The sequence below is a fragment of the Meriones unguiculatus genome, chromosome 10, assembly GCF_030254825.1.
Source record: "Meriones unguiculatus strain TT.TT164.6M chromosome 10, Bangor_MerUng_6.1, whole genome shotgun sequence".
Classification (NCBI taxonomy): Eukaryota; Metazoa; Chordata; class Mammalia; order Rodentia; family Muridae; genus Meriones; species Meriones unguiculatus.
Window position 1 is genome coordinate 109468404 of NC_083358.1, and position 119115 is coordinate 109587518.

General features: G+C 45.9%; 5 protein-coding genes across 5 annotated transcripts in view; 1 reads left to right on the forward strand and 4 right to left on the reverse strand.

The window, feature by feature from the left end:
- Positions 1–5025, forward strand: part of Adamtsl4 (ADAMTS like 4) — an 11603-nt gene extending 6578 nt beyond the window's left edge. Inside the window, exons 9-18 of the mRNA XM_021650521.2 lie at positions 1–50; positions 173–284; positions 394–576; positions 747–876; positions 1132–1336; positions 1490–1666; positions 3255–3452; positions 3552–3731; positions 3995–4139; positions 4278–5025. The exon at positions 1–50 is cut by the window's left edge and continues 123 nt beyond it. Coding sequence (XP_021506196.1) covers positions 1–50; positions 173–284; positions 394–576; positions 747–876; positions 1132–1336; positions 1490–1666; positions 3255–3452; positions 3552–3731; positions 3995–4139; positions 4278–4414 — 1517 coding nt within the window. The 3' untranslated portion in view covers positions 4415–5025. The remainder of the gene's footprint in view (positions 51–172; positions 285–393; positions 577–746; positions 877–1131; positions 1337–1489; positions 1667–3254; positions 3453–3551; positions 3732–3994; positions 4140–4277) is intronic.
- An 11556-nt stretch (positions 5026–16581) lies between these two features.
- On the reverse strand, positions 16582–20993 carry Mcl1 (MCL1 apoptosis regulator, BCL2 family member). Its single transcript, XM_021650517.2, has 3 exons — positions 20288–20993; positions 19820–20067; positions 16582–19084 (listed from the first exon to the last, which is right to left on the reverse strand). Exons 1-3 carry the CDS (start codon positions 20871–20873, stop codon positions 18968–18970), a joined length of 951 nt encoding a protein of 316 aa, XP_021506192.1. The 5' UTR covers positions 20874–20993; the 3' UTR covers positions 16582–18967.
- A 26628-nt stretch (positions 20994–47621) lies between these two features.
- Positions 47622–54685, reverse strand: Ensa (endosulfine alpha). Its single transcript, XM_021650535.2, has 4 exons — positions 54488–54685; positions 52755–52880; positions 51055–51221; positions 47622–48361 (listed from the first exon to the last, which is right to left on the reverse strand). The coding sequence occupies exons 1-4, from the start codon at positions 54542–54544 to the stop codon at positions 48346–48348; spliced, it is 366 nt and encodes a 121-aa protein (XP_021506210.1). The 5' UTR covers positions 54545–54685; the 3' UTR covers positions 47622–48345.
- A 2733-nt stretch (positions 54686–57418) lies between these two features.
- Positions 57419–83422, reverse strand: Golph3l (golgi phosphoprotein 3 like). The gene is made up of 5 exons (XM_060393095.1): positions 83223–83422; positions 79861–80053; positions 67791–67922; positions 66058–66172; positions 57419–59642 (listed from the first exon to the last, which is right to left on the reverse strand). Exons 2-5 carry the CDS (start codon positions 80041–80043, stop codon positions 59215–59217), a joined length of 858 nt encoding a protein of 285 aa, XP_060249078.1. The 5' UTR covers positions 80044–80053; positions 83223–83422; the 3' UTR covers positions 57419–59214.
- A 1483-nt stretch (positions 83423–84905) lies between these two features.
- On the reverse strand, positions 84906–114238 carry Hormad1 (HORMA domain containing 1). The gene is made up of 14 exons (XM_060393296.1): positions 114203–114238; positions 111851–111995; positions 108236–108299; positions 107388–107424; positions 104360–104380; positions 104098–104124; positions 100954–101021; positions 100173–100324; positions 96988–97235; positions 95067–95133; positions 94910–94986; positions 92500–92583; positions 88061–88132; positions 84906–84986 (listed from the first exon to the last, which is right to left on the reverse strand). The coding sequence occupies exons 1-14, from the start codon at positions 114236–114238 to the stop codon at positions 84906–84908; spliced, it is 1179 nt and encodes a 392-aa protein (XP_060249279.1).
- Positions 114239–119115: the final 4877 nt, after the last annotated feature.

Genomic DNA, 119115 nt, shown 5'->3' on the forward strand with positions numbered 1-119115 from the left:
GCGAGAGTCTGTCCGCCGAAGGCCCTACCACCCAGCCCGTGGATGTCTATGTGAGCCTGAAGCGGGAGGTGGGGCAGGCAGTTGGAGAGGGAGGCCCCGAGGGCGAGGCAGTGGGGATCAAAGATGGCAGAACCTCGTGTACGCCCCAAACATTTGTTATCTTCTCTCTCAGATGATCTTCCAGGAGGACAACCCCGGGGTTTTTTATCAGTATGTCATCTCTTCCCCACCTGCGGTCCTAGAGAGTCCGTCCACCCAGCGTCCGGCCCTTCAGCCTCAGCCTGGTAAAACCAGGATCCCCAGACCCAGAAGCGGAGGACGGGAGGGCGAGGCTGCCATGGGGCTCCCGGGTTGCAGGGAGCCATCTGATCTGGCCCTGGGACTTCCCGACAGAGATGCTGCGGGGGGAGCCCCTGCTCGCTTCAGCCCCCCGCCCAGTTCGGGCACCAAGCACGCTCCAGCGTCAGGCGCGGATTCCCCAAGTGCCTGCTCCGACTGTCGTCAGGACGGCGGGGTCTCCGGTGGGATTCTGGAAGCAGGCAGGGCACTCCGCGTGCTCAGCGTCCTGTGGGAAAGGTGACTTCACGCCTGTCCTGCGGGCACCTCATCCCCAAGCCCCGTTCTGGATGGATCTGCCTAGGTTCTATATCCTGGACCGTGGGTCTGTCCTGGACCCCGTGTCTGGAACCTCGCTGGAGCTGGGCCCTGAGCCCTGCCTCCCCCTACTGCCTTCCTTTTCCCTTCAGGTGTCTGGCGCCCCCTTTTCCTCTGCATTTCCCGTGAGTCGGGAGAGGAGTTGGAGGACCAGAGCTGTGCCACGGGTGCCAAACCCCCGGCCTCCCCTGAACCCTGCCATGGGCCCCCGTGCCCCCCATAGTGAGTATGGCCCACAGGGAGGGTCGGGATACTTAACCCGGATATGGTCCCGGGCTTGTTCCCTGCCCTCAGGTTCTTACCTGGACTGTGTAGCAGTTTCACAGCTCCTGGCGCAGGGAGACATTAGAAGAAAACCCTTTCAACCTCCTTCCCGGCTAGAAATGCACTGTGAACTCTGCCTCCTCTCCCCTGAGGGTCCAGGTCCCCACAGGTCTCTGCTCGCCCCCAACCCCCTTCCCGCTGCCCCGCCCACAGCTGGGAGGCTGGTGAGTGGACTTCCTGTAGCCGATCCTGTGGCCCTGGCACCCAGCACCGCCAGCTGCTCTGCAGACAGGAGTTCGGAGACGGTGGCTCCTCGGTACCTCCAGAGCGTTGTGCCCATCTGCCCCGGCCCAACATCACCCAGCCTTGTCAGCTGCACCTCTGTGGCCACTGGGAGATTAGCTCCCCCTGGAGCCAGGTGAGAAAGCAGCTTTACAGACAGTATCGGTCAGATGGACGCCGCTGGCAGCCTGCCGCCCTGTGCTCGGCTCCCTCGGTCTGTAGAGCCCTGGTTCCGTCGAAGCGGGGCTGGAGGATGGCTGACGCTCGGCCTGGGTCTCTCCTCCTTCAGTGCTCTGTGCGCTGTGGTCGCGGTCAAAGGAGCCGGCAGGTTCGGTGCGTTGGAAACAACGGTGATGAAGTGAGCAGGCAGGAGTGTGCTTCCGGGCCACCCCCACCTCCCAGCAGAGAGGCCTGTGACATGGGTCCCTGTACCACAGCCTGGTTCTACAGTGACTGGAGTTCCAAGGTGGGTCCCACACGTCTTTGGGCAAGTCCAGCTTCCCTGCCCACTGCACCCCGGGCCACCTGTCACAGCCTGTGCGACACAGACTTTCACTGTTAGAACTTTTTGTTCTTGACCTAGGGACTCGGAGTTGAGTGGGCAATACTGACCTTCCCACCCGTCAGGTCGGTATTTGGGAGGCTGATTTGAGAGGGCCAGGCCAGGCTGGACTCCACAGGGTTTCTTTGCGTAGCCTTGGCTGTCCTAGAACTAGTTCTGAAGAGCAGGCTGGCCTCAAACTCACAGAGACATGCCTGCCTCTGCCTCCTGAGTGCTGGGACTAAAGGTGTGGGCCACGATCACCTAGCCAACCCAGGCATGGTGGTGCACACCTGTAAGCTCAGCACTCTGAGAGGCAGAGGCAGGTGAACTGCTGTTGAGTTTGAGGCCAGCCTAGTCTACAGAGAATACAGGACAGCCAAGGCTACACAGAGAAACCCTGTCTCAAAAACAAAAACAACGGCTCTTCCAGAGGTCCAGAGTTCAATTCCCAGCAACCACATGGTGGCTCACAATCACCTGTAATGAGATCTGGCGCCCTCTTCTGGCGTGTAGGTGCACATGCAGATAGAGCACTTACCTACATAAAATAAATTACATCTTTAAAGAAATGAAAACAAAACCGGGTTGACCGTGGATGGCAGCACACACCTTTAATCCCAGCTGAGGCAGGGGGATCTCTGTGAGTTTGAGGCCAGCCTGGTCTACATACTGAGTTCTAGACTAGCCAGGGCTACAAAACGAGACCCTGTCTGAAAAAATATTACCAACCAACCAACAAAAAATGGGCGGGAGAGATGGCTCAGTAGGTAAGGGCGGGCACACCCTGCTAGTCCCGAGGACCTGGGTTCAGTTCTCAGCACTTACATCAAGCAAGCGGCTTACAACCACTGGCAACTCCAGTTCCTCGAGCTCTGTGCACCCTCTCCTGGCCTCTGTGGCACACGCAGCCACACACACATAGAACAACAACATCAGACCGAGCAGGTGGCTCCGCAGGTGAAAAGCACTTGCAGGGAAGGCCTGATGACCTGCGCGAGGAGCTCACAGTGGGGGGAGGGGACCAATCGTGTGCACCCGCGCCCACACAGCACACACTTGGGCTGGACGAGGCGGTGACCAACACTTTAATCCTACCCGAGTTTGAGGCTAGTGTGCTTGACACGGTGAGCTCCAAGGAGGCCAGCGCTACCTAAGGAGACCCTGCCTTAAAAAAAAAATCACATACGTGCAATTTTATAAAAAAAACCAACAAGGTGGGGTGTAGCTGGGTGGGTAGTGTGCCTGTCTAGCATGTATGATGTCCTACTTATGACCCCCACTACCACATGAACCAGATGTGGTGGCACACGCCTGTAATCCCAGCACACAGAGAGGCCAGCGGATCAGACATTTAAGGTCATCTCAGCCGTACAGCGAGTTCGAGGCCAGCAGCTGTGTCTCTCCCAGGCTGGCACCCCAGGGGCATTCCTGAGCTCCCAGGATGGGGGTCTCCCCGCCTCGGTCCTGGCCGCCGGCAGCCTCCCTTCACACAGGCCCTCTCCCTCCACAGTGCTCCGCGGAGTGCGGGACAGGAATCCAGAGGCGCTCTGTGGTCTGCCTGAGGAGCGGGGAGAGCCTGCAGGGAGACCGGGAAGCAGGGAGCACGGAGCAGGGCTGCCCCCTCAGGAGCCGCCCTCCGGACATGCGAGCCTGCAGCCTGGGGCCCTGTGAGAGGACGTGGCGCTGGTACACAGGGCCCTGGAGTGAGGTCAGCTGAGGGCCCGGAGACCGTCAGGGGGGAGTGAGGCCAGTCCTGTGAGTTCCACGCTGGTGGCGGAAGGGTGATCCCGCTCCCCCTGCCTTACAGTGCTCCTCAGAGTGCGGGTCCGGCACACAGCACAGAGACGTTATTTGTGTGTCCAAACTGGGGGCTGAGTTCAACGTGACTTCTCCCAGCAACTGTTCCCACCTGCCCAGGCCCCCTGCCCTGCAGCCCTGCCAGGGCCAGGCCTGTGAGGACCGATGGTTTTCTACGCTCTGGAGCCCGGTGAGTGCCTGGCTCCCGCGCCCTGCTCCACCTGGGCCTCCGGCAAAGCTGTGCACGCAGCCAGGTCCCTGCCAGCCCAGGACAACCCAGTTGAGTTTTGCCCCCACGTCACGTAGACTCGGAAGACACGGATCCCCTCCATCTGGGATGTCATCGTGTCCCCGGATAATGTTCTGCCATTATCCTGCGGAGAGGAAGGGGGTGGCCGGGGCAGCGGCCCTGGGAACCTGAGAGATCTCATCTGATGGCTATGGTCTCCCCAGTGTTCTCGCTCCTGCCAGGGAGGCACGCAGACGAGGGAGGTCCAGTGCCTGAGCGCCAACCACACTCTGGGCGCCCGATGTCCCCCTCACCTGCGACCCTCCAGGAAGCAGCCCTGTAACGGCCAACCATGCAACCAACGCCCGGGTAAAGAGCTTCCCCGCCCACCCCGAACAGAGGGGGTTTAGCTGGGACAGCGGCAGATGTGAGAAGGGCTGGTGGGCGTGGAGAGCGCGCTTCCGGGGGGATGACGCCTGTCTTGTGCCCTTTGACCTCTGTCCTCAGATGACCGATGCAAGGACAGCTCTCCACACTGCCCCCTGGTGGTGCAGGCCCGGCTCTGCGTCTACCCCTACTACACAGCTACCTGCTGCCGCTCTTGCGCGCACATCCTGGAGCGGTCCCAGCTGGAGCCTGCTTGAACCGGGCCCAGGGGACCCCGTCTTCGTGGTTTTCTCACGCCGCCACCGGTCACCCGCCGACTAGCCACTCTGTGTCCTCTGGCTCTCCACCCGGCCTCAGTCTCACCGGGGTGTCCTCCAGGGTGAGGGAGACCACCGACGTGTTGGGTCTGTACCCCGGGGTGATGCCCCTGGCCTCCCTGGGCGGCTGCCCCCTCCACATGTATATGGCTTCCTCAAAAGCAGGCTGAGAGAGCATGGGCCGCGGACCGGGCTGGGGAGGAAGGTTACATTTCCGCACGAACCTGAGCTACTCCGAGTGTGCTCCCTGAAGGTCCAGTTTTGCGGCCCAGTCATTTCCGTGTCAGGCCCCTCACGCCCCTCCAGCGACCTTGCTGATCCTGCCTTAGCTAGTCTCCGCATCCCTACCTCCCTGATCAGCTGGAGGTGCCGCTGCTACCCTGCCCTACCCAGGGAGGAGCACCTCTCCAGAGCAGGGACCAGTTTTGTAGAGGGTGAGGTAGACAAATGTCAGCATAAAACGCCCTGGCCCCAGCCCCCCGCTTCACGCCGAAAACGATGCCCACCCCAGAACTAATTTATTTTTTATTAAAGTTGATTGTGACAAGAAACATGCTTTCCGTCACCCTCGTGGGGACCCCGCCATTCGAGCAGTGTGAAGCCGGAATATGGTGTGTGAGGGGGACCAGCACGTTGGGATCGGAGGGCAGGGTGGTCTTTCTTCAAGGGCTGTGGAGGAAAGCCTCAGAGCTGGGCGGCCTGGCTCCGAGACCCTGTCCTGCCCAGAACTGCAGGTGGCTCATGGCCACTAGAGGTCACTACTCCCGGATTGGGAGCCCGGTGGGTGCAAGGACCCCGGCACAGAGCCTGCGGTGGGCTCCTCCTGGGTAGGAAGCCAGCAGGACTTTTCGATCCGGGGCCAAGCTGGCTTGGGGGGAGGAGGGGGGGTGCCACTTTTCAGGCCCTCTTGCTCTAGCCCTGTCATGTCTTTTACCCACTTCCCTGTTGAAAGCTTGGCTTACGGCTTCCCACCGGGGCACGTGGTGGTGACTTTGCTCCCTCGCCTGACTCTCTGGGACTGAGGGAGGAGGGGCCAAGGGCAGTACCCGATGTCCTGCCAGAGACACATTCCTCAGAGATGTCTCACCCGGCCTCCTCCCCTTCTCTCTTGCCTGTGTTTCTTTCAAAGTAAATAACTTGCTAAAGGTAAAGGGTTCAGCTTTTTCCCTAGTGCAAACCCTTCCTTCCCTTGCCCTACAGTTCTGAGGCCCGAGTTTCGGAGGCCAGGAGCCCCCCTGCCCTTTGCGGGCAGCCCATCCCATCCCTGCTTCTCCACACGAGCTGAGTTCGGCCATTAGCAAAAGCCTGCAGACAGTTTTTCTTAGCGACTCTGTTTTCTGACCATATTTAGACTCTGCGGATACCACAGTGCCCTAGAAATGGGGTTTCTCTACTGTAGCAAATCCTTTAGCTTGGTACACTGGGACTCCTCGGGCTGGATGTGGCTGCGCAGACAGACAGACAGCACAGTGGGAGGAGAGTGGAGAGTGGGTGAGGAAGGAGGGGTTGGAAAATTGTTATTTTTCAAACGTGGACAAACGGCCTGAGGCACCTACTTATCATATCAAAGAGGACCTGGCTGCCAGGATCTCCCAGCATCCCTCAGTTCCTACCTGTTACAGGGTTTGGCTGGCATACTCCACCCCCTGCCCTGGCTCTCCCAGCTCCAGGGGCTGGGCTGCTCTTTCCTATATAATTAACCAGGCTGGACACCCGCCCCTTTTGTACCTTTGGCCTTGTGGCTGCTGCACCTGGCTCCTCTCTCCCCTCCCCCATCTCCTTATGGTCCTGACCACTCTGGATTTTCCCAGCTGTGGCTGCCTCTGGCTAGGCTCTCCCTTTTATCGTAAGTTTTCTTCATCATACCTAGGAGCAGTCATGTCCTTTCCTTTTTCTTTTTTTCATTAAAAAAAAAAAAAAAAATGAAGCCATGGGGTGATCCCAGCTGAGGCAGAGGAATCACAAGGCCAAGACCCTGACTCAAGAAACACCAAGGGGGGGGGGGGGAAGAACTGACTTCACCCAGGACAGGGCTTAAGCAAGGAGGCTACAAGAATGCTCTGCCTCTGAAGAGGTGTCAAGATGTATTTCTTTCTCTGGAGAGCCTGGAAGGGAAGTCAAAGATGTGGGGACCAGAGACGCGGGGCATAGGAACTAGTTTCTAGACATGGGCAGGGAAGGCAGAGTCCCAGAGCAAAGGAGGGTGGCTGCGCCGACTCCCATCAGTTCCTGGAAGCAGGGCTAGGGTGGAGGCCACGGCTCAACTTCCCCTCCCTTCTCAGGCCTTTTAGGGCTGTTGCTGGGCAGGGTTAGAGTTTGGTCTGGGCTTGAGAGCCAATCACAGGTGGAGAACAAGCCCTGGCCCTCTGGAGTTCCCCCGAACCTCAAGAACACTTCCCTTCTTTTTCTGATAGCCCCTGAGTGTACAGTCCCACTCTGGGGGGTGGGAGGAATCCTGCCCTCCTCTTCCTCCTCGCAGTCCCTAAGGACAGTCCCTAGGCCACCGCGAGCAGTACGGGGTCAGAGCAGACCTTTTTGGGAAGGAGACCTGACTTAAGGCAGCCTTCCCCCTGTCCCCGAGGAGGGGGGATGTGGCCAGACACTGCGTTGCTGACCTCTGAAACTCTGTAGGGTCTGAGCAGGGGCGGGTTGATGTGGTGAAGCCCTGGTTTGGATGCGCTGGGGGGAATTTAGGCAAGGGCTTAGAGGAACTGGACCTTTGAGATTCTGAGATGGGGTGGCAGAGACAGGAGCAAAGGACATGCACAGAGCCCAAGCGCGTGCAGAGGCCAGCACATGACCAGCACAGTCCTCCAGTCTGCTGCCAGGAGGAGGTGGTTCGGGGATACTGATGGACTGACTGCGTGGTCTCAGGTTCAGCTGTGCTGGGCGGAGCTGGGTGAGAGTCCTCTTTGCATGCAGGAAGCTCTGGGGCATGCATTATTTTTAAAAAGCTCCAGTGGGCAGGGATTCCCCTCCCGCTTACTTCAGCTTCCTGGGGTAAATACCTGCTCAATTACGCTTCAGCCTCTGCTAAATTTAGTGACTGGCCTTCCTCACCCCTCTCGGCCACGCAGTAAGCAGGTGCACACAGCCGCAAAGGTGGGCCTGCCAGGGTTTCAACACTCCCTGCCCCGTCCACTTTCTGGTCGCAACCAGTGAAGTGGAGCACAGAATACCAGGCTGCCGCCCAGTGCTTGAGTGTCTCCGCACAAGCTACCTGTGCCAAGGCTGTAGGGGAGGGTCAAGGGGACACTGAGGATCAAGGATGTGGGATGGAGAGAAGGCAGGAGCCCCCGCCTTCCAGCTCTCTGCGGCTGCCCGCTTTCTTTTCCTGCCTGTTCCTCCGCAACTCTGGCTTGCCTGGAGCTTGCGATGATGCTCCAGAGCACGGGGTGGAGCCCCCCTACCCCCCCCCCCCCGCACAAAACCCTGCTGTTGTATTCCGGGGTTACCATTTGCTATTGTTACATCTTTACATCCTTTGCTTTCTCTTACTAGCAGACTGAACCGGGGGCCCTTAAGGAGCACCTTGCTTGAGTGGCCTGTGGAGGTCTCCCTTTCCACCCCAGCAACCCTCAGGCCCACGGTCCCTGGGCTGAGTGGGGGTGTCTTAGGAGAGAGGTTCACTTGTCGCAGGCAGGTGAAGAGGTGAAAAAGGCCTCTTCTTTGTACAGGAAGTGGGAAGTGTCAGGAAAGTACCTAGGTCTGACGAGGAGAGAGACAGTGTGAGTTAACCTCAACGTAACTAGCACCAGTCACGGATCTGAGGTTGGGCTCCTCTGCCTGAGAGATGGAGGAAACTTCAAAGATGGGTGTTTCGGGGCTGAGGCTGGATGGTGGGAAGGACTGGAGACCAGCGGTTAGCCGGTGGGAGCAGCAGCTGTGTCTGCTCAGAGCCGGAGCGCCGGCGTGCTGCATGCCTCTGCCCCAACACCTGAAGCCGAGGAAACGATCCGGAGGTCCAGGCCAACCTGGACCACAGAATGAACCCTCCACTTCGCTCTGCTCCCACCCCCACAAAAGTAAACAGACCAGTGCATTCACTTCCTGCGTGAGAACCAAAACCTGTTGGTTCAGGTGTGAAGGAGCCACCCAAGCCTCCCCCCACCCGTTTATTTTGTGCATGGAGGGCATGCAAGTGCTGAGGTCAGGGGTCAACTCTCATCACGTGGGTCCTGGGAACAGCACTGGGTCATCCAGCGAGTGCCTTTACCTGCCGAGCTGAGCTTTCTTGCTGCTTCCACACTGGATTCTTCCAGGCTTTGCCATAGGACAGCCGCACTCTAAATGCCTAGACCCCAATGCAAGGGAAGGCTGCGGCACGGGCTCCCTAACATGGGAGGTGCCGAGCCCCCGGCCCTGGACCAGCTAACGCTTTCTCATGCCAAAGACCTCAGCTTCCCTGTCCCCCCAGGACGGATACCGGGTTGTTGCCCTGGGTTTTGTTGTTTTGAAGTGCACTGGCATTTTGCCTGCATGTATGTCGGTGTGGGGGTATTGTAGCCCCTGGACTGGGAGTTACAAACAGTTGTGAGCTGCCTCACTGATGCTGGGACTTGAACTCTGGAGGGGCAGCCAGCACTCTCGGGCCTGGGGCGTTTCCTCAGCCCCTGTTGTTTTGAGTCTCCTGCAGCCGAGGCAGCACTTCGCTCCAGGTCCCCCGGGTCTCCTGCCTCCACCGCCAAGTGCTGGGCTCACAGAAGTGTGCCACCACACCGAGTCTCCTCACAGAATGAGACTCGCTTCAGTGCAGTCTAGGGCGAGCAAACTTTTCTCTCCCCAACTGCATGTCCTGCATGTCGATGCTTAGGGTTCACAGGCTGCACTGTCTGCTGCAACCATGTTAAATGAGCAAAGCTGTGCTCCCACCAGCGTAGGACACTTAATTTCATAATATTTCCACATCACAAAATACTCTGCAGGCTTTTTAATGTTATTTGTGTGTTTATTATGTAGACAGTGTCCTGTCTGCATGTACACCTGCCCACCAACAGGCGGCATCAGATGTCATTATAGATGGTTCTGAGCCACCGTGGGGTTGCTGGAACTCAGGACACTTGGCAGAGCAGCCAGTGCTCTTAACCTGAGTCACCTCTCCAGCCTCAGACTTTTACTAACTATTTTAAAACACAAGCCAGGCTCTGGAGCTGGCTGTGTAGGTCAAGGCCTTTGCCAACCAAGACTGATGCCCCAGGACGGATCCCTGAGACCGATGCCTACAAGCTATCTTCTGCCGTCCGTACCAGCATCTCCCTAACCCTGTGTCTCCAGCCAGGTGGTCCAGGGACGGAAGGTGCTGTTGCCAGGCAGGACTTCTGGGGCTGGATTCCTCACAGGGAACGAGAGAACAGCCTCCTCAAGGTTGACCCCTGACCTCCACCTGTGCGCTGTGGCACAAAGGTGTTCCCAATGGCACACAGAGCCAGGTGCGGTGGCACCTGCCTTTAATCTCAGCAGGCAGAGCTCTGGGTGTTCGAGGCCACCCTGGTCTACAGAGCAAGTTCCAGGACAGCAAAAGCTACACAGAGAAGCCCTGTCTCGAAATACTAAAAAAATAAAAAAGAAAGAAAACAAAACAAAACAAAATTATAATTAGTCAATAATGCAAGTCAGGTGTTGGTGGTACATGCCTGCAGTCCTAGGGCTTTCGAGGTAGGGACACACTAATTATCTGAATTCACAGTTATTACTGTAAGCAGTAAGAATTTTTCCTGTGACAAGCTTGATGCTGTGAGTTATTTCAGTAAGCTATTTTAAAAGCAACAGAATGCCTTTCGTTGTTTTGTTTTTTTCCAGTTTCTCTGCGTAGCCTCAAACTGGCCTCAAACTCGGAGATGCACCTCCCTCTGCCTCCAGAGAGCTGGGGTCACAGGTGTGTGCCAACACACTGGTCGTTTCGCCATATCCGTATGCCACGTGTTTTTCTTTCCCTCAGCATTGATACATTCTTCTTTCTTAAAGTTTCTTTAAAATTTATTGTCTTTTTTAAAAAAGATTTATTTATTTATACAATATTCTGCCTGAACCTGTGCCTGCATGCCAGAAGAGGGCACCAGATCTCATTATAGATGGTTGTGAGCCACCATGTGGTTGCTGGGAATTGAACTCAGGACCTTTGAAAGAACAGCCAGTGCTCTTAACCTCTGAGCCATCTCTGCAGCCCTGAAATTTATTTTTGCCTATGTGTGCATACACGCGTGTATACAGGTGCCCCCAATCGCCAGGAAGGAGCATTGCATCACCTGAAGCCAGAGCGACAGGCACCTGTGAGCCACCTGTGACGGTGGGGACTGAACTGCCGTCCTCCGCTGATGAACCATCTCTCCAGTCCCCAAGCCCCGATTCCCATCTCCTCTAAGACAGGGCGTCACTCGTGCACGAGGCTGGCCACCAAGCCAGAGCTCCTTTTGCTTTATACCGACACACCTGGCTTCACTGCTGTGTTCTGCAGAGATACAACAAGAGACAGCCATCCTACTTCAGAGCAGACTTCAACCACCCAAGTGTGTGTGTGTGAGTGTGCACGTGTGCAGGATGTGGCCAGGCAACAAGGGCTCCCTGAACCCAGTATTACCAAGGTGCTTAGCAGAGTGGCTGTTCCTAAAGCCGATGTTGGATCAGGGTTGGGGTCCTCCTCAGTGGGAGAGTTTATGCTTAGCATGCCTAAGGGCCCCAGACAGATCCCCAGGACCAAAACAATTCAAAACAAGCCACAGTATCTATACACACACACACACACCCTCATTTCAACACAGTTGTTTCCCTGTTTCTGTTTCACTGCCTCATGAGGGATTTCTGAGAAATGAGGTAACGTCACTTCCCACAGCCTCTGTCTGCAGTTTTTTGTTGTTTTTTTTTTTAACGTTAGTTTTATCTCATTTTATTTGGAATAGTCTTTTTATAGCCCAAGCTGCCCTTGAACTGGAGGCGATCCTTTTGTGTCTGCCTCTCACGTGCTGGAATTGTTGGCATAATTTAAGGACTTCTTTGTTTAATGAAGAGATGGCAGAGGGGAGGTGGGAGTACATATCTCAGGCTGATACAAATCCAGAACACTCCCCACCCCCTAGCAGAAACAGCCCTCCTTGCAGCCCTCACCCAGGCCTGCGCTCTTCTCAGACCTAAGGAAATAAAGGAGACTGTCATCCTCAGGAAACTGGAACAAAGCGGACAGCTGCCATCCCTGTGGCCGCCCAGCTGTCTCCCCATGCCCACTTCCCAGGCAGAGACTGCTCCAGGCACACTGGGGAGCGGAGGTGTGAGCTGAGCGAGAACGCCCGCCAGGCAGACCTAGGTGGAGGGACTCGGGAAGAGCAGGCCCGGCGCTGTGCTCGGAGTTTTAACATGCAGCGGTGGCTGAGACAGGAGACTGCTGCAGTGCGAGTACACACCACAGATCATGTCCTGAAGAAAAGCTGCAAGCTTCTTAAACCCAGGATATTACCTAACAGTTAAGCTGTTTCTTGACTATTTTCTTGGACTCTTTCCCAGCACACCTTGTCCCAGGCTAACTTGAATAAACACACACGTGACCACAGCGAGTGGGGGTGGTGAGATTCTGAATGGAATGCAGGCCCGGCCAGTTAGGGGAGCAGGAGCTGAGACCTCCCCAGCGGGCTGGGTGGCTGGGTGGACTTATACGGCCAAGAAGCCAAAACAATGAGCTCATGGGCAAGAAAAATGCAGTCTGGGGAAGTCTGGCAGCCAGAGCAAACTGGTTTCTGAATCAGAACGGGAAGAGGGCCTGAGTCTCCCACGGGAACAAGGGTAGAAGCCAGCATGCATTTAGTAACTTACAGGGGTTCCTGATAAATTTTGCTGTGTAGAGTGTAGCTTTCAGTCCTAAGCTCAAAAACATGCTCGCTTTCCGACTCTCGGGAGTCAGGAAGGTGAAGGGCTGGGCAGCTGTGAGCTTTGAGCTCTAGTACCATAGGTTATCCATTCAGAAATTTAGTGAAGGACAGGGCAGTAATCCCAGCATGAGGAAGACAGCCCATGGAACAAGACTGTCTTGAGTAAGACCAGGCCCTTAATATAGCTAGTCAGTACCCAAAACTCCCAGTACATTGTAGGAGACTGTGGGGGTCACGTCAGTTGTTCCCCGAGAGCTAGGCAGAAATGTGCCCAATACCCAGAACTACAGCACTATCTATCACTACCCCGGGAGGAAGAGGAAAACTCCAATCTAGACTCCTTTGTGTGTGTGGGGGGGGGGGGCAGCTGGTGGGAACTCAGCCATTAGGAGCATGCGGTGCTCTTGCAGAAACCAGGTAGCCTGAAAATGTCTAACTCCAGCTCCAAAGGGTCCAACCCGCTCACAGGCACAGAACTCTCTCCCACATTCAGGTAACTAAAACTAAATAAAGCCAGGCTGGCTGGGCCATGAACCTTTAGTCCCAGCACTTGGGAGGCAGATCTCTGGGAGTTCAAGGCTCTCATGATCCACTATACAGCTAGTTCCACACCGGCTAAAGCTACACAGTGAGACCCTGGATCAAAAATAAACCCAGCAGGATGTGGTGACACACGCCACACATCCTAGCGCCTGGGAGGAGGGGCAGGCGGAGCTGAGTTTGAGGTCAACCTGGTTTATGAATTTGCCTGGCCGGCAAATTCCAGGATAGCCAGAGCTACATGGTGAAGCCTTGTCTCAAAAACTAAAATAAATGAATATAGAATCTTAAAAAAAACAACAGCAAAAACCCCACTCCCAAACAAATGAACAAAAGCACAGTTCACAGAATTTGTTTGAGACGGGGTTCTCTGTGTAATCTTGCCTGTTCTGGACTCATCTGTAGACCAGGCTGGTCTAGAACTCTGCGAGCTGCCTGCCCCTGCCTCCTACAGTGCTGGGATTACAGGCCTGTTCAACCACACCCAGCAGTCTGCAGTGGCTTTCCAACCACTGCAAAGTTGGTCTTGGTAATTTAAAGATCAATGGTACTTCGTTCTTGGAAGGGGCCCTAAGACATCTCCCAGCCATCGGGAACTATTATTTTGTAGAATCACAAACCTACCAAAACCCGAGAGGCGGAGGTAGGAAAGGAACAACTATCAGTGGACAGCCTGGTGCAGTAGTAAAGGCCTATAATTTCAGCACCTGAGAGGAGAAGGCAGGAAGATCAGTAGTTCAAGGGCAACCTCTACCAAGTAGGGAGTTCAAGGCTAGCCTAGGGTACATGAGATCCTGTCTCAAATTATTAGTAAGGAATTACTGACCCAAAGCAAGTCCCTTCTCCCTTGTCTCGGGTAGGAGAGTCACTAAGTCCAGGTTTTCCCTGGGCAACAGAGTGACCACTTGGTCTCCAAAGACAAAATAGTCAATTCTCAAGTTGTTTGAGTCCCAGGCCTCCCAGGCGGATGCCCCTCCCCCCTTCCGGATGCTTCACATAACTGAGATAAGCTAAGCTAACACTGTAACTACTGTTGACTAAGACAGAAGCTTTCAAATCTGCAGAGAAGCCTTTGAAGAGGGGTGGAGGAGGTTCCTGAAGGCAGAATTTTGAAATCACTGAACAAGCCCAGAAGCACTAAAACATACTCTGTATGTAGCCTGTAGCCACGCTGTGCACTAATGGTACTTTCCTCACTCTCATTTTTGTAAAATCCTCTAGTTTACCAAAATCTGTTTTCGGAGAAAAGGTCACCTCATGTCAGGGCTTCAGAGGCAAGGCTATCACGCCAAATTTGACCTCAGCCTGGGCTAGAATGTCACCTCACCTCAAGAAAAGGCGGGGAGCAAGGTGGCACTGCAGGAGACTGTAAACATGCACCCTAAACATACAGCCAACAAATGAGTGACACCCTGCCTTGGAAAGGGCTCCAGCAACACCATGACCTGGCTGACTCGCTGGACAGGACTAGCAGGTGCTCAGCACATCTTGTGTGCACAGCAGCCCCTCACCAACACAACTCCGATGTCAACACCAGAAAAGGAAAGGGCTAGATGCTGTCTGATGGCTCATCTGGCGTTCAAAAGGCTCTGGGTTCCTACCCTAGCACAAGTATGCCAAACCTTAGTTGTATCAAACGCAGGGGTGGGAGTGCGTGTTTGTGTCATTCCTCCAGTGATTCTGAGTAACAGTCCTAGTTGGCTTTAAACTCCTCCCAAGTGGTGGTGAAATTAGGATGTGTGCCACCACAGCCACTTTTAACCATTTCCCCAAACAACTTTCCAGGCAGCCTGAACTGGCTTCAAGCCTCCCAAGCGGCAAAGGCTGCCCTCAACGGCAGGGCCTCCATCTCCAGCCACCAAGCTTCCCAGGAGTGCACCATTTCTCTCCTGGCCTCACATCTTGTTTGAGACAGGATTTCTCTGTGTAGCCCTGCATCCTGGCCTCACGAGATCTGCCTGCCTCTGCCTCCTGGAGTGGCTTGCACCACTGCCCCGGGCTTGATTCAAGTTCTTAAGGTAAGGGCCAGTCATGAAACATCAGTGGGGCCCACGGTGGTGCCATGTAAGGCCAAGGCAGAAGTATCCAAAGTTCAAGGCAAGCCCAGGCCCTGTGTCAAGAACTGAAAATTATCTCAACAGGAACCATACTGAGAACTTAATCCAGGTCAACATTTGGGGGCCTGTCTTTGAGACAGGGTCTTGTTATATAGCACAGGCTTGCTTTGGGCCTGAGGCAATCCTTCTGCTGGGATCACAGGTGTGCGCCAAGCAAGATTTAGCATGTTAAGTGTCACTGTCCCAACATGCCTCTGCTAAGGGAACACTTCTCCACAGATCTGCTTTTTCAGTCCTAGGAGCCAGACTTGGGACCTCGTGAGTTCACATAGCCACTGAACCACATTCCCAACAAATGGCCTGCTTTCCTTTTCCTCTGTGCCTGAGAATGTGAACAGGGCTCCAGATAGGAAAGCATCAGTTCCTCAGGTGATGAGCTGCCTTCCATGGATGCTGGGAACACAGAGCTCCTAAATGGCAGGGTCATCTCTCCAGCTCTTGCCTCCCCCCACACACTTTTATAACATTTCACTATGCAGGCCATGGCAACCTTGAGGTACTGCTGGGCAGCTTTACAGTAAAAAGTCATCTGGTAATGAAACCCACGTGAAGAGGGAACAGATGTTTTAAACCATCAAAATCGAGAAGGCGCAGGATCCTGTTTGCATGATTAGCGTTTGGTGTTTGTGGCTGAAAACCACTTATGCAAAACTCAAATTTGCACATTTCCATGGTGATTCAGCTTCCTTTCAAGGTATTTGACAATAAAGGTAGGACAGTTCTTCAAACTGGCTTCTTCTCGACTTGTTCTTGGAAGAAGGGACACTGATGGATAGCAAGCCCTACTAAAAACCTCAAGTGATGGATCTTGTTCATCTCAAAAGGACTCTAAGGCGGAGACGTTGCTTGTGTAACCCTCTGACATTAAACATACCCAGCCTTTGGGCTGGTGAGGTGGCCAGCAAGCCTGAGTTTGATTTCCATGCCCCACAGTGGGACAGCCTTGACTTCCAAGTTGAACTTAGTTCCTCCCATGTCATGAAATCATTTTCCTGTACACTGACACTTGGTATCTCACAAGCTGAAAGCTTGCAGTTGACTGGTGGGTTTGGGAGGTTGGGGGGGTTCTTTTGTCCAAGCACATGCCCTACAAGGGGTAGGTTGATCACACCCAAAATCCTGCAAGAGCATTAGAAGTTCAAGGTCTATCTTGGCTAGTGAACATACAAGAAACTTGGCTTTCTGCTAAGAGATCAGCTAAGACTGTCTCCTCAAAGGGAACGAAAAGCATTCTCCCTCACCCAAATAGCACAGTAGTTTAAAACAGTGTTCCATTAAAAACAAGACTTTCAATTTAAACTACAGGCACCACATTCCTTTGTTACAAGGGAAGTCAACTTTGTGACATTTGCTTTTAACTCACTTAACATGTATTCACTCTACTGACTTCTCTAAAAAGACTTGTGTAACAGAAACGCAACAGGCCAGGAGCAGGATCTAGAGGCCAGCCTGGTCTACAACACAAATCCAGGATAGCCAAGGCTACAGAGAAACCCTGAACCCAACCCCTACCCCACCCCGCTCTACCCCCCCCCCAAAAAAAAGAGGAAGGCGATTAAAAAAAAAAAAAGACCCATACCACACCTTACTTAGGAGAAAAAAAAAAAAAGGTTTATTTATTTTTCCTCAGGGATAAGAAACAGAAGTTAGGGAAACATTTTTTTTACAAGCCACTTGGTCCTAACCCTTTCGGTAACAGCTGTTAAAAATGCCGGCTGCTCTACCAAAATGAAGGTGTCCACCCTGGGTAGCATGTACATGCTGATGCTTGAGCAATGTTTTCCCTGAGAAGTAAAAGACAGATTTACTGAGAGCCATCTTTCCAAGCAGCCCCTCCCTCTTCACTTTGGAGGCGGTGCCCCAACTACCCAGCTAGTCAGCACTCAAGACCACATGCCTCTTCTCCATCTAAATCAATCTCTCTTCCCAAGCACTTGGCCTCTCCAAGTCTTCACAGCCCCACACCTAAGATACCTACTAAGATCCTGTCTGTACTTCAGCTCTCACACCTGGTGAGCTGGGAAGTCAGGCCCCTAGTAAACAAAACTCACAAGACTGGGTACGGGAGGCTAACCTTCAGTCACTTGAACTTACAGGGCTAATCAAACTACATAAAGTGCTTTTAACCCTAAAGAGACAAACATAAATTAGCAATTTATGGATCAAAGAGGATAAATAAATACAGGGGTACAACAGCTCCAGCAAGATGACCTTATGGGCAGGCAGGGCACTTCTTCCCCATTACATTCTTAGTCATTTGATTCATGCTCTATTTTTATCTTTAGTCCTGACTAAAGGTCAGGACTTGAGAGGCCAGCTTTCAGACGACCCTAGCTCAAACACTTCGGTTTACCAGTGGCTTCATACATCCAGAGTTTTCCAAACTCACCTTTCTCTAAATTTAAGTGAGCTTATTCGAGCAGACTATAGATAAAACTATGCAGCTCACGCCAACTTTTGAAATTCCCAAGGAGACTGTTGGTTTTCTTGCCAAAATTCGACAAAGTAACAACGGGAAATATGCCAATCCAAAAATGCCCATTGCTGTTACTGTTGTCAGGGGCTCAAAGAGGAAGTATTACTACCCTCTTACAAGAAAGTTCTGCCAATCCTGATAGGAAAGGAGGGAGGTTACTCATGTTCCCAGTTTTGGGGGTGAGGATGGGGATTCTACTGCAGAGAACCAAGATGGCCAGTCAAGATTCCAGGGAGGAAATGTAGACTTCAATTCTATCTGTGGGGGAACAGAGAGAGCACAGCAAACAAGCCGGTGTGTAAAGGGAGAGGAAGGAAAGGTTAATTCAATACAACAGGCGGGACATCTAGAGACAAGACAGAAATTCAAAACAAAGGCTGGCGATAATTAGTAGAAAAGAAATACGTATTCGTTTTATTGACACCACCAGGCTTCACCTTGCATTGAACAAGTAAGCCCCGTAAATAGCACCATTGTTAAGACTCTAGAGCGCTCCCAAACTTCACAACTTCACTGTCAACAGGGTTGGATCAAATGCCTTACATCTACCTGTGATCCTTAAATACAAAATCAGATTGGAAAATTAAGCCTGCATAGTTATGATTTATTCTACAACCAGTCCACACATACAGCTGGTTCTGTATATACTCTAGAACTGATCATGACAAAGTCTTTAAAAAGCTGTAAGAAATAGATTTCTAACTAGAGAAGTTGCAATTTTCAAAAGGGCATGAAAAAAACTAGTCCCAAGAGTTCCCTCTTTTTATGTTCAAAGAAATAGATTTTCTGTAAAAATATATACAATTTTTACAGACAAATATTTTATAAGCGGCTTTTTTTAAAAATTGAGGCTATTCCGTTTGGTAACTAATTAGTGAACCTTAAGTCAAGTACGTTTGGCCATTACGAGGCTAATAAACTTAAGAATCATCCAGACCAAGCCAGTGTGGACTGGTCTAAAGTCCCACTTGGGCGCTGTCAGGAAGTCCACCTGGCAAGAGCGCGCCTCCTTTCCAATTCTCGGACAGCACTGCAGCGTCTAGTCATAGTTCGGTCACTTGTAGCTTAAAAATCCATTTCCTACAGGTCACCACCATTGTTACCGCTCCTCTTCAACACTACAGCAGAGCCATGGATTCTGCGAGTTTACTGAACTCTATGACTAGCCTGGTGACTGGCCCCTCTTCTAGTTTTGAACAAGGAAATCGAATTTTCTATCCACCCACTCTCATTCAATCTACAAGTCCTCCTCCACGGCCTCCCAAAGTTGCTGAGAGTGAACTTTGCTTCTTTCAGACATTAATCTTCCAGAGGGAGCACTTTTCCCATGTATTTATTCTTGTTAGCCACAATCCTGTTGCCACTTGCTTTCTCTCTGGCTATGTTGCTAGAGAAGAATTCATGGATTGTTAAAGGCGGGCAGCTTCAAGTCCAACTTGATAAATACACTTGTGTCCACAGAAGCATGTAGTTTGGTGGCTGGAGTCACCCACCGCACTCAAGGCTATCTGATTAGGTAAGCCAGACCAGCCCCTACTCCAGCAACACCTGCAAAAGCCAGCAGCACATTTCTGATGCCGCCTTCTAGGTCCTGTACGTGGAAGAACTCCACAAACCCATCCTAGAAAACAAAAAGAAAAGCACATTTTTCAAGTATGGGTTTCTGCCATCGTAACCCTAAATACAGAAGGGGGGAATTAAAACATCTCCCACAACAATGGTGAATCCATTATCCACTCCTAGGATGGAAAAAGAGGTGTTTGTAGAGTTCTTTTCAGTGAATTCGGTTACACTCAACTTACAGCAGCCGTATTGCACCTCAATTATTTTGGCATATTCTGAACAAAAGAATTGTGAGGCTCCCGTTTTCAGACAAGACAAAAATTCTAACCACTCTCCAGAGACCCCTCTAGCATTTCCTATATGGGTCAGTGCGTCCTGACAGGGCTGTGTGCACCTTACACCAGAGCTCTTTGGGTATTAACTTCTAAAATGCAGGCTCTACCCCGTAGGAGCCACCTGATTAAAATGAGGGGCCCAATGGAAACGTAATTTAGTCACCACAGGTGGCTCTTACTTCTGCACGGTTTGAATCCACTGCTCTGAAGATTATCCAACTGAATTAGAAGAACAACCTACAGAATACAAGGCCTTATGGTACAATTCAAAACGAGTCATAACCGCTTTCTCTCTGGACCTACCACTTACAACGACCGACATCAAGCAACCAGAGATACAGAACTTCGATCTGAAACCGGGGAGGAGCTCCGTAAAAACCATTCCGTGCTCCCACCTACACAAAACCCTGCACCCCATTTCCACTCCACCGCCCCTTTAAACGACGAGGCAAACTTACCCAGCCTCTTTGTTTGACAAGCCAGTCCCGTTTCGTCCTTACAAGAACATCTGTTATACTTTCTGCTAATGGTTCGATGCAGCTTTCCTGGTTTATGCTCTTCAAGTGTTTGGCCACAAAGGCACCAAAAGAAATAAGAGTCACAATCCTGCCCCAGTTTGTTACGCCATCTTTGAAAACATGGACCATCACTCGAGAAAAAGATTTCACATCGTCATCGTTCTTGATGTCCAGTTTCCGAAGCATGCCTGGGGGGGGGAGGGAGGAGAAAAGGCCGCAACCTCAGAGCCTCCTTTGTGCGCCGCGGGGCGCGACCCCTGCCCACCCGCGGCGAGGGGGGACTCCGGCGGACCCCACGCCGCCGCCGACCTCCCACCCTTTCCGGCCACGGAGAGGCTGAGGGCCAGCGGGGCGGAAACAATGCCTCCCGGCCGGAACGTTCGGGCCGCGCCGCCCCGGCGCCCTTACCCTGGAAGGCCGTCTCGTGGTTGCGCTGCACGCCGTCGCCCACGCGCCGCAGGGTCTCGAGCGCCCGCCGGCCCGGCGCGCCCAGCGGCTTGGCGTCCTTGCGGCCGCCCGCCTGCTCCCGCAGGTAGCGCGAGATGATCTCCAGCGACTGGCGGTACAGCTCGTCCTCGTCGTCGTCGTCGGCCGGCGGCGGCGTGGAGGGCAGCGAGCCGGCGGCGGCGCCCTCGCTCCCGCGCTCCAGCAGCGGCAGCGCGGCCGGGCGCTTGGCGAGCGCCTCCGGCTCGCAGCCGTCCAGCTCGTCCTCGGCGGCCGCCGGCGCGGCCACCCCCTCGGGCGCCGCGGCCACGAGGCCCGGCGGCCGCCGCCGCAGCCGCTCGGAGGCCGCCGCCGCCGCCGCGCCGCCGTCGGGGTCCTCGGCGCCCACGGGCGGCGGCCGCGCGGCCGCCTCCCCTCCCCCCTCGCGCCGAGCCTTGGCCTCGTCGGCCGCCAGGCGCGCCCCGGCCGGGGAGCCGCCGCCCGCGCCGAGGCTGGCGCCGCCGCAGTACAGGTTCAGGCCGATCACCGCGTTCCTCCGCAGGCCAAACATGGTCGGGCGCCGCCGGCTGAGGGGACGAGAGCTCGGGAGGACTGCGACGCCGGGCTCGAGGCGGCCGAGAGTCCGGAGCGGGCTGGGCCGTCCCCCTGAGCCGCCGCCTCGCCGCTCTGACGCAGCCGAGCGCTTCCCGTAAGGGGCCGGGGGCGGAGTTTCCGGAGGGCTGGGCGGGGCGGCGCCGAGGCTCTTCCGGCCTTCGCTTGCGCGGCCTTCCTAACGACTGGGGCGGGCGGCGCGCGGGAGCCTGCGCTTGGCCCGCGGGTCCTGCGTCCGGCGCGACTGCGGGCGCCGCTGGCCTAGCGCTCGGCTTCCATGGAAGCAGGGCCTGCCGCTTTGTGCCGAGTTTTGAGTTCCAGGCTGTCCTGGAACTCCCTGCGTAGCCCAGGCTGGCCCTAACGTTAGGCAGTACTGACACGACGGGTTTGTCCTACCCGCCGCGTTTATGTTTGGATTGTTCGAGACAGGGTTTCTCTGTGTAACCCTGGCTGTCCTGGAACTTATTTTGTAGACCAGGCTGGCCCTGAACGCAAAGATCCTTCTGCCTCTGTTTTCAAGACAGGGTTTCCCCAGGTAACAGCCTTGGCTGTCTCCTGGAACTCACAGAGAGCCTCCTGCCTTTGCCTCCCTAGTACTCCGATCGGTACTAGGCGTGTGTCAGCGCTCCTGGCTCTGTGTGGTTTTTCCGCTATGATCCCCAGTGTCCCAAAATGAGGACGCTTCGTGGGCGTGAGTTATTATGTTTAGCTGTGAAAAGTTTCAGCCGATGAAAGACTCCTGCCGCAGAATCCCAAGCCTGAGAACCTGAATTCCATACCAGGTACCCAACCAAAGGTGGAAGGAGCAAGCTGATGTCACAGAGCTGTCCTCTGGTTTCCGCAAGAGTCTAGCCCCTCGCCCACACACACACTAATAACGTCTAGAAATGAATCTTGTGCGGTGGCCTGTACTCAGTTGGTGGAGTGCCTGCCAGGCCTGGGGAGGCAGAGGCAGGAGACTCAGGTGTTAATGATCATCCTGGCTACACAGTGAGCCTTCAGTCTAAAATAATAAGGTTAAGGGTGTCACTCGGTTGGTAGAGAGCTTGCCCACCCCCTGTGGGAGGCCGGGGCTGATTCCCGGCGCCCCATAAAACGGTGGACATCTCTGAGGCTAGCCTGGTGTGCTGGCTAGACTTACGTCAACTTGACACGAGAAAATGCCTTCAGTGAGGTCCGACCGTAAGGCATTTTCTTCCTCAGTGGTTGATGAGGGAGGTCTCAGCCCATTGTGGGTGGTGCCATCCCTAGGCTGGTGGTCTACAAGGAGGCTGAGTCCCTAAACAGCGCCTGCCTCTAGGTTCCTGCCCTGCAGAGTTCCTGTCCTGATGACCTTCAGTGATAAACAGTTACTTGAAAGCAGCCAAAAGCCAAATAAACCTTTTCCTCCCCAAGTTGCTTTTGGTCATGGTGTTTCCATAGCAACAGAGATCCTCACTCTGACACCTGGTCTACATAGGAAGCTCCAAGACAGCCAGAGTTACGTGAGACTGTCTCAAACAAACAAACAAAAAATGATCAGATAAAGGTCCCAGGCTGGGACGGTGGCTTAGCTGGTAGAGTGCTTGCCTAGCATAAAACCTGTAAAGTGGCTGTAACACCTGTAATTCAACAACTTGGGAGGCCCAAAAACCAAACAAGGAGTGGGAAGAGGACTGGCCAGTGAGAACAGCTGCTGTCAGACCCGAGGGTCCCTGCAGCCTCCGTGGTGGAAGGAGAGAAGCAATCCCTGAAAGCTGTCTCTGACCGCTGCACACAAGGTTAAATCCATATTCTCTTCCTCCCCCCAGTTTTTAGAGGCAAGGTGTCTCTGTGTAGTCTTGGCTGTCCCGGAACTCCCTCTGTAGGGCAGATCTGCCGACCTCTGCCTCCCAAGTGCTAGGTTTAAAGGCCTTCACCACCACTGCCTGGCTTAAATACATAAATACTGAATCTCAGGTAAACAAGGAGCCAGAACCATAAGACTGCAGAGGCAGGATCCAGACTCCCAGTGTTACAGGATGGGGCAGGGGGGGATGCAGAGAAGCACTTTGTGGCTGCAGTGACTGAGAAATGCTTCTGTAAGGAACTTTTCATTGCGAACGATCAACCGCAATATGGGACGGAATACACAGGAGGCTTCAACAACTTAAATGTTGGAACTGAGAGAAATTCTTGTGGCCTAGGTGACTTGAAGGAAAGCTTTATGGAAGAGAGAGTTTTACCCAGATTGGCCTCCAATTGGAGGCCACCTTCCTGCCGCAGCCTGCTGAATTTTGGAAGTATGGCCTGAACTTTTAAAGAAATATATTTAATTATGGATGGGTACAGGTGCATTCAGAAGCTAGAGGTTTGTGAGCCACCTAACTTAAGTGCTGGGAACTGAACTTGGGTCCTCTGGAAAAGCAGTGTGCTAGCCTAACCACTGAGCCATCTTGCCAGCCCCCTCTTAAAAGTTTTTTGAGACAATGTGACTTACAGCCTAGGCTGGACTTGAACATGCCGTGCAGCTGAGGATAGCCTTGAGCTAATGAATTCTCCTGCTCTGTCTCCAAGGCCTCCTATTGATTTGGACTCTCATAAGCAGTTGGGAAACAAGACACTAAACACCATGATGTGTGCTCTAATTCAGTTTCGTTACTCTAAGTGTGGGGTTGGGATGAACCCACAGAAGGTGGTTCATCCCACCTGGAGGCTGGAGGCGAAGGAGCAAAGGAGGAGTCTGCTGCAATACAGTAGCCAAGTAAGAATGTTCCGGATGGCTGCGGCGGTGCACACCTGAAAGGCCATCATTCTGAAGATGGGAGGCTAAGCCCAAAGCCAGCCTAAGCTACACAGAGTCCGTCTCTCAGAAACAAAACAAAACAAAACAAATGCTGGAGCTGGGAGTGGTTCCCTAGGCCTGCACTCCCAGCCCGTGATTGACAGAGGCTCAGGAGTCCAAGGTCACCCTCTGTTACTGTTACATAATGAATGACTCTCAGGCCAGCTGGGCCACACGAGGTCCTGTCTCAAACACCAAAATCACCAAACAAGTTAAAAACAAAATCAAAAAGAGAGAGAAATGACAGGAAGCTCTAATGAATGAGCGGTGGAAGGGGAAAAACTGGAAGATGGCTCAGGGCTTGCCAGCCAACAGGCTGGATGATCTGAGTTTGATCCAGGGGCCCAAGGGGGAAGGACAGAACCAAGTCCCTCAGGGTGTTCTCCGACCCTCACAGGGTGCCAGGACACACAGCTCCCAGCCTGGTCTACAGAGTGAGTTCCAGGATAGCCAGAGCCACACAGGGAAAAGCTATCTCAGGGGAGGAGGCCGGGAGACAGGACCAACAACAAACAAATGAAAAGGCCACTTTGTGGCTGTTTTGTGTTTCCCATTGGAATTCATATCTGTATGTCTAGGTGCCTGTCATGGCTGGGACATCTAGTTTAATTTAAAAAGCTTGTTACACGTATGTATGTATGTATGTGTGTATGTATGTTGTATGGGGGCGGTACACAGAAAACAACTTATGGGTGTTGATCCTCCATTTCTACTGTGGGTCCTCAGGCTCAAACTCAGGGTGTCGCGTTTGGCAGCAAAGCTTGTACCTGCCGAGCCATCCTGCTGGCTCGAGGTGAACAACAGCCCTCCCAACCCCCAGTCAAGCCTACTCCTGCCCTTCGCTGTTCCTTCCTCTGGTGTCCACATGCTTTCAGTCACGATTCACAGGCCAAGCCGCAGACTAGTCATCAGACTGAAGAAGACAGACTCTTGCCTCCTTTTGGGGTGGGATTATGAGTCCTCTGAGATTGTGAAATACAAGGGTTGGGCTGGGGGGCGGGGGTGCTGCTCATGTGGTAGAGTGCTCACCCAGCATCCAGGAAGCCGGGGTTTGCCCGGATGTGGAGAATGAGTGAAATCCCAGGACCGGCAAGATGGAGACACTAAGCTCAGAGCCCAAGCTCATCCAATTTGTGGCCAGCTTGGCTGATATAAGACCCTGTTAAACAACTGCAAACATCGCCACCACCCCGCCAAAGAAAGGAAATATAAAAAAATGTATTTATTTTCCAAAAACTTGCATAGGCGGCACACAAACCCCGCAGTAACAGCAGCATGGGGTGCTGCACGCACAGCCTCAGGAACGGGGTGTGCATAGTGCGAAAGCCCAAACCTGAACGAACGTGGCTCCCTTCATCCTCCTCCACAGACAGGCAGGCACAATTTTTACGACTTCTTTTTTCCAGACAGGATATGATGTAGCCAGGCTAGTCTCATCCACTCTGTAAGGAAGGGTGCCATCTTCATTTGTGTGTGCAGCGAGTGACCACTGGGTGTGTGTGCTCAGAGGGCCCTTCTGGGAGCCAGTTCTCCGTCCACCATGTGCTGAGAGATCTTGCTGCCTGAGCCTTAAATTTATGATCCTCTTGCCTCTACCTCTGAGGACTGGGATTGTAGGGATAAGCCACTATGTCCAGTTAATTAATGTTTGGTGTTTTTTTGTTTGTTTAAGCTTGTTTTTTAGGGGGGTTTTCAAGACAGGGTTTCTCTGTGTAGCCTTGGCTGTCCTGGAGCTCCCTCTGTAGAACAGGCTGGCTTTGAACTCACAGAGATTTGATTGCCTCTGCCTCCTGAGGGCTGGGATTAAAGGCGTGTGCCACCACCCCCAGCTTCCACATGTTCTTTTTAATAGTAGATAAAGTAATGGATTTCATTATTTCCATACATTTATGTCACTATACCCTGCTGTTACTCATCTCCCTCTCCCAAACCCTCAGAAATTGAGTTTAAACTGAGACCTCCCAAGGGAAAAGAGGTAGTTCAGAGTAGTCCCAGTGAGCTAGGAGCCAGCCTGAGGAAGTAGGAGTGCAAATATAAAAGATATGACAAGAGAAGATACAGAAAGACAGCAAATCAGGATGGGGCAGGGGAGTAAAGCCAAGCAAAAAGCAAAACTGCCAGTCAGCCTGGTCCGTGTTCCAGTGTGTATTTAGACACATCTCTATAGCAACCATCTGCTTCTTGTCTTTCTGTGACTGCACATCCTGAATTGCTTAAGTGTGGCCAAGGACGCCAGTAAGTGTAGGCTAGGGAAGTAAGTGCCCCCGAGTCAGGGGACCCATGCAGAAAACACAGTTGTTTGCTCCCGTGCGCCTCACCTTCTTCTGGCAGCGCTCGTCCTCTCTTAACCTCAGGCCTAGACCTTTATTAACAGGCCTTGCAGGAGCCCAGCTCACACCTTTAATCCCAGCACGGGGGAAGCGGGGGCAGGCAGATTTCCAGTCCAGCTGTGGTCTACAGAGTGAGTTCCAGGACAGCCAGGGCTACACAGAGACACCCAGTCTGGAAAAACAAAACCCAAAAAACAAAACAAAACCCAAAAGAACTGTACCTTGCAGGAGCCCCGCATGGCAGTACACACCTTCAAAGCTAGAACAGGGGCAGGTGCATCTTTGTGAGTGCCAGGCTAGACGCTAGCCAGGGCTACGCAGTTAGACCCTACCTCATCCTATCTCAACGACAAAAACCTTGCTGGGCATAGTCCCATCATCTTAAAGAGAAAAAATTTATATCTCCGCATCAATCTCCCAATCAAAGGCAGTACCCTGGTCTAGCCTTGCTCCCCCTCATGATAAGAAAAGGGTTTTTGTTTGTTTTGTTGAGACAGGTTTGTCTGTGTATACTTGGCTGTCCTAAAACTTGCTCTGTAGACCAGGCTGGCTGGAGCTCCCAGAGATCCGCCTAACCTCTGCTCCCCGAATTCTGGGACTAAAGGTGTGTGCAACCACCTCCTGGCAAGAAAGGGTTTTTTTGTTTGGTTTTTGTTTTTTTGTTTGTTTGTTTGTTTGTTTTGAGACAGGGTTTCTTTGTGTAGCCTTGGCTGTCCTGGACTCACTTTGTAGACCAGGTTGGCCTCAAACTCACAAAGATCTGCTTGCCTCTGCCTCCCAGAGTGCACCAACAGGCCTGGCTAAGGCTTTGTTTTTATTTTATTTTTTTTTCCAGAGCTGAGGACCGAACCAGGGCCCTTGTGCTTGCTACACAAGCGCTCTACCACTGAGCTAAATCCCCAGCCCCAAGGCTTTGTTTTTAATTTGCTGGTTCTAAGGATCAAACCCAGGGCCTCACGAGGCTACTCCTTCATTCTTTGTCTTTTTTTTTTTTTTGGGGGGGGTGAAAGAGAGGAGATGTCATCTCAAATAGTCCAATCTAGCCTTGAACTCTTGACCCCCTTCCTCAGTGTCCTCAATGCTGGGATCACAGGCTGGCTCCAGACTTAGGGAATCACTGTTTGCTGACCTATGACCTCTGTACCGCAGCCCAGAAATGGCTCAAGGTCCCAAACTTGAGTTATAGCACTCATAGGTAAAGTAAGTTTTGCAAATATTTTGTGTTATTTTTACCAGTTATGTAAACTTTTATCCAGTTGGGGGATCCCCTTCAAGAGCAAGAGGAAGGGCAGAGGCTGTGGCTTCCCATTTTCACCCCAGGTGCCACTTTCGAGGCCACCCACTAAGGGGAGAAAAAGGGGAGACTCCCATTGTGTGTGTGTGTGTGTGTGTGTGTGTAAGGGTGTTTTGTCTAGATGTATATCTGGAAGCCTGTGGTTCAGCAGCCAGAAAAGGGCACCAGGTCCCCTGGGACCACTGGAGTCACAGACATGAGGTGCTGTGTGTGCTGCTCTAGCGGAACAGTCAGTGATCTTAACCAGGAAGCCATCCCTGCAGCCCAGGGAGGTCCCGCCTCTTGCATGGTAGCCCCTGAGGGTGGGAAGGGCTAAGGCCAGGCTCTCTGTGTACAGTCACTTTCCACCAGGAAACCAGGGGGCATTTGGCCATGTTTTAGCGATTTCCTCCTTTCCTTGAGACAGGTTCTTCTCCTGTCCTAGCTTCTACTGTGTAGACCAGGTTGACCTCAAATTGGGGTTGGGTTACAGGTGTGAGCCCTTGTTAAGTTGCTCAGAAAACCCAAAACCAACCCCAGCTGAGCTAATAAAGGTGCTGGTGTGTGGGGTTTCTTAGAGAGAGAGAGAGAGAGAGAGAGAGAGAGAGACAGACAGACAGACAGACAGAGCACACCTCACATTGCTGCATTGGCGTTTTGCCTGCATGTACGACTGTGGATGTCAGATCTTGAAGTTATAGATGGTTGTGAGCTGCCATGTGGGTGCTGGGAATTGAACCCAGACCTGGAGGAACAGTCAGTGCTTTTAACCACTGAGCCTTCTCCTCTAGTCCCCTGTAGTTTGCTTCTAATAAAAAGAGTCTTCCATGGAGCCTTGGGTGAGCTCGTGGTCAAGTGAGGAATCTCTGGAGTCAGTTCCCACCACGAAAAAAATTTATTCGGGGTCAACCTTTGCCTTGAATCAACTCATTCAGAGTTGGAGTACAGAGGCGGAAGCTCTGATTTTAGCACCCAGAGGCTGAGGCTAGGGAGCCTGCTGCAAAGCCAGGACTGGATACCAAGACCTTGTCAAAAATCAGCCAGTCCAGGGACGGCAGGAACTCAGCGGTTAAGAGTGTTTCCTGCTCTTTCCACAACGCTTGAGTGTGGTTCCCAGTCTGCTTCTCCCAACCACTGGCGACTCAAGCTCATGGGATCCAATGTCCTCTCCTGGCCACCAAGGGCACCTGCACTCACATGCGAATACCTCAACACTGACACACATAAATATACAAGATGAAAAGAATAAAAATCAGCCCACCTGCAATCCTAGCACTCAGAGAGGCAGAGGCAGGTGCATCACTGTGAGTTCAAGGCTAGCCTCATCTACAAAGTGAGTCCAGGGCAGCCAAGGCTACACAGAGAGCCCCTATCTCAGAAAAAAAAAAAATCAGATCTGGGCATGATGGCACACACTTTTGATCCCAGCACTTGGGAGGCAGAGTCAGGTGGATCTCTGTGAGTTTGAGGCCAGCCTGGTCTACAGAGTGGTTATCCAGGACAGCCAGGGCTACACAGAGAAATGCTATCTCAGAAAACCAAAATAAACAAACAAATAATAAAAATCTTCAAAACTCAGCTGTCCTAGCGGAGAGGATCTGGGTTTAGAAGCTACGTGACAGGCTGTGTGTTTCTCAACCTTGTTTACATCACTTGTAAATGACTACGCAGAACTCAGTGCACGCTGATGCCCCACTAGTTCCTAAGTTCTCAAAACCTGTACTTTTGGATATTCCTTTTCTCTCTCTCTATTTTATCCGAGGCAGCGTCTCGATAGTTCAGGCTGGCTTAGAATCACTGTGTAGCTAAACTTCTGAGTTCAGCTGGCCCACCTGAGTGCAGAGACTATAACCATGTACCAACACCTCCTGAGGGCTTGGCTGGTGCAGGAGGCTGGTTCTAGGGCTTTCTGTGTGCTAGGAAAGCCCTCCACCAACCAACTGAGGCACACCCAGCACTCCCCAGCTGGGGCTTGGGGAATTAAGCCGTAGTCCAGGTGAGCACCGGGCTGGGGCCAGCAGTAGCTGCACATCTGCCTTCTCCTCTCCTCTCCTCTCCTCTTCTCCCCTTCCTTTCCCGGTCCCTTCCCTGCTCTCACTGTGCCGTCCAAGCAGACCTCAACCTCCTGGGTTCAAGTCCTTCCCCCACCTCCAGCTCTAGCTGGGCCTGCAGGCTGTTCTGCCACACCCATCATGGGCATTTCTGTTCTTTTGGGTCAATAGAAGAGGAAGTGATGCAGAAATCCAATAGAGGAAGCTGGAGAGTTACTCAGGCTTTCCTAATCATAAAAAGCATTTTTGAAATGACCCTTAATGTCAAGGCTCAGGACAATTGAATGATGACGCCAGGACTTTCCTTTGTGCAGCGAGTTAGGATTCATGTGGGGCAGCTTCAGTCACAGTATGTGTCTGTGCCAAAAACACAAAACAAAGCAAAACAAAACCCCTCCCTCATAGGTCTGTTGATGTTTGAATTTCTCTTTCCCTTAGGTTTCATGTAGCCCCAGCTGGCTTCAGGCTCCCTGTCGCCAAGGACGGCCTGGAAGTCTGGAGCTTCCTGCTTACGCCTCCCTTGTGCTGGGATTACAGGCATGCAGCGCCTCAGCCTGTTTGAGTTTGAAATCCTGTTACCTGAGGTCACCCCCACGCCCAAGCTCCAAGACCGGAGTTCAGTCTCTGGGTCCACCTGGTAGAGGGAGAGAACCCACTCCCCAAAACTGCCCTCTGCCCTTCACATTCACAAAACCGTGCTACACACACGCACACACACTCGAGGCCCTCCCCTCCCACAGACAAATACACAAAGGCGAAGAATAATTTTTCAAAGTAAGTGTAATTTGGAAAAGGATAATGATGTTGTCTAGAGATGTACAGCATTCAGGAGGCCGAGGTGGGGGACAGTTAAGTTCCGGGCCAGCCTGAGCTAATACTGAGTCTGTGTTTCAAACACACAAAAGGAGGCTGAGTGTGATCCAAGGAGGGAATCTAGGAATGACTTGAGGAACTCGACGGATTATGTAAATTCCCTCTATCCCAGCTGTTCCTCTCTGAGTCTTCTGATAGGTGTAATAAGCGCGCACCCACAGGGGCCGTGGAAGCGGCTCAGGTGGCGGAGGGCTGCCTGACACGCACCGACCTGTGTTTGCACCCAAGTACCATGTACACTAGGTATGCCGGTACACCCTGCGAACCTAGCCTGTGCGACGTAGAGACAGGTGGGTCAGGACTTTACAGTCATCCTTGGCTACAAAGTGAGTCTAGGCTAGACTAGGTACAGGAGACCCTGCCTCAAAAAAAAAAAAAAAAAAAGTTTCTCTGTGTAGCCCTGGCTACCCTAGAACTCGCGTTGTAGACCAGGCTGGCCTCAAACTCAGAGCTCCGCCTGCCTCTGCCTCCCGAGCGCTGGGATTGAGTGTATGCACTCCACCACTGCCTGGCAATATTTGTCTTTCTTGACATGACATCTTTCATTCTTGTTATGGCTGCATCAGCTCCTCCTCTTTAGACAGCTATGGGCTGTCTGCCCTGGCTGCTGCGACTAGCTCAGCAGTGCAGGCTGAGGACGCTGGCTCCGGACCGTGCACCTGGGCCACACAGACACTCCTCCTCCCCCTCCACGCTCCCAGGAGAAACCCAGGCATCTTGGTCTTGCTTGGAAGGGGAGCACAGCAGCAGCATGTCTGGCAGCCAGCATCCTTCTCAGAGAGCTCACACTTGTGCCTGGGGTTTTTCAAAGCAGTATGTGGCATTGCCTGGGGTTTTTCAAAGCAGTATGTGGCATTTCCACAACCATTAGCACTTACTTAGACTGTGGGGTCTTGTGGAAGGCCACTGCTTGTAGGATAAGAGACAGTTCTTTATGGGCCTTCAGGTCTTTTTACAAGAACATTTTTTGTTATGTTATTTGTTGGTTTTGTTTTGCTTTTCTTTTTTTTTTTTTTTCGGGACGGGACAGGGTTTCTCTGTGTAGCTCTGGCTGTCCTAGATTCCTTTTGTAGACCAGGCTGGCTTTAAACTCACAAAGATCTGTCCTAGAACTAGCTCTGTAGACCAGGCTGGCCTCAAACTCAGAGATCCACCTGCCTCTGCCTTCCGAGAAAAGATTTTTTATTTTTTATTTTATTTTTATTACTTGAATTACATGTATGTGTGTTGGGGGCTGGGTATATGCACATGAGTGCAAGTGCCCACATTGGTCAGAGGTGTCTGATCCCCCTGGAGCTGGAAGCTGCCTGATGCATGGGGCTGGGAATTGAACTCAAGTCCTCAGGAAGAGCAGTGTGTACTCTTAACCACTGAACCATCTCTCCAGCCCCTGTGAACTGGAATAATGACCAGTGTGGCAAGACCGGCATAATAGTGGCTTTCTGATGGGCTTTAAAAAAAAAAAAATCAGGGTTTCTCTGTATAACCCTGGCTGTTCTGGAACTCAGAGATCCCCCTGCTTCCACCTCCCAAGTGCTGGGATTAAAGGATTATGCTTAGGCGCTGACTAAGGCTTCCTTCACAGAAGGAAACTCATGCCTGGTACTGTAAACCTGGCCAAGAACCCGTGGCCTGGGGGCTGAGGCCCCAGGGGTGAACATACAACTATTCACGGCTGAGTGGACATAGTCTCAAACCGCCCGCCGTGTGGATTCGTGTCTCTGTACCCGGAGATCGTGCAGCTCTCTCTCAGCTTTCGGCAGAGACCTTTATGCAAGAAACTCCCAAGTGGTCAGAGAGCAGAGAATAAGTGACTGCAGTCACCAGCCACAGATGGGACTTTTAGACCACAGCCTTCCCCCGAGATTGTGTGAGCCACAGCTCAGGCAGGACCAGAACAAAATGACGTCTTGTGGCCGTGACGAGACCAGTGCACTCGTGGATGCAGCATGTGGTTGCCTGCAGAAGTTCAAGCTGGGAAGTCAGGAGTGGTGGCGCACCCTTTCCTTCCAGGGCTCAGAGACAAGGTAGTCTATCTCTGCGAGTTCCAGGCTAGCCTGGTCTACATAGCGAATTCAAGGATAGCCAAGGCTACACAAAAACCAGTCACACCAGTTAATATCCTAGAAAGGAGTGAAAAGGGGTTTATAAGCCCAACCCCTAAATGAAGAGCGACATGGACAGCTGATGGCTTCTGGGGGAGGAAGAGCCAGGTTTCTTTAAGGTTCAGTTCCTGGTAGGCTGACCATGCCTCTGTGGGTGGCCCCGTGCCCAGGCATAACTGGACAACACGAAGTAGGGGTCAGGTCATTCCAAGGTAAAGACGGGGGCTAGAGAGACGGCTCAGTGGTCAGGGGCCCTTGCTGCTCTTCCAGAAGACCTGGGTTTGATTCCCAACACCACACACAACTCCCGTTCTGGGGGATCAGGATCCTCTTCTGGACTCTGTGGGCACCAGGCACGCAAACGGTGCACAGACACACATGCAAGCAAAACACCCAAACACAAAAATAGAATAAAGACACAAAGAAAGGAGGCTTAGGGAGATGGATTTAGGAGGGGTCAGGAAGGAGTTAGAGTGAATATGACTGAAATATATGAAATTCCCAAGTGGTTTTCAAAGTCAGGATGAAGACTTGGCATGGTCAGACATGATTTAATCCAGGCACAGGGGAGGCAGAGGCTGGCGGATCTACAGTGGACAGCCTCTCTTCATAGCAAGTTCCAGGCCAGCCAGGGCTACATAGGGGGATTCTGTCTCAAAAACAAAGAGTGAGAATGAGAAGGGGGGCAGACACCCCCCTGAGGAGGTGGCCTGGGGATGCCAGGAGGGCAGGGAACTTTTCAGAGGGCTTCTAGAGTTCCTCTCCAAGCAAAAGTCCCTGAAGAGGCTCCATACCAAAATTCCCAGAACAAAGGGAAGACCTGAGTTTTTTTTTAAGTCTTTTAGGAGTGGGTTCTACTTCGTATGAGTTAGCTCAGCATAGCAAATATGACAAAGGGCATGGAGGAGCCCTGGCTCATAAGTCAAGAGCTGGCTAACCACAAAACTGCTTCACAACTCCCTGCCCCGGAGAAAGCTGCGGGGAAGTGTGGCCTTGATTCAGGATGTGGGGTTGGCTAAAGCAGCAGGCTCTAAGTTCTTCGTTCTAACTTCAGAAGTTCAAGGTCATTGTTAGTTACTTAGGGAATTGGGGCTAGCCTGAGCTACATGAGAACCTGTCTCAAAAACCAAAAGCACCTAGAATACAAAACAGCAGTCATTTGAGACACAGAATTGAATGTTGGTTGTTGGGATTCAGACTCAGGACAAGCGGCTGAGGTGCCCATTTAGCCAAATCGGACCTGGCCTCCAGGTTCCCTAGCATCCCTCAGTCCCTACCCGTTACAGGGCACGGCTGACATACCCAGCCCCAACCCCAGCATTTCTTCTCTTTGCTTCCCCACCTTTTCTGTTTTCCCCTTCATGGCAACTTCACTGACCCCCACGCCTGTGAGGTAGGTGACTCTGCTAAGTGGTGCCCCCAATAAACCTGCCTTTTTTGTTCCTTCCAGAAACCTGCATTTATATACTCCAGTTTGGCTGGAATTGGCTCATTTTGTCCATGGAGATAACCTTTCATTAGTATTCAGACAGACACTAAAACTTAAGGAAAGAAGAACTTATAAGGATTTACAAAGCCACCCAATTCGTGATGATGGGAATTAAGAATTTCCAGAAAGATAGGCATGGCAGTGCACACCTGTAATTCCAGCGTTTGGGGAGGTGGAGGCGGAGGCAGGCAGATCTCTGAGTTCGACGCCAGCCTGGTCTACAGCGTGAGTTCAGGACAGCCAGGGCTACACAGAGAAACCCTGTCTTTAAAACACGCACACACGCGAATGCACAGAAAATAAAAAATAAATTATTGAAACAAAAAAGGATTTAATGTTTGGGGCTGGAGAGGTGGCTCAGCTGTTAAGAGCATGCCTTGCTCTTGGAGAGAGGACCCGGGTTTGGTTCTCAGCACCAACATGGCGGGGCACACCGCTGACCTTCTGACCTCCAGGCACCGGGCATACATGTGGTCCACACACACACCTGCAGGGAGAGGCTCATCCACATAAAACAAGTGAATCAAAAAATTAAATAAAAAAATAATTCAGTGTTTGCTGGGGGTGGTGGCACATGCCAACCCCGGCACTCGGGAGGCAGAGGCAGGCAGATCTCTGTGAGTTTGAGGCCAGCCTGGTCTACAAAGAGAGTCCAAGACAGCCAGGGCTACACAGAGAAACCCTGTCTCAAAAAAAAAAAAAAAAAATCAGTGTTTGTTAAGTAAGTGATTTCTTTTGGGCTGACTAACATGTTCTTTGTACTTTTTTATTCAAACTTCTAGTCTGTTTTCTTTTTCTCCAGCGCCTTCTCTGCGGTGGGACTTAACAGCACTGAAAGGCAAACACCAAGGGGCTCCTTGGGCTAGTACTAAAAGGTCTTTTATGAGGCAGATGTCCGGAGACCGGACCCCTCCCAATCCTCCTGCCTCAACCGACATAGTTGCTGGATTAGTCGCACGCCCCCCCCCACCTGCACCCAACTGAGAAGTTATTACATGGGCAATTGGCTCCAAGCCAACGCTTTGTGTAGCTAAGGGTGGCTGCTGGTGAGGTCTAGAGATTTCCATGTGGGCGGGGCCGGGGGGAGGAGGAAGTGGCCCCTTCACCCCCTCAGGTTTCTCAGTTCCTCCCTGGGCGAGGCCTTTGCTCCGCCCTTTGTTTCTCCCCAGTCTTTCAATTTGTGGGGAAATTTCCGCTAATGTACTGATCAGTTTGTTCCCATCCTGTAAGGAAGGCAAATACAGAGTTTCCTAGTCAGTTGGGTTTCCATCCTTTTAATTTTTTTCTTTTTTTTTTTTTTAAGAAGGTTCTCTTAGCTCAGGCTGACTCCAACCTGCCAGGAAGCTAAAGATGACCTTGAACTTCTGGCCCTTCCACCTCATGGAACCTTGTGCTGGGATTACAGTGCCCCACACTGTCTCTCCCAATATACTTTTATTTATTGAAGCCCTAGAGCTTGAACCCAGGGCCTTCCGAGGCAGCTCTTGGCACTTGGCCATTTATACATGTCCTGCTTCAGAGTCAGCTAAGCGCCTCTTCATGCTCTTTCCTCCTGTCCTGCACTAAGACTGACCCAGAGCTTCATCCTTTCCTCCCCAGGCTTTAGGAATTCTGGATTCATTTGAATATTTCACCCACTCAATTCTTCAAGTTCCTTAAATTTTTTCTAAATTAGATACTTTAATCTTCCTTTTGCAAAAAGTACATTTGGGTTGAGGGGTAGACCCAGGTTCAATCCCTAGCATCACAATAAAATCCAAAAAAACAAAAACCCATGAGTCGCCTTACATATAAACTCCAAGTGCTTGGGAGGCAGAAACCATCCTCGGCTACACAGTGAGTTCAAGACCAGCCTGTCTCAACAACAAAATAAAAAGGCTTTTTACAAAAAAAAGCATTTCTTTGTTTATTTTTTCAAGACAAGGTTTCTCTGTGCAGCTCTGGCTGTCCTGGACTCACTTGGTAGACCAGGCTGGCCTCGAACTCACAGAGACCTGCCTGTCTCTGCCTCCCGAGTGCTGGGATTACAGGCGTGAGCCACTGAGCCCTGCTCACAAAGTGTTTCTAATTAAATTCACTGACATCAGTGGGCAAGGATATGATAACCAAATATATTTTATATATTTTATAAACATATAAAATATAACCATTCTGTATTATTAATAAACGCTAATAAAAATGTCATGAGGCTAAGAGCCAATGACCCAGATGACCCACCATCGGTCAGTGATTGCCAGGCAGATGTTCTTTTTCCTCCTTTGAAAATATCATACCTATGGATATTTAAGTTTTTAAGAAAATAGTTTTTCGTTTTATGTAGGAGTGTTTGCATGTCTGTCTGTGTATGGGTGTGTGGCTGGTGCCTGCGGAGACGCAGGGATGAGCCTGGATCCCTGGAGCTGCAGTTACAGATGCGGTAAGATGCCATGTGGGTGCTGGGACCTGAACCAGGGTTCTCTGCAGAGCCATCTCTCCAGCCCATTAACTCTTCTTTCTAAAGGTATTTGTATATAGATGAAGCTTGGGGAATTAGCACCAACAGTGGCTTGGCAGTGGATGGGAGGCGGGAGTTCAAGGTCAAATAACTATTTACAGAGGCCCAGGCCAGCCTGGGCTTCAAGACAGCCTTTGTCAAAACAAACAGAACCCTGTCTTCCAAAATCAACGGAACAAACATCAGCTATACGAGTCTCAGCTTCACAGTCTCACGTGACAATCCCCCAGGAACTGAACCATCCCAACATTAACCTCTCTCACACCCAGCAACCAGCACCTTGCAACTCCCGAGTCTTACAACATTCCAGCACCATCCTGGTGACACTGTCTGGAGCTGCCCCTTTACTCACTTCCGGCATGTCTGAATCATCTATCTCTTCCTTAGGCCTGTAAAGAATTCTGGGGCTGTTCAGCATAACTAGGCTTACTTATCTAACTAGAACAGGTGGAGTCTTCAGACTATCTGTCACGAAGACCTTTGCTCTCCTGCCAATCCACTTGACATTTTTACAAGTCATGATCCAGGACTACACAGCTATGTCTTCTTCACGTCTACACCCAGGCAGCTGAGCAAGGCTGGAGAGAGCCGCTGTTGGCTGGTGCTCATGCATCCCTGGTTTCCAGTTTGTTCCTTAACCCTTGCTTCATTTGAGACGCTCTCCATATGTGGCTCAGCTACTAGAGCTCTGAGCCCATGCTTAAACATCCCTTCTCTTTCATCTCTCTCTCTCTCCCCTCCCCTCCCCCTCTCCTATCCTCTCCCCTCTTCTCCCCTCCCCTTCGTTACCTCCTCCTCTCCAGCTCTATCTTTTATCTGAGGCAGGGTTTCTCTGTGTAGCCCTGGCTGTCCTGGAACTCACCCTGTAGACCAGGCTGGCCTCGAACTGGCCTCCTGAGTGCTGGGGTTAAAGGCGCCTGCCACCACTGCTCATCTTTCTTGCATCCCTTTCTAGCTGCTCCTTTTACTCTCCCCACTCAACTTTCAGTCCAGTTAACTAGTGACTTTGACAGTTGAGTCCACAGCTGGGGGGCCGAGTCAGCTGGGAGGTTAGGCTCAGTGACCTACCCCGACCGTAAACTGAGAATGTCCAGACAGGATACAGGCCACACCCTCTCCTTAGAAAGAAGCTCTTACCCAGCTGGCTTCCCACCAGACTAAACTGAGCATCCAGGAGGGCCTGGCACACAGGGGCAGCTCAATAAATGTCTGCTGTGGGAGACGGTTCTGTAAGTGAACCACGCGCACCCAGGCTCCCCCACCCATGCTCGCCTTTCCGTTTAGAGGCCGGGCGGGCCGAGCACCACGTCTAGGGATCCTTTCCACCCAATCCTTCAAAAGTGTCTACACCCCTCCCCCTCTCGTATACACACTAGGCAGGTGCTCAGCGAGCCTTTCAGCTCGCGATGCCCCTGCTTCAGCCTCCTGGGATTCGGAGCATGTTCCACCCACCACGTCCAGCTGCCTAAACCATTCTGTCCTCACCTTCCTGTCCTCCACTTCAACAAGCAGGATGTCACCTCTACCACTACAGAGAAACTGGTCTCAGGAAGGCCAAATCAAGCAGATACTCAGATATAAATTAAGTAGATATTCAGTCCTCCTTCCTTTTTTAAAAAACGCCTTATGGTTTTGTTTTCAGAATTAACGTCATTGTTAAATCAATACACGTCCACTGTGAAAATCTTGAAAATTACACAAAGGTGGCACATCCCGGGTTGTAACCCTAACAGCAGCTGTCCACTTGTGGGTACGTTTCTGTTCCCTGTAGTTTTTGTTTGTCTGGTTTTGTTTTTCAAGACAGGGTTTCTCTGTGTAGCCCTAGCTGTCCTGGGCTCACTTTGTAGAACAGGCTGACCTCAAATTCATTGAGATCTGCCTGCCTCTGCCTCCCCAATGCTGGGATCAAAGGGGTGCGCCACTACTCCTGGCTTTGTTCCCCGTAGTTTTAAATTAAAAACCAAAACAAAAAACCAAAACAACAACAAAACCAAACCAACACAAACTAGGGCTTGGAGAGACGGCTCGGTGGTTGAGAGCAGCGGCTCCTTCCAGAGAATCCAGGGTTGGTCCCTAGCCCCACCTGCTTGCTCACAGTCCTCTGTAGCCTCACACGGTAAGAAAGCAGAGGACAGCTTGTGCGGCTCTCAGCACTGTCCCTCCCTGTCTTCTGCCATGCCGGTTGTGCGGTTCAAACTAAGGCCCTCAGGCGTGGCAGCAAAGCTGCTTTACACACTGAAGTACCTTGGGGGCTTTCCTGCACACTCCCCTCACTTGTTTTCCTTCGGGCTGTGAGCCCAGCCATTAAGGACGGAGCCATCTCTCCAACCCTCTTTGTTTGGTTTCGAGGCAGGCCTTTGCTGGCCTGGAACTCACTTACTGTGTGTTAACACACTGGCTCCTCTACATTTTAAAATGTGATGTTGAAAATGAACCTAGAGCCTGGTGCCTGCAAAGCGTGCCCTCTGCCACCGAGAGCAACCTCCAGCCTCTACACTTTCTGCTGTGTGAGAGAAGCAGGTTCGTTTCCTGCTCCCTACCCTAGACAGCATTTCTCTGTGTAGCCTTGGGTGTCCTGGATTAGATTAGTAGACCAGGCTGGTCTCGAACTCACAAAGATCCACCTGCCTCTGCCTCCCTGAGTGCTGGGATTACAGGGGTGTGCCACCATGCCAGCTCTTAACAGGTTCTTTTTTTTTTTTTTTTACCTCATCAGTATTTTATACCTACAGTATTTTATGCTGAAGTACTGAGGAGCTACTGCTGTTGCTCCCATGGCCTCTCCTCCTCCTTACCCCCACCCTTCCTAAATCCCCTTCTCCTCCTCTTCCTAGTCCCCCCTTCTCCTTGCCCCTTCCCTCTCTTCACAGAATCTTCTGGGCCTCAGACTGGCCTCAGCTGGACTGTGCAGCAGCAGGTGCTCTTGTGAGCCTGGTTCTCCCTGCCTCCACCTTCCAGTGCTGGGATTACAGGCACACACTTCCCCCACAGCCAGCGTTAGTCAGTGCTAGAGACTGAACGCAGGGCTTCAAGCATGGTAGGCAAACAGTCTCCCCACTGAGCTAAATCCCCTCCAAGCCTAGCTCAGACCCATATATATATATATGTCTATATGGCCCATATATATACATACATATATATGTCTCTATGTTTGTGCGTGAGGGCAAGCATGCCTTGGTGTGTCTAAGTTCACTCCACAATAATAATAAACAAAATTAATTAAAATACACAAAAAAGCATTTTAGGAACTTGAGCCCGGTATGAAAGTATTTAATGACCTAAATTTCTCTTAACGGGCGACAGCTGCACATTTACCAGGTTTTTGGTGCAGGCTGAAAGCCTCGGAAGGCGGACGTGGGCCATCACTGCCATTCAGAGCCAGCTTGGGATACAGAAGGTGCAGTCCCCCAGCCAGCCAGCCCAGGAGCTGGGCACATGCTCAGTGCTGAAGGACACAGACCTTTTAGAAGACTTGAGTTCCTTCCCAGGGCCCGGATCAGAAGGCTCACCGCCTGACTCCAGCCCCGAGGGCCTCTGACTCTCCTCCACTCCTCCCCTGGCACATTCATTCACCTGTTTACACTTACCCCCATGATTACCACAGTGTATGGGGAACTCAAAACTGATATTGTATGCATGTGTAAATGTGTGTTCATATGTGCAGAAAAGTCTTCTGTACCCCAGGCTGGCCTAGCATTCACTGTAGAGATCAGAGTGGCCACAAACTAGCAACAGTGCTCCAGCCTCAGGCTCCTGAGTGCTGGGATGACAGGGTTATGTCGCCACACTGGCCTGTATGTTTACCTTAAAGAAACCACCACTATTTTTTGCATATGCTAGAGTTTTGATGAGGATCATATAAAAACAGGAATCTGCATATGCGTGTGCCCTCGAATGCCCAAGCACTTGTGTGTATGCCTACACACGAGGGATCAAACCCAGGGCTGGTGTGTATTAGCCACGTGCTCACTACTTAGCCACACCCGACCCCCTTGCTGTGCTGCCTGGGTTAACCTTTCTATCATTCTATCTCACCTTTGAAAGTGCCTGGATTCCACACGCGGCCCACCATGCGTAGGTGCTCAAAAAATACACATTTTTTTGAGACCAGGTCTTATGTGTCCCGGGCTTGCCTTGAATTTGCTATGTAGCCTTGAACTTCTAATCCTGACTCCACCTCCCAAGTGCTCAGGGTACAGGGTTTTAGATGGTCCTAGAGACTGAATCTAAGGCTTTGTGCATGCTAGACCTGCCCTCTACCCCAAGTAAGCTATATCTTCAACAGTTTCACTATGTACCCGGGCTGGCCTTTCCTTTTGGTTTTTTGAGATAGGGTTTCTCTGTGTAGCCCTGGCTGTCCTGGAACTCACTCTGTAGACCAGGCTGGCCTGGAACTCAGAGATCTGCCTGCCTCTGCCTCTGGAGTGCTGGGATTAAGGGAATGCACCACAATGCCCGGTGGGGTGGGGCTGGCCACTTGACAACAACTTTTAAGTTTTATTTAAAATATTTATATTGTATGTAGGTGTGTGTCTGCACGTGGGTATGTTCACAAGTTTAGGTGCCCTGGGAAGGCCAGAAAAGTCACACCCCTGGCACTAGACTTACAAGCACCTGTGAGCCCACTACCTGACATGGGTGCCGGGAAGCAAACTCAGGTCCTTTGCAGTGGCAGCCACGGCCTCACACTGAGCATCTCTCCAACCCCAGCAGCTGTGAGCCTATTGCTTCACCCTCCATGCCCTTTGTTTGGTTGGCTGGCTGGTTTTTTGTTTGTTTTTTGAGAGGTCTCTGTGTTGCAGGCTGGCCCGGAACTCACCGCATCTAGTGAAGGCGGGCCTTGCATTTGTAGCACTCCCCCAAGGTGCTGGGGTCACGGGTGTGTGCCACCTGTGGTTCGAATTCTCTAGACTGGCTCTCGGTCCTTCCCAAAGAAAGGTCAAAGGGCCACTTATGATCTGTCTCTTGCTTCCCCCTTCCTATTTCTGGCCCCACCCCTTGCATGGATTGTTTTCATGGTTTCCAGAAGGTAGTGTGTCTGAGTCATTTTACACACGTCCTTTCTCCCGGTGACACTTCCCCAGCCTCACATCTGAACACGCACCACTCCCACTCACCGCCACAGCTCATCCTAGAAAAATGTTTTCAACAGTCAGCTCTAAGCGGCCTAAGCCTGCCTTCAGCTTGTACCTGCTGCGTAGCCATGGGTGCAGCTTCTGAGGTCAGGCTCAGGGCCCATGCTAAGCGAGCACTTTACACAGAGTGGCGTCCCCAGACTTTATGCGAAAGTATTTTCCTGAGCCGGAAGGGCTACTGAACACCTGTAACCTCAGGAAGCAGAGGCAGGAGGGTTAGGAGCTCAGGGCCAGCCTGGGGCACACAGTGAGGCCTTAGCACACACCACAAAAGGAGACTGTCACACTTTCATGTGCCCCTCTGTCCTATGGTCCTACCTGACTAGTCTTCCCTAATACGTGCTGATACTTAACAGAGACAGATGCTCCAAGTGTGACACTACTCTCAATCTCCATGAACTACCTTGTCCTCCCCTCGTCCGTCCCTTCTTTAGGTGGCTCAGTGTCACGTCTCCCCTCAGTCAGCTCGCCTAGTCTGCTTGGCTTGTCACCGTCAGTAGGCCTCACTGCCTCAGCTTTTAATCACCGGATTTTAAGTTCCTAGCCTGGATGTGAGTCATGCCTGAAAGCTCAGCACTTGGGAGGCTGTGGCCAGCCCAAAGTGCTTAAAGGCCCGTCTTCCCAGCACCTTCTCCTGAGGGATGCCTGCTCTGCTGCACGAGCTCAGAGGGAGCCGTTGCTCGCTCCAGGTTTAGCAGGGCAGCTCTGTGCTCTTTCGCCTGTTCCTGTGCACGCGGTGCGTGCGCACATGTAGAGGCCAGACGCGCACACTGGGCGCCTTCCTCTACTGTTCTCTGCTTTCCTGGGCTGACATGGGGTCTCTCACTGAAACAGTGGACTGAATTTCTGCTTAGCTGGCTGGCCAGTGAGCTCTCAGGGACCACAAATTTCAGTCCTCCAATACTGAAGCACAACTGTGGTTGCTGGGAATTGAACCCGAGTCCTTTGGAAGAGCAGACAGTGCTCTTAACCACTGAGCCATCTCTCCAGCCCCAATCTAGATTGTTTTTAAATGAATAAAAAAAAAAAAAAAAAAAAAAGTCCAGCTACGCACATGTGCACAGAGTGCTTGCACGAGGACAGGAGGACAGGAGGACAGCTCAGATCCCCAGTGCCCACGTGAATGCTGGGTGTGATGAGTGACAGAGGACGGTACCTGTGGCTGACCTCTGGTCCTCGAATGCACATTCGAGCCTGCACATGCCTGCACACGCGTGCGCGTCACCACCCCTCAAATCAAAACACCAGCACTGGGATTTGAAACTAAGCAGCCGCCCTGCCATTAGGTCCATTCCTCAGCCAGGCATGGTAGGGCTGTTCATTCCAGCACTTGACAGGCAGAGGACCTAGCAAGTTCAAGACCAACCTGTTCTACATAGCAAATCCCAGGCCAGCTAGGCAGAAAGGGAACCAACTCCCACTCTCTGACCTCTGTGCGCTGTGGCACTGCTCCTTCCACCCCACTAAATAAATAAAATGTAGTAAAACCCTAGCTGGCTGACATGACTGACACTGACCTGTGCCCTCCCCATGCACCAACAGGCGGGTGCACCCGGCCACACACGTGAGCACCTCCCAACCAACCAAAGGAAAAATTCCTGCTCCATGTGGCTTGGCACCGAGCCCTCTAAAACCGGGACAGATCCGTCTGCAATCCCCTCGGTGGCTCCTACACCTGCCGCACACAGCACATCCCCTGGGGGGGGACTCCTCCTTTTACCACCCTGCTCTGGCCTCCAGACGGTGCTCAGTCACTCGACTGTGTCCATGCTGTTGCATCCTCTTCCAAAACGTCCTCCTCCTCTCCTGGAGCTGCTGCCTCTCCTTCAGGACTTCCTCCCTCGGCTGCTCTCAGATCACACACCTGGGGCTCGGGGACACCCCCTCTCACAGAGCAGGCCCCCTTCCCCTCTGAGGCATGTGTAGACCAGGCTAACCACAAACGTGGGCTCCTCCTACCTATGAGGTGCAGGCATTCGCCACGTGTGCGGTTTGTTTCCTGAGACAGTCTTGCTCCCCAGAACTTTCTCTTTTTTTTCTTTTATTATTAATTTTTTGAGACAGGTTTCTCTGTGTAGCCTTGGCTGTCCTGGACTCTCTTTGTGTCTACAAAGCGAGTCTGGCCTGGAACTCACAGAGATCTGCCTGCCTCTGCCTCCGAGTGCTGGGATCCCAGGTGTGCTCACTGTGCCCGGTCCTTCCCTGGAACTTTCGATCCTCTCGCCTCAGCCGCCCAAGTGCTAGGATTATAAGCGTGTACACTGCCAGGTGTTGATGTCACACGCTTTAACCCCAGCACCCTCTGCGCAGAGGCAGATGGAGCTCTGAGTCCGAGACCAGCCTGGTCTATATATTGAGTTCCAGGATAGCCAGAGCTAAAACAGAAAACCTGTCTTGAAAAACCAAAACCAAAACCAAGCCCCACCATGCCTGTCTCCCTCATTCCTTTTAATTTTTTGTGTATAAGTGTTTTGCCTGTACTTACATATGTGCCTGATCCCTACAGTATAGGGTCCCTGGAATTGCAGTTACAGACTAGGACACCAAGCAAAACCACCAAGGATTAAAGATGAGTCTATGCACTTAGCATGGTCCTTGACCACACTGCTCAGACCACGTGGGGGTGATGGCTATCCTTGTAGATGGCCGGCAGCTACTAGAATGGAACACTCCCAAGTCATTTAGTCCCCTGCGGCTTCCCCACCAGCGTCCTTCCACTGAGAGCAAGGCATGCCCATGCTCGGCGCCTGGCATGTTCTGAGCTGGCCTGCCTTGCTTTCAAGGCTCAGGCTCATATGCCAGCCTACGCACTCAGTCCTTCTTGAGACTGCACTGTCTAGTCCTCCTGCCTGGCCTTACATGTAGGGCTCCAGTGAAACTTACGTTCTCTGCCCACATTTTATTTCCCATTGTTAGAAGTGGGAAAGAAAACTTAGGGAAAAATAAAAGCACGGCAGGTCCCAATCTATGTCCACAGCATCGACTGTAGAGACCTTCCCTTTACGTTCTGGTTTCCTCCAGGGCACAGAGCTGCTTGAGCCGGTGCAGGGTAGAGCCGGCTACCCTGGAACTACCTGCATAGACCACACTCTTACCTTGCCTTTGAGAACCGGGGTTTCTGGCATTTCTGGGGTTTCTTGAACAGCTGGTTTTCTGTATCTACATTCTCCGTGTCACTACTGCACGCCTGTAATCCCAGCATTTGGGGAGGCAGAGGCAGTTCAAGGCCAGCCTGCTCTACAGAGGGAGTCCAGCCATCCAAGGCTACACTGAGAAACCCTGTCTCAAAATTTTTTAAAAAAAGTCTCACTATGTAGCCCAGGCTAGCCTTGAATTCACAACAATCCTCTGGCTTCAGTCTCTTTAGTGTCTTGACTGTCTTTTCTATGTGTAGGCCACACTAGTCAAAACTGGTGGACAGGTGACTTGATTCCAGGGACCCAGTCCATAGAAGCTCAGCAGACAGGCTCACCAGTCGCAGCCGACTGTTAGAGCAGCTGGGAACTCTTCAAACCAATTGAGATAAAGAGCCTAGTGTAGCTGTGGCGGCACTTCTATCCGGAACGCAGGGGGGGGGGCGCAGGTTACACAAGAATGTACTAGAAAAAAACCCAAGCAAGTGTGTTCTCTCAGAAGGGCAGCAGGGGACACCGGAAATGGGCGCTTCTCTACCAGAAGGTCTGAGCGCTGTCGGTTTCCCGGTGGAATAGGAAGGAGAGGGGTCATAGGCTCTCCTGTCCAGCGGGGAGTTCGGGAAAAGATCCTCTAGCTGGGCCGGTGGCAGGGGGGAGCTCGGGGCTCTGCCAGAGTTGGCTGCTTCGGGACCAGGTCGGCACTGCCTGTCGAGAAGCAGCCAGCAAGCTCGTTGGAGCGGTTTTGTAGCGACTGCCTGGTGGGGAGCCCTCTCCCCAGTGCTACAGCTCAGAATAAACAGCCGCAGACATCCTTCGGTGAAGCAGATGGTGCTCACCATTTTATTTCCTGTGAAACAGGGTCTTACAAACCTTGGGCAGCAGGAAGGGGCTTTGAGGATGACTGTGTCTCCCTGGCTGGACCTCAGAGGCTGGGAATGCTCTATACTGAAGGGGAAAGATAACAGGTGACAAGCTCATGTGACCAACTCTGGAGCCACCTGAGGGTTGTCACGTGCTCCTGAGTTAGGCATAGAAACGGGGAGAGAGCTTTACCCCACACCTTCTGTTCTCAGGATGAAATTTTACAGGAAAACTTGAGATTCCCAGGGTTTGACCACGCTCCGTTTTGCTAGTCCCATGCCAATTCCCCTAGGGGTATGGTCCAGGAGCTCCGCAGGAAAGGTTGGTTACTGACTATGTTTATCTTGGTTGCTTGGGTCTTCCAATGTTTCAAGTTAAATTATTTGTGACAGAGCCTCACGCTGTAGCCCTGGTTGTTCTGCAACTATGTGAAGCAGGTTGACCTTGAGGCCAGAGATGTACCTGCCTCGGCCTTCCAGTTCTAGGCCCTTGTTTATTTATAGATAAGGTCTCACTATGTAGCCCTTGGCTGGTCTGCCTCCAACTCAGCCTCTGCCTTCCAAGTGCTGAGATTAAAGGCGTGTGCCACCATGCCACATTCTACCCCTATGTAATTTTATTACATGTGTGTGCCTGCCCCCCTCAGGGGTCAGCTCGGCACTTCCACCGTTATATGGGTTCTGGGGTTGACAAGGTTCTCAGGCCTGGGCAGCAAGCGCATTGCCTGCTGAGCCATTTCCCCAGCCCCCGACACTATGTAGCTACGCAAAAAAAACAAAACAAGCAAATAAACAAACAAAGCAACACAACAAAGAAACAGCAAGGATTTTTAAGGTTTCAGCTTCAGACTAAGGTACCGGGACTTCAGAGGAGAATCCCAGGGTTGTTTCTGAAAGCGCTCCCTCAGCCTTCGGTTTCCCATACTCCAACTTCCCCACATATGGAAGCGAAGCTCTGACACTGCGGCCCACTCCCAGCACCTGCCTTTGGAGGACATGCACCCACGTGTTTGGAAAAGGCCTAGGCCTGCGAGGTCTCAGGACTCCATGTAGTAACACCACGGGAACACATGGCCTTGATCTTTCCTGTCAAAGTGCTCAACTTTTTCTCATTTTTCTCTTTCAGCTACACAGGAAAAAAAAATTTTAGGGTGTTTGTGTTGTTGGGTGTACATGTCACCCTGCACACGACAGTGCCCTCTACTGGGTACTGAGAGTAAGTTCTCTCTCACTGCTGTGGGTTCCAGGTATCACCCCCCGACTCCGTTCTTGTTTTGTTTAAAAGGCAAGGGCCCTTAAGCAATCATTTTTTGTTTGTTTGGCTTTATTTTCAGAGTCCTACTACATTGGAACAGGCTGGCCTTGCATCTACTTCTGGAGTCCTGAGTTCTATGTTTATGCAGCAGGTGATGACCTTGCTTCCACCTCCCAGGGGCTGGGATTCTAGGCATGAGCCTAGGTCAGCACACTTTTTAATGCTCTCTTATCCCTGTTGAGCAGGGCAAACTTTTGGGATGTATCACACTCCTTTGGCTAAATGAGGAGAGAATGGCAGAAACATCTCAAGCATTTACCGACTCACCTGGAAAGATTCTGACTAAGAAAACAATGTCATGGATACTGAGAGCAACCCCCAATTCCCAGACCCAGAGCACTGGTGATTTAGGTCAGCTCTGGCTCCTGCACTTCCCTTTACATGGCTTTCAGTGGCAGGATTTCAGGAAGGCAGGTGGGGTCTCATGTGGGGGTCACGCTGCTTGCTGCTGGCCAGGAACAGAGAGGCCGGCTTCTTTTGCTCATTGAACTCCCACTTCTCCCACAGACACATGGAACTTAGGGATAGAAACTGAAGGGGAAATGGAAGAAAGAGGCCCTGCTTTTTGCTGAGCCTGGACTAAATTTTGGAGCATCAGTACAGCATTTAATCAAGTCCCCTGGAGCTCTCATTTTATAAGAATGATCTTCTACATTAGCTACAAAGGGCAGAGGCTAAGTGATCTATGTGCCTGCATTCCTGCCCTCTCTCCCAATGCCATGAGCCAGGTCAAAGACCCATGTTCCTTACAAACCAGGCCCAGACCAACTTTCCCCTCAATCACATCTTCAGTATTTTCTTCACCCTCCCAAACCCGAATAAAACACACCAACTGCTTCAGAGCATTTCTGGTTTTGGTTTTTTTCCATGGGTATTTTTTGTTGTTGTTGTTGTTTTATTTCAAATACTGAAAAATTTCCCCAGGGCTCTGTGGGGCGCCCCACTCATTGCCCTTCTCCCCGTAGCAACCTGTTTCAAGGACAGCACTTTTTTTTTTTTTAAAGGAACAATTCACACTGAACCCTCCACTCTCTCTGCAGAACCAGGAAGACCACAACTGCTGTAATGAGCAAAATTCCTTTTCTGACACCAGGTCACTGGCCACATTCATATAATGCATCTCTCTTTGGAGCTGAACGAAGCTCTTATCATCAGTCTACTGACAATCCCTTCACTTTAAAACCACCCCATATCAGCCCTGTGGCTAAGGAGAATGACAGGAAGTCTTTTTAACAATTACAATCCCTAGCTCACTTTCCCCACATCTTCGCTCCATCCTCTCAACCCCACCCTTGGGATTTCAATGAGTTTTCTCCCAACAGTTATTTGAAATAAAAAAATTAAAAAAAAAAAAAAAGGCAAAACAACAACAACAACAAGTTCAAGGTCTTGGTGCTCAACCCCAGGGGCTCTGTGTGCTGGGACGCCCACCAGTGGGAAGGGATCTCTGCCTCTCTAGCCTGCACCAGGCCACCTCCTGACCCCTGGCTGCAAAAGCAGGGAGGGGCAGGAGCCAGCACAGGACCCAAGTGGGCAGCGTCTCACGATCTGGTGGAGCCCCAGGCAGCATCATTCAACTTGGCCACTGTGGATGAACACAAAAAGAAACAAAAAAACAAACAAACAAACAAACAAACAAAAACACTGTCAAGTAAAAGGGGAAAACCTCTTGAATTCCATCCCAGTCTTGACCCCATGGTTTCTCTAAATATTTCATTAGGCTACCTGACATATGCCCGAATATTAATTATAAGGAAGTTGAAAAAAAGAAAAAACTTTCAGTCTTTCCTTATTCACAAACAGGATGTTTTCTGCCTTTTTGATGCCCTCATGGAAAACAGAAGAACAGTTCTTGAGAGACCAAGGAACTGGAGGTCTCCGAGTTGAGGTGGCAAGATGCCTGTCTCAGCAGCCGTGCAGGGCGAGGCCACAGGCAGCATGGACAGGGAAAGCACACCAGTAGGGTGGTGACCAGCTGAGGCCAGGGTCAGACCACAGTTGTTTGGAGGGATTACATTAATCAACTGCATTTGGATTCTGAAATGACTCTTCCTTGCTAAGAAATAAGCCTTGAGAAGTGCAGATTTTTCCTTAGCATCAAAGAGCGAGACTAACAGCTTGATTTTGATTTCCTTTCCCCTTCCCCATCCCTGTTCCAAATGCACGCTCATGTATACATTTTTGGAGGTTGAAACTAGGGTCTCCTGCACATGAGGAAACCATTCTAAATGTGAACTATATTCCTTAACACGCTCTTTGCTTTTTATTTTGAGACAGGGTCTCACTAAACTCCCAAGCCCAGGCTAGCCTCCAAGTAGCAAATCATCCTGCCTCAGCTTTCTGAAAGCTGGGATTACAAGCCAGCTTGATTTCCATATTTCTCCTATTCCTTCCTAAAAACCAGACTCACTGTGAACATCAGCCTTGAAGACACAAAACTGACCAATAGAGAAGGCAGCTCAGACAGGAGAGAAAAAGGTACAGAATTTGAGAAGATCGGAGATGAAGAAAACGTACAAAATTATATATATATTTATATATATAATAACATGACATATCTATGTACAACATGGCTGGGACACTGAGGAAACTATACAATGATGTTCAGCATTGTCCCCTTCCCACATGGACTTTGATTAAGGATGACAGCATGAGAAAATGGAGCAAAAACACAAAAATTATATACAATTACAAATGAGAGTCAAGGAGTTTGGGGGCCAGGGAGACCAGGGACCCTGCCTCTCTCCGCTCCTTCCTCACCAGCCTATTCCTACTCAATCTCAACGACGGCCAGAGACCTGAGCAGCCCGTCAGGACAGGAGCATATTCACAGGCCTTTCCCTGACATACACATCAACAAATGGCAGACATGCTAAGGGCACTCTGGGTTCTGTAAGGGCAGAGAGCCTGCAGTATCTTGCTCTTTTGAACAGCTCTCACTCTGGCACTCTCTGCCATTGACAAGCAGGTGGCATTCAGGAAGATCCAGGCCAAACTAGTGATGACACAGCAAGACAGGCTGCTGTCTCCCTTCCTACACCCTCTTTCCAGCCTCCACCAGTGACTCATCTGCTAAGGACCAGCTGCTCCAGCTGGCAGTAGCAGTAAGCTCTGGGGACTAGCTCCCTTCATCCCCTCTCTTCCTCCATGCCTAAAGTACACCCAGCATCTGATTACATCTGAAGCATGAATGCCACATCAGTGAGCCTGTTTCCTCAGGCCCATCCAATCCGCTGCCTGAGCAGGTTTGTAGCAGCTAGGGTCAGTTGTAGACCCAGGAAAGTGGGCAGGGTCAAGACACTTTCAGGGCCAGCCTTTTCAATTTTGCTTTCTCTCTTTCCCTCCCAAAAGGCTGTGACACTTGTGAGATTCTGTTGTCTGGAGTTACGGCCCTTACATCTCAAACTCTCTCTCTTCCCATGTAGCACCCCCCCTGGCTTTACAGAGCTGAGGCTCAGTCACAGGCCTGCCTCAAGTTTGGTTCCACAATGAGCAGCAGTTGTGGCAGGTGTAGGATTTTAGAGTCAGAATTAGCTTATGTGTTTCCTTCTGTTTACAGATAAGGAACAGAAGCCAGAGGCTACGTGGCCTGGCAGAGCTCACACATCAGCACTTCTGAGCGTGACAACTAAAGCACAGGTATTTCAACTCCTAAACACTTTCCACTATCCCATAATACTTTCAAAAGCAACATGCTGGGAGAGAAAAGATACGATAGAGTTTTTTTGTAACGTTTGTCAAACTTCACATTCCTGGAGAAGCAGGGCAACTGCTGAAGGGACACAGCAAGGTTAGGTGGGCACTGTTGTCTTAGGCAAGCAAAGCCCCGCTCCTTTCCAAAGGTTCCCCAAACACCCACGATGGGAACACAGAGCACAGAGGCCTAAGGGACAACACACTTAGAAGCACAGAGAACATGTCCTTCACTCTACCTTCCCCAATTGTCACTTCAGCCTTGGGACACTGAGCCTGCACACTGCTGGGAGACTCAGCCTGTCCAAGGTCTTTCCTCCACCTTCCACATCTCACCACAGTAAAAGCTGGAGTGCTATGCACTCCTAGGCTTTCCTACTTTTGGGTCTCTACTGGGCTACAGTGAGGGTTACAAGTGTCAATTTACCCAAAGAAATGAACTCAGAGCCCCTCTTCAACCTAAGCCCCCAGCAGGATGTCCTCCCTGGCCGGCAAGCTGAGCCCGGACTAGGTGCCTGTTCCCTGCCTACAATATATAAAAGTCCAGTGGGTGAGGAAGGGGAGGAGGAGAGGGGCCCAGGTTACCCCGCAAGCTTGCTGGTGACGAGTGAGGACTTTCTCTGGGGCAGGTCCTGTGGAGTGGGGATGTGGTCACCGGTCACCAGGTTCTTGTCTGGTCCTGCACTCGGCAGCTGCTTGTTCTTCATCTTGGCTTTGGCCATGTTGTAGTCTCCTGAGTCAAAGTACTTTTGCTAGGAGACAGGAGGGAGGTGCAGATGAGTGTGCAACTCTGGTGTTCTTCAAAAGCAGAGACTCCTGTCTACCGTCAGCATAAGCTCTCAGTGTTTCCCATGCACACAGCCAGCCCGTATCACTCACTTGCACTTAGACCTTCTGGCATGATCTGCCTATGTCAGAGCATCAGCAGTTTCCTATCAGAAACATGGACCTTTGCAGTTTAACAGACAGTTGTGTCCCTGAACCTGGCTGACAACCCTTGAACCTTTTGTATTTTACTCAGTAAAGGAAGGATCAATTAGAATCACTTACTTCATTCATAACAGCTTAATGAGAACCTTACCAGATGGCAAAGCAATACCTTGGTGCTGGGGAAACAAATGAACAAGATTCAAAGAAGGGTCAATCTGGGGCAACCAGAGACCAACCTGAAACCAACTCTCTCAGAGTTAGAGATTATTCTTGCAGACCAGGAGTAGGAATCGGGCTTGTTCATGAGGCAGTGTGCTTTCCAGACTCCCACCACTCCCACACGTTCCATGGGGAGACAGTCTGCCTACGCCTGGCTCGCCTCAGGCGAGAGAAGCTGCACAGCAGCCCCACACCGTCATCTGTGACTAAGACTGAACACATGGGATTCTCTACAAGCGCCTACATCCCTCTCCATCCCATCCTCACCCTCCAGCCAAGCCTTATTATAATCTGCTGTCAGCTCATGGTGGGAAGAGATCTGACCAAGAGGGAGAAGGTTGGGAAGGCAGACCTCCATTGTTGAGGAAGGTCGTTCTGGTTTGTTTTTGACTTTTGTGGTCTTATAGGTTGAACCCACGCTGGACAAGTGCCTTCCCATGGGGCTATATCCCCTATCAGGAAAAAGAATGGTCTGTGCCTCTGTCCGTGAGTGTCCATGTGTATGTGTTTGGGTCTTACTGTAAAGTCTTAGCTGGCCTGGAACTCACTACAAAGACCAGGCTGGCCTCATCTCACAGAGATCTACCTGCTTCTAACTCTGCAGTGTGTTAGAAGGCATGTACTTTTTATTTTTCAGGATTTTTAAGCAAAAATTTATGTATTTTTCCTGGAGCTGAGGTCACAGCTGCCTGACCTGGGTGCTAGGAACCAAACTCTGGCTTTCTGGAAGAGCAGCAGCTCACTCTCTTAACTGCTGATCCATCTCTCTAGCCCTCTTTTTCTGTGTTCCTCCACTCCTTTTTTCTTGGTAAAGGCAGGATCTTATTTTAGCTTAGGCTGTCCTAAAACTTACTTTTAAGAAGTACATGGCCCTTAGCCCCACTAAGCAAATGCACGGGCACAAGCTTCCTCCAGCCCCAATCTACCACCTACTGCAAATACCCAATAGTAAGCCTTCAATTCCTATAGCCAGAAGGGAAGTGGTATCATTGCAGGGATTCACAATAATCTGTTTGCCTGTTTTCAAGTTTCCAGTTTATCTCTACGACTGCCCAATAACCAAACCTACAGAAAAACATGCAGCAGAACCTTTACGGACTTCATCTGAGGTGGCAGAGTAAAAGGGCATCCCATACCCCTTTCTGGAGTCTCTTCATGAGGAAGTCGGAGCCTCCAGGCTTTTGTCCTAGGCTTGGATATTTGGCCTTTAGCTTCGCCTCCTCAGCTCTCTCGGGAAGAATACCTTCTTTCTCCTGTGTGTCCTGATGAAAACAAGGCAACTGAAATTAAGGACTGAAAAACAATGACTTCTACTATCTGATAACCTTTATATTAACCAACTTTTTCCTGGAGATCTACCTGCCTGTAAACATGCCATCTCCACTCTGCTCTTTTTAGAGAGAGAGAGTGTGTATTTTAAAAAATTTATTCATTTCATGTGCTGTTTTCTGCATGCATGTATGTATGTGTACCACATGGATGCCTGGTGCCTTCAGGTTCAGAAGAGGTTATCAGATCTCCGAGAGCTGGAGTTATAGATGGTTGTGAGACACCATGTGGGTGCTGGGAACCAAACCCAGCTTCTCCGCCAGAGCAACAAGTGCTCTTACTCACTGAGCTGTCTTTCTAGACCTTTGTTCAAATCCCCAAGGCTCACAATAACTGTACCAAGCAAAGAAAAACAAAGTAGTTTCCACTATACCCAAGGAACCAGCCCAGTGATCTTTGAGTACTAGGTTAAAGGCAGTCTCTAAACATGATACTTGAATCAAGAGCAAGCCATAGCTCACTCAGCACTGAAAGCAGGAGAGACATAAAAGGAACTGGCCAGAGCTTTTAGCAACAGCAGGTAAGTGGCAGAGTTCCTGGCTGTCCTCTGGTCAAGGGAGCCGAGTCTTCGGAGCGCACACTAAGAAGCCACCTGTTCTCATTGTGGAGGATGCTAGACATGGGCCTATTCCGAAGAGACCCACCTGAGTAATATGGTTCTGTGAACGTAGGCAGGCGAGGGGTAAGCAAAGATTAACACGACACTAGTTTTTGTTGTTGTTTTGCCTTTTAGAGACTGAGTTTCTTTGTGTAGACCAGGCTGGCCTCTATCTAACTTAGGAGATGCACCTGCCTCTACCTCCACATGCTGGGATTAAAGCCGTGCGCCACCACTGCCCGGCTGCTGGGTTTTTCTCTTGACAACATGAACTGTATTTAATGAGTCCTTGAGTTCATTGTTGAGGAACTCCAATTCGGAGCCCAGGAAGGGGTTTAGTCGGCCTTGGTATTTTCATCATGCGATAGTGGGTGGACGAGAGCCCACTGCGGAGGAATTCGCGGGGATCTGCAAGTCACTGACGGCGAACAATTCATCCCTATCAAAATAGGTCTGAGGAAGTTGCCACCTGAACCCAGCCCTGGCAATCATTACTCTTCTCCCCTCCCCCAGCGCGGGTTCGCTTTAAACGTCTTCACCTTGACCCGTATCTTTGTGCGGATGAAAGACGAGCTCCGGGCTGGCGGCCGGGCCACGGACTTCTCCCCATCACACAGCCCACTGACATCTCAGGACCACCAGCCAACCCCCCCCCCCCTCATTCGCCTCATCCTTCCAAACACCCGCCCACGCCAGGCCTCGGCCAATTACAGGACAGCTGCTGCGGGCGGGCTGGAGGCGCGCCGGCCAATGAGAAGGCGGATGGCGCAGAGTGACAGCCGGCCTGGCTAATGGAAACCGCGGCACCGAGCCGCGCCGAGACGCCGCCGGTGCGACGGCAGCAGTGGCTAACCCCCGCGGAGCCCGAGGCAGGGGCGGCCAATCAGGGCTGGCGGGGGCGGGCCTCGCCCGCGCACCGGCCCCCGGCCCCCTTCCTCTCACCTGCTTCTCCTCGCCCGTCTCCTCCGCGGGGTTCTCTTCTTCTTGTTTCTGGGACATGGCAGGATCGGGACTGTGCAGGGCAGGGCCCGGGAAGTCGGCCGGAAGAGGGAAGGGGGAGGGGAAGCCGGGACAACCTGAGCGGCTGCTTCGGCTCCTGTCACTATGGTTGCTCAGCCAAAATGGCGGCCGGAGCCCGTGACGTTGAGACCACCCCCTCCTGTGGGAGCCAATGGGAGTGGGCTCGCTGGGGCAATGACGTAACGACACACCAATAAGCGCTGACTGGAGGTGTGTGCCGGGCAGAGGCGACAGGCAAGCTGGAACGCCAACCGGGAGAGCGAGCGAGCCCGCAGAGCCAATCAGGAGCCTTCGGGGACCTGGAGGGCCGGGCAGCTCCGGTGTTTTCGCTCCTTCGCGGGCCCGAAGCTTCGTTGAGGTCTTAGCCAGGTTCTGGGCGGACTGCGGGTCGGTTATCCCCTGGCGGTAAGGAGCCAGCTTTGAGCGGCGTCAGAAGCTACCGACAGCCGGAAACGACAACTGGAGGACAGGCTGGTTTTCAGCAGTTTCCCTTGGACGAGGCTGGGTCTTCCTGGATGGTTTTCGTTCTGCACTGTAGTCCTTAGGAGTCTTTCGGTGGAGACGAATGTCTTGAAATTAGGAGTGCAGTTCTAGGTACTTGGTAAAAACTCAGCACATGTATTTCGTACGTTAGTGTAAACAGAGTCAGTTCAACAATAGTTCTCAACAGTTGTGGTGGTTCCTGCACAAAGGACGCTGAAGCGGGAGGATCTCTTGAGTTTGAGGTCAATCTAGGCTACGCAGTGTGACCCTGTCTCAAAAACCAAAAGCAACCCAAGAAATAGTTCTTGACCGTCTGTTAAGTAGACAGCATTGTAGGAATACGCTCCTAAGGGAGCCTCTGCCCTTCAAAGCTGTTTTAATTCTCAGATGAGCTTTATTTAAGGGTGTTAGTCAAAAAGTATTACGTATTTACATTTTGAATAATTGGTCCAATAGCTGAACATTAGACCACACCTGTCATTCTTGCACTTGAGAGGCATAGGCAGGAAGATCAGGATTTCAAGGCTGTCTTGGACTACGTGGTGAGTTCAAAGCTAGACCCTGTCACAAAACAGAATCCCACACAAAGGAGTAGTACCTACAAGTACTGCCCTGACAGTAATAGCTCACTGCTCTCTGCGGTGAGCTAGAGAAAGACCAACGAAGTGAAGCACTGCCAACCCGACTTTTTCTGACGCTGGGTCTCACTGTGTAGCCCTGGCTGGCCTGTGACTATGTAGACAGGCTGGCTTTGAACCCCTGGAGAGCAACCTACCTCTGCTTCCCGAGTGCTGGGATGAAAGGCCTGCCACACGAATTCTTGTGACAGACAGGCTTGGGCACTGCCTTTTCGGAAGGGACACTCTGAGAAACACTGGAACACACGATTCTTACCATGCAAAGCAATTTCTGGTAAGCACAGATATAAAAATGTTTACAACACTCTGTAGGAATCTTTTTAAGACCCCCACACAGTGCAGGCTCAAAAAAAAAAAAAAAAAAAAAAAAAGTGATCCTGACAAAGGTCATTTAGAAGTACCTTGATCCTGCAGGACAAAGCAGTGAAATGTTGGCTTTCTTGGGCTAGTGAGAAGCAGAACCGACCTTCAAGAAGGTTAATTGGGTGGTGATGACTATACAAATGTTCAGAAAGTTACATAGAAAGGCACATGAAGTTGGCAGTCCAGCCCAAGTCTGCTGCACACATTGGGTAAGAGATAATTAGCATTAAGCTGGAGATTTACTAGCTAAGAGCAAAACAGAGCTTATATATAGCTTAGTGTGGTGGACCACTTGCCTAGCATGCATAAAGCCCTGAGTTCAATCTCCAGGACCTGGGGCCGGGGGGAAGGGGGTGGGGACGGAAGAGAAATTAAGAAAGACAAGAAAATACAAACTAAACCTACTTAACAGGATGCGAGAAGCTGGACCTGGTGGGGTAGGCCTGTGATGTCGGCAACTCAGGAGGTGGAAACCGCTAGAGAGACAAGGCCAGCTGGGAGACTTAGAGCCTGTCTGTAAAAAGATTTAAAAAAGAAAATGGTAACAAGGGGGAGGGAGGCCCAGAAGCATCTCAGCAGTTGCGTGTACTGGCTGCTTCTGCAGAGGACACAGGTCTGGTTCTCAGTGCCCACAAGACTCACAGCCGTCCAGAACTTGGGAATTTGAAGCCGTCTTCTGGCTTCCACTGGCATTACATGCATATGATACACATTAGACAAAACAGCTATACACACAAAATGGAATCTTTTAAAAAAGGTTAAAATAATAACTGGGTCTGGGATTCCATGGCTCTGTGTGTCTGTATGATTTATTAGATTAGCAGTGAATTGAATGCAAGGGATAAGAAAGCTATGTTCCTCCAACTGAGTATCTGTAGAGGCAGTAAGTTAAAAACAAGGACTAAGGGACCAGAGAGATGGCTCAGCAGGTAAAGATACTTGGTGCCAAACCTGATGGTCAGAGTTCAGTCTCTCTCTGGGACTCAAGAGATATTAGGAGAGAATTAATTCCCACGTGTGTCACTTTACATGGCAAAAGACGTTTCTTCCTGTTCCTTGTGCTGCAGAGATTCTGAGGGAGGGAAGAATAATAAGCCAATCATAAGCAGAGTTAAATGTTTGTGAGCTAATGATAGCATTCGCTATCAAGGACATTATTAGGTTTGTCTCTTAGATAAACTCAAGTGTCATTTGCAAGGTATTCACAGCAGTCACTCTCATTCCCAATAGTAGTATCATATTACCCGGAACTTACTTTGACTGAGATGGAGACCTTACTAGGATGCTAGCTGGAGCCCACATCAGCACTGCTGTGCCCTGTCAATATATATCACAATCAATAAAGTTATAAACCATGAACAGACACAGGTACAATTACTGATCTTTATTATACAGAAATGTAAAGGCGGTATACACTAAATGAGTGTTTGGCAGTGAATGTTAACACAGATTTGAAGTGAAGACATCCTCATTTTATGGACATATAAAAATAAACACTGAGAGTTTCAAGAAAGAACTCAACTTGTACCCCCCAATCAAGCTGAAGCTTTCCACAGGAAAAGCTGGTTTCAATTCATGCTGAATTGTTCCAATGGGAAGTAAGCTACACCACTAGATAACACACGGGCTGGCTTTTGCACTTCTGGAGAGCCAGACTAAGGCTCTAGCCTAGCGTCTCAAATTATATCTATGTCTCTAATCACCTATGAGACACATGAAATGAAAACAGTAACAACAAGCCGGAGAAGTTTCATGGACCTAGGTAGGTTAAGAGGTATTTACCTCTGATCCTGATCCAGAGGGTTTGGTCTAAGTCACCTGTATTGGATGTGTGTAACAGGCTGACTGAAATCAGCACAACCCTGTGCTGGTCTCACAGCCCCTGAACCCTGGCTTTGTATCAGCTGCCCTTGACACTCAACTGCCCCTCTAAAGAGGACCTCTTCTAACAAAGCCTCCCTTCTCCCTCACTGCTGAAGCAAAAACATTTTAAGGGGTTTGGCCAGAATGATGGCTGTGTTGAAAGAAGACAATTTGAAGGTAATCTGGAGATAACCTATAGACAGAATTACTACCAAAGCCCTTAAATATAGGGAGAAATTATCAATTTATGTCGGAAATAAAAACAGGGACTGTGAAGAGACAGAGTCTGGCTACATTGTCTGGACTCAATGCTGTATTTGGGATTTGAAAGTTACAATTCCCTTAATTTAAGCAGAGTTAAATTGGGAATTTTAAGAGATATTTTAAAGTAGCCTGGAGCAAACAGGATCGTCACATGCTAAAAGATGAAAAGCCTTTAAATTTGAGAGATGGGTCTCATATAGCCACAGCTAGCCCGAACTCACTAGTCTAGCTGAACTTGACCGTCTATTTAGATGCTTCTGCTGCTGCCTTCCAAGTGCTAAGATGACAGGCGTGTGTCCCCACGCCTGGCTTCAAAGACGCAGTCTCCTGCTGCCTCCCTTCCCCACAGGCTCTACTGCTGGCTGAATGAAGGAGGTAACTGAGGCACACTGCTTTTCAATTCAGACTCTTCATGAATGTGGAAGCAGGATGGTGCTAAGAGGAGCGTGGAATATATTCACTGCTTTTAAAACTAAGAGATCCGGGTCATCAGGCATGGAGTGTTTTCATTAAAGGTGAGAAAATCACATGTGGGAGGTACAATCTCAGGAACCATTTGCTTCAAAACTTAGTCTTGTTTCCACCATCCCTCATTCAAAGAGACAGTGATGTCAGTAATTGTCACTGTTTAGGTGAGTTGGAGAGCTAAAGGCTGAAAAAAAAAACATGAATATGAGAGAAAAATTAAACAGTTTGCTCTTCATCTCCTTCATATTTTGTTGCTGAAAAACTCTAATCCTCATATAGAAACTCCTGTTTATCCAAAAGCACACTGGTTAAAACTAGACCCCAGAAATGGAAGATGTTTATTGGATGTGTGAGTTCTCCTTTCATGCGGACAGAGAGTGGAAGTGAGGAGAAGCAGTCTGCTTAGAATGGTCATAGCCCATGGAGAGACTCTGAGGCTGTCCTCCCCAGATCATGAGTTCTGATTCAGAAACAGGGAGAAATGATGACAAAATTTCATCACACAAAACTCGGTGATGGGGTCTCTGACAGTGGCCAGTGGCAGGGAGAGGAGAAACCCGCCCGCTGGCCTTAGGATTTGTTGAAGGCTGCCAGCACAGCCCAGATCATCTCTGTGGCATTGTGCTTTGTCCCCTCCACTTCAGGGTCCAGTTCTACCAGGTCCTTGGTTCGATTCATGGCCACATCATACTTGTCATCTGTCAGACAGGAGAAGACATTCTCCAGCACGTCAGAAGAGTGGGCCAGCACCAGCAGCGCCAGCGTCCGCCTGTCCATGCGCTGGGGGTCATTGACCCACCGTTCCAGAACACTGTCTTGAAGCTTTTTCACTAGTCGCTGTTTCTCTGTCGTATTGGTCACCGGATGTGTGGTCATGTCGAACAGCAGGAAATTCTGCTTCTCTGTGGTTAGAATACCCTTTTCTACCAGGTTCTTGGCAATTCGCTCTCGCACATTTCTCAGCTGGTACTGTAATTTGAAGGGGTTCCATGTCTCACCTGTGGAAAACAGAGAGCAGGAAGGCAAAATGAAAAGAGCCAGTTTGTTATCTGAGCCTTTTAAAATTAATTATTTATTTAGTTTTTTTTTTCTTCAAGACAGGGTTTCTCTTTGTAGCTGTCCTGAACTCGCTTTGTAGACTAGGCTGGCCTCAAACTCACAGCAATCTGCCTGCTTCTGCCTCCCTGAGTGCTGGGATTACAGGCATGCACCACTGCACCTGGCTCCTTGTTTAAAATTTTAAAAGCACAATCCCCATCCTTGGAGGAACAATGTTAACTCATTCTTTAATCCATTCTCTTGCTTTATGTGTTGATTTTGACTCCAATTATATATAAGTGTGTGTGTGTGTATATATATATATATATATCTATATATATATCTTTATTGGTGGTTTGGCTGCATGTATGTCTGTGTGAGGGTATCGGACAGTTACAGTCAGCTGTGAGCTGCCATATGGGTGCTGGGATTTGAGCTTGGGTCCTTTGGAAGAACAGTCAGTATTCTCAACCACTGAGCCATCTCTCCAGCCCGGACTCCAACTATATTTTACATTAAATGACCCTCAAAATTGTCATCACACATACACGAGCATATACACATACTCACACATGCAGACACATATACATGCACACACAAAACCACATATGACAAAACCACACACACATGCACACGTCTACATCCTTGTACGCACACACCCACTCATATCGTCATGGGTGTCCACCATGCTAGTGCTCATGGAGTACATGTTTTACACTGATTTATTATTTAGTGTATAAGGAAGCATGTGTGGCAGCGTACATGAGTGTCAGTCAGAACTGGTTCTCTCCTTCCACCTTGTAGGTTCTAGGGATCAAACTTGGGTTGGGTAGCTTGGCAGCAAGCACCTTTAACTTGCAAAAACCATGCTGACAGCTTTCTGGATCTTTTATTTCTATCCTTTAAATTATTTTTCTTGTTGTTTTTAGTTACGTATGTACATAGGTGTATATAACTAAAGAGGCCAGAAGAATGTGTTGAATATCCTGGAGCTGGAGGTACAGGCTGTTTGAGCCACCTGAGAGTGCTGGGAACTGAACTCAGGTCCTCTGCAAGAGCAGGAAGCACTCTTAACCATTGAGTCATCTCTCTGGCCCCTCATTTTAGTTCATATATGAATTCTCTGTGTTGTTGTTAGTCATTCTTGGATTTGTGTGTGTGTGAACACGTATGTCAGAGAGCAGCCTCAGGGTCATCCAGCCCTACCCTATCCCATTTTTCTCAGAGAGGATATCTCACCTACCTGGAGCTTGCCCAGTAGGCTGGGCTGGTTGGTCAGTAAGCTAGGCTTCTCACTGGGACTATAAATGCAGACTACCTTGTAAAAGTCATTTTTATTCCCATTTCAGTTGTCTCTGAGGCCTACTGCCTCCTTCTGCTAACCTAGGCCTAGTCCTAGAAGCTTCTAGCCTCTGTAAAATCTAGCCTAGGACTAGAATGTTTTCAGCTTCTGAACACTGAAAACTTACTATTCTTAAATAAGTTCACCCTTTCTTGTTCTTTCTGAGCTCAAAGCTGGCGGGTTCAATTCAGCTGTTCTGACTCAAACTCCTCTCCCAGCTGACTTACTCAATCTGGCTTCTCTCTCGGCCTCTGAATTGCTCTGCTTGGCTTCAAATTAACTCCAGCAGCCTGCTCTAATCTCCTGGCTCCTCCTTGTTCTCTGGCTCATTCAGTCTTCACCTGAGTTCTCTTTCTGCAGCCTCTCTCTCTATTACTGTCCCAGCTCGGCTGCCTGGTTCTGTGAAAACAATGGATACTTCTGAGTTGACTGTTATGTTCTGCCTAGTCAGGATGGCCATTAAGCTGACAAATACCACCCAAAGATAAGCTTCCGACTACAGACTGCTTAGCACATTCAAGTTGCTGAGTTCACATGACACTAACATGAATATTTTACATAACTTTGAACTCAAAAATACGTAATCCGAAGACTGCCAAATACAACAGAGCTGGACATTGTGGAAAGCTTAGAAATTGCTTAAAATTTTTATAATAACTTTACTGTATCTGTCCTTTTGATTTAGACAAAAAAGGGGATATAGAAATAATACAGGAACAATAGAAAAAGAGGGTAGATTATTGAATCTACTCCTATAGATCTCTGTATACTAATACAAAATTAAGGTTGTAGTTTGGTTACAGCACACTATAGACCAACTCTTCTTAAGGTATTGTTCCTATGTAATTCTTAAATATGCAGTATCTAGTCCTTTTGAAAACTACTATCTCAAACTGTAAAGAAATGCAAACTAATAGTCAATCAAACTTGTGGTTTTGTTAGGGATCAGCTTAATCACAGGTGTTTTCTAAGTTAATCAGTCAGTACATAGCTAGAAACAAGCAACTCAGATATACTAGAGATAGTCTTCAGAAACCTTAGAGATCTACATAATTTGGGAATTAAAGATGTTTTATTAATTTGAGAAAATTTTGACAATGAGGCAAGTCAGCTCCTGGCAGCATCCCCTTCTGACTTCAAAGATGATAATGAACATCAAAAAATTCTCCTTTTGGAGATGGCTTCATATGTGGCAAGCTAGCCACAGGGCAAGAAAATGCTCTTGTTTCTCTACATCAGGCAGAATACTGGACAAACTGGATGCTTGAAAGTCAACTGCAGAGCTTTGCAAGGACAAGGCAGGCAAGTCCTTCATAATACCTGCTTCCCAAAAACGTCTGTCAGATATTCTGAGCCAGAAGGCTGAAGATGATGCTCCAATGTTATAGAGAAATCTTGGGTGACTGTGCAGGAAGCCAGCAGTCTCATTTCTATAGTTTTGGAAGTTGCTAGCACTGCACTTCCTGTTTATTCAGATATTTATCCTTCTCACGTCTCTGATGGGGTTGAAGATTAAATAGTGATAATCTTTTGTTTTTTAAACCAGCTCTTGTTTTTTGTTTTTGTTTTAGATTTATTTATTACTTATACAACATTCTGCCTGCATGTGTGCTTGCACACCAGAAGAAGGCACCAGATCTCACTATAGATGGTTATGAGCCACCATGTGGTTGCTGGGAATTGAACTCAGGACCGTTGGTAGAACTCTTAACCAGTGCTCTTAACCTCTGAGCCATCTCTCCAGCCCTGAAATAGTTATACTCTTACAATTAAGATTAAGTTGTTGAGGATTTAAGATGATGTTTTAGGGGGGCTGGAAAGATGGCTCAGAGGTTAAGAGAACTGGATGCTCTTCCAGAAGTCCTAAGTTCAATTCCCAGCAACCACATGGTGGCTTATCACCATCTATAGTGAGATCTGGTGCTCTCTTCTGGCATCCTGGTGTACATTCAGACAAAACATTGTATACACAGTAAATAAAATCTTTTTAAGAAAAGATGTTTTAGGTCTAAAAAAAAATGGTTTTTGATAGGTAATACAAGTTTTGATACAAAGTGATTTAGGTACAGAACTTTGGACTCAACAAGAATACTTTCTTCAAGGTTGCTAATTACATATGGACATATGAATGCATTTTTTACCTGATAGTATATAGTTTATTGATGTTAAAGAAAAAAGTCTTTTATTTAGACAAAAAGGGGGAAATGTTGCAGGATATTTGATTCTATAGTAAGCCCCAAAATTATGAATTGTAGAACATTGTTTCTTTGGTGTGATTGAGCCCTATCACACACCTCTAATCCAAGAGCTTTCTGTTCATTGTAAACAGGTGGTTATGGTGTGGTTCAGCCATCCCTAGCACACACCTTTATTTCAAGAGCTCTCTGTACACAGGATTTAATAAAGTTAACCCTAGGTCAAGAGTCAGAGCAAGAAACCAGCTGACAGTAATTGAAGAGTGCGAGGGACTTTGAGTTGAGGAGTTTTTAAGACAGTGTGTAAAAGTAGAAGGGGCTTTAGCTTTCTGGCTTTTGGGGCTTTGAGCTAGCAAGCCTTTGGCCTTAGGCTTTTTGGCCTTTTCCTCCTGGGCTGTTAGCTGAGCTAGTGAGCCTTCTGGGCTCTTTCCTCTGGGACACTGGCTGAATAGGAAGGTCAGCTGGGTGCTTTCTCTGCCTCTGAGCTAGCAGGTTTTCACCCCGGCATCTGGCTCCTGAGTCTTTATTGGTAAAACAGAATGGTTGGGATTTTCATTCTTTTATATGTGACCTAGATTATCCATTCATCCATTGTTGGCAGTGGGTTTGATGCTAATTACTGGCCCTGTGTGTGAACCTGCTTAGTCATTATACCTGATTGGCTAATTAAACAGCCTATACCGGGGCAGGGCAGAATGGGGCAGGCCTGGCTACGGTTCCTGGGCTTTGGAGAGTCCCACAAGGAATCACAGGAGAGAGGCAGACGGGAAGAGAGGAATGAGGAGGATGCCAGGATGGGTTAGCCTGGAGAAAACACCATGAGGGCTAAGAATAAATAATATACAGCCCAATACCATTCTAGTACCCACTACCGCAGCCCACCCTTATTTGTTTGGTCGCCCCTTCCTTGTACTGACTGGTGGGAGCCTACCCGGGATTGGTGGGCCGACAACACTGAGCCCCAGCTCAAGCTGCTCCATTCCAGCTTCTTTGAAGAGTAAGATTTTTTTTTAAAGTTTATTTATTATGTATACAGTGATGTATACAGTGACCAGAAGAGATCAGCAGATCACAGTACAGATGGTTGTGAGCCACCGAGTGGTTCCTAGGAATTGAACTCAGGGCCTTTGGAAGGGCAGCCAGTGCTTTAAACCTCTGAGCCATCTCTCCAGCCCCGAAGTGCAAGGTTCTAAACTAAAAAAGGAAAGCCAAGGGAACAAGAGGGTACCTGCCATCCCACTACCCACTGGGCAAGCGGCTATCACACCAGGGGGCGAAGAGCCTGAAAGAAGGCTTTCATAGCTGTAGGAAAGAAGTCCGTTTCTTTTAGTGTAGAGAATCTCTGCTGTCGTTGTTTCAAGACAGGTTTCTCTCTGTATCCCTAGCTGTCCTGGAATTCACTTTGTAAACAGGCTGGCCTCCACCTGCCTCTGCCTCCCGAGTGCTGGGATTAACGGCGTATGCCACCCCTGCCCAGCTGAGTGTAGAAAATCTTAAGTCTATGGATATCTTGATACAGAACAATTGCCAGGATGCTGAAAGCGAACATCAACTGACAAAGCCAGGAAAATCCTGCTGGGGTCACAGTCAACTCTGTGGGTTCCAGGCTGTGTGCTTGTTCTAGAATTAATACTGGGATACCACTTAAAGGTGGAAGGAGAGAAGCGACCCTACAAAGTTGTCCTCTGACCTCTGCATGTACACGTCCATACCTCAGAACACACATATACAATGCATAAAAAGTAAATATCTACAGTCTTTCTTGGGCAGGTCTGAGAAGGAAGCTCAGCTGGTCAAGTGCTTCTACAGCTTGAAGTGCTGGGTTAGACCCTTAGCACCACATGACCTACAACGACTATTCAGGCCTGTGATCCCACACTCGGGGAGGCAAAGGCCACAGGATTAGAACTTCAAAGTCATCCTTGGCTACATAGCAAGTTTGAGGCCAGTCTGGGACACATGAGATGCCAACTCACAAACAGACAGACAGACAGACAAATAAATAAAGTCCCTTGACTGAATATGGTGGCACACGCCTTTAATCCTAGCACTGGGGTGGCACAGGCAGGTGGATCTCTGTGAGTTTGGGGCCTACAAGTTCCTAGCCAGCCACTGCTACATGGTGAGACCTTTCACACAGACAGACAATAAAATAAACTCCTAGTGAAGAACATTGCTAAGCTGGATGTGGAGCTATCTACCTGGGAATTTCAGTACTAGGGAGACTGAGGCAGAAGGACTAGGAGGTCTAGGCCACTGAAGTGAGACCCTGTCTCAAAAAGCCCAGCAAGGGGCTGGATAGATGGCTCAGTGGTTAAGGACACTCTTCCAGAGGCTCAAGGTTCAAACCCCAGCAACCACATGGCAGCTCACAAACTGTAACTCCAAGATCAGACACACTCACTCATGTATGCATGTAGGCATACATGCAGGCAAAACACCAATGCACATAAATAAATTTTTAAAAAGTCCAACACAAGAAAACTGTTCAGAGCTCTCATGGGCTGCATGTGATAGCAGAAGCTTGTCCTAGTGCTTAAGGGATGGAGAGAGGAGGATGGGGTCATCCTTGGCTGCACAGCAAGGTCAAGGCCAGCCTGGGCTATAGGAGGTCCTGTCAGAAAACACAGCAAGGTCAAGGCCAGCCTGGGCTATCGGAGATCCTGTCAGAAAACAAAAAAATCCTTTCAGAGTAGGACTGCGGAAGTATTTGGAAACTTTAGATGCTGGTTAACCACATGACCTTACCCAGCATGCTGCGTTCTGTGCTTTCCCTCTAACCCTTTGAACAGCTAAAGACAACCAAGTCTGGAGTGTGGGAGGTATTTTCAGTCTCACCAGTGAGAAGCTCTATCCATGTCTGGACAGTTTCTGTTGGCTCGGTTGCTTTGATATGTTTGAGAGTTTCATCCAGCAAAACATCACCCGTTGGGCTGTCTGACTTCAGCAGGACCTTAGAGAAAGGAAGAGTACATTGCTTCAGTGAGATGAAGTCCTTCCCTGTACAACGCCCACACTGCTGGTTAGGAGGCTTGAGGAAGCAGGATTCCACTGCCCATGCCATGGAAGAGCTCAGTGTGCAGTGTGGCTTCACAGCAAGAAGACAGGGTTACTTTTGAAGTGAGACCTAGTAGCATATTCTGTAAATAAAATAGACAAGAGATTCCAGAGTATCTTTTCAAGTTTCGAAAACCACCTTGTGAAACTTCTAATAGAGGAAGGAAAGCCAGAAAAGAAAGTTAACTTGGGAAACATTGTCAAGCCTGGCTTCTGACTGATATGGGATGGTCAAGTTGAAATGTCTGGCCAATAGTTAATATGTTTCTGGAAGCTAAAGATAAAGAAATGTCTTCAAAATTGGAAGTGAATTTCCTGGAGATAGCATATAGCTGAGAAGGCGAATGGCATTTCCAAAAGGCTAGAAAAATCACCAAACAGGATAGAAACTGATACTTGGATTTTGAGAATGGAGAACTAAAGAAATCAGGGTACAGTCAGAGAAAAAAAATCTGAAAAAGGCCAAAGATGTCAAATAGGAAAGTGGTAAAAAGTACCAAATGAACCAGATGTAGTGAGTACACCTTTAATCCCAGCGCCGTGGAGGCAGAGGCAGGAGGATCTCTAAGAATTGGGGCCAGCCTGGTCTACATAATGAGCTACACTGTAAGATGTTGTCTCAAAAAAAACAAAAACAAAAAAACAAAAAAACTGCCAAGCGAACTGGCGGGGATGCACACCATTAATCCTAGCACTCTGCAGGCAGATCTCTGAGTTCAAGGCCAGCCTGGCCTGTAGAGTGAGTTTCAGGACAAAGTTTCTACACAGAGAAATCATATCCTAAAAAACCAAAGGGAAAAAAAAAATGAGGTGCCAAATATTATATGTATTTTAAAAGAAAAAAATAAGACTAAAAAGAAGACAGTTCTATGTAAGAATGTAGTTTCAGCAGAGTACTTGGAATGATAGGCACTGTGAAAGGAAAAAGGAATGGCTAAGCCAGTCTATCTGAGAGAGAAATGGGGCAGATCTGAATGGTTGTCAGATGCCCTGGGATGACTAAGGCAGGCCTGACTGACGATCTTCTCTACCTACATCCCACATCCCAAATGTGACTTTTGTTTGTTAAAAAGGGACAACATCATGCTGCTCTGATTTTGAAATAGGGTTTCTCTGTGCAGCCATGGCTGTCCTGGAGCTCACTCTGTAGCCCAGGCTGGCCTCATGCTTCTACGACTCTTTAAGGATATCTACGTTTTGTTTTGTTTTCCTATAAGCTAACTAAACCAACTAGATGATGGGACAGCTGAACCAGTGTGTACTTTGTCCAACTGTTGTGATTTTTTCTTTTCTAGAAATGAGTGTTTTGCCGGTACGTGTGCTCTCTGTGCACCACAGGTGTGCACTGCCTGCAGAGGCCAGAAGACTGGAGTCACAGGTAGCCCCCAGCTACCACGTGGAAGCCGGAACCAACCTGGGTCCTCTGCAAGAAAGACAAACGCTGGGCCATCTCTTCCGCCCTCAGATACTCATTCTTTCGAAACCTACTGTTGGTATTTGACTTTCCATAATACCTTTCTGTCTAGGAGTCGCTTCTTCCGCATGGTGGGAGGTTCCAGATAGATCCGACCCCGCATCGCCAGCTCGATCAGGATGCCTCCTCGCAGCCCAGATGATATGCAGTCATTCCAGAAAGATGTGTAGCCCTGGGAGACGGGGAAGAGAACAGATAATATTCTGAAAGGAATATGGACTTCCAGGCACAGCGTTAAGAATAAGGGGTGATCCACGTCGCATCACACAGTACAGAGTGAGGTGCTGTGTGCTTGGGCCTGTATACAGGACCTTGGACATACCAGGAAGTGCTCCACGGCTGCACCCATCCCTCACCCGGCAGAGTATCTCATTAGTCACTGCACTCTCATTTTTAGTTTGTTGTTGCTTATTCTATATTAGTGCCATGGTGTGCCTAGGGAGGTCAGAGGACAATTTGGGAGTTAGGTCTCCCCTTCCACCATGTGGGCTCTGGGGACTGAACTCAGGTGTTAGGCTTCACGGCAAGTGCTTTTCCCTGCAGAACCATTTAACTACTAGCTTTTACCACCTTAATCTAAATGCTCAAAATACTATTTACTGATTTTTGAGCTATCTTGTGAGTTTCTATAACTTGATATTAGTTGACAATTGGCATATCAGATTTTTTATTTCATTATAGATGGTTGTGAGCCACCATGTGTTTGCTGGGAATTGAACTCAGGACCTTTGGAAGAGCAGCCACTGCTCTTATCCTCTGAGCCATCTCTCCAGTCCCAGATTTTTTAAATTCAATTGAGAAATGTTTCGATTTGAAATAAAAATTTACTTAAATTTATTTATCTATTTACGGGGCGAGGTTGGGGCCTGGAGGTTAGAGGACAACTTTGAGGGGCTGGCTCTCTCCTTTCACCATGTAAGTCTTGGGGGTCACACCACTTGGTACTAAGTGCCTCTATCCACCGATCCATCTCCCTGGCAGGGGCTTTGCTTTGGAAAGGTTTGAAAGAGGATCTAAATTGATGAGCATGCACACATGTCAGGTGGAAATGAAAGCAGAAGCTATTTCAATTTTGTTATTGTCATGCTCTTCCTGGGTATCTAGGTGTGTATTATTTGCAAGCTTTCCCTGCCCCTTTTGATGTGTGTGAGTATGTGTGTCTGTGTGTGTGAGTATACTCTGACTGAACTCAGGGCTGGACATGGCTAAGCTACATCTCCAGCTGAGTGAATAATTCTGATTCAGGCACTGGACAAGCCCACTGATGAGTTAAGGGCCCTGGGTATGTTGTTTAGCTATTCTAAAGTCCAATGTCTTTATTTGTAAAATGGGGCCACTAGTATGTAGTTGAAGTTTTGGTGTCTCAAAAACTCAGTTATGTTATGTAAACATGCTTTTTGTTTATCCCAGGTGTGGGATATGGGGCTGCTCCTCACTGTCCACAGCAGCAGACTGTTGGTCTCGTGCAGGCTCTGAGAGGAGCATGACCTTTGCCAGCTGCAGATAGTTTAATCTGAGGACTCTGGAGGGGGAATACATGCCAGAACCAGGAGAGAGCCGGGGTGCTCCAAGAAAGAAGGCGGCTGCTGGTGCTCCCCTCGGTGCTCCCCTCGGTTGTTCCTGGTTGCTCATGATTCAGTTTGAGAGGAAATTGGAGGTATCCTGAAATGAAGATTGAACTTGCCCTAAGGAGCCCAACGACCCTAACCAGCAGGAAGTAGCTAAAGAGAACTACGAGCCCTCTCCCTACCTGACGTTGGGGTGTTGGAAGGGGTGGAGTAGGGAGAAAGAGATATAAGAAACCCAAATATAATAACAAAAATAAAGACATCTACATTAGTACCCATGTTTATAATTTGTTGTGAGAGCTCAGGAAAGTGAATTGTATGAGGAAGGGTGGAGCTCAGGCTATAGAAGGCAGTTAGACGTTAGTTCACCTTCTCTAGGAGATACAGGGGACGTACAAAGATGTAAGCCAGCCATTCCCTAGAGGAGACAAAAAATCTAGCTGGAAACTTAAGTAAAAGCTGAGCTGGGGGCTGGAGACATGACTCAGTGATTAAGAACAGTGTTTGCTCTTTCAAAGGTCCTGAGTTCAATTCCCAACAAGCACATGGTGGCTACAACCATCTATAATGGGATCTGGTGCTCTCTTCCATCATGCAGGCGCACAGGCAAACTGAGAGCTCATATGTATACATAGATAAATGAATCCTTAAAAAAAAAAAAAGCATGTGCCACCACCATCCAGCCAACCATTAAAACAAACATGCAAAAAAACTTGAACTGAAAGAGTAGAAGAAATACTCTTAAAAAGCTGATAAAAGTCTAGTTTGGACGACAATTCTTCCAATTTTAAGTCAATAGGTGTAGACGTAGAGAGACCCACAAGGCCTGGGCTGGGAGCATGAAGGATAGGCTGAATTTGTACATATGGTTTTCAGGTGGAGAAAAACATTCAACTTCTACTGATTCTTCAAAACACCATTCTTAGCTATAAATAAAGGGATCTCAGATGCATTTATGGAGATCAAGTTCTAGGGCTTGGTTTTTTTTTTTTTTTTTTTGAGGTTAGTTTTATGTAGAGTTGGCTTTGAACTCCTAATCTTGTTTCCATCTCCTGATGTTGGGATTATTTAACTCAAAGTTTAAAGAAAAACCCGAGATCCAAACTGGATAGGGCTAGGGTTTGAACCTCTGAGTAAAAGGCTAATTATCCTGAAGCCTTTAAGTGAGGAGTTATCGTTAACTATTGTAATTGCTCAATGGGTTGACGAGAGGCCAGATGACTTGAATTCCAGCCCCATGACCCATGTGGTGGAAGAAAAGTCAGCTCCCAAAGGCTGTCTTCTGACCACTGTACCTCTTACCCCAAAATAAATGTAAAACAGCTGTGTTTGTGTGTGGACACACCCAAAAATGCACATGCAATAATTCATGGGAAGAGGATACTCTCAGAACCACCTCTGTCCTCCATGCAGAACTTGGTATCAAACTCAGGCCATCAGGCTTGGCAGCAAATGCCTTTACCTGTTAAGCTATCTTGCTGATCCTTATTTTAAAACTTTTAAAGCTGCACATGGTGGCACATGACTTCCCAGCAACTGGGGAGTGAAAGCAGGAGAATCAGGCATTTAAGGTCACTCCCCAGCTACACAGCAAGTTTGATGCTAGCACAGGATACCTGAACATGCTATCCCCGTGTCTTAAGTATCTTTCAATTGCTCCATTCAGCTCTCAGAATTAGCTTATCATGGCATTCAAACCAAGGAGCTGCTTGCTAGCAGTCTCTTCTCCAGCCTCTACTTATTTACTTGAAAAACATTATTCATGTAAAAAGCCGGGTTGTGGCGGAGCATCCCTTTAATCCCATCATTCGGGAAGTGGAGGCAGGTGGATCGCTGAGTTCGAGGCCAGCCTCATCTACAGAGCAAGCTGAAGGTCATCAAAGGGAATCCTGTCTTGTAAAAACAAATAAAGATTTATTTGTGTGCCTTAGTGCTTTGCTTGTCTATATGTATACGGACTACCTGCAGGACTGGTCCCTGTGAAGGTCAGAAGAGGGCAGTGCCCTGGAACTGGAGTTATGGATGACTGTGACCCAGCATGTGGGCACTGAGAACTGAACATGAGTTCTCTGCAAGAACAAATACTCCCAATGACTGAGCCATCTATCTCTCCAGCACCTACTTAGTTATTTTTGAGATGGGGTCTAATATAGTCTAAGCTGACCTCAAACTATGTAGCTTGAAAGTCTCTTCCTCTGCTGGGCATGATGGTGCACACCTTTAATCTCTCCACAAAAAACCCTGTCACCCAGCCCCCCACCCCCCCAAAAAAAAGGTTTCTTCCTACATCCACGTCCAGAAGCATGTGCCACCATTCCAGTTTCATGTGGGTTACGCAGTCCCAAGGATCCAGTCAGGGCTTCCCTCATAACAGCTGAGCTGCAGGAAGGGCCCAGCTGCCTCAGGTCTTCCTTCAGCTATCGCCAATTATTGGTTTATATTCACGTATGTGTGTGTTTTGCCTGTATGTATGTATGGCTGGGTACCACGTGCATGCCTGCTGCCCACAGTGGCCAGAAGAGGTTGTTGGATCCCCTGGCACTGGACGGTTGTGAGCTACCAGGTGGGTGCTGGGAACTGAACTCGTCCTCAGGAAGAGCCAGGGCTCTCACTGTTGAGCCACCTCTCCAACCCCTTATTTTGTTATATATTTTAAGAAGTTTATTTAGATTATTGACTTTTTTCTTTTAAAGGGTAGTGCTATATAGACAAGGCTGGCCTCAAACTCACTTCATAGCTCCTGTTAGCCTTAATCTCAAGGCAGTTCTCCTGCCTTCAACTCACAAATCCTGGGATTACAGGCATCCCGCACCATACCTGGTATCTACAGTGCAGGGACTCAAACTCAGAGCTTCACGAATGCAAGACTCAAGGCCCACCTCATGTTTTATTAAGTACCTGAATGCTTTTCTCTTTTTTTTTTCTTTCCTTTTCTTTTGTTTTGGGCTAGGTCTCAGGTAGCCTATGTTGTCCTGGAGTATGGAGCTGAGGAGGGTCCTCAGTGTCTGCCCACGTGCTGGATCACAGGCACATCATCATGTTGGGGGTCCGTGTGGCTGCGGACTGAAGCCAGAGCTTCGCGCATGCTCCATAAGTACTCTAGAAACTGCGCTGTAGCCCCAACCTTTGTACACACGGAACCAATGCTGTTCCTTCTCCAACTTCTCTGCACTCATGGACTGAGTGAAGGGATCACAGCCTCTGTGTAACACTTTCTAACCCTGTTTTCCTCTCACCTCCACCAAATGGTTATGTTCCTCACCTGAGTGTGCCTACAAACAGTCCTTTCCTATCCTCTGTCACATCCTATTGCAACTCACTTGTTTGTCCTCACTATACTTTAACAATAGAATACTTTTTTTCTGGGCATGGTCATGTATGCCTTTAATCTTAGCACTTCTGTTGAGTACAAAGCCAGTCCTGATTCAAAAATGAAAAGAAAGAAGGAAAGAGAATAATACTCTTTTTAATACACATATATTATCTGCTCAAAAAATTGTTGTTCCTGAAGTGGTAGGGATGAAATCTAAGGCACAAACTTTTCGTCATCAGTTTGGGCCTTCAGAAAGTGTTTGTTGGGGCTGCACATGGTGGCGCACGGCCTGAGAGGTGGGAAGACCGAAGGCTCACTTAGCTACCCGACATGCCGCCTCAAAAAGCTAAAGGTGGGAAAAGCAAGCGAGCAAATATATTAGCTTGGCAACATAAACTCACCTCGAATCACACATATTCATGAGACATCTCTGTATTTCCTGAGGGCTTTTGACCAAAGCCATGGCTGCTCTACTTAATTCCTCTTTTTTTTTTTTTTTTGTTTTGTTTTGTTTTGTTTTTGGAGACAGGGTTTCTCTGTGTAGCCTTGGCTGCCCCGGCCTTGCTTTATAGACCAGGCTGGCTTCAAACTCACAGAGATCTGCCTGCCTCTGCCTCCCCTGAGTGCTGGGACTACTGCTGTGTATCACTGTACCTGGCTACGTAATTCCTCTCTAAGAAGGAAACAGAGGATATTTTTTAGCTTAATATTTGATTTTGTACAATTTAGCTGCTCAATTAGATTGTTAAAGTATAACTTAGTTCAGAACAAGCAGTTTATTCAGGAAAAGCCTCTGTAACCCCAGCAGGTGTGCAAACAATAGGCCTAGAATTGACTGGAGGAAGTTTTCCTTTTTTCATTTCTTCCTTGTCGAATGTAACTTCTGTTTCAAGGACAATTCGGATTGCCAATAGAATTACAGAAGAGACACACTGTAAATAAGGGCACAATGGCAACCAGCATGTGTGTGTGTGTGTTTTAATACAAGATCTCATATAGTTGTCCAGGTTAGCCTTTAACTCACTATATAGTTGAGGATAACTCTGAATGGAACCTACTAATATATCTGGAATGTTGGGTTATAGGTGTGTATCACTATATACCAGTGATGGACACTAAGCAAGGACTTTACCAACTGAGCTATACTCCAAGCTCCTAGGAACTCTTTAAATATTACTCTTTCCCATCACAGCATCTTAAAACATGTTAAAACTTCCCAAATGAGTCATTAAACTTTTTAATATACAACAGAAAATATAAAAACATACTTAGCTTAAAAATTAAAAGTACCTGTGGAAGTATAACATCAATTTAGAAAAGATAATGATGAGGAAGAGAAAAGGGGTGGGCATATGTCCAATCTATAGAGACCACAGATGACAACACAGAGCATCATACCATTTTCAAGGGTAAAATCTTAGAATCTCTTCTCTCGCACACTGTGTCATAGTCAGATGTAAAGTAGCCCAGGAGAAAGGAAAACACTGATCCCTACATTTCCAGGGTTCTTTTCTCTTCATCTATATAGTTTGATGAAATCTCAAACTACCCATAGTAAAGACTTTATATGGTTAATCCTTTGGTGTGCCTGAGCAGGAAGAACTGCCACACACAAAGGTCACCACTGAATCACTGAATACTTTACCAGAAGCTACACATATGAAGAAGAGAAAAGAAGACACTTGGGGCTTGTGAGAAAGAGACGGAACTGCACACTGCCTCAGTACTGGTTGGGGACTGTTCCAGCACACTGGCAGGATGAGAGCTTTTTTTTAAAAAACCCACATGAAAACATATCATTTAAAAAGTAAAAGTCCAAACCAGGCGTGTTGGCACACAACTTTAATCTCAGCACTCAGGAGGTAAGAGGCAGACAGATCATTTTCTGTTTTTTAAGACAGGGTCTTATTTACTATGTAGCTTCGACTATCCTGAAACTTGGTATTTAAACCAGGCTGGCCTCAAACTAACAAGAGATCCTCCTGCCTCTGCCTCCCAAATGTTGCATTAAAGGGCACGTACCACAATGCCCAGTTTGAGGCCAGCCTATTCTACACAGCGAGTTCAAATCAACCAGAAAGCCAGCGTTACACAGAGAAACACTGTCTTGAAACTGTGCCCCTCACAAAAAAAAAAAAGTAATCTCTTTCAGGTGACTATCATAAACAGTTTATTGGGTAATTTTCCTAATTTAACGTATTTATATACAAAAAAAGAAAAAAGGAAGGCTAGGCAAGTGGCTTAGTTGGAAGGGTGCTTGTCAAACTTGCAAGAAGCCTGGGTCCCAGCACTGCAAGGAAAACCAAACAAAATACAAAACTAACCAACCAACCAAAACCCTGGGTTTAGTGTTTCTTGCCTGTAATTCTAGCACTGGGGAAGCAGAGGCAGAATGGAAAGTTAAAGTCATCTGACTTTGAGACCAGCCTGTCTGTAAAAAAAAAAAAAGAAAGAGGGAAAGGAAAAGTAATATTCTTTGTCAGTGTATTTCTAAATTTCTAAATAAGCCCCTAAGAGAAACATTTTAGTTAAAGATTATACATATTTACGATAATTTTGCTCCTATAAAAAGCCTAGGCAGTAGGAGTTCATTACATACAAAGACTCAACTATTCAAAATGCCCTTGATCAAACATCCTGGAAGGCACACCTTAAAACAACCATGAATGTTGAATATCTTAGAGTTGGCAGCTGAGGGTGGCAAATGGAAATAAGGAAGGAAACAAAACAAAACAAAAATTTAAAGCATCATTAAAGCCCAGGTGTCCAGCACCAGGTGGTGCTGCTCATTTGTAACCCCAGCACTGGAGAAGTGGAGGCTGGAGGACCAGGAGTTCAGAGCCATTCACGGCTACAGAAATCAAGACAAGTCTAAACTACAAGAGACCCTGTCTCAAAAACTACCCCAAACAACAGAGGCTCTCCTGAACTACCTGGTGATGTCCAAGACAACGAGACCATTAAAAAACCCTTAGGGCTGGGGAGATGGCTCAGCAGTTAGGAGTACTTGGATTTGATTCCCAGCACCCACATGGTGGCTCACAACAGTCTGTGACTGCAGTCCCCAGAGGTCCAGCACCCTCTCCTGGCCTCTACAGGTGCTGCACACATTTTTGGTAACATGCAGGCAAAATAACCATATACGTAAGTTAAAAATAAAGAGAAAATACTTTTTGTTTTGTTTTCTCTTTTGAGACAGGGTTTCTCTGTATAGCATTAGCTGTCCTGTAGACCAGATTGACCTAGAACTCACAGAGATGCACCTGCCTCTGCCTCTCGAGTGCTGAGATTAAAAGCTTGTACTACCACCTGATGAAGCAAAATACTTTTAACTCCTCTCTCCAAATCTAAGAAAATGCTTATGATAAAGTTGAAAGAAAAAAAAAATGCTGGGAATGTAACTGAGTATTCAATACTCTCTTCTTTAAAGCAGGATTGATTGATGGATTGACTGAGTGACTGAATGCTTCTATCCCCGATAGAGGGTTGTGCTACCTAACTCCTGCTTGGCCTGAACTCACCACGGGAAACAGCTGAGACTACAGGCTTGCGCCAAGAACTCCTCTGCGAGCTCCCCAATAAGGATGCTGGGAACAGAACTCAAATTACCAGAAAATGCTCTAAGTGCTGAGCTGCCCTCCATCTGATGCTTAGATGTAACTGTCACCTTGATATAATCTAGACTCACCTGGGAAGAGTTACCTACCATGAGCAGTACTATTACTTAGGAAGGAAAGTCTGACCTCTCTGAGAAAGGGAGCTAAAATGAGAATGCACTAATTCTCTGCTCCTGGCTGGATGTGATGTGATGTGTGGCTTCAAGTCCCTATGTCCCTGACGGAATGGACTGTAACCTGGAACTGTGAAGCAAATACACTGTTTCTTCTTCAAGTGGCTTTTCTCAGGGTGTTTTAACACAGCAACAGGAAAGGAAACTAAAACAATCACTTAACAACAGTAATTCTAGGGCAAAATGACTGATCCTTTTTCTATTCCAAACCTCAGAGTAAATTTAAATGTAAACTCTACCAATAAACTCCCAGATAATCATTTTGCTTCAACGCAAAGAGATAATGTTCCCTGCCTTGCAGGATTAGCAAGGAAGAGTACAAAGTGTTTTAAAGGCTCTCAAGCTAATCAAACTATGAAGGCAGCAAAAGACTCACAGTAAGTTTATAGGCTCAGTGGTTATAGCCAAAGACCCAATTTTAGGTGGCAGGTGGATTTATCTTAATTTTGGTATCTATATTTTAGAACAGTGAGCATTTTAGAATTGGGAGGAACCGGGAGAGGCTATAAGGAAGCAGCTTAAACTTTATTCTCCATTCTCCTACTGTTAAAATAGGACTTTGATCTCTGGCTCATTTCTTTGAGTTTTAAAGCTGGATATAATAAGGAACAGGACAAAGTTCTTTTTTTTTTGCTTGTGTAAAGTACACACACAAAAACAAAGGCAACCAGGTCCTTCTAATTTACTTGCACTATTCATAACGAGCAATAAATTAGTGACAAGACTTAGTGTTTGTTCTGCACAATCAGAAAACTAAAGGGAAAAAGCAGGCAGTGACCTAAATTAGACTTCTAGTCTTTTAAATTTTGCATTAATTTTTTTGGGACAGGTTCTATGCAGCTTACGCTGACAGACCCCCATGGAGACCAGTGCGACTGTAATCTTGTGCTCCTCTTTGCTCCGCTTCTTGAGTGCTAAACTGCAACAGTTGGGCCAAACCAAGGGCTTTCTGCATACTACGGACGCAGGCACTCTGTCAATGGAGCTCAATTCCTGCCCAAGTTTTTGTTAACTAAGATAGGATCTTGCTATGTAGCCCAGGCTGACCAAGGATTTAGGAAAATCTTTCTGCCTTAGCCTCCTAAGTGTTGAGATTACAGGTGTAAGCCACCATGCCTGACTCTGAAAAGTTAAGTTTAAAAAACTGTCACCAGGTGGGTGTGGTGACATGGCTCAGCAGGTAAAGGTGCTTAACATTAAGGCTTACACCTTAGATTTCATCCCTGGTACCCATATGTGGAAGGGGACAACCAACAAAGCCATGTGCACACTCTAAATAAATGTGCTAGTAGAGGGAAGTCATGTTCCTCTTGGTGCAGCCAGGGTAGGTTGTCCTTCCTTGGAAGAAGTGTTTCGGTGGGAGGAAAAATGGTAAGAGAAGGTAATAAGGGAGAATATGATTAAACTACATTATAAGTATGTGTATACAACTGTGAGAGAATAAATTTAATAAGATTTAAAACCGTATTTATATCCATTTAATCAATGGACTTTTTATTCTTTCTTTCTTTTTTTTTTTTTTTTTTTTTTGCTGTGGGTTTGGTCTAGCTAATGAGTTCCAGGACAGTTTAGAATATATGGCAAAGCCCTGTCTCTAACAAAAACAAAACAAAAGAAGACAATAAGAGAAATTGTTGGGCTGGGGAATATCACTCATTCGAATCTCTGAAGCCCTGGGTTCAGTCTCTAGCATCACATGTACCAGGCTCAGTGGCACATGCCTTAATCCCAGAACTCTGGAGGTGAAACAGGAGGATCATCCAGGCCATTTGCTCTATAGTGAGTCTTCAGACAGTCTGGGCTACATGAGACTCAAATAAAAATAATAAGAAAAGGAAAATTCTTCTTTTTTTCTTTGAAACAAAGTTTCATCATGTAATCTAGGCTGTCCCTAAACTTGCAGTGTAGCCCAGGTTGACACTGAACCCTTGATTATGCTGCCTCAAGATTCCTAAATGCCGGAACTGCACAATGACACTTTGCCTAAATTTCCTACAAGGAGAAATTTAGAAACAAAAAGATAAAGTTATTATCTTGTTTTGATTTTGAGACAGGGTCTTGACATGTCATCCAGGTGGCCTTGGCCTCATCATGTAATACAGGCTGGCCTTGGACTCTCTAACCTACCCCCTAGCCTACCAAGTGTTGAGATAATTTTTTTTTTTTAATGGAGGTTGCTGTTAAAAAGGATTTTTAAAATTAAAGTAATCTTCTTCATTAAGGTTGGTAAAATGAGGGCTGGAGAGATGGCTCAGTGGTTAAGAGCACTGACGGCTCTTCCAGAGTTTCTAGAATTCCTAGCAACATCATGGTGGCTCACAACCATCTATAATGTGATCTGATATTGGGTGCAAGTGTACATGCAGATAAAGCACTCATATATATATATATAAAGTTGGGAAAATGGCTCAATGGTTACGACTGCTTCTTGCTCTTTGAGTCGACTTGAACTTAGTTCCCAGCACCCACATCAGACCCCCCACAAATGTTTATAACTCCAGCTGCAAGGAAATCTGACTCCTGCTCTCTGCAGGCACTGGCACATAAATGGAATACATTCACACAAATGAAAAAAATCCTTAAAATAGTGTTATTATTGAAGATCCATAGAAGAAAATGAAAAACAAACAAATAATAACAACCAACCAGTGTTGCTCCCTGTCCCCAGCCATCTTCTTTTGGACAGGGTCTCTCCACATAGCCCCAGCTGTCCTGAAACTATTTACACTAGGTACAAAAAAACCCTTTTGATTTTTTGAAATATGGTTCAAACTGAGGTTAACTTTGAACTCAGGATGTGAGTGAGCTCCTCATCCTCTTGCCTGTACCTCCCCGGTCTAGAATTATAGACATATACCACCAATCCCGGCCTGAAAAAATTATTTCTACTATAAGAAACTCATTTATCATTTGTTTCTGTAAAACAGATAGTCATACATATTCCTTGTTGTTTTTATTCATTTGTTTAGTTTTAAGATGGGGTCTTGGTTAGCCTATAACTCATTAGGTAGATCACATTGGCCAGGTCAGGTTGGCCTTGAACTCGTGGAGATGGGCTTGCCCCCATCTCCTGAACACTGGCCTCACAGGAGTGTGCTGTGCACCATACCTGCTGTTGCTTTTGTCTTTTAAGACTTCTCTTCAAGGCTCAAGAAGATATGACTGTGACTGCTTCTTCCTTACCCCAGTAAGCGATCATTTCCCCATCAAGCTAAGCTGGAAGGCTACAAGCACTAACGCAGTGCTATCCACCCCTGCACTGCAATTAAATTTTGCAAATAAATTATACTTCGAGTAATTACATTTCTGGATTTTACCTTGCAGATATTCTTCTCGTTCCCATATTCTTCAAACTCCAGTGTATATAGCTGGAGTTTATGTCCTAAAACATTCTAAGATTTGTGTTTTTGAGCTAAAGTAGCAAACCTAATGTCATTACCTCTTTATCTTTTAGTCCCAGGAGCAATACTTCTTCCATAAGAGTGAGGCGGATATCCTTGGAGTCTCCAGGGTCTTCATTACTGGGACTCCTTTCTTGATTATTGTCTTCTTCACTTTCCACTTTCTTTTCAGAGCTCTTACTTACTTCAGTCCGACGGGTCCGGTGAGTTAATGTGGTCATTCTCACCTGTCTGTGGAGGATGTGAAAAATATGTGCATACCTTAGTAAATAATCAAATATAGATCCATAGAAGACCTACACACACACCACACACGGGAAACTATAGAAGAGCAAATACAGAATCAGGTGGTAAACAGAAACACAAGATAACATGCTCTATTTTTCATAGTGTAACAGCTTAAATTCCACAGAGAGCAAGTGAAAAGTGATCATCAGCAATTTAAAAGTCCACTAGAAATTACCATCCTTTCAGTGTGCTTATTTCTTGGGCATATCCTACAACCCAGGAGTAAATTAGGTTTTTTTTTTTAATAGATGGCATGATTTTATTTAGAAAGGTCATGCCCTTTCTTATTAATCAAAAGGCAAGTGGCATTTTGCATGAAAAACACAGTATAATTTACATCAGTGTCCCCCAAATAAAATTCAAAGCTATTACAAATGGTGAACAAAATTTATATAAGTAAAACTATAACCTCTCAATGAATAAATCAACAAATTAAATGAACAGATACTTTGTATGTGTAAGTATTTTAATTTTTTTTTAACTTATTGCTATTTTTTTAAAATTTTCCCCCCCAGGAGTGAATTCTATCACTATAAAATGGGTCCCCAAGCTTTTTTTTCATTATTTATTAAAGTGATTAAATACATAAAAAAGCTGGAGGACCAGCTCCTTCCCTCCTCTCTTCCCAGTCCCACTCTCACAACCCCTCCTCATATTCCTCCCTCCTTTTCTCCTCAGAGAAGGGGAGGGCCCTAAGGACACCCACCCACCCTGGCACGTCACGTTGCAGCAGGACTAAGTGAGAGGCCAGACAAGGCAGTCCAGTTAAGGGAAAGGGATCCACAGGCCGGCAACTGAGTCAGAGAGAGCCCCTACTCCAACTGTTAGCAGACCCACATTTTGACCAAGCTGCACTTTGCTACGTATGTGTAGGGGTCTAGGTCCAGCCCATGCATTGGTTGGTGGCTCAGTCTCTGTGAGCCCCATGGGCCTAGGTCAGTTTACTCTGTAGGTCTTGTGGAGTCCTTGACCCTTCTGGCTCCTTTGGTCCTTCCTCCTGCTCTTCCACAAGGAAAGATGACTCAGCTTTTAAAGGCTAGGTCCAAGTTAAATAAGATGGAATAGTAAAACTTCATGAGCATGTGGCCTCTGGAGTACATATAATTTATAATTTTTATAAACAGTTAATGGCACATTGTTAAACATATACAAAAATACACATAGCAAAAATAAACATTTTAATATTTAAAATTATTGTGTGTGCATGTGCATAGTGTTTGTGGGAGCTTGTGCCATGTACACACAAGGCGGTCAGAGGACAACTGTTGGAGTCCACTCCCTCCTACTTTTCCATGGATTCTGGAGCTTGAACTCAGCTTGCTCAGCTTGTACAACTGTCTTTACCCACTAAGCCATCTCTCTCTGCCTATGTTTTAATCTTTCTTCTCTTTTAGATTTTTGTGTATATCAGTTTTTTTGCCTACATGCGTGTCTGTATACCACATAGCATGCCTGGTGCCTGAGGAAGTGCAGAGGCTCCATGTAGGTGCTAGGAATTGAATCCACGTCCTTTGCACAAACAAATGCTTTTAACCAACTCTCCAGCCCAATGTTTTCTGTTTTCTTTTCTTTTCCTTCCTTCCTTCCTTCCTTCCTTCCTTCCTTCCTTCCTTCCTTCCTCCCTCCCTCCCTCCCTCCCTCCCTCCCTCCCTCCCTTCCTTCCTTCCTTCCTTCCTTCCTTCCTTTTTTTTACCGTAACAACTCATTTCATGGGTTCATTTTCATTTTGGAAATCACTAGGCTGGAGTACAACACTTAAGTGATTATCAGATATGGTAACTTAGCATCCTTGTTCTATCTTGTGAATACACAAATTGCTACAACAAGAACAACAAAACCCAGTAAGAATGTTAAAGGATTATCAAATTCTCAAAAGAAAGTGGTGCTGGAATGTGGCTCAGTGTTACAGAATGTGTTGGTTAGCGTGTACAAGGTCCTAACAGCCATTCCCAGCAGTGGGGGAAAAATCAGAGCACACACCCTTTTACACTCGGCATCACACTTGTCTACATCATCTGCTTTTAAGTGTGCTTAAAGCAAGCACATTTTATACAAATGTAAATATCTTTTTTGTTTGTTTGAGACAGGGTTTCTCTGTGTAAAGGTCCTGACTGTCCTGAAACTGACTCCGTAGACCTGGCTGGCTCAAACTCAAGAGATCCACCTGCCTCTGTCTCCCAAGCGCTAGGATTAAAGGTGTGCACTACTAATGCCTGGTGTAAATGTCAATTTTTATTTATTAAAAACAAGTATTTAATATCAGCAATTATGTATCATTGAGATCAAAATAATATATTTAAGAGGGTGCTATGGGTGCGCCTAGTTCTACCTTATAACAATTTTATCAAGTGGTGTCTTGTTTTCTTTCTGCCTCTGGTCCTTGTTATTCCAGGGGTTCTTTCCCTTCTCCTTTCCTCCCCAAATGTCTAGTTTTTGAAGGCCTACCAAATACAAGTAAGGCCTTAAGATGAATTTCTATCTTTCCATTATGCATATGTCCCATGTTTAGAGCTGGTTTCTCCCTCAGCTGTACTTTAACATAAATTTATTTATACTTATTCCCTTTAAGATATTCATTATAGTCCCTCTCTTGTTATGGCTGTATGTTAACTTAAACTTCTTGAAGGGTAGCTGGCATATTGTCATCTTGAGTTTTTATATTCTCCATAGCAACTAACACAATATCTTTAACGTTTTAACTGCTCAATAAATATATACTGATTAAAAGGCATCTAAACATCAAAAATAGAAGAAATGCGCACCAAGTGCCCTACAAACAATTCTTCATACAAGGGTACATTTCAAATATAATTTTTGATGAGAAGAAAAGTGAAGAAACAGAACACGAAACAATACCATAGGGTACTGATTCTATTTGGCACTGAATTGGGGTTATTTCCAAACCTAATCCAAGAAACTTTACACCCTCGGAGGAATGGAGGCAATTTTCTTTGAAGAATTCATTATTTCCCCAGGAACACTTATTGGCTAAAGCACCCTCTCTGAAAACACGATGACCAACAACACGTAAAAACCACCCTTTCTCTCTGACTAAAATAAAACATCGAGCAGCTCTGTTGGACGTTAAGAAGTGTTATTCTCTGTTCCTTACCGTTGCTCCTGAGCTGCAGCGGGACGTAGGCTGCAGGTCACACTCTATTTTTGTAGGGCACCTGTTTCCCTTACCCGAACCCAGTACTAGTAGGTGAAAAACTTCTCAGGCAGGCAGAGAGCACAAACTTCCTGATCCTTCGTTGCAGAGAGGGAATAACACATCAGCTTCCTCAGGATCACTAGGCAACCTACCTTGGTGTTTCTTCATTGGGCCAATCAGAAACCCCCAAGGTTGAGTCTAGCCAATCAGAGCGTACGAGGGGAGGCCCTCCCGACTATTGTGTTGCGATCCAGACAAACACCACCAAAAGAGGCAGGTTTGGGTTCAGCCTGACAGCTGGTCAATCCAATAAAGGAACCGCGGTGGACGTGAGGACAAGGCTGCGCCCCACCCCGATGAAATCACCCAATCAAAGTAGCCTGTGAAATAACAAGTGCTGCCAATCACGAAAGGATTCCGTGAGTCAATTTCAGTGTAGCAGGTGTTTCTATAGCTGTCTGTAGCACTAGTAGATGAGAAATGTTGGCATCCAAGCAATAAGGCGAGGAGTAAGTAACACCCGCGTCGCCTCCTCCCCGCCGCCTCTGAGAGGGTAACCCTGCCTCTAGAAAAACCTGATCTGTCTCAGTTTAACCTGGTTTACCCTGAACAGGATGGGGACATTCCTACCAGCACACACGTAACATCCTCACGGAGCACTGCTAATCCTGGCTACTGTACATTTTGGAGTATGGCTACCGAAACCACGAGACGCAAACAGATCAAGATTTTGGATCTTCCTTTCTGAAGGAAATATATGGCAAGGCTAGGACTAGGTCCAGGTCTCTCTTCAAAGCAATCATTCATGCTACTACTCAAAGCTTTAAATGTGTTCAGCTACTCACCTAAATCTCTCAAAATTTAACACTTTCTGCTAATAAAAAGTTAGAAGCTACAAAACAGCCTGCACACTATCTTCATGATGCTAGTAAAATGCCAGTCTTTAATTAGTCGTTGCTTTCAATAATCTTTTTTTTTAAATTTTATTTTATGTGCATTAGTGTGAAGGTGTCAGATCCCTTGGAATTGGCATTACAGATAGTTGTGAGCTACCATGTGGGTGCTGGGGATTGAACCCAGGTCCTTTGGAAGAGCAGGCAATGCCCTTAACCACTGAGTCATCTCTCCAGCCCCCTCAACAACCTTATTGCTCTAAATACACATTTAATAGTTACATGTCACACATCATGTTAGTAACACATTATATCAAAATAGCAAACATTATTTTAATAGCACCAATTAAATGTTTTAACAAAAATTATTTTAATAGCACCAATTAAATGTTTTAACAAAAGTAAAAAGAGAATCCTTACAAAATTTTAATGCCAGAATACACATTTTAGAAATGGCTTTAGAGGGCCTTAAAAGTTAATACATATTTTTTTAAAAATCTCTCTTTAAAATGGAAGACAGATTGTATTCACAGTGGATAATGAGCAGAGTCAATGACATTTTTTTTTTAAGTCAAAAGTTCCCTTGGAGTTAGCTCAGGTAAACACATAGCTAAAACTTTCACTAGAGTCATAACTGTGTAACTACAAAGTAATTTTCAGAGTTACAGAAAGCACACCTTCAAATAATAATACAGCATCTTTTAGTTTAAACGTTGAGAACTGCAAATCTGCATGGCAAGAATAACTTTTAGGTATGCCCCTCTGGTTCACCAACTCTCCTTATTTTCAGCACTGTCTCTGCACTAGAGGATTCCAAGTTATGAAGGACCTGTCAAAAGAAGAAAACTGCTTACTTTACAGTTTAAATTAAAAAAATTGTGTGTCTATGTTTGTTACCCTGTGTGTGTGTGTAAAGCACATGACTGCAGGTACTCTTGGATACCAGAAGATGGTACTGGATCCTTTAAACTGGAATAGCAGGCTCTATGTGAGCTGTCAGATGTGTGTGCCAAGAACCAACTCTAGTCCTCTGCTAGAGCACTGTGCCATCTCTCCAGCCCCAAATTCTTTTCTAACATTTTTAGTGTGCGTTTGTGTGTATGAGTACACACACATTCAACAATGCAAGTATGGAGGTCAGGGGACAACTTACAGCAGTTCTCTCTTACCATGTGGATCCCATACATCAAACTTAGGTCACCAGAGGGCAAAGTGCTTTTACTTGCTGGGGTAACTCACTGGTCAAAGATTTTCTAGTTAAATATCTCCAACTGTGGATCTCCCCCATCCTGTCTGTTTCTGTCTCTCAATAGAAATAATATGTACCATTATGTAAGATAAGATTTCTTTCTTGGTTTTGAGACAAGAGTCTTACACATGGCCCATGGCTTTGAACTTCTCTCTCATCATGTACTCAGTTCTGGGATCCCGGGAATGTGCTCCTACATATGGTTTGACGTGGTACTGAAGGTCTAACATAGGCTCCCTGCATGCTAAGCAAGTACTCTACTGACTGAGCTACATCTCCAGCCCAGCATAACTATTTCTGACTGAGATAGGATATCTGGGGGGTATTTTCAAAGTAGAGGACAATTTATTATCGATATACTTACCTATACCTATAAATAACTGCTAAAATATACTCATAAGTGTAAGATATTCATTTGAGTTCTTGCCAATAGAGTTAGAAGGAAAAATAATTTTAACGTATCTTTGAAACAGTAAAAAAAAATTTGGAGAAATGAAAAAGGGAATAAAGATTTTAATCAAAACCAGGAAAACACTTTACTTTGGGACCATGTAGATATGAATAATATTTTAAGGCAGAGAGGGTAGTCTATGCCTATAATTGCAGCAATTGGTAGGCAGAGGCAGGAAGGTCACAAGTTCAACGCCAGCCTCAGCTACATGACCCCACTTAACCCCTGCCCCACCATGTCTTGTAAAATTAGACATCCGCGTACCCATTTTCTTGTATTCTTTTTCTTTTGCAGTGCTGAAGATGAAGACAGAAGCCCGCACAAATGAAAGATAAGTACAATGCCCTAAGCTCCAGTAAATAACTTTGAATAAATGGAAGAATGAATTAGAGAATATCTAACAAAATTCCTTTATTGAGTTTTCATTTTCTGGAAAAAGTAAAGTATAAATGACAAATTGGATTGTGGTTCTTAAGAAAGTATCAATATTTAAAACACTGAGCAAAATTAAGCCTGGAGATTTGGTCAGTGGTTAAGAGAATGAACTACTCCTCCAGACCCTAGATTCCATTCCCAGCACTTATGTCAGGTGAGCATCTGGTTTCTTTGGCACCAGATACTTTGTAATTTTCTTTGTAAATTATATATATATATGATTTATGTATATTTATATACACATTTATATTTATATATAAAATTTATGATTTACAAAAAAATAAATCATTGGGAGGCTAGAGAGACATTCAGTAGTTAAGAGCACTTCAGTTCCCAGCACACACATGGTGGCTCACAACCATGTATAACTTTGGTTCCAGGGAATCTGACACCCTCTTTTCACTTCCACGGGCACCACACATGCATGCAATGTATATACATACATATGTATGTAACTGAAAACTAACTGGAAAGCTGATGAAATAACTCGGTAGGTAAAGGCACTCGCCACTAAGCATGACAAACTAAGTCTTATCCCTGGAACCCAGATGGTAGGAGGAGGAGACCAACTCCTGCAAGTTGTCCCCTGACCTCTGACATAGATACTGTGGCAAGTGAACACACATACATATACACACGCACACACACACACATATACAGAATGAATGAATAAATGAATGAGTGCACAGATAGAAAGATAGACACGTGAAATAAGTTTTTGTTTGAAAATGAGTGCCAGGACAGCCAGGGCAGTTATATAGAGAGCAGTGTCTTAAAAAGACCCAAAAAAGTTTTGTTTACTTGTTTTTAAATATCAGTTAGGGATGTAGCTCAGTCAGAATTCTTGCCCCAACATGAAGGAAGCTCTGGGTTCTCTCCACAGCACTCAATAAACTGGGTGGTGCATACCTACAGTCCCATCTCTCAGGAGATGGAGGAAGGAGGACTAGGAATTCAATGTCACACTAGGCTCCCTGGGGAGTTCAAGGACAACCTGGCTACACAGACCTGTTTCTAAGTCAAAAGAACAATAATTAACCACCTACACAGCTTAGACCCTCTTTTAAACACTTCATCATTTCAGTTTTAGTATTTCAGTTGTCTAATTTTTTTGGCTCTTGGAAATCAAGTCTAGGGCTTCACAAACACTAATCTCGTACTCTACTACCAACATCCCAGCCCTTCAGCTGTCTAAATTTAACTAATATCCAAATCCTAGTTAAAATATAGGTGTTTTTAAAAATGACAAATATATTACCTGATTCAGTAAAGGAAGTTTCCAAATATAAAGGAACCACAGAGTCTCAGTAAAAAGTTTCCTTTCTCCTGAGATACCAGGACACAGTATATTTTCATGAAAGGTGGCTATGACAACTTTGTTATCTCTTAGTTTCAGTCTCTGTAAAGTTCTGTTCAATTGTGTAGCTCAAATATCCTAAATATTCCTAGGTTACTGTACCATTCTACTTATATTTTTGATACAAATTTTTATTTTATAAATTCCTCTGATAAAATAATTGCTCATGGAATGGGCAGTAGCTACTTACATTTAGAAAATCTTTCATTTACTTTTTGAGACTCGCTATAGCTCAAGCTGGACTGCAACTTACTATGTAGGACAGGTTGAACTTGAACTGTTGGTAATCTTCCTGCTTTAGTTTCCCAAAAACTAGGATTATAAGAAGGAGCTATCATACCCAGCAGCCTCAGATATTTGAATACAGATGTTTTCCATTTTATTTAACCCATACACTATCATTAGACTTACTGTTTTCCCAGGTTGACGATGACTTCTCTTCCGATTTTCTTTAGAAGTTTGCCCTTGTTGATTTCCATTTACCTCCATAAAGATAAAACAAATTGCTATTTCATTATTTCTCAAAGAAAGGCAACAATTGAGTTTTCAACATTATGCAACTATATGAAGTTAAAAAGTTGCACCAACACATAATTCAGATGCTATATACTCTACCTAATTTAAATAGTTAAACAATTTTAAGTATCTTCAGAGTTTTACAATTTACTGCTATAATCAGTATTAGAACACTTTCATCACTCTGGAAGTCCTATAGAAGGCCCATCTTCTTCAACTCTCAGTCTCCTATTCCTAACCTCTTTGTTTCCATAGCTTTCCAAAAATCTGACTTATTTGTTCATTTTTAAAGACAGGGTCTCTATGTAGTCCTAGCTATCCTGAAACTCAAGAGGTCTGCCTGCCTCTGCGCCCCTATTACTGGAACTAAAGGCTTCTGTCACCATGTCCAGCCTCAGATTCTGATCTTCACATAAACAGAATCATGGTATGTGACCTCTTTTTTTTTTTTTTTTTTTTTTTAAGATTTATTACATATACAGTGTTCTGCCTGCATGTACTCCTGCACGCCAGAAGAGAGCACCAGACGCATCATTATAGATGGTTGAGTGGTTGCTGGGAATTGAACTCAGGACCTTTGGAAGAGCAGCCAGTACTCTTAACCTCTCAGTCATCTCTCCAGCTCAAAAGATTTATTTATTATTTTATATAGTGTACTGTCTGCATGTATGCCTCCATGCCAGAAGAGGACACCAGATTTCAAGATCTCATTATAGATAGTTGTAATCCACCATGTGGTTGCTGGGAATTGAACTCAGAACCTCTGGAAGAGCAGCCAGAGTGCTCTTAACCACTGAGGCATCTCTCCAGTCCATGGGACCTCTCATTTGGCTTCTTTCAACCAATTATGTGAATTGATGTTTTATTCCTTTTAAGGTTGGATAATTCCACTGTATGGCTATAACAGTTTGTTTATCCAATTATTTGTTGGTGGATATTTATTTATTTTTTTCTGCTTCTTGACAACAGCAATTAATGTCATATACAGCTATTAAATATTGGAAAGTGGAAAATTGTTATGTTACTCTTCTCTAAAAGGATATACTTCTTGCTTTACATTATTTGACAGAGTTTTTGAGACAATGTTGTACTATGTAGCCACAAAGTTGTCAAGTAACCCAGGCTGGCTGAACATTTACTATCTTCTTGTCTTTGCCTCCTGAGTGCTGAGATTACAGGTTTCTGACACTATCCTGATACATCTTTTCTTATGCTTGAAGTTTCCTCTTCAACTGAAGGTATGGCTCAGTGTCTTGCATGTGTAAGACCCTGGATTCCCAACACTGCTGAAATCCTCTTTTTTTTTAATGTTAAATTTTTATATTTTCTTTATGCGTGTATGTATATGCCATGTATGTGCAGGTACCAGAGAGTTATGAGCCACCCAACATGGGTGTTGGGAACTGAATTTGGGTACTCTGGAAGAACAGTGAACAACTTTTAACTACTGAGCCATCTCTCCAGTCCCTGAAACCTCAATACTATTAAATGTTTTTATTTCTTGACCATTTAAAGCCTTTTGTTATAATTTGCAACATCAGGAATACTCTTGCTAACAGCTGATATAAAAAAATTTCCAACTTGGTCCAGCAAGATGACTCACCAGTTAAAAACCCTTTCCACCACACATTACATCCAGAGTTTGATCCCAGGACTCACTTGGCTGACTCCCGTAAGTCCCTGATTTCCACATACATGCCATGGCACATGTGTATCCACATACATACATGTAAAAATGAAATTTTTAAAAATTAAAAGTATGCAAAATATTAGTGTAGCCTCAAAACATCTTAATGTTGCATTACAAGAAAACCTTCTTATAAACAGTTTTATTGCTAGGCATAGTAAGGCACACTTTTAATCCCAGAACTATGGAGACAGAGGCAGGTGGATCTTTGTGAGGCTGAAAGCAATCTAGTCTCTATAGTGGGCAGGGCTACATAGTGAGAAATTTTGCCTAAAAAGATTATTTTTCCTTTTTTCCTTTCCTTCCCCTTCCCCTTCCTTTCTTTTCCTTTTTCCTTTTTCCTTTTCCCTTTTCCCTTCCCTTCCCTTCCCTTCCTTTCCTTTCCTTCCTCCCTCCTTTCTCTCTCTCTCTCTCTCTCTCTCTCTTTTCTTTCTTTCTTTTTTTTTTTTTTTCCTGAGGCAGAGTTTCTCTGTGTAGCCCTGGCTGTCCTGGACTCACTCTGTAGATCAGGCTGGCCTCAAACTCAAAGATCTGCCTGCCTCTGTCTCCCAAGTGTGGGGACTAAAGGCTTGTGCCACCACTGCTCAGCAGTGGTTTTTGTTTTGAGACATGGTCTCACTATGTGGACCAGGCTGCCCTTGAATTTGTGGCAAGCCTCTGGCCTCAGCCTTCTGAGTGGTAGGATTACAAGTATGTAAAACCACACTGGGCTTAAAAATTATTTTGAATGTTACCTCTCTTCTTAAATCCTAGTGAAAGATATTTTTACTAAGTTGAAGATAGCTAAAAAGAGCATTTTGATGCTGGAAGTAATGATTCATGACATTTCTAATTTTATATCTTTCCCCCAAGGCCCACCCCCATGCCCAAGGTCCCTCTTGGTAGCTACAGGTTTTATCCTGTAGCTCATGCTGGCCTGCAAGGCACCATGTAGCCCCAGGTGGCCTCAAACTCATAGCTCTTTTCTGAACCCATTTTTCAAGTGCTGGGATAACAGGTATACACCACCATATCTAACTTATGTTTATTTGTTCCTTGCTTTCATCAGCATACTAACTTGAATATTACCTTCTGCTAATTCTAACTTCCTACTGAAAATGTGGGGAAGAAAGATACACATAAACAAGGTAGTATAATTACTGCTACTCCATGAGATACTTTACAATTAGCTCTATGGGAGAAGTCCTGAGGCATTTGTTGATTTCTAGGCTGTGAACATCCACTCTGTGAATGTTCAATGTCAAGCTGCCATTATGATGTCACTAAACAAGACGTTAAAAATCTATGTTCTGGCATAGCAATGACAAAGTTTCTTTTTGTTCCCTAACTCTGAAAATATTTTATAAATGCTTTTTCCACCCCTGAATCCTTGAGAGTAACTTAAGGTCTAAAATAAAATATCAGCTAGGCATGGAGAACGCAGCTATAGGCATTGTACACTGAAAGCAGAAACGGGAGGAACAAGAATTTAAGGCCATTCGCAGCTACATAGTGACTTCAGTACCAGTTTAGGTTACCTCAGAGCTTGTCTTGACAAATCAAATCAAATATAAACTTCTACTTAGTAAAATTAGCTATGGAAACTAAAACAGGTTGTTTTGTGTTTTTTTTTTTGCTTAATGAAATTTATTTTATTTAAGATATCTACAAAAGATCAATTTCTAATGACAGGATAATAAATTTACAAAATAGAACATGGGGCCTGGTGATAGTGGTGGCACTTAACTTTAATCCCAGCACTTGGGAGGCAGAGGCAGGTGGATTTCTATGAGTTCAAGGCCAGCCTGGTCTACAAAGTGAGTTCTAGGACAGCCAGGGCTATACAGCGAAATCCTGTCTTAAAAAACCAAAACCAACCAAGCAAACAAAAAATACAAAATAGAACATGGGAATGTTCTGGTAGTCTAGAAATTTTCCTTAGCAGTCTAGATAAAATCATTTTTCAAAACTTTTTTTTCCAGATTCTTCATGTTTTTTGACTAAAATAAAAAATAATGTATTTTGACTAATATTTCCATTCTTTTCTTTGCACCTCCATATAATCTATTATGATTTCTATAATGACCTTGTATCATCGTTTCCATCCAGCTACCATATTTTAGTTAGTATTGGAAACAATGTTATCTATCTATCTATCTATCTATCTATCCATCCATCCATCCATCTCTGTGTGTGTCCTTAGTCCCTAGTATGTAGCTAACACATAATTGATTAGCCATTTAAGAAATACTTGAAAATATGGGGTTTAAGAGATGAATCAGCTGTTAAGAGCACTGGCTGCTCTTCCAGAGGACCCAAGTTTAATTTCCAGCATTCACACGGCAGCTTATATCTGTTTGTAACTTCATTCCAGAGAATCTGACATTCTCACACAGACATACATGAAGGCAAAAATACCAATGCACATAAAATAAAAATAAATCATTAAAAATGCTATAAAATAGTAAGGTGTGGTAGTGAACAAATGTAATACCAGCAGGCAGAGGCAGGCAGATCTCTGTAAGATCAGCCTGGCATACATATAGTAAGTTCCAGGACATCTATATATCTATGTCTATATCTCCTGTCTCAAAAACCAACCAACCAAACAAACAAAAAAGAAATGCTGAAAATTCACACATGAAGGTGGAATTACATAATTATTTACCCTTTTACTCTGGAAGATTTTTCCGCTTCTTGTTTTGCTTTCAGACACATCAAGTTCAGATGTTTTACTGACTAACTGTTCAACCTAGAAAAGACATTTCACAAAACCATATAACATACCATAATAAAACTCATTGTAAGTGGGGTCAAAATATTAATCACAGCTGGGTGGTGGTAGTGTATACCTTTAATCTCAGCACTTGAGAGGCAGAAGCAGGGGAATCTCTGTGCCAGCCTGCTCTACAGCGAGAGTTCCAGGACAACCAGGGCTACATAAAGAAACCTTATCTTGAAAAACCAAAACCAAACCAAACCAAAACAAAACAAAAAAACTACATAAAGTTAACTATCTTGTGCTGGACATAGAAGCTCAAACTTATTTATTTTTTTAAAAAAACTTGTTTTGTATTTTTCAAGACAAGGTTTCTCTGTGTAGTGCTGGCTGTTCTGGAACTCTTTGTAGACCAGGCTGGCCTTGAACCCAGAGATCTACCTGCCTCTGCCTTCCCAGTCCTGGGATCAAAGGTGTGCACCATCACTATCAGGCTGTGGCTCACACTTTAAATCCTAATACTCAACAGACAGAAGAAGGAGGATTGCCATAAATTTGGGGCCAGTCTAGTCTAGTGAGTTCTAGGCTAGCTAAGGTTACTAATAGGACTCTCTCTCAATCCCTAAAAAAACAAACAAAACAATGTGTAAGCTCTGAAACTGTTAAGAGTCTATGAACATTAATATTTTTATATTTATTTATTGGGGATAGAAGAATGTACACCACTATGTTAGAGATCAGAGGTCATCTTGACGGACTTGGTCTTTTTCTTCCATCATGTGAGTCCTAGGAATCAAATTGAGGTCATCAGGTTTAGCAAGTCCCTTTACCTGCTGAGCTATTTCATTGGCCTTCTATAAACACCTTAAGGTTTACTTATTAACATAAATAAATGTTATACATAAATAATGCAATATACTAAAATTTTGTTGTTGTTTTTTTTTGATACAGGGTTTCTCTGTATAGCCTTGGCTGTCCTGGACTCACTTTGTAGACCAGGTTGACCTGCCCCTGCTTCCCTGAGTGCTGGCATCACAGGTATGCGCCACCACACCCATCTCTAAAAAATCTTTTTTTTTCCATGTTTGGGTTTTGTTTGTTTGTTTCTTTCTTTTTTTCTTTTTTGCATGACTGAAACTTTTTAATTAAATTTTTTATTTTTATATTAATTAGTTTATTCACCTTGTATCCTAGCTGTAGTCCCCTCCCTCCTCCCCTCCCAATCCTCCCCTCCCTCCATCTCCTCCTATGCCCCTCTAAAAAAATCTTTTAAACATACAATAATTTTATCTATAATAATTTATCTAAATGCCAACTTTTATTCTATAACACCTAAGATAAGAAAGTACTCAAACATATAAAATAAACAAATCTAAAAACAATTTAAAGCCAGATATGATGGTTCACATCTATAATCCCGTTGTTGAAACAGACATAGGAATATGGCTTGTAAATGTTTTTATTTCCTCAGATGGGGGATGAGATAAGATCTGCACCCAAGCTTTATGAATACATGGCTTGGGCTGAGCCCAGAGCATTTCTTACTATCCCAAGGTCTAGGCCTGGAAGCTTCTAGCCTCCACACAGTCTAATCCTCTGTAAGCCTGGACCCTGAGGGCTTCACCCTCCAGCCTCCGTCTGTTAACCTAGGCCTAGAATGTTTTCAGCTTCTGAAAGTTACTGCTGAATAAGCTCACCCTTTCTAGCTCTTTCTGAACTCTGGCTGGCTGGTTCAACTTAGCTGTTCAGGTTCAAAATTCCTCTGATTCGAACTGGCTTCTCTCTGCTTCTTATTGAATTGCTCTGCCTGGAAAATCTGCCTCCGAACTCCTCGAACTGAATTGCACAAACAACTGCACTCAAATGACCCCAACTGCACTGTACTCCTGAACTCTACTGTGCTGTCTCCATGAACTCTCCTGCTCTCTCTCTGCACTGCTCTTAATTAGCTTCTCTTTCCTGTCTGTTCTGAGAGTTGAGCATATCCTATTTCTAACTCATTCTGTCAAATCTTTCTCTGATTCATCACTTTTGTCTGCTATTCAATTAGACAATATTGTTTGGAATTAAAGGTGTGTACTAAATTCCAGCCAGAAGTATTAAACATGTGTACTAACAGCATGTCTGTATTCCAGCTGGATCACAAAACCTAGGTCTTTAGATATGATCCCTTGCCAGAGAAGCCATGTTGCTAGATTAAAATTCCTCTACACATGGCTACAAGTCCGAGGCCAGCTTGGACTACTTAGCGAGTTCTAGGCCACATAGGGTACATTGTAAGAACCTGTCTCAAACAAATAGCTAATGTAAAACAAGACAAAACAAAATTAAAAGCCAGATGAAACTATCAAGTTTATACCTGACAAGGAGAAACTGAAGGACTTGGGTTTCTTTGGAACTGCATAATTTCTTCTTCCTCACAATCTAAATTTTGTTCTGTTAAAAAAAGAAAAGAAAGTTAAAATGGAATAAAATTGAGTTGGTAGTTAATAAACATTTTTTTGTTAGCTTCTTACCTTTGATTTTAGAAGCTTCTGAGATTTCTTTCTGTTCATCCATTTTAGTTTTAATGTCAAAATGATTCTACATAAATATGAAAAAATTAGACATATTTTAAAATAAATGAGAACAATTAGGTAAGAATATTAATGAAGATATTTGCTTTATGTAAAATATTAATACAACTAAGATAAATACAACTATCTTAAGCTTTCTAGAAATACAAACGGTGCTAGAGTTACTACTACAAGGTTTGTTTTTTTGGTCACAGGGTTTCTCTGTGTAATAGCTTTGGCTATCCTGGAACTTACTTTGTAGTCTAGGTTGGTCTCATATCCATCTACTTCTGCTTCATGAGTGCTGGGATTAAAAGCATGTGCCACCATGCCCAGACCATCAGCCAACTTATTTATACAAACAAAATATAAATTATTTTCTTTACTTTTTCTGGTTGCTTTAAGGGTAAATAACAAAAAAGCATATTTTTAAAAAATGCTGCTTATTCTAAATCCTCGATCTTATCATTGTTTGAGAGAATTGAATTAAATATGTTTACACACGTTACAACACATATAACTATGTCAAACCTTTTTAGGAAGTCAGTGGAGGATGAAAGTTATGGTACGGTAGAAATAACCAGTTTAAGCTCTTAGATGATAGTGTAACAGCTTGTGTGTACTTTATTGGGGTAAACATGTACAATATGAACCTTGGGGAGTGGGATTTCAAGAGTGGGTATACATCATTGGCTGAGAGATGCCTCTTTTGTACTGAGATGCCTCTTTTGTATGGAGAGGCATTTCAAGAATCCTAGATGCTTGTTGATCAGGTTCTTATCAGGAGAAAGAAAGTTGACCCTATAACTTCTCTAAGGCCTATGTGACATTCCTTAAGTACAATGGTGTAGAGGTTTGGGCTTCCCAGGCAGAGAAGAGGAAGTCTCACCAACAAAGGAAATCCTCCATTTTGTGGAGCTCAGGGGCTTTCTGTACATAGTGGACTACAACCTTAATAGTGGGGTCCAACAGCTTCCTTTGTGATATGTGTAAGAGAAACTCAAATATTTTGTGTTTGATGTACATGTATGCATGTATGCACATGTTTGGGGATGAAGCATGGAGGCCAGAAGTTGATATAGGCTGTTTGCCTGTGTATTTCTTTACCTTGTTTGTTTTTGAGACAGGGTCTCACTTTATCCCTGGCTAGTCTGGAACTTACTATATAGGCCACACTGGCCTTGATCTCAGTTATCTGAATGCCTATGCCTTCTGAGTATTAACATTTAAAGATTTGCACCCCATGCTTATTTAATTATTTTTGAGACAGAGTCTATCACTGACTAAAACTGAAGATCAGTGTTTCAGCCAACAAATTTCCTGGAGTCCTCCTGTTTCTTGCCCTGACTCCAACCTCAGAGCAAGAGTTACAGATTTGCACAATCATATGCAGCTTTTACACGGGTTCTGAGAAACTGATCACACACATTTTCGTGCTTGTACAGCAGAAACTTTACCTATCGAATGATTTCTTTCAGCCTAAAACTCAAATATTTTAAAGAATTCTACAAAAAGTCTAGCTGGCATGGTGGTTCATACCTTCAATCCCAACACTGAGGAGGTGTAGGTAGGAGGATTAGAAGTTCAATGACAGCCTCAGCTACAAGGCAAGTTAGCAGCTGAACTGAGCTATAAAAACTCTGTATTTTATAAACAAAAGCCTGTGATATGATGCACCAGGTAAAGTGCTCAAGGAACAGGCCTAGCAATCAGAGTTCCATCTCCTGCATAATCAGCTATTTGATCCAATCTCAAAATAAAAGTTTTCCAGCTTTATGATTATAATACAGTATTTATAGAAACATTAATATCTTTTAAAGTTCTCAAATCCAATGTTTGCTACTATTGTACTTTGTCATTCTTTACATATGTTCACACTTACATGATCTTCATCGTCTACATCATCTTTGTCCATTAGAATTTTTCGAAATGGTATTTTTGATTGTTTTGGTGTTAGTATTGTTGAATCAATATTTTCCATTCGTTCTTTCTCAGTGGTCACTTTTAATCTCAAGGTGTGAAAAGGTGTCGGGACTTCTCCCACATTTAAGTATGTAGGATCCCCATTAAATATTACTCCTTCACAATCACCAACCTTAAAACCTGGAGGTTGGTAATCTGGGGGTGTAACTGCAAAAAAGGAAGTATAAATTGTACTATTTATAAAACTGAAGAAGCTGAACTATTCATAAAAATGCAGAAAGACTAAATTCTGATAGAACCTAAGAACCTAAGCTAAAATGCAGAGATGTTCCTCCTATAGAAGTCCATTCCTTAAGGATAATTTCTTTTTTGACTGACTGCATGACTGAGCAAATTATTTATCATTCTTGGTTTCCTTTCTTTGTCAAATGAGGAAAATAACAATATCTACCCACAAGATATAAAATCTTTTGGATATAAAATAGTAAAGTATAAAGCATTTAGAACTGAGCACACACAGAATGAGTAATTGTTAAAAGTGGTTGCTGCTTTATTAATAAAATACAATGTTTTATATTAACATTGAAAATATTATGCATATAAGTATCTTTCATGTTGTATACATTTTAAGAAATATATATCCTTAATATTCTTTAAATATCCTTTAAAAATGCAGGATGGTCATGTCTAGCTCTTCCTTTTCTGCACCCTACAAGCACAAGGGGCTGGCCAGCAACTGCTGCAGCTCCTCTCTGATTTTAAATCTTCAGATTATATTTTTATATGGTTGCAACATAATTTATTTACTCAGTCTTCAAGGAAGATACTCTACTTGTTTATTCTTATTTTAACCACTGCTATAATGAAAATTCTTATAGATACACAACCCTGGATATAGATATTTGTGCTAGCTATTCTAAAAAGTTTTTTCTAGCTATATAGTTTATAAAGTAAAATATTAAAATTTGAGTTGAGAGATACAGCTTTATGGTAGAATGCTTATGTAGCACACCCAAGGCCTTAAATTCAATCCCCAGCATCACAGAACCAAAATCTTTGTTTTTTTAAAACCAGTTATGAGGTGTTTATTCATTATATATACTTGAAATACTGCATACTTACATTTTGTTTTACAAAACAAAATTATGAAGAGATGATGCAAAGCAGTTTTAAAATGAAAACATAACTAGACTAAAAGTGAAACACAGACAACTAAGTCTTTACACACTGCTCTGTAAGAACACAGGTGGTGCTGGGAATGAATATGATGGTGCATGCATGCCTTTAATTCTAGCACTTGGGAGGCATAGGCAGGAGGAACCCTATAAGTTAGAGGCCAGCCTGGTCTATGTAGAAAATTTGAGTCTGCTTAGGCTACAGAGAGAACCTGTCTCAAAAAGAAAAAAAAAAAAAGCAGTTTAAGTACATATTAAACATTTCAGGGATGTCAGTGAGAAATGGCCCATAGAGGTGTCAGCAAAAATGAGAAAGCAAATCTGCCTATAATTATATAGACAGACCACTCAAACAGTTCAGTCACATACCCATAGATAAACTCAACTATTGCAGAAAAAATAGAAATTCCCTGAAATATCTGTTCAGCTGGCTCTCATACCATGCTGATCCACTGTGTGGGCAGTGAACTCAGGGTTAGGGTATTCCAGCATGATGGAGAAGACAACAAAACACTCCTACATAGCTGATGCTGAGAATGTCCAGCCAGGCGTGGTGGCACACGCCTTTAATCCCAGCAATGGGGGAGGCAGAGGCAGATGGATCTCTGTGAATTTGAGGCAACCTGGTCTACAAATCGAGTCCAAGACAGTCAAAGCTACACAGAGAAACCCTGTATCAAAAAACCAAAACCAACCAACCAACCAACCAAGAAAAGGAATGAAGAAGAAGAAGAAGAAGAAGAAGAAGAAGAAGAAGAAGAAGAAGAAGAAGAAGAAGAAGAAGAAGAAGAAAAGAATGCAGTAGCTCAAATGTTTACTACCATAACATGGCTGACCCCACCCTGCACCTTAGTGCAATGTCAAAACCCAAAGTTTTTTGTATTTAAAATGTCTTCTGAAAACGATGGTTCTTTATGCATTCTCTTAAGAATTTATGTATGTATGCATGTATATATGTATGCATGCATGTTTTTAAGACAGTGTTACTCTGTGTAGCCTTGATTGCCCTAGAACTCACTCTGTAGATAAGGCCAGCCTTGAACTCAGATTGGATCCTCTTGCCTCTGCCTCCTGAGTGCTGAGACTAAAGGCACACACTATCACCGTATGCCCCTTCGAAAATGTTTAAGAGAATTCTCAATTTTGGGATTACAAGTTTTACTGTCTGGTAAAAGAAAAACAAACATTTCATTTCACTATTTCATTTCTTTATGTTACATTTCCTATAGATATGTTCCTTTCACTAGAAAAGTGCATCTTAAATCCTACTTCTGAAAATATTTTCTGTTTTTCAATATTTCTTTTATTTATTTCAGTTTGTGTGTCTGTCTTTGTCCACATGAATGCAGGTGTCTAGGAAGGCCAGAGGAGGGCACTGGATCACCCTGGACATGGAGTTATAGGCATCTCTGTCACCCTACACAACTGGTGCTGAGGACCAAACTCTAGTTCTCTGCAAGAGCAGTAAGTGCTCTTAACCTGAGTCAACTCTCCCTCCCCAATGTTTCAATACTCATATTAAATGAAACTATCTAATTTCAAAGACCTTTTAACAATTTAGATGCTGAAACATTAGAAATGGAAACCAATTTTTGAAATAGTAAAACTAGGGACTGGAGAGATGGCTCAGAGGTTAAGAGCACTGGCTGCTCTTCCAAAGGTCCTGAGTTCAATTCCCAGCAACAACATGGTGGCTCATAACCATCTATAATGAGATCTGGTGCCTTCTTCTGGACTGTTGGTGTTAAAAAAAAAAAAAAAAAAAAAAAAGGACACGGTCTGCTGTTCCAGAGAACCTGGGTTCAATTCTCAACACCCACATGACAGCTTCCAACTGTCTGGAACTCCAGCTCCAGGGCATCTAGCACCAACACATGCAGGCAAAACACTAGTGCATATAAAATAAAAATAAACCATAAAAAATAAAAAGAAATAATAAAACTAAAACAAGACATTCTACAAGTAGTACCTTCATCATAGTAAAAAAGTTTCATGGTCAGACAAACATCATTAGGCAAAGGTCCTAGATTTTGCATTAGGACATAAATCTTCCGAATGAGGAGAATACTTGCTTTCTTGGTGTCAGCAGATGTTGTACTAGATTTATTGTTTTGATTTTTGCTAGAAAAGAATCAGAAATCAATTTCTTTCATAAGAAAGAGATTATTCTTTTAAAATACTGTTACTAGGTTGAAACTTAACAAAAAAATTTTAATGTCACTATTATAAAATTTAGTATCACTATTAATATTATAAACTAACAAATATACATTTTATACAAAGTGTTTAAAGAAAATAAATGATGGATTTTAAATATATTTTTAACCATTCAAATATTTTTTGTAATTAAAATAGTATATAATTACCACATAATCCTGTCTTGTGGCATGCTAAACCTTGCTCCAATTCTGAGAGCTTTTCTGGGGATTCCAGCAGAAAAATCATAGCTACTCATGAATCCTAAGTGAAGAACAATCCTCTACTATCTTTAACTGAGTCTGAAACATTGGGAGGGAATCACTGGGAGAGGTGATAAAGGAAGGACCACCAAGCTAGGCAACCAAATCAGCCAAATTAATCCTGGAGATCAACAATGGGTGATAGATGTCACAGCTACCTCACATTCTACTACTCCATTTTGTAAAGCCAAATTGCTAACTGGAAATTTGAAAAATTCAGAAGTAACTTTGAAATCTAGCTAAATAGCATTAATAAGTGACAACTGATAATGGAAAATGATTGAACAGTACCTTATAAAGTCCATGATTGGTCCATTTTTGGTGTACTTGAACTTAAACTGGTAACATTCTGAAATTGTCTTAAATAGAAAACACTGCAGTTATGTAATTGATGCCAATGTTATACATTGCTTTCAAACATTCAGCCAGCAGTTTTCTCCAATGTGTTAATTCCTATTGGTTCACTGGAGTTTTCAAGTGCTCATAGTTAATACTGACTATGGTCTGGGATTTGGTACTTCAGTTGTGGAGAGAGTTTCTGGCATTATACTGCTTAATATAGTTACTAGATATCTGGTAGGAATGCTCCAGAAGGTAAATGGGAAAGGAACCATACCTAAGCAGAGTGGGTAAGGGCTGAGGTTTGAATTGCCTGAGAAGTTTGTGCATTGCAAACTTAAGTTCCCAGTGCAACAATTTTAGGAATGGGACTTTTTTTTTTTTTTTCTGGAAGTGAAAAGAGATGCCTTTTAAATTGAAGTCAAAATTCTTAATGACACTGTTTTTGCACACTATCTAGGCTGGTTGTTTTTAGCAGAAAAGGCAGTTGAAGCCAATTTGTTCAACTAGTGCTAAACAAAAGAAAAAAAGAGTGCATTAAGTTAACAACCATCAAATCTACAGCATTTTTGTATTTAACCTAAATGAGCCCACTAGATAAGACAATCAAATAAAAAAGTGATGCTTTTTGAGTTGACCCAGCTAGATTGACTATTGACTATCTACAGTAAAGGAATGAAGTAATTAGGTTAAGGTGTTGGTTTTCAACCTTCCTAATGCTGCAACCCTTTAATACATTTCCTGATGTTGTGGTGACCAGTAACCAAAAAGTTACTTCTGTTGCTACTTCATGACTGTAATTTTGCTATGGTCTGTGTTTTCCGATGATCTTAGGTTACCCATATGAAAAGGGTCATTTGAAACTGCCCCACCCCAAATAAAAGGTTGAGAGTCACAGGCTGAGAACCACTGGGTTAAGCTGACCTTGCCCTCATGAGTTAACTAAATAGACTAATTCAGTTATCACTGACATGAATCAAATATGGTGTGTGTTCCTTATAAAAAGATGTCTTTGTGTATGTCTTTCTTTCATTGTGTGTTTGTGTGTTTGTGAGAGAAAGACAGAGGAGAAACAAAGAATTTCATTACTAAATTTTGTTTAACCCTGGATATTGGATTTTCCAACATTTACAACTAGAAGAATCCAGCAAACACAGATTAAAAAACAAAACAAAACAAAAACAAAAAAACACAACTTTTTAACACAGGGTCTCACTATGTAGCCCTGACTGGCCTTGAAGTGGTTTAGTAAGCAGACCAGGCTAGCTTTGAACTCACAGAGATTATGCCTGTCTCTGTTTGCTGAGTGCTGGGATCAAAAGTATGAGGCCTATGTGACCAAATCCAGGAGGTTTTAATCCTGGCTGTACTATAACCACATGTAAACCATTTAAATGTTCTGTTTTCCTAGCTAAGAAAGGAAGTGGAGATAGTAGCTGTCTTATTAATAATTATAAATTATCAAATGGTTAATTTATAGAGCCCTTAACAAAGTTGATAGCACACAATAAATATTTAATAAGTACAACTAGTGCACAGTAAGGCTGCTTATTTACTAATAAAAAAAAGCACAACTTATAAAAAGAGAGTAATAAAGCTTGGCATCATGGCACATACCTTTAATACCAGCACTTGGGAGGCAGAGGCAGCCAGATCTTGGTGAGTTCAAGGCCAGCCTACTCTATACAGTGAATTCTATGATACCCAGAGCTATATAAAGAGGCCTTGTCTCAAGAAACAAAACCAAAAACCTAGTAATGAATATTTCTTGAACAATTAATTTAATCATAGCCTTTCCCTCAAACAATCTGCTTTGTCATTATGGACATACATTAAGCATTACTTGTTGGCCTGAGTTTCAAAGAAAAGACACAGTCCTTCTCAAGCTTGAAATATTTAGTTTAAAAAAAATTACTGTGTTTAATTAGAACTTTCTGCATGGGCATGGGCTATTATGTAAACAAGTAATGGACAACTTACCAGTGGTTATTTCACTGAAGAAAAATGACTCTCCTACCCTCAGCAACAATGAATTAACTGCCAATAGCACTTTAGCTAAGTGTGGAAAATATTTGCTTTCTTTGCATGTCAGTATATACTCAGGAATAGAGATAAGCTCTCTTTCAAAACATAATTTTACTTATTTATTTATTACAGAGTTTTGAGTATCACAGGTTGGCTTCAATCTCTTTATGTAGTGGATAACCTTGAATTTCTGATCCTCTTGACAGCAATTCCCAAGTTCTGGGATTTCATGTGTATGCCACCACATCTAGTTTTACCTAGGTTTTGTATAAGTTAGATAAACTTTCTACCGACTGAGCCACATCCTCAGCCCTGATCAGTTTAGATATGCTTTCAGGACTAAGTGAAACATTACATTGTAATGGTCAAAACCCCTAGATGGTAAGCTGGTTTTCCTAGTTTAAATTCTGGTTTTGTTTCACCTGCCATACAACCTTAGGTAAGAAACTTTGAACCTTGAATCCACAGAGATAGTTCAGCTGGTGAAAGAGCTTGATACACAAGTATGAGCAACAGAATTCCAAATTCCCAGAACTATGTAAAAGCTGCTGAGTGTGGTTGCATGAATCTGTAATGCTGTGAGGGAGCAGGACAGGAGGATCACTAGGGCTTGCTGGCCAACAGCCAAGCTCCTGGTTACTGAAAGAACCTATCTCAAAGGAATATGGAAAGTGATAAAGCAGGACAGCCCTCGTGTACACAATCTGTGTGTGTACATATAGATACAAAAAACACACATTCCTAATGTGTAAGTCGTAACGATAATTCCAGTTAGGTTATGATGAATAATGAGGGCTAATACCCACAATGCTCCAAAGAATAAAGCCTACTATAGAATACACACACAATTCTTCCAAAGTCTGGGGTTTGTGGCAGAGAGCTTGACTAGCATGTTCAACCCCCAATATAACAATAAAATAAAAATAATTCAAAGAAAACCCCAAAACCTGAGAGTGGTAGGCCACACCTATAGTCCCAGAAGGTAGAGGCAGCAGCGCCACTATTAAGAGAGTCTGTGTTTAGCTACTGGAAACACTGCATTTATAACACTTCCAGCTCAAGCACACTTACCTGAGGATCTTCTGGATTGGTGTACACCTACGTAAAATGAATCACAATTAAGTAAAGAGAGAAAATTGGACATTAAAGTATTCAGTTGATTCAATGAAAAAAAAAAAAACCCAAAGTAACCCTCCCAATAAAAGTTTACTTTTTTTTTTCTCCACTGGATACACCAGCTGATTGAATAAAGTAACATAGATAATAGTTTCAGTGTTATTTAATACAGGGAAAATGTGGCAGTGTTAAAGAGATACAATTTAAAAGTACTTACAGCTAGAATGATCATCCTTAGCTGAAACACAACAGAAAACAAAAAATCTTAATTGTATTCTATCAAATACATTTTCATGATGGATCATAAAAACTCTTTGTACTTGTTCAGAGGCTTGGACTCTTAACTCAGCAGTAGAGCATCCACTTAGCCCATTGAGTTCAATCTTCAGTGGTCCCCCATCCCCAGTGAACAATTTTTGTTCTAGTTCAACATTTCTTTCTTTTCTTCTGCTTTTTGTTGCGGAGAGGACAGCAGCATGGTGATTTTTCAAACACAGTGTCACTAAGTAGCCTTGACCGTTCTGGAACTTGCTATGTAGACCAGGCTGGCCTTGAACTTGTAAAGACCTACCTGCTCTTGCCTCCTGACTGCTAGAATTAAAAGCCTGTACCAGCACACCCATCACTCAACATTTATTTCTAAAAACAAGTAACCACTGTGGAAGACATGCTTCATATGTCTATTCTCCCAAATAATCTTTCACTTGGCTTTCTGATAGGTTAGCTCATGTTAATATTTTATTTCACTGACTTAGTCAAATAGAACATTACTGCCAGTTACAACGTGTAGTGACACACACTTTAATCCCAGTGCTCAAGAGACAGAGGAAAAGAGATCTCTAAGTTTGAGGCCAGCCTGGTCTATATAGTGAGTTCCAGGTTGTCCGAGCTACAAAATGAGACCCGGCCTCAGAAAAGAAATAAATTATAAACGTTATTCCAATTCCTTATAGCTTTCCTAAAACTTATAATGGCATTTAACACTATTGGAAAGTATTTGCTTCTTTGTTGTTACTGTTGTATGAGACAGGGTTTCTCGTGTAGTCCTGGCTGTCTTAGAACTCACTCAGAGATCCACCTCCTCTGCCTTCAGACTGCTGAGATTAGCAGTTTTGTTAACCAGTCCAGCTTACCAATGCTCCTAGATGCCAGAATGTACATAGTGTTCTATATTTACTGTCTTAATGGAAAAAGTAGAGACTGCGGATAAAAAGTCATCTTCACAATTCTGCTAGAACTAGACTCCTCTATACATACTGCTTAAAACGATACTATGCATAAAGGATTGTAGTTTATTGTGGAGCCGGAAAGCCATGCTACCAGAAGAGTTGGCCTGGAGCAAGAGTGAGGTCGAGATGTGTTGGAACCTGAAAATCCTTTCCTGAGACTGGCAGGGGTAGGACTGCTTTCTCCATGCTCTGAGCCTGCATGTCCCGGTTCATATAGCCTGCAGGATCCCCATCTCTGCCACCCTTCAGGTAGTCAGACATCCTGATGGCTAGGTTTTCAGGTTAAACTTTCTATCTGGATGTGTCCAGCTAGCACCTGGAATTCCTCTTCATGTAAATGAAGCATTTCCAGCACCTTGGACCTAGCCAATGAAATATACTCACCACAAATACCTCTACCCACTCCCCAAGGTTTATATAATCCTTATTCACCCCCAATAAAGTGAGATGTTTCACTGAAAACTGTCAGAGATGGCTGTTTCTCCTGAACTCACAACATCGTGTGCAACCACCCCACTAGGCTTCATTCCTTCCTGCCCAGTGTGCACCAGTGCTTGGAACCCCTAAAGCCAGAAGCAGAAACTGGTCAACAGTCTATTGCAAAATCTTAATTAAAATTTCACTATTGCTGGGCAGTGGTGGTGCACACCTTTGATCCAAGCACTCTGAAGGCAGAGGCAGGTGGATTTCTGAGTTAGAGGCCAGGCTAAGCTACAGAGTGAGTTTATCAGGACAGCCAGACACAGAGAAACCCTGTCTTGAAAACAACAACAACAAAATCCCACAAAGTTTCAGGACTTTTGCATACTGACATGAGTTCAAGTCCGCTTGAGCTATATGAGTTCAGGCTAGCTCTGGCAGAGTGAGACTATGGCTCAAAACCTGAAACAAATATAAATTTAACCATCTCAGAATTTTTTTGTCAATTTAACTTTTGAACCTCATGGGAAAATTTATTTTGCTGTGCTAAGAACTGAATTCAGGGCCTTGTACACGTTAGATAAATACTCTGCCACTAATCTAGAGCCTCAGCCCAAAGAAACTTATTTTTAGATTCCAATTAAGAAATAATCTATAGGCTAGGTATGGTGGTACAGTCCTTTAATCCTTGCACTCGGAGAAGTACATAGATCTCTGCGAGTTCAAGACCAGTCAGGGATACATTGTAAGACCCTATTTTATTTGATAATAATTATTATTACTTATTGCTAGCCATGATGGTTTATGCCTACAAACCTAGAACTTGGGAGATAAAGACAAGAGGATCAGAAATTCAAAGCTGTTTTCAACTACTATAGCATCTCAAAAAAACCCCCCATAAACCAGAACAAATTATTAAAATATTAGCATACGCATAGTTGAAGAATACATATAAAACTAAGACAGTTTATATTTAAAACATTTAAATTCATTTTTGTAATTTAATACGTGCTATTAATGCTAATGAGTGAGTTAAACTTACCTTGGAAGAATTTTTTTAGTATTGATTGTATTAGATTAAATGAATTGAAGATTGGACTTTAAAATACTCAAATGCAGCCAGGCATGGTTATCCATGCCTTTAATACTCTAATGAGTTCAGGACAGTCTGGTCTACATAGCAAGTTCCATGGCAGCCAGAACTACATAGTGAGATCCTATCTCGAAAATAAATAAATAAAATATTCAAATGTGAGACTGAAAGATGGTTTAGCAGTTAAGAATGCTTGCTGTTCTTACAGACCAGAATCTGGTTCCCAGCACCTATATTGGGAGGCTCATGGACACCTGTATCTCCAGCCCCATGAGATCCAACACCCTTTTCTGGCCTCCTTAGGCACCAGAAGACATGTGCACAAAGATAGACACATTCATATAAAAATAAAAATAAATCTTCAAAATATTCAAATGCTCAAATTTTTAAAATTGTGACTGTTTTATATCAAGTTAGTTTAAATTACTGTCTTACTACATAAAAATCTTGTAGCTAGATAAATCTTGTAGCTAGAAGGAAGGGAAAAACAGGCGAAGACTTACATATTTCTTCTGTAAAGCATCATAGCATCCTAGCATCCTAAAAAAAAGCCAAAGTTTTGCTTTAATATATTTTTAGAAAATATAATTTTCATAAATCTCTATATTTAGCGCTACAAAATGAACCAATAACTAAATTAAAGCATCTTTCTTATTAACTAGCTTAAAACTGAACAAAATAAAACATCAACAGGGGTTGGTGAGATGACGCAGTGGTTAACAGGGCTTACTACTCTTGTAGAGGACCTGGGTTTTGGTCCACAAGGCAGCTCACAAGTGCCTGTAGCTACAGTTGTGGGTTCTTATACTCTCTTCTGCTCTTTTTGGGCTTCTGCACATACATGGTGCATATACATGCACTCAGGCACATACCCATAAAATTTTTAAAAATCTTTAAAAATGAAAAACCAGTCAGATGGTGGTAGTGCGCACTTTTAATCCCTGGCACTCTAGAGGCAGGTGAATCTCTTAGGTTCAAGACCAGCCTCGTCTACAGTGAGTTCCAGGACAGCCATGGGCTACACAGTGAAACTGTCTCAACAATAACAATAACAACAACAACAACAACAAATCAAACAAAAACCCCTGTAACAATGCAGAAATATGGAGATGGGAAAACAGAAGGGGAACTATAAATTATTTGATAGCTATTTGTTATAATAAAAAATAAATCCGATTCACATGGAGTATGAAATAAAAAAATAATACATAAATCCAAAGACCTAAAAACATGGTACCCAGGGCTAATGGAGTAATTACTAAAATCTGGTTATATATTGAAAATATTCAATGTACAAAAAGCATGATTAGAAAAATAGTAATTTTCTGCCTTTAGGTATTCTTTTACTTACCACTTCACTAACTGTGAAGAACCTGGACAATTTTTATCTTCTTTCAGAATTTTGACACAAAGATCTAAATGAAAATGAAATAAATATAGAAGTACTTATAGTTAATTTAATTAATTATATTTATTTGCTTTATGCTATATGTGTATGTGTGTGGGTATACCATATATTATAACACTTATGTGTGGTGGTCAGAGACTTCTGGGAGCTGTTTCTCTGCTTCAACTATGTGACTTATCTCGCATCATCAGGTTTGACTGCAAGTCCTTTAACAGCTGAGTCATCTTGTCTGCCTTAACAGTAAATTTTAAATTATATTTATTTTCTTTAGCTATGAATTATAAGGTATGTTATTATTTGAGACAGGGTTGGTCTTCAAATCTCAATTTTCCTGCCTTTATCTAGTACGTGGATTACATAAGCATGTGCCACCCACCTAGCTTATTACACACATGATATTAGTGGCAGTTTCCAAATAACAGTGTTCCTTATTATAAAATGCCATCAGAACGATTAAGAATTTAAGCTGACAGGAAGAAATTTTCCTGTTTCTCTAGTGTAGTTGGTAAGTACTTGCCTAACATTCACAGAGTTCCAGATTGAACCCTAAGCACCAAGTAAACTGGGTGTAGTGGTGCATACCTACAATCCCAGCAGTCAGAAGTCAGAGGCAGTAGGAACCAGAGTTCGAGGCCAGCCTCATTTATATAATCAGTGCAAGGCCAGCCTGGATTACCTAAGTAATACTGTGTCTGAAGAGGGGGTGGTCGTGGCAGAATAAATAGCTCAGTATCAAGAGCACTGCTTTTCTTAGATCCAGCACCATGTCTGCATGCTGCCATGATGACAACGGACTAAACCAAACCTCTAAGTGGAAGCCAGCCCCAGTTAAGTACATTAACTTTCCAACAGTCTTAGAACGTTTGTTGTGAACTTTTACTCTACTGAAATATTTGTAAGTAGAACAAAAGTTGGCACTCAGAGATAAAGACTCTGCAGAGACACAGCATGTAACACATTGAAAAGGACTGAGAGCATCGCTCTGCTCAGATTCTTTATCTCATCAACAGGGCAATAGCTATTTCATAAGACTGTATATAGTATGTTTGCTAGTTTTATGTCAAACTTGACACAAGTTAGAGGTATCTGAAGGAGGGAACTTCAATTGAGAAAATGACTCCATAAGATCCATTGGTAAGACATTTTCTTAATCAGTGATTGTGGATGGAACCACCCCTGGGCTGGTGGTTTTAGGTTCTGTAGGAAAACAGGCTGAGCAACCATGACAAGCAAACCAGTAAGCAGCACCCGCCCATGGCCTCTACATCAGCTCCTGCCTCCAGGTCTGTCCCTGGCTTTGAGTTCCTGCTCTGGCTTCCTTCAGTGATGAACTAAGATGTAGACGTGTAAGCCAAATAAACCCTTTCCTCCCCAACTCATCTTTGGTCACGGTGTTTTACCATCGCAATAGTAAACCTAACCAAGACATTTAGTATAGGAGTTGACAAGATAGTATATGTAACAGGAGTTGGCATATTCTCCAGCTTATAGTTGGTGCACAATTTTATACTCATAATCTATGTGTCAGGAAGAAAACTGCCGTAGTATAAACTGGATGTGTTTTGCTTCTTTGGGGGGAGGATTTTGTTGTTTATTATATAGCCCTGGTGGTGCCCATGCCTATGAAGAACAGGCTGACTTCAAGCTCGGAGATTCACCTGCCTGTGCACCACCACATCCTGCTTAGCAGGTTCATTTCTGATGTGGGATCCACGTTTCTCAGGGCAAGCCTCCACCTTGCTATGAAGCTGAGGATGACCTTAAACTCTTGATCCTTCAGACTCTACCTCCCAAATGCTGGGACTATATGTTAGGTGCCTCCCTGGTGCCAGGCATGGCTGGCAAATTCCACCCTCTACTCTGAACTTTCTAGAGCAAGGGCTTCCCCTCTTCCTCACCATATAATCTAGACATGTTTGTGATCTTGCGTTTTTCTCTCTCTTCACCCCTTCCTAATTCCACATTTTTTAAATAAACAAAAAGGAATGTTATGTTGGTGTGCCGGCAATTGGCCTGCCTCAAGGGCCTTTAGGGTCTTGATAATGTACTGTGTCACCACCTGCATCCTAGTCATCACCTGTGCCAGGTGTGCGGAATATAACCCACCTGCCACCCCGCTTCTCTCTCTCTCACACTCACTGTCTCTGCTTCCCCCCGCCCCCTTAGCTTTCTTCTCTCTTATGCTCTCCCACACTGTCTGTTCCCCTCTCTCTGCCTTCACGGTTCACTCAGACTATAACTCCTCTCCCCCCGCCTTTTCCATAATAAACTTCCTTGTACCAGACCTGTTGTGTGGCATATAATCACCCCACTACAGGTGTGTGGTATCACATGTGGTAGACTGAACTGGTATGGCCATGGGGAGTGGCACTATTAGGGTATGGCCTTGTTGGAATAGATGTGGCGTTGTCAGAGGAAATATGCCACCGTAGAGGTGGGCTGAGGTCTCCTATGCTCAAGCTATGCCCAGTGTGGCACACAGTCTTTTGCTGTCTTTGGATCAAGATGTAGAACTCTCAGCTACCTCTCCAGCACCATGGAGCTGTGTGCTGCCATGCTCCTGTCATGATGATAATGAACTAACCTCTGAGATGTAAGCCAGCCCCAACTTAATGTTTTCTTTATTATTATTATTATTATTGATTTTTTTGAAACAGGATTCCTTGGTGTCTGTCCTGGACTTGATTTGTAGACCAGGCTGGCCTTGAACTCACAAACATCCACCTGCCTCTGCCTCCTGCTGGGATGAAGGTATGTGCCACCACACCTGGCTATGTTTTCCTTTGTAAGAGTTGCTATGGTCATGGTGTCTCTTCACAGCAATGAAACTAAGATACACACCTATCTATATTTTGCCTCTTTAAAACTGCAGAAACACATATGGTCCACTATAAAAGTTTTAAGTAACACTTAAATATGTTTACTTATTGTTAGAGGTCTAATGTCAGGTGAAGTTATATTACACTTGCAAAATCGAGGGGAAAATTACATTTAAGTGGTTTCCTAAAAATATTCTGAGGGCTGGAGACATAGCTCAGTAAAAGAGCACTTTTCTAGCATGTATAAATCTCTGGATCTAAACAAAAACAATTAAACAACCCAACTTGCATATGAATGTGGCTTCATATTAAGAGTACAAAAAAGGAAACAACCTGTTGAGTTATTAGTTGTATAACCATACAATGGAATATTCTTCAGCAGTGAAAAAAAATCAATCATTATTCATGTTACATTATGGTAAACGAAAGATCAGTTAGAAAGAATATACTGCATGATTTTTTTTGTAAAAAATGTCTAGAATTGGTACAGTCACTGAAACAAAAAGTAGCTGTCTATAACTAGGAAGTTGGAGAGGAGTATGATTTATTGTAGATGTTTTTGGGGGATTGGTGAAATATTCTAAAATTTTGGTAATTACATAACGCTGTGAGAACTTAATCACTGAGCTAAACACTTTGGTGAATAATCAGATTATATGAATTACATCAATAAAACTACTATCAAAAATCACATTCTCTAAGTAAAAAAACCAAGAAGGGCTTAAATATTGTAAATTACCATCCAGATATCTTGTCCCATAAGCACGTTCTGGAAATATTCCTCTCAAATAGGTGATGCAGGATACTGAAACAGCTAAAAGCCTCTTCACAAACATCAAAGACTGATGCTCAGTTGATATCTTATTGGGAAACACCAATGCACTCTAAAATTCAAGGGAAATTAAAGCATCTTATTTATTTATTTTATTTTTCTTATTAGTTACATTTTGTTAACTCTGTATCCCAGCTGTATCCCGCTCCCTCATTCCTTCCCCAATCCCACCCTCCCTCCCTCATCTCCTCCCTGCCCCTTCCCCAGTCCACTGATAGGGGAGGACCTCCTCCCCTTTCATCTGACCCTATTTTATCAGGTATCTTCAGGACTGGCTGCAAAGCCCTCCTCTGTGGCCTAACAGGACTGCTCCTCCCTGGGGGGGTGGGGAGGTCAAAGAGCCAGTCATTGAGTTCCTGTTAGAAATAGTCCTTGTTCCCCTTACTATGGGAAACCAATTGGTTACTGAGCTACCACGGGCCACATCCAAGCAGAGGTTCTAGGTTATATCCATTCATGGTCTTTGGTTGAGTGTCAGTCTCAGAAAAGACCCTGTGCCCAGATATATTTGGTCCTTGTGGAGCTCCTATCCTTTCCACATCATACTAACTCCCCTTCTTTCCTATGATTCCCTGTACTCTGCCGAAGGTTTGGTGAGTCTTAGTTAAAGCATCTTATTGACATCTATTGAAAACAAAGCTCCCCTGAGCTTAAAAGTAGAGTCTAGTTTTGCATAAGCACATACTTTCCCAAAGAATTCTCCACAATCATCATCCCCAAAAAGTCACTTCAGCTTACAAGGTGCCAGGGTATGTTTAGGATAAACCCAACACTAAAGCAAAATGTGAAAGTCATCTGAAGAAAACTGTAGCATGCTCATTTTTTAAAAAAATCCCAGAAAATAGCAGTTCTCTCACCATATATATTTTTTATTAGCCTCTCTCTTTCTCATTCTCTTTTTTTTTTCTTTTTCTTTTCTTTTTTTTTTTCTTTTTCTTTTTTTTTTTCTCTGGGTAGCCCTGGCTGTCCTCAAACTCACTCTGTAGACCAGGCTGACCTCAAACTCCAGAGATTCTCCTGCCTCTGCCTCTCAAGTGCTGGGATTAAAGGGATGAGCCACCACTACCCTTCTAGTAGCTTCTCAATCATCCTGAGTAACACGGTTAAAAGCAGCTCTGACAAAGCATGGTCACTATGATTTATAAAATAGTAGGTGCAACTATTTTACATCTACAGAGATATGAGATGTAATACACTGCTGGCCTACAGCTATAGTGCTCAGGACACAAGTGAAAAGGCATTATTTTAGACTTGACGCTACTTTTCAAGCAAAGAGTCTGAAGGATGGTATGACAAAACTCTAAGGAAATGCACTTTGCCTGGAGGGGAGGCCCATGCCTTTAGTCCCAGCACTTGGGAGGTAGGAGGCAGTTGGATCTCTGTATGTTTGAGGCCAGCCTAGTCTACAGCTTGAGTTCCAGGACAGACAGAGCTATACAGAAATCCTGTTTCAGAAAACAAAAACCAAAACGAACCAACCAAACAAATAAGAAAGAAATGCACTTTGGGACTGGACAGTGGCAAGATTGCCTGCTCTTCCAGAGGATTCAGGTTTCATTCCCTGCACCGATAAGGTGGCTAACAACTGTCTCTAACTTTAGTTCTAGGGATCTGATAGCCCTGTACCCACATAGTGCAGATATACATGCAGGCAAAGCACCTGTGCAGAATAAATAACTAGAAAAGGAATGCTCTTTGAGCCAGATGCAGTGGCACATGCTTTAATTCCTGTGCTCAGAAGGCAGAGGCAGGTGGACCCCTGTGAGCAGAACCTGGTCTACTAGAGAGTTCCAAGCCAGCCAGCGCTTTACAGTGAGATGCTGGTTAAATAATAATAATAATAATAATAATAATAATAATAATAATAATAGTAGTCGCAACAACAACAAAAGTAACAAAGAGAAATGCACACTGTTAGATAGGATTTTCTGTCCTTTAGTGGCACAGTTCTAAACACTTCCTCTCTTCATGAACAGTACTAGGTTCATACACAGGTGGTCGAGGGGGAGGAAGCAGGATTCAACCATTTTTTGTTCTTTACAACTGTCAGATTTGGCTGGTGAGGGCTCCAAGAGAGAAAGGAGATGCCACCGCTCAGTAACATACCAAATGTCCGAAAGAATTCTGCATTACCTCTTTAGGTACAGGGTGTCCTGATGTCATTAAAGCCTCACATACTTGACTCTTATTAAACGGTAAAATAGTTATACTTCAAGAAATGCAGCTAAGTTAATCACATTAAGTCATAAGAGATCATACCATTGAAGCTGTCCTCTGCATCTGCATAGTAGCCATCTTCCAAGAAAATATTTTCTTCAACCATGTAACACAAATACAAATTTAATTTTTATCTCTAAAATTCTACTTTATTACATATAAGATTTTTATCTTATATTTAAAGAATTTTACTTAAAATGAAATCATTAAAAATGTCAGTGTATAGCCCCAGGATATAGTTACATGTCTGTAATCCTAACACTTGGGAGGCTGAGGCAGGAGAATCACAATTTCAAGTTTATCCTTGGCTGGAGAGCAAACTGCAGACCAGGCAAGACTGCCTGAGACACTGTTTTTGATTTTTTTTTTCTTTTGTGTGTGTGTGTGGGGGGGGTTGTTTTTGGGAGGAAGGGCTGTTTGCCTGCTACTTTAAAAAGTATTTATATAATAACATTCAAATCGGGTGACTCCTTTATCAGGCTCAGTATGCATTGCTACTCTGGAACTATAAAATGACAGGGGCAGGGGCTGGGAGGAAGATGGCTCGGAGCTTAAGAGCACCGGCTGGTCTTCCAGAGGTCCTTAGTTCAATTCCCAGCAACCACGTGGTGGCTCACAACCACCTATAATGAGATCTGGCTCTCTCTGCTGGCCTGCAGGTGTACACGCAGACAATACTGTATACATAATAAAATCTGGGGGAAATGCCAAAGCAGGGAGGGTACCCGATGGCTCAGCGGGTAAACGAGCTTGCTACCGGCCTGATGATCTAAGTTGGTAGGACCAACGTGGCGGAGAGAAAAAGATTCCCACAAGCCGTTCCCTGACTTCTATGTCACACAGCACGTTCATAGGCTCCCTGCCCTAAAATGTAACACATTTTTTAAGTCGACGGAAAATAACAGATTAAAAAAAAAATCTTTTTGAGACAGGCTTTCGCGTAGTACGGGCTGGCCTCCAACCCTCCAACGTAGCCAAGAATGATCTTGAACTTTCTGGGGGGCCGGGGGATGGGTCTCTCCCTCTCTGGACCAGGCTGGCCTCAAATTCAGAGACCCACCTGCCTCTGCCTCCTGAGCGCTGGGACTAAGGGACTGGGACCTTGACCTTCTGGTCCTCCTGCCTCCACCTCCCCAGTGCCACCAGGCACCACTCTAGATTCTAAAGGTTTCCTTTGATTTCTCTTTCGGGGCCAGCCGGTAACGGACGCTGTGTGGACCGCGGCGCCCGAAACCCGCCCGCCTGTTAGGGTCGTTAGTGACCGGGGGTGCCCAGCCGGCTCGGCAGGCCCATTCAACTCCCTGGCACTCCGGTCCCCGTTTGGGCCGTTAACAAGCCAGTCAACCACAGTCTGGCGGGAATCGGCCGCAGACACGGCTGGAGGCCGTTAGTCCCATGGCGGCGGCGAGGCCGTGGGCCCCGAGCACGCAAAAGCTCTCAGCGCCCGCCCTTCCGACGGCCGGAGCCCGGGGGAGGCGCGGGCCGCGGACGGGAGCCCGGGGAGCTGGAAAGCGCCCACCACCCAGCCCCAAAAGAAGCCTATATTACGCGACGCCCCGGCAGAGAGCGACCGACCCGGACGAGCCTCGCCGTGCGGAACTTGCCTCAGCACGTGCGCCGTGCGCATGCGCCTCAACCGCCTCGCGCGCGGCCAGCGCCCTTCGACCTCGCCGTTCCCGCCCAAAGCTGCGCAGGGCCTGCCGGGAGCGCGTTGGCGGGGCAGAGCCTTCCCCGCACGCCAGGCTCGCCAGACCCAGCCTGCCCCGGTGTCCCCCGGCGCAGTCGGCAGGGCACAGCGGCCCAGACCCCGCGCATCCCGGGTTGGGTTGCTCTACACCCTTAGATGCTGCTGTCAGCCTTGCCGTGTGTTGAAGAGTCCCCGACGATGTCGCCGAGGAAATGAGTTGCTCCACCAGTCCGCTACCTTCGATTTTTATCTCTGCTTAATAAACCGTTTTTAAAAGCCATGGCGCACGCCTTTCTCCCAGCCCTCGGGAAGCAGAGGCAGGCAGGTCTCTTGAGTTCGCCTGGAAAGAGCAATCAATAAGCTAACAAAAAACACGAATATATAATAATAATAATAATAATGATGATGATGATGATGATGATAATGGAATTGGTTTAAATTTTTAGTTTTTCTTTTTTGTCTGTTTTGTTTTTGAGACAGGGTTTCTCTGGGTAGCCCTGGCTTTGTAGACCAGGCTGTCTTCGAACTCACAGAGACCCGCCTGCCTCTGCCTCCCCGGGTGCTGGGATTACAGGCGTGCACCGACGGTGACCACCTTTGGTATTATTTGTGTGGGGGTGCCCTGTGGCGCTCATTTGGAGGTCACAGGACGTGGGCATGCTCACCCAACAGCACTAAAGTGGTCCAAAGATAACTTGGAGTCAGTTTTCTCCTTCCGAGTGAGTCCCAGGAGTCTAGCTCAGCTGTCAGGTTTGTTAGCAGGTACTTTTTCCTGCCGAGCCATCTCACCCGCCTCAGTTCTTCGGTTTTTGACACGCACTCTCCCTCCGTATTTAGCTGAGGTTGGCTTTGAACGGCCACTCTTTCAACCTGCCCCCAGCCCCCACACCAGACTTACAGGCATAGGTCGCCATCTTAGCTATCTCTACCACTCTAACTGGGGACCGTGGCTAGCTCTGAAAACATTTATGCCTCATTTAGAAACAAAATTAAGTTCTACTTTTGGAGCGGTGATTTTTTCAGTCCTGGCATTTGAGTGTGGGTAGTAGCTGAGACAAGAGGCTGCCAAGCTGCTGGTCCTTCATCAGGCTGCCCAGAGGACCACCAGTACTGCTTTGTTAGGCCCAGATGAGCCTAATTTCGAGAAGGGATGAAGAGAACTCAGGAGACAGGTCTCGATGCAAAAATCGCAAGAGGTTTATTTTGACCATTGCGCAAGGGGTCACCTCTGCTGGTCAGCAAGGAGTGGCACCGGGAGACAAAGACCTTAGGTTTTTAAAAGACAAAGCACGGGAAATTCCAGGGGTTGCAATCTTGGCAATTTAGGATTGGATAAGGTATTTAACTTTTAAAATAATTGGTTGGTTCTGGGCACCTTTAGGTCTGGTCAGCCCTATCGTAAATATCTGATCTTCAAGTCAGTTTGGAATTTCCTGCCATATGAGATATAGCTGCAGTTAAAGGTGAGAGAGTGATTAACTCATCCCGTGTCTGTTCTGAGGAGTGGGGGCTACAGGCTTTGGTCAAAAGTCAGGAGAAGGATTGGGGCCATTTGGCCCAGTTTCCAAACAAAGTTTATCTCACAGGCACGGGCCGGTGATTTTCTCTCCACTTAGTAGAGATCTTTGCTTGTTCTCTTCCTTATCTCTGCCCTCACAGATGGCTAATGTCAGGAACTTTTACATTCCTCAGCTCTCTGGGGAAGCACTAAGAGGCTTTAATTAACATGGGCCTAAAACTTGAAAATATAAGTTATAAGGCAATTAAAAAAAAAAGCATAGGTTACAAAGTTAGTCTGATTCTTTCAGCTTCACACAGCTGGTCTGTGAAAACAGTCTCCTGCTGTCTCTGCTGCTCATGGGTAAAGGCGTTCCCACCAAGCCTGACAAGGCTGAAGGAGAGAACCAGTTCTGCCATCTGTGGCCTCCACGTGTGCACCCTAGCATGTGTGTCCACACAGGAAAATAAACATTAGGAAAGACCCAGTTCCGGCGGGAAGAAAGCTGTCTGAGAGAGCTAATGGAACCTGGTTCTGGTTTGGGCGGTTTCAGAGGCCCCATAATTCAGTAAAAGAATAAAGACTAGTGTTGGCATTAGGTTTTTTTTTTTTTTAACTCTTTTATTTACATTTCTTATATTTATGGTTGTGAGCCTAGCCTTTAACACCTGAGCCATCTCTCCAGCCTTACATTTCTTCTGTAAATAAAGCAGTTCTTTCTTAGCTGCTTCTTGCTGGTTAGGGTCATCGGGTTCCTTGGAGCCAGTCCAGTCCTCGTTTCAGGAGACCCTCAACTTCTTGTCTCACAACAGCAAGTAGGAGCCACAGTGGGGGAAACAGGAGCAGCCTCGTTCTTGCTCCGAGCTCCACTCTCTGAGCTCTGGCATTTATTCTCTCTCCAGAATCCTCAGATTCAAACTATCTGCAGCTGGCAAATAGCCTGCTGCTGTGGACCATCTGAATCGGTCCTACATCCCACACCTGGGACTAAAACAATAACGTGTAAATCCACATTGTAAATCCACATTTCCCCCTTTTCTGTTTTTTTTTTTTTTTTTTTTTTTTTTAAGCTATTCTTTTAATATAAATGAAACTTGGCATTTATTGTTTTCTTAGAAGATAACCGAGGACCAGCATTTTCTTTTATCACCTGATAGCTTTCGGCTGCTCTTGTCTGGATTGACGCATACTTTTTGCTGTTGAGCCTCGAGCTAGGTCCCTGGCGGTCAGAAGTTACCCAGACATTCTTGCGGAGAGCCCAGTGCTGCCAGGAACGGCTCAGTCGCCTGTCTGTCTGGCAGAACCCACCGCAGCGTTCTGAGCTAACACACCGGCCATTTTAAGCTCCGACACAGCACTGAGCATTTGGCTATCTAAAGCTTTGGAGGCTGACGGGAAAGCCAACGGTGTCAGTCTCAGCCTCTGGCAGCTCAGTTTGCTCAAGATTAACGTGTTTTCTTTTTAACCTTTTGCCTTTTACCTTTTCAGCCTTATGCTCATCGCGGCTCCCCAGCCTGCCCAGAGGCTGTGGGAATTTTACACTGAAAGTGCGTGGAGCAGGGCTGGGCGGCAATTGTGAATTCCGGCCCTTAGGTACCAGGCCTTCTCCCTTTACCAAAGACGCTTGTGCTTTCAAAGTATATCAACCTCTACCCACTAATTTTCTACTTGCATTGCCAACTCTGCAATGAAACAAAAACCAGAGAAGCCCCTCTGGGAGGAAAGCCGGGATGAAAGCAGCAGTAGCAGCCGCAGGAAACTTCTGCTCCT

Bases quoted from the DNA above. Each gene is read 5' to 3' on its own strand.
- Mcl1 (XM_021650517.2), bottom strand. From the start codon at position 20,873: ATGTTTGGCCTGCGGAGGAACGCGGTGATCGGCCTGAACCTGTACTGC. The intron at 20,068-20,287 runs GTAAGGGCGCCG...TCCCCCCCCCAG, and splicing joins CCACGAGACGGCCTTCCAGG to GCATGCTTCGGAAACTGGAC. The intron at 19,085-19,819 runs GTAAGTTTGCCT...TTTGTTTTCTAG, and splicing joins TTGTCAAACAAAGAGGCTGG to GATGGGTTTGTGGAGTTCTT.
- Ensa (XM_021650535.2), bottom strand. From the start codon at position 54,544: ATGTCCCAGAAACAAGAAGAAGAGAACCCCGCGGAGGAGACGGGCGAG. The intron at 52,881-54,487 runs GTGAGAGGAAGG...TGTTTTCATCAG, and splicing joins AGACGGGCGAGGAGAAGCAG to GACACACAGGAGAAAGAAGG. The intron at 51,222-52,754 runs GTATGGGATGCC...CCTGTCTCCTAG, and splicing joins TGAAGAGACTCCAGAAAGGG to CAAAAGTACTTTGACTCAGG.
- Golph3l (XM_060393095.1), bottom strand. From the start codon at position 80,043: ATGACCACATTAACTCACCGGACCCGTCGGACTGAAGTAAGTAAGAGC. The intron at 67,923-79,860 runs GTAATGACATTA...CCCGTCTCCCAG, and splicing joins TGGGACTAAAAGATAAAGAG to GGCTACACATCTTTCTGGAA. The intron at 66,173-67,790 runs GTATTATGGAAA...CCTTTCTCTAAG, and splicing joins AGCGACTCCTAGACAGAAAG to GTCCTGCTGAAGTCAGACAG.
- Hormad1 (XM_060393296.1), bottom strand. From the start codon at position 114,238: ATGGCTACTATGCAGATGCAGAGGACAGCTTCAATG. The intron at 108,300-111,850 runs GTAATTTACAAT...ATTTTCATTTAG, and splicing joins TGGGACAAGATATCTGGATG to ATCTTTGTGTCAAAATTCTG. The intron at 104,125-104,359 runs GTAAGTACTTTT...CATTTTACGTAG, and splicing joins TAAGGATGATCATTCTAGCT to GTGTACACCAATCCAGAAGA.